This window comes from Cottoperca gobio, chromosome 14 (genome assembly GCF_900634415.1).
Source record: "Cottoperca gobio chromosome 14, fCotGob3.1, whole genome shotgun sequence".
NCBI lineage: Eukaryota > Metazoa > Chordata > Actinopteri > Perciformes > Bovichtidae > Cottoperca > Cottoperca gobio.
Window position 1 is genome coordinate 11,689,858 of NC_041368.1, and position 108,539 is coordinate 11,798,396.

Genomic DNA, 108,539 nt, shown 5'->3' on the forward strand with positions numbered 1-108,539 from the left:
CCCACTATTGTTTGTAGTTGACTTAAAGCAATTGTTGCAATTCTTTGTTTTTTATTCATTCTTTCATTAATCCTATAAATCAGCTGTCAAACAAAACAACTAATTTCAGTGAAAGTGCAGATAATTTGCTGGTGTACATTTGGCATTTATGAGCTCGTGGTGTGGCCTGCCAAAAATAAATAAAAATCTAGGGGAGAGAGGCAATCTAATGTATTTTTTAGCTTCAAGAAAGATTTTGCAACTCTTTCACTCGCGTTTAATTTGATAGTGTCGGGTGCTGAGATATCAGGGACTAACAGAGCTGGGAGCTTGTATGGGGAAATGCGCTATCTCCTTCCCCAATGCACCAACACGGTGCGATAACATCTAGAAGAGACAGCCTATCGCCAGAGATTATAACCATTAGTGATCCGTGTCCTTTCAAAACGAAATGAAGTATAATGTTGGGGCACAGCATTAATCCGTGTGAAAAGCTTGTGTTCGGCGTGTTCATCTGTCCTCTCCCCATACTGCGGGGATAGGCCTGCTGATAATGTGTCATATGCCACTGATGCAGTCTTATTCTCCCACACAACCCGGGAAATAATTTATTCATATGATATCATCATTGACCCGCAGCAGGCTATCCTTGAGAGGGAAACTGGTTAAGAAAAAATAAAATGGTTTTGAGAACGCTGTTGGAGGGTGAAGATGTTAGTTTTATTTCCTATTTATTGCTATTTCTTTACATGGACAACTCCTCAGACTGCCAGTGCCATCATCATTTTAAAAAATATTGAAGAAAACGTCCCTTGACCCCTTTTTATTTTTGAACGATCATTACCTCAAACCTGATTCAACATTAATGTCTTTAATAAAGTTGTTGTGTTTCTCTTTTTATCGCGTTTTTTTCCAGACATAGAAAAACATATTTATTTGTATTTTATAAAAAACAATGAAAGGTTTAGGTAAGGTAAAGGTAAGGTTTTTCATATTGACCCTCATTTTATTTTTATTGTATTTTATAACCATAGTATTGTACTTTTCTCCACATATTACTGAAGTACATGTGGTGGAGTGAAATGAAAAGGCTGCTCATAGGTTTCTCCCGCAGCTGACGTCACAGGTCTCTTAATAGGCAATAGGCTGAGCTGCTGAGTGCGCTCATTACAGCTTTTCTCTCCGACTGAGAGCTTGCACAGGGGAAAAATGGGACAGAAATGACAAGGCTGAGCTCACTGATAGCATTTCATCATTATTTTTTCTCTACTTTAGACACCACTCAGGATATATCGCACAGTGGGTACGCTATTTGTTCTGTGCTCACCCGTAAATTCGCACACTTCGGATGATCTTGATCGGAACGCGATGATCTCCAGTCTATAATTTTCAGAAATGCTGTTTATCCACAGTTTTCCTGTCTTTCGGAGCAGTTCGCCACATGTGGATTGTTGCCCTGTGGAACAGAAGAGGTACATTGAATCTCACGGATGGTGATGTAATTATTCCGATACATTTGGATACATTGGATTGGAAGTCAACACCGAGTGACGTTGGAGAAAGAAAACAAACCGAGTAAATATCCCAAACACTGAGCTGGGAATAACTGCAGACAATGGTTCAGTGTTCCAGCTGTGAAAAGCCTATTCTTGATAGGTTCTTGCTCAAAGTTTTGGACAGACCGTGGCACATCAAATGTGTCCAGTGCTGCGAATGCAAATGCACTTTGACAGAGAAGTGTTTTTCACGTGAAGGGAGACTGTATTGTAAGAATGACTTCTTTAGGTAAGCATGCAAAGTGTTTGTGGTTTAGTATTTATTTACAAGAAAAACGTATTTTTTTTTATTACACAATGTTGTCAAATGTATTTTATTTTAAGCTAATAAAAGTAAATACATTGAATTTGACAGTCCACTGTAATAAAAGAAAATGCGAATTCTCAAATTATGGATGGGGCCTGTATTAAAACTACTGGACCATGTTCTGACAGAGGTTCAATAAACCGTCTTTGTTTACACTGTGGGAGCTGAAAACTGCGTGAAATGTTGCAGGTGTCAGTTGTTGTTGTTTTTTTTTGTTTTTGATTGTGTTTGTTTCGAGAATCAAATATTAATTTGAAAATTGTGGGGAAAAAACTCAAGTTTATTTAAAAATGCGTTGTAAAAACAACAGCCTTTCTTATTTTTCTTCTTCTGTAGTATTATATTAGAGCAGCTAACAGAGCTAACCATTATTGCACGTGTGATTGCTATAATGGACTTGATTTGACAATTATATGTTATATTATTTGTCATACATTTTACTTTAGGTTACGCTTTATATAATATTTAAAAAATACACATTATTATAGTTTAATTAAAATACAGTAAACAGTAGTTCTTGATTTCTGTGTGGGTTATTATCATGTCAGTATTTATCCAAACATATAGGCATTATACTACATCTGTACTGAAACTTCCCCCTGACTGTTGCTCTCCCTTGATCTTCAACAGGACATTTGGGACCAAGTGTGACGGTTGCGCCCAGGGGATTTTACCCAGTGATCTAGTGCGCAGGGCGAAGAGCAAAGTGTTTCACCTGAACTGTTTCACCTGTGTGATTTGCAACAAACAGCTGTCCACCGGAGAGGAACTGTACATCTTGGATGAATTCAAGTTTGTTTGTAAGGAGGACTATCAAAACAACAATGGAAAAGACACAATCCTCCTTTCAGGTGATTATGTGTTAATCAAGCAATTCAGAAACTAGGCATTTATTGTGTCTGATGTTTATTTAGTTTTCTAATTCTAATTATTAATAAATGAAAAGGTAAAGTATGTATTATAATTATTATTATTATTATATTATTATTATTATTATTATTATTATTATTATTATTATTATTATTATTATCAGCTGATTTTTAGTTCTAGTCCTGTCAAAAATATTTTGTATCAGCCTAAATTGGCTGGTGTATTTAGTGATAACGTCATTTATAATAATAACATATTTCTGCTGCTTTATTAATAACTCGCTTTAAAAATATCGCTGTTTTTGCGGCTATGATTTAGATTCTCCTGGTCCATGTTGCTAACATACAGCATTTGTGTTATTCTCGTGGCAGTCACGACGTGCAGCGACCCGAGTCTGTCTCCAGACTCCCAGGACCCGCAGGACGACGGGAAGGACTCAGAAACGGGACATTTGTCCGATAAAGACAACAACAACGAGAATGACGAGCAGAGCACCGTCGGGAAACGACGCGGGCCTCGGACCACCATTAAAGCCAAGCAGCTGGAGATCCTGAAAGCGGCTTTCGCGGCCACGCCGAAACCCACCAGGCACATCCGGGAGCAGCTGTCACGGGAGACCGGCCTCACTATGAGAGTCATCCAGGTAAAAGGCTAAAGGAAGAAAAAAAATAAACAAAGCCAAAAAACAACGAGTTAATACCGAGAGTGTATTTCCTGATGAAACTGCATCTATTATCGCACACCTCAGGTCCATCCTAATCTGATCAGTCAGCACTATTAACAGGTTACGGTGCCTCGAGGACCAACGACATAGAATAAAGTCAGGCGTGTAAATTATATGGTAGAAAAACTCCCTAAAAGCTTTTATGGACACAAGCTTTTTTTTGGCACCACATTTTGACACCCTTAGGGAATTTGTCCTTAATGCTCTGGTGATTTTTTTTTTCAAATGGGCTTTCCAAACCAATTTGATCCATAATCTTTACTCCCATCGGCTCCTAAACCCTTAAAAGCAGGACTCACTTAGCACTGGTGTCCATGGACATATTTTAAAAAGCTCCCTTGATGAAATTTCCTGGTGGATTGACGCTTCGTTTTTGTCATCGAAATGCATTTAAAGTAGTCAACATTTTGTTTCAGTGAGCTGAATAGTCAACGCCATTTGCTGTTTACGCATTACATTACATTCATCCCCATTCCATTATCCAAACAGTCTATTTAAATATTTTTTTTTACCTGAACCTCATGTCCATTTTTTTAGGCAATAAGTGCATCGTAATAGTTTCAGGAACTTACAGTAAGAGTTCTTCTAATTTAGATCTATAAATGATCGACATTTATAAATTCTCACTCACTCAGAAACGTTGCTGTGATACTTCCACGGCCCTGCAAAAGCATAATAGGCAGGTATAGGGGGAAGACTTTTCTTGTGGTATGTCTACTCTGCTTCTCTGAGTCATTCACGCTGCTCATCTTCTAATTGTTTTGTCCTAAAAGGTTTGGTTCCAAAATCGGAGGTCCAAAGAGAGACGCATGAAGCAGCTGAGCTCCCTGGGCGGACGGAGGCACGTGTTCTTCCGCGGCCAGAGGAGGATGAGGGCGCTGGGAGAGAGACTGGAAGCAGAGGAGCTTGGACACTTCTCTTATTATGGAGGTGAGCTTGTATGTTTTGAGGATTTAGGATTGATACTGTTCTTGATATTAAAACTATTTTTGATGAAAGAGCTCATTAGAATGTGAATTAAATGTGCCTCTTCAGGTTTATAATCACTACAATTTATTGTGTCTGTTGATTTGCGTAGAAACTCAAGAACACAAAAGAAAATCAATTGTTAATATATATTTTTAAAATCTGATTCTATGCACTAATCCAGATATTCACATGACTGCAGATTATCCTGGTGAATACTATGGCTCAGGAGGGAATTATGAGTACTACCAAGGCCCACCATCCTCCCATGCTCAGACTCCAGCAGATTTGGGCTTTGTGCCCTCCTCTATCCCTGCTGGCACCCCATTAGGAGCAATAGACCACCACCATCCAGGGCACCACTGTCCTGGAGAGGTGCACTGTTTCTCTGACACAGTATCTCATCATCCCGCGGACTCACCCAGCCCTGAGCCCAATATGCCGGGCTCAATGCACAGCATCTCCAGCGAGATGTGTGGCCCCAGCACGCCCTACACGACTGTGTCTCTCAGTGACAACGGATACACCAACCAGCTGTCACAACCCTCCTCAGAAATGAGCGAAGGCACTGTCTGGTAAACCGAAGTACAAGTCACACTTGGATTTTGAAGGCAAATCGACACTTTTTTTGGTTCATCTATTTAATTGTTATTTATTTAATTGTTATTTATTTATTTGTGTATTTATTTATTTACTTGCTTGCCTTTCTGTTCAGCTCTATTTAACTATTTATAAATCTATATATTTGTATGTCAGTATTGTTTATTGACTAGCCAATCAATAGATTGTTTTAAAGTGAATTTGACTCATTAGTTTATTCACAATGCTGGGCCTCATTGATCAAGCAATAAACAAACACATGTATATGCTGCAGAAAGTGTTTTTTTAAAACTGTTTACGAAACCTTTTCTGCCACATATTTGACACAACTGTCCTTAAAATGTTAATTTAAAAAGGTGCATGGCAGCATTTGTTTTTCATCATCTTTCAGTGTTTTACGCATTCTGGCAAACAGCTCCATCCATGAGTTAATGTGTAATACAAGATGTTATCTTTTAACAGCAGAATATGATTGTGATGTTCAATACATTTGACCAAATACCTCTCAGGACCGTGGAGACATTGGTTTTGTTTGTCTTTATTTATCTGCATTTCCTGTATTTATTTATTATTATTTCATTGCCAACACATATTTGCCTTCAAAAGGATATCTTTATAAATCTGCAAATTTTTATATGTAACAGAAAATAATTTGACTTTAACACGAGTCCAATGTTATATATAGAATAATGAACTAACTCTACAGAACAGTCAACTGTTTACTTAAAGCTCCAGTATTCAGGGCTTTGAATATCAACATTGTATTAAACCAATGGACAAACAATTTAATGCAAACAAACCAAACTTTTGTAGCTGTTCTATTTATGTGGTCACTCACTGTGCTAGTTTGTACTATGTCCTAATTAAAATAAAAATAAAAAACGAAAATACTAATAAACCGTTGCCAAATGAATGCAAAGCAAAATCCTGCACCTTTAGTTGTGACACGCAGCGTTCTTTAAGTGTTCACTTCTTCTTCTAATTAACTGAGCGTGCTTGTAGTAAAAACAGTCATTTGCAGCTCAGTTAGCCGAACAGCCACGACTCAAACTGGTTTTGTCTTAATGGATCAAAATGTCAAATTATTCACATTGATGGTCTCATACACTGCCAGCAGCAGCAATGTTTTTTTTTTTATGAGACATACTTGATTGTTCCAATTAAGTTTATGAGGCCGATGTTTACGACCATTCACTGTATAATAAAACACATATTGACCATTTTTATTTGTTAATCATTTGGGGGAGGGGTTATAGCATAGTACTTGTCCTTGATTTTGTAAATGTATAATGAATAGGGTTTTGTTAAGACGCAATTAATCTTTTGGCATGATTTTCTTTTTTTTATGTTTAAGGAAACAAATGCATTTCCGGAAAGTGTTGTATCTTTCATAATCACCCTCCTATTTAATCTGATGAAACCAGTGGCAGTATTTCGTTATTAAATAAATATATACATATACTTGCTTATTTATAATTACCTAACTATTAATTATGCCTAATTTACTGTATTTAGTATCAAAGGAGTAAAACATATATATTTATAGGAAGTACATTTGTTTGATAATCGATTAATCGTCAAAGTGATTTTTCATGCAAAAACGTCTGAAAATGCTGCTTTCAGCCTCTCAAATATATATATATATATATATATATATATATATATATATATATATATATATCATGTTCAACTGAATATATTTTAGTTTCGGACTAAACTAAATATTAAAAGACATCACCTTGAAGTTTGAGAAACTGGAATGGACATTTTCCACAAACATTTTGACATTTTGTAGACCATACGATTAACAAAAAAATCGAATCCATTATGAAAATAATAGTTAGTTGCAGCCCTACTTGATATTGTTTGATTTAATTGACAAAATATTTTTCATGCTATTTCTGGGTTGATTTTGTAAAACTCTTCAAGGCCTTTTGAGCTGCTCAACACAACTGACATACACAATTACAACTTTAACATTGCTGTTTAATATTGAGTATTTTCTAATGCTACAGATTCCAAATGATATCCTCTGATATCCAGAACCCTAAAATTTCAAACATCTTCACAAGGATATTTAGGATTTCAAAGAAACAGTTCATATAGAGGTTCTCTTTTGAAAAAGAGCTCTAGCTCTCGGCCTGCCTGCTCATTATGGTGTTACTGACAGAGTTGGCTAATCCAGACGAAACATCGAGCCAGCAATCAATGAACTTTCAAATCCAGGTGCAATTGGTCAGCATTCTTTTTCAGATCACTCTGCAAATGTTAGTGAGGAGTCGAGTTCATATAGTGGCTGCTGTTTGCTGAGGGAAGAACACACACCATCACGGAAGTTTAAATGTTATTTGTACCTGGCGGCCACATCTTGAAATGTATTCTCTTATTTTCCTGGTGAGTTCCCCCAAATGAGTTCACGGTAATGTTCCTCAAACTCTCAGTGAACACAAACAAGTCGTTCTATTAAGAGAGACATTTCAGAGACAAATTGTTTCATTGGAAAGCCTATAATACACTGTATGGGTGAGTTTACATTATTTGGGAATTGTCCATAAGCGTGTCTGAAAAGTTAAGTCACACTTTGAGGCATCTCTGTTGAAGGAGAGGCTGATGACAGAGTGAATATTTTAGAGTCAGGGAAAGGTGAGAGCAGCACAAAGGAGGACAGGACAAACTGAATATCGAACCACTGAGCAGTGAAGCGGGAGGCTGATCAGTGGAGCTGTTTGGGGGAGGGGCAGGAGGGACAAGGAGGGTAAACTGCAGGAAAACATGGATGTATTATTCCTCCCAGAGGTTTCTAAAGAGATGCTTTTAAAGATTCAGATTGGGTTTGAACGATCATCGGTTGGTCACAAAATGTAAACTTAATAGGAGGAAGGTGATGTTGGACAATCAAGCTGATACCTATCAATGAAGTCAAAGCACACTCCTCTGTCAGCCTTAACACCCTTAATGAACACACAGGAGGTGATATTCTAGATTTGTGTTATTGTGAACAATCCCATGAAAAGCAAAACCAACAAGTTTGTCCGTTTAATGCTTTCCATCTTCCCTAACTTGTCTGTGGCTGTTGCCCCAAGCCTTTTCATTTCTATTGAGGAAACATTACTTAAATAGTGTATTTGATGGGGTCTATTTTCAGCTGCGGATTAGACACACTAGTGGCAGCAGTACATTGCATGTGGGATCAACTGAAAATAAACTCATGATGACGTATCTTTGTAGGCCAACCCGGAAGTTAGCATCGCTCTGGTTCCCTGAACAAAAAGCCAACGGGATTTCTCCATTGGATTTTGGATTTTTGCATAAAATAATCTCTACGGACAAATAAATACTAAGACGTTTTGTTCAGCGAAGATAATCTTCACCAATAAATACCACTTTTGTGATTTTTGAAGCGTGAATGCAATCGGCAGAAGTTAAAAGGTAATGTTGGGCTATAATTAAACTACTCCACACTCGCTCGAATTCAACGTCACCAGCAATGAGTCGATGAGTTTCCCCCGTGTTCTGCGTGATGATGTTTAATGTCCCTGACAACCTCTGTAGTCTCATTTAGCCCCTTGTTAGCAACCATCTTTTTTTTTAACACATGTAAAAGCTTCAAAATTATTACCTGACGTATTTTACGTCGAGGAACAGAGCGTGAAATTCTCTTAAGCTTGTGTTAATCAAAGACTTTATTTCAGGCATCTGACCAAATACTCATTCAAGAAGCCTGCTGACTTTGAGACGAGAGAAACAGGAAGTGCAACAATCCAAACTCATTTCTGGGTTTTTTGACTCATTCCTGCAGCACCCTATGAAGGCACATGTCCCCCAGTGCTCATTGGTGTGTTTAACAATGGAGCTCCATTGGCACAGAGTATAAAGTAATAAAGATATATCAGGTTTTGGATACTCGGGCAATATTTGCAAGAGGAATCACTTAATTGTTTTGCGGTCTTTGCATGGGATTTGTTGATGAGAAAACTATAGGTATCATTATGCTAATCCTTTACGTAGTCAGGCCCAAACTTCCTCTGGAAAAAAAGATGCTTTGGTTGTTGGGAGACGATTTCTGAGTCGGATACACATTTTCTGGGGCCAGCTGCTAATGGCGAAAGCTTGAAGCATCATTTCCTTCCTCCTGGTTGTCACTACTGTCTTATTCCACTCCTGGATTAGAGTCTGTTCCACATGGCTTCATTTCAGAAGTGCATTTCTGCGTTACATCGGCCTATCTCACAAGCGCTGTTTGTACTGGGGTATTCTGTTGACTTTCTATCTGCCCCTTGTCATTTTTACTCTAAAAACATAAGCAGTTTTATTAAACAACTTTAATTCCCATGGGCTTTTGAAAGCTGGGATGTGTGGTTTGTTAGATTTGAGGCAGAGCAATTCTCTGATGCTGATCCTGGGACTGTGGGAATCAGTGGAAACGAGTTGTTTAGACAACATAGATAATAGCTGTGTAACGATCAATCTGGATCAATATATCGATGCAGTGATCAACGATCCAATATCATTGATGCATCATCATCGTTAACATACACTCTTATTTTGAAATTCTTAACTGATAAAAAAAACATTTGCACTTAAACATGAGAATTGTGGCACTTTATAGCCAGGTCTATTTGTAGTATATTCATTATCAAAACAAATAAATTGTTTTTCATTTAAATGTCTGGAAGGTTCCAGTAATACAATTGTAAAATCATATTTTAGTTGCTTTTTGTGACCTAATACAAATGTCACTTTAATTGTGGTAAATGGACACATGATATCGTCTCATGTTGTTCGCAGGTAGATATAAATCAGATATAGTGGCAGTCTTTGCAATATCCACAAATATTGTATCTTTGTCTAAACCTACAGTTTAGTGATGAAACCTGAATTACACCACTGATAAATAATACAGTAACAAGTAAAAGGGACAAAGTGAATCTGACTAAAGAGTGACTTTCATTCAGTTTCACGACACAGAGTATCTGTTCAGCAGCCGCCTCCTGTTCTAACCGGGAGCTGAACTACGTGTTGGAGGCATTTCTAAGAAGAGAGCTTGGGCAGTACAGTACATTGAGGACTGTTTAGCATTTTGAGTTGTTCTTAACAATGAAATCAAACATGAAATGCCTATTTCAGAAACAATGTAGTCACACTACAGCATCATTTGTTTTACTTGTCACTTATTTCTCCACATCATTAAGATAAGGACGCATGGCAAAGAGAAAATGACATCAAGTGTGGTAGAAGGATAGAAACAGTAAAATGAGTTTTAGAATGGTGATTAAAGATATATAACATGCAATGATGTCACATCATTTGTTGTATAAATAATTGTTGTGGATACCAAATATCACAAATATAGCAAAAGCTATACTATTTCAAATTCAATTAAAAAAAAAAAGAATACTCAAATAAGATATTCATAAAAATTGAAAAATATACTTGTGTTTTAAACGGTCTCAAATTATGTTAATTAAAGCCTACTTCTAAAGCCTACAATGTTTAAATGTTTGGAGATAATGCTATGCTGTTAATCAAACTAATCCCTGTTTATCTGAGCAAAATGCCACGATTAAGAGGGAGATTTGCATGTCAAATACAAGGCCAGCAAATCAATTTAAATCTAGCTGACAGTGATTATAGCGACTGTTGGAGAAACCATGCACAGTAATGGTTATCTGTCCTCTGAGGTGGGATTTGTACATACTGTAGCTTTGTTTTTACTGCAGAACTCCTTTTAATGCATATTTTTAATTTGTATTTGGTACACATCATACACCCAAATCTGAGATGGTTCAGCCAGCTGAGTGCTAATTACCACCACTTTTGGCCAGATGGACACTTGGCCTTACACTTGACTTGGCTTAAAGCTATTGGTTTGTTGCCTTCAGTTAGTCTCTTTATTCTTCACAAAACACGACACTGTTCTTAGAGTCAGCTCGGTTTGTTGGATCATTTAACAAAAACAGAAAAAGAAAATGGTGCACAAATGTAGATAATTATAAGTGAAATGAGTTTGCTTGAATGGAAGCTTATATTATAAAAGTCCTTGTTTGTTTTTAAAGTGAGCAGTAGTCATTATTGCATCATTTTGCAGCACATAATGCTTAATAAAAAATAAAAATAAAAATGTCCTCTGTTCCAAATCATAATAATAGACTGGGTGTCTATCGTTTTTTAAATCAATCTTCTGCGTGTGTGTGCGTGTGTGTGTGTGTGTGCGTGTGTGTGTGTGTGTGTGTGTGTGTGTGTGTGTGTGTGTGTGCGTGCGTGCGTGTGCGTGTGTGCGTGTGTGTGTGTGTGTGTGTGTGTGTGTGCGTGTGTGCGTGTGTGTGTGTGAGAGAGAGAAGGGGGGTTGTAATTCCTTTAACTATTCCAGGGGCTGCATACAGTTGATGGTTTGTGAGAATACCTCGACTCATTGCTTTCATCTCATGATGAAAACAAAGCTTCTTACTTTGAATATATTATTAAGGTTTTACACCTTAAGGTTCCGTTCCTAAACCCGACACATTTTACCATCTAATTGTTTGCATGGTTTACTAACATTTTGAAATATTGCATAATAATCCCTTATGATGCAGCAGAGATTATTTTAAATGCATGAAAATGGTTTGCACTTTACTTAACCACCAACAATAAAACGTTACGATGAAGCATGCAATATTATCGATGCATCAATATGTACTTCAATTTACTTGACAAATAAAATGATTACATGGGATACTGCATGGGCTATTATAGCATACTTTGAGCCCTTACTATATTTAATTGTCAAAGTGAGTATATGTGAGTATAGGTATACTGTATTATCATAATGTGTTAAAAACTCCATCAGTCAACCTCTAGTTAATAACTAGTCCAGAGCATTCATAAGACACTTATAATTCATTAGAGGTCCCATCTATAATGTTTCATGACTGTTGATATAGTGCATCAGAAAGCATTATATATGTTAATGAGTGTAGTCATGACGCATTATAAATGCATAATAATTCAGTATGAATGCCTTCATAATGCACCATAGATGGGGTCTTCATAGAAAGTGTTACCAATCATTTTTGTTTGCAGTCTGTTGTCAGACTTTAAATGTCATTTTGCTCAATTGGTTTTGGAAAAGTGAGCATAAAAGCTCTTCATAAGACTTTTTATGACCTTTTTGTCACTCGTCATGATGTAGTGTGGAAAAATGTCAACCGTCATACAGGACAGTCCATTAGGGCGCCACACTAATGGACTCTCCAATTGAATAATAAAAGAATGATATCCTGAGCCTCATTTTTCTTATATGCTCCCTTATGCTTGAATACCTAAAAACAGAGAAAGGGAAGATACGAAACCTGAGAAAAGGTCTTGAATGTAAGTAAATCCAGTTAAACAATTGGAGAAATATTATGGCTGGATAATACTTACTGTAATTTTGTATAGAAATCAGTTTCATTTTCTAATCTAAATCTTATTTGAAAGTAGATTTGGCCTTTTTGTCGTTGCTTTTTCCTTTGAGTCACTTGCAAAATGTGGCCCTATTCGCTAATTTGGCTCTTTCTTCACTTTTTGCTCCAGGGCTTGGTAGTCCACTTTCTGCATGAAAATCATTCACACATACAATTTTATAATCAATGCCCACAGTAATAGGATTCCTCTGGCCATGGGCAATTAATACAGTTTTTCCTTTTTTCTCTCTCCCTGCGCTGATCTCAAAGCTACGAGACATTGGCTTCTCCTCATTTACATATTTATTGCATTGGACTCAAATCTGGCGAGTGATTGATGTGGAGCCTGCCTCCTGAATTTTTAGCGGCCCATTATTATGAAAGAGAGGGAGGGGGCTGCAGCACGTCAGTGTACTTTTGATTAAAGTTGAAGAGGACAGAATCATGAGTGTTCCCCACCTACTTTCTTTTCCTGCAGTGCTTATAATCTGCAAGGCCAAGTGCTGAGAAGGTTTCAGCATGTTATAGATATTGACAAGTCATTCACTCACAAAAGCCGAGGCAGATATGCTTGTTAAGATTTTAATCAGTGTTTCACTTGCTGTTAATTTTTTCGAGAGTATGATGACAATATATTGCATTTAAATGTGACATATTCTCAGTTATTCAGAGATCTACCCTGCCCTAGTTTAGTGTTGACATCCCATGCATAAGAAATGTTGATAATTTCAAATTGAGTTGTAATATAAATTGACAAATAGCTGCCAGTTTCGCTCGTGATAACCTGATAACATAATTATTAGATGTTCGTAATGGGAAAGCAACACCTCAGGATCTTGCCTGTGACAAAAAAAAACAATGCACAGTGCTTCACATGGCAAAGAAAAAGGATATAATATGCAAAATAATCGTAATCCCATATGGAGGCATTGGTCCGCATTGGTTTTACGCAATGCTACACATCCCCCCTCTGGATTCCTTCACATCACTTTGTGTCTTGTAATTGTGGTCTATAGGAACACTGAGACAAAGATATGACACAGACACACAGAAGGTTGCTGCTTCTCTCATTCGCAATCAAGCACGTAATGTTCAAGGGGGAAAAAACTCTGCTCGGCAAAATGGATGTGTGCATGTGTGTGTGTAATGGGGTTGACGACCAGGGATGGAGGGGGGGGGGGGGTTCATCAGCTATAGTGTTTCTGCCAGGTCCACACCTCCTCTGCTTTGTACTCCTTCGATATTTTTACTCTGAGCCACCAGGATAAATATACAGAATTTTGATTCAGTGTTTCATCAGGCGTGTCAAAAGTTTGTTTTAGCTGTAAGCAGAAAGCTTTTACTGCACTATAAGAATAACATTTGCTCCAGTAGCTTAACTGAATCTAAACCAAGCAGCAACCTCTGGGTCTGAAAAGTGCCTTGAACTTGAATTCTATCTAATAGTCGGCAGGATCCTCTGGTTGCAAAAAGAAGTCCAATTGTATAGAAGGCTATGAGAAAATGACTCTAGTTCCTACTTGATTTATTACCTCAGTAAACATTTTATGGTCACAATATCTAGTTTCAAGTCTTCTTCAGTACAGCATTATGTTTATTTAGTAAATCATGGCCCCTGTTTAGAGTTAAATAGTTGATAAAGCAGGGTATGCTTTAGGTCGTCTTAGTGTATGATGTAAACATGTATAAGAGCTCAATTGGAAGCACATTCACATTAATTGTAGGCCTTCTTTTAGCCGAAGCGACTCAAAGCCGCACCATATTCAGGTCGTTCAATACATTACAGAGAAGAAGCAGTTTTTGCTGCAGTACTAGAGTATGACTATGCTCAACAACACTGCCCTCTCCCTTCCCAGTCTTTACGTGCTCCGTGGGTCAGCTCCTCGAGAACTTCTAAACATCTTTATCAGTCTGATTTAAATCTTTCACACCAATGCTGTCAGATATGCGATGTTGTCAAGCACAGTGATTTCCCTGGTTGGCTGCCTTTGTCCTTCACAGCCAGAGGACACTGGTCAAAGCCTTCCACAGACCCAATGAGAAGCAGTAAACCAACATTTCCATAGGGAATTGGCTTTCCACGCTCCGCTGATATGCCTGTAATGCATGCATTTTAATGTGGTGCACCTCTCGAAATGGGCCACTGCTGAACTGATGTTTGCATTCAGCTAAACTATTTTAGTCAGCACCTCTGTGCATACCATAACTTATAATGAGCAGGGTTGGGAAGTAACGGATTGTTTACGGATGGCTGTTGTTACGATGTATTTTTAATTTTTAAATCATATTAGAAAAAATATCTAACTACAAACAGCCCAGATCACATAAAAAAAAAATGCAATTATATTATAGTTACATTGTCATGGATAACTTGATTACATTTATTGTCTATGTCATATATGTCAAATATGGCAATTTCAAAATTATTTTAAAAAAATGTCATGATAACCAATGCTATCAACTCATAAAAGGCGTGTCTGGAGGTGTTTAAAGAGAAAACATTATATATGTGGAACTCAAATATGTGTGGTTGCGCCCGTTTCTTTATCAAAAGGTGCAACATTTTTTAAATGTTTGATTTTGAAGTGATCCAAAAATATTCAGATTAGATTAAAACATTTCTTAAATGGATTACCTTACTTAATACAAAAATGTCCACGTAATTTATATACAGTAACAAGTGTATTCAGTGACTACATTTAAAAGTAATCAGACCTAACCCTGATAATGAGCATGCTGTGCATGTGGTAGCAGACTGCATGTTCTTTAGTGTCGTCTTCTCTTGAAGCCAATCGGTATTTTTATCCTGTCATGCTACATGAGAAAGACATAAAGCTAGTATGAGTGTGTGCCACTGCCTTAAAGTGCATGTACTGCTTGTATTTTGAAGTAGGCAACGCATATTTTCTTTCCATATTTAAAACTCAAATTCAAAAGAGTAACTGGAGATTGCAACATTCTTGTTTTCATTAGAGGACGTGATGCTGAAATCATAGGCTGTCACCATCTGTTTTTTTTTTTGGAACCAGCAGTGACACAAGAAGGTGGACCGACTAAAATATCACAGTTAACTTCCATGAACTGAAAACTCACTGTGAAAGGGTTAAAGTTCTACGACGAACACAGCCAATGTGGTGAACATCAGGCTGTATTGGAGAACACTTAAACAGTAGTGATTGGGATCATAAACCCATTTGTTTACTGAGGCAATAAATCAATTGAGAAGTAGGGTCATTTTCTTATAGACTTCTATACAATCGGACCTGCAACCGGTGTCGTCACCCCCTGCTGGCTGTTAGAGAGAATGCAAGTTTAAGGCACTTCTGCATTGGCTTCATTTTTCAAAATTGGAGGTTGCCGCTTGAGTTTAGACGATATAATGTTTACTACTCTCAATATTTTATTTTAGCATGCTAGCATTTGTTAATTGTCAGGCTGATGAGGATGTAAGGTATTTGCCGTTCCCAACGCCACGCCGCTAGCATGGCTGAAAACTATACTGTTTGTGACAGTAGGCTAACAGTCGACGGTGACTTCTTTCTGCCTGCCTTGCCCACTCTTCCAGCATGCCATGTGGACCTGTCACGGCTCCGCTAATCTCCATACCAGTCAATGACCTACAGTAATAATTGTGATATATGGTCAAAGACCTAGCACCTTGGTTGCTGACCTTTCCCACAATCCCATACTGGGCAACCTTCACCAACCCCACCCCTCCTCTTCTTCAAACAGCCTTATTCGAGCCTTATTACTCCATCCTCCATCCTCCCTCTCCCCCCTCATCCCTGCATCTTGTCGTTGGCTCGATGTACGCGGCTCGCCACACTCCAGTGGCTCCATGAATGTTAATGTAGGGACGGGGGGGGGGAGGGAGGTGGGGGGGGGGGAGGTGTGGCTGCATGGTAGAGGGAGCAGCTTCACCTGGTCTGCAAAGCACAGCTATAAGGAGCTTTTTGTTCATATTTGTGAAGCTATGTTCCCTTATGTTGCAGTAATATCGGTGACAGATAGTGTAGTGCAAGAGCAGCAGTATTAGGACACAAGGCTAACTAGTTATTGTGTACTCAGCTACAGCATATTGATTTCCTCCTGTAGATGAAAAACTGACATTTGATGCAGGAGCTTTGCTGGTTTATTAAAAAAAATGAAACCTGTATTTTTCAGGAAATGTTAAGATTAAAACATGATGAGCTTTTAATTTAAAGTCCCCTGTCATGTTCTGACGCCTTCTGTCTGCAGCACGTTTGTCTGCTTGTGAATTAGCCCTCCTCTCTGTCTTCCCGGTGTTCAGTTAGTCAGCCAATGTTTACCAAGCTCTGACAGAATGAGAATGTATGCATTATGTGGTGATGATCACAGGGGGTTGTAATCTTTGACCCCTGTGGCACGTTCCAAACTCAGATTGAAGATTAAGCCTCTCATGCAGCTGGCTGACAGGCTGCCTCTCTGCCCCTGGAGAGATCCACTGCCTGACTATAACTGCAGGATGGCCTCTCTGCAGCATTAAAGATACAACGCCTCATTCATTTAAATTTTTGATCTAAAGATGAAAATTGCTTTTCCAGAAATGTGGCTTCATCATTTAAGTCTATCAAACATTATAACCCATACACAGCTTTGAAATGCATAGGGAAATCTCGCTCAGAAGCACCACCATCATAAAACTATATGCAAACAAAGCCAGTAGTGTGACAACACTGTTTTACTTCCCATTTGAGATTCAGCTTAAATCCGGCTAGACTGGGACTCATGTACTGTTTGATCAAACTATATGGCAGCAGGTTCTGGGTACTAAATATAATTGAAATGGACTGCTTTTATAACTTATAGACGCAAATGCATAGGCATTGGAAATGGGGATTTACATGTGCATTTTGGTTGAAAATCAAGCGTCTATATTTACCCATCTTTATTCATGATGTAAGAACTTTTGATTTATAGGCTTTCATTGAGTTTTAACTAAGAATGTACTTTTACTGACTTCACAGAATCACAGGCATTATAAGACTTGTTGATACTAAAGCACAATTAGAAATGTGTTTAAATTAAGAGCACTTTTAATAGGTGGACTAAAGCTTAAGTTAAATATGAATTAAGAAAAGACACTATAGGTGGATATATTACATGTCAAATATACTAAACTAAACATTAAATATGTGTTAATTTGCATTTGTTTTGCAAATCTGAACATTGTATAAAGCCAGGTTCAAAATTCCTCAAATTCTTAAAAACCTTTAGTATTTTAGCACACATATAATAATGAGACTGGAAAGTTTCTGGCTCAGTATGAGAACAAACTCATTTTGAGAAAACAGCCTTTAAAGATATGTATTGTGAGGCAATATTTAATTCTAACTTTTGGTGAATTTAGGAGAAATCTACAGACACAAATAGACAACGTGTTAAAATATTAACTGTGTTAAATGTGTATTTTGGATTTTTTTCTTTCCACTAGTCTGAAAAAAAGACATGTTATGGAAGCAAAATAGACCAAACTCTCAAAATTGACCAGTGCATAAAATAAAAAACATTTCTATGAAGTTTCTTGCTTTCAATTATGCTCACTGTTTGAAATTATTTAATTTTCCTAAATGATAATTATATCAAATGTACTTTCAAAAAGCAAAGGAAACTCCACCTTAGTACAAGCTGTATCACAAGCTTTTAGCAAACTTAGCAATGCATTTTATAACAGTGCTCTCAATTCCAATTATATTGGTATGTTTATATACTTAGTAGTATTAAAAAATCCATATTGATAATATTGCTAAATAAAAAGGTGCTTTTAATGCTGTAACAAGAAATAAACATGTATACTCATACAGGATATTGGGAAAACTAAATGAAACATTTCACATACTTTGCTATTAGTATACCTTAAGTATGGAAAAACTTGGGACAGTATATTGTATAATTAATCAGTTTTGCTTCATTTGGAGATAGAAAATATTTTGTCGGCAACTATTCTCATGCAAAACAGTTTCAGTTAATCTGCATATGAGGTTGCCTTGACATATGCAGACTTATGACCCAGAGGTCACATGTATCAAGACTGGCAAGAAAAAAATACCAACAGCTACTCAACTCAAATGAAAAGTGTCTTAGTGTGTCTGGTCTGAAATACACTTTCCAAAAGGGTTGAAATGTAAAAAGGCAGGCGGGCAGGCAGGCAGGCGGAGATGAGATGAGCCCTTCAGAGTCCTCAGCCTGGAGAGAATGAGAACAGCTGGGGCCTGGCACTCCCTCTGTGTCGGTCTACTCTTTGTCACGGGCAAAAGACTCTTGTTTTCAGGCAGTAATCAGACAGCCCTGGGGCTCTGTAAAGACCCTGTTCCCTTTTCATCTCAACTGTTGCATACACCCTGCTAATTGGAATCCTGTAACTGGGTCACAGGCATTGTCTCTCAAGTGCTGTCAAGTCATTGAGACGCGTGAATGTGGAATTATGGCTGCCTCAGATGCATGATTGAGTCTCCCCCCTGCGCTATCTTAATGCCTCTATTTCAATCTCATCGCAGACACCGATTTTCTCATTTTTTTCCCATTAATATTTCTTGCTTGTCCCTGCTCGGTTTTTGTCACAGTTCTGCCTGAAACCAGCCGTCACTGGGGCTTGGAAACGGGAAAGTAAAAAAATAACATCGTTTTTAATTCTGTAAATATCAGCCTAGCTCCGTAATTGTAAACACAGGCTTTTTTTTTTTTGACACTGTTGATGTAACTAAATGTACTTTATTATAAATCTTTGTAAATAGAAAAAGGACTACATTAAGCTTTTTCCTCAGCCGTTGAGGAGGAACTCAATTCTGCAGTTTGTCTGTGATTAAAAGAAGAATTAGCCAGCCTAGCATGGCACCACAAATGAGCAAAACCCTGTGGGAGACCAGAGAGACCAAGCAAGGCACATTTCCAATTATACCACCAAATGACTCATTTTCTTATTGGGCCTCCTTTAATTGTGGTGGGTATTGGGTGCATGCAACTCAATTTGTCTCACATATTTGTTGGTAGGATGGGTAAAGAGTTGACAGAGCCAAGGGGATGATATGAAAGAATGAGACAAAAAAAAGGATGATAGATCCCTCAATATTTGTTTGATCTGCTTCATCCTCCTTAATACTGTTGAAGTTTAAAAGCCAGGAAGAAAATGCCACTTTAATCATCTGTGGATTGAGGAATGGGAAGACTATCATTTTCAAGTAATCAGAAAATGTCTCTCCAGAGTAATAGACTTTGTTCTGACTGCTGGAATTAATGAGGCTTCCAGTGATGTGATTATCTGTCCAGAGGATCATCAATATATAAAAAAAATAATTGACAAATTAAATTACTGCAATTTCTTGGAAACTTGAGTTTTATGCAACAAAAATAAAAGAAATTAAAGTTTTTTTGCACACAAACTACAAACTGAGTTGGGTACGCTTTATTAAATTTGCAGACACAGTTAGAGTTCATCACTGTAAATTCTTCTCCATTCTTGTATAGGAAACAAACAGTTACTTATAAAGCAACCGGACAACATGTCAATACAGGCACATAAAAGGCACAGCACTGACTACAAAGCCATTTCACATTGCTGACGTTGCATTTTCTGCAGAGCATATATGACACGATGATCTATGGGAATGAATTCAACATTATGGTGCCGTTTGCCTACCATTATGTACTCTAGTCTCACACAGTTGCCACAATTTGCCTGTCTGTAGTTAACAAACTCAAGTAGAGAAAACACGATTCAAACATGGTTCTTAAGAATTAATATTAAAAATAGGTAACATTTCATATACATGAGGTACAGACTTTAAATAGAACAGTTAGTGTGGACTACAGTACAAAATTAGACATCATATTTGTCATGTAACATGTAAATCCAGTAAACAGAACACATTTAATGAGTTAGTCATCTAATTAGTGCAAATCCAAAAATATTTATTTTGTTAAAAAAAAAGAAAAAAAAAGAAATAAACCTCTCCACTTGCAGTAATTGGTTTTAAGCGCAAACACTATAACTAGTTGTCAAATTTTATTTGATTTTATTCTCAGCAAACACTATTATCCACTCTCCACTGCTCATTTAAACTATTATCACCTCTGTCTTTATTACAGTTTGTACCACTCAGTGCGTGTTTGTACTCAAGATGCATCAGTTCAAACCACACGTTTGATTCGGGGTGAGGGAACAGTAAACAGTAAAGTGCATCTGAAGCAGCATGTGTGTGTACTGTGAGAGTGAGAACAGAAGGGACAGCTGTGGTTTTTGTTGTGAGGCGAGCGGCCCGTCGCTCGCTCGCTGCAGGGTAACTGTGAAACAGTTGTGGTCTAAAAGGGACCTCGTCCCCGCTCCCTGCTGAGCTCTCCTTTCCAGATCTGTTATAGTGTTCCCCGTCTTTGTTCAGTAACAAAGTGCTCCCTGCTTAGGAGTGTAAAACCCCCTTTTCCCACTAATGCCTCCAGCGATGTGTTGTCATTGTCGAGTTGGTCATCAAAACACTTGTGAATCTTAACAAGCATATGTCACAAACCAAGGTGCATTGTAATATGACAACATTCTGAATGTATTGTCGTGTTGAGGCCCCTGACTATCATGGAAGCGTAAACATCCACTTGTGCCAACACCAAACATATTATTACATATTAGATTTTTTTTTTTAGTTATTTTTTTTTTATTTATTTATTATTTTTTTTAATTGCACTTGAATACAAAATACACAGATTTATCTAAACGGTAGCGTACATGTAAGACGATTTTACAAAATGTCGTAATTGATGTCAGTCATCGGAAATTCTTGCTTAGTGAGAATCATAGCCAACGATTCATCTGGTAACCTGGCGGCTGCCATCACGTTGGCTCCTCCAACCTCAGGTTCCAGCCCAGGAGCGGGTCTGGCTGAGCCGGCCTCCTTTTGGCTGTCGATTCAGCCGCAGCTGCGCTTCAGCCAGGCAGGGTAGGAGAGGCCAGGCTCCCCCCTTAGGAGGAGGCCGACGTCTCCATTGTGGACAGGATGCGGACCACCTCGGCTCTCTGTGTGGGCGAGATGTGCTGGGTCATGTGCACGATAGAATCCATGGCAACCTCTGGATTGGCTTGAACGAGGCTGGAAATAAAATGGTAAAACAAGATCAAGGAAAGGAAAGGAACTCTTCACCACATTGAACCCAAATTGTTTAGAAATATCACCTGCGTATCTGCTTGAGGATGTGGTCTCGGCGGATGTACTTGATGTTCTCGTCGACGACGGACCTCGCGCCCTCCTCTTCAGCGAGCTGCCTCTCCAGCCATCCCACCACCTCTTCATTATTATCCCACAGATAGGCCTGTATAACGCAGAAGGGAGAGAGAAGAGGAATCATTGTGAGCGAGATTACTTTTTGTGTTGACATGCAGCATCAAACACAGTCCCATACGACGAGTCTCATTTATGTTGGTCTGAAATGCCCAATTTCAACATTTGGGGGTTAGGGTGAAATCATAGATTTTCAAAAATAAAAATCTGGCCTACGTGGCGTTACATCGCCAGTTTATCCAGCGTGGCACATATAAATCCAATTTATGATTAATATGCTGTTATCTTCTCTAGTTTGTAAAAGTCCATCCACGCATTTAAAGTTGGGCTCTCCTGCCATAATATTTATTAAATATTTGACAGTTTTCTTTGTGCCAATGAGTCAAAAAAATAAGTTCTTACTCTTCATGGACACGCGATATTGAAAAGGCATTATGTATCCCTCTCCAAAAATGTTTGAAATATTAAGTTAAATATGTGTTTTTAGATTTGATAGTCCTTTATACATACATGAAATAATAATTCTACTACTTTTTGTATTTGTATGCTCTTCAGAAAATGTCCATCAAACCTGCACTCGGTTATATTCTTCACCTTTTTGTTAACATAATGCCGCATCTGCAGTTATCGATAGAAGTCTTTCCTGATAGGGATTTCTCTTCGAGCCTTTCCAAACAGAACAGTGTTCCTTCTTTATTCTGTTGCAGAGAACAGCTATTCCTTTAGCTGTCCAATCCTTAAATATAATCTAAGTCTGTCATATGCGCACAATTTAGGGATTGCAATATCTTCCTCTGATTTGTATTCTATAACTGTTTTCGTATTTCTGGATAAATATGGCTTAAAATTGTAAATGGGAATCTTGAGAAAAAGAAAACAATTTGAACGCTGTATAAAAGTATGTATAAAATATGAATCAACAACTAATATCAACTACAACAAAAGAGATGGACGGTCACAAAGTGGGGGCCGGATGTCTTGTTGACTGGACCAAATAGTGAAATTAGTATTCATGAGTGCTGGCATCTCTGATCCCAAACAAAGCCAGGCTGGAGGGCTTAGCAAAGATTTGGGGGCTGAGGGGTTTAATGGGCTCTTGCCTTTTTTATGAACAGTCCTGCTTGAGGTCCACAAGAACATTTAATGCCCTTATTAATCATTTTTAATCTGTTTGCTTTTAATTAAGAAACAGCGTGTTGCTCTCCTATCTGCACGTGCCAGGGCTGTGATTAATTGTGGCTTAAGACAGCCAGTCCTGATTGGGATAATATATTAGAGAACAAGAAGGCCACTTCTTAGAAGATCTAAAAACGCTGGGCCGGGTCCTGTCAGCCCTGAGGCCGGTCCTCTGAGCACGAGACTGGGCCGGAAGGAGCGCCATTTATGGATCTCTGAGGTGTTTGTTTTCATTAACTAGCAGTTATCAGTCCATCTGTATTTCATCACTAAGATTCAATAGGAAAGCGTATTACTTATTTATCTGGTCCACCTTGAGGAGGAATAGAAGCTTCAGGATAAATAAAAAAAGGAGCAACCTCTGTAATCATTCCCAGCGGCCAAGAGAGTGTTTACATGAGCATCTACACACTTCCCTGACTTTAGTTCAGAACTAGTCATTTAATACCAGACAATATGTCAAAGACTCAATCGTTCATCACAGAAGTCATCACAGGAGATGTGATGACTTTGGATACGAGTAGATACTTCAACTGTATAAAATCCAAATATATATTCCAAGTCTTGTTGCTCAATCTTCATCAGTCTTTTGTTTTGGTGTGAAACTGATTGACGGCATTGGGGGGAAAAAAAACACTTTTCCAGATTTCTGTGGATGTGAAGCTGCGTATCAAGGAAATGATGAAACAGATACTGTAGTATTCTATACCGTTGTTTCCCCCAAACAATCAAGTGTGGTTTGAACTTTGACTTTATAGCTTTTAAAAGAACTTTGGAGTAACGATATGGTAATTCTAATTAATTAATTAATACTCTATAGAACCACAAACCCCCCATTAACATGAAGCTGAACTGACTAACTCTTGTTCGTCAGTCATACAAAGTAACCGACATGAAGTGAAGCAGCACATGACATCGTTTTCATTTTAAAAAGGATACATTTCAAATCTGTGCAAATGAAATAAATTCTATATTAATATGGTTATTTTAAATATTTAAGTTTGAGCTGTATTGAAGTCCTTTAAATAAACCCTGTTTACGTACTATTGAAGTCTATGGCGTATTAATTATGGTTTTCTACATTTTACACTTTGCTCTGCGATCTCTCACTATATCTCTCTGAGTATAGGGGGGGGGGGGGGGGGGGGGGGGGGGGGTTTACCTTGACGGCCCCCTCGGCCTCCACAAACCAGCGGCGCAGCATTGCCTGGATCTGTCCGTCTGTCAGCTCGCTGTTGGCGGCTTGGATCTTACTCTTCACTGTGTCCTCCAGCAGCAGACGCCGCAGGCGCCAGTAAAAGAAGAGACGGGACGTTTGCCAATCAAGGATATCCTGAGATCCAAAAGACAAAAAAAAAAAAAAAAAAAAGGAGTGTCAAAGCAGCTACTGTTATTAGAAGCTACTATCACCTTCCTTTTACAATTCATCCAATGTCATCGTATAAGTCAGTGCATTTCATTCTTTGTGAATTTAAAAAGGGGAAAATGAATCATTTTCTGCCCGTCTCAACCCATTCCTGGGATGTCACAATGACATAGAACTCATTAAGGAAATCAGACTACCTGGCAAGAAGGTCTGTGCTGTACATTTGCCGTGATTTGAAAAAATGGCTGTTTATTTTTGATTACACAATCCCAGGCTGTATATGTGTGGATTAATAAAACGATTTACAGAATATGAAACTGCTTTAACACAAATTACACTCAATTTAAAAAGCTCCATTCCAGTTTGTGAAAATCTTTTCATTTGGTTGTGGGTTTACGTGTGTCTCACTGTTAATCAGGTCTCTGTCCGTTACAGAAATATGTGCTTCTTTATCTTGTAAACTGACGATGTCATTTTAGAAGCATCGCAGGTTTTATTTTCTGATGCACTTGAGTTGAGCAGTCTTTCCTTACCATGTGTACAAAATACACTGCTCACATGACCAGAAGGGTCTTTCACAGATGGATGGCAGTCAAAGTGAGTGCGTGTATGTTTGCGTGTGAAAGATGGGAGTGGGAAGGCACAGGATGAGATTGGGTCTGCCCGCGGCTGCTCTGTGGTTTCTAAGGTGATTGACCGAGGTCATCACAAGATAATTATGAGGACGAGTCTCACAGCCTGGTGAGACCAAACATTATTCACATAGGCAGGTGCAGCAGCAGCAGCAGCTAGACTGATACTCCCCTGTGGGCTTTTCAGGTTATTCACATACCGCACGCTCACACTGCAACGATACATGCCTGCAAGAAGTGCTCACCGTTATTACGCCCTTCTCCTGCATGCGACCTGGGGTGTCGTGGAGGTCTGCAAACTGCACGGCCACCTGGTGGTAGATGGGCAGGAGAAACTCCTCACGCTCCTTCAGCTTGGTCTCCAGCTCTTTACAATCGGGGGGACTCAGCTCTGGGGTTCCTGTTGGAAAACAATACCATAAAAATAATTTGCCAAAAACTGCCCGTATGCCTCCAGGTTTAGACGACAAGCCGAGGATCTGGGCAAGGAATCGCAGTTCATGCTAAACTGAATATATGGTTGCAATGTTTAGTCAACTTTGAGTAATTAAGATGCTATGCAGTTATTAGTCAGCTTCATAATGCAGTTGTGACAAAATAATAAAAGCTTGATTACAGTAACCAAACTAAATCATTCGTAGCTTGTGTTTTATCTAATACTTAACACTTGAGATTCAAATTCTGTAAACATGTCCACACTCAATCCCTGCTGGGCTTTATAAAACACCAGTAGTGCAGCTGTTGTAATCTTCTTCTCAACATTGAATCCAGCAAGTATTTGTTTTGGAGGTGCACATTTTGCTGTTTGCTGTCCCTGTATTTTTATATCTTAAAAAGTGGAGGCCACTGACGGCAATCAAAAGGCCAATAATTGAATGTCAATTTCTCAAAATGGTTGCCATCGGCAACCAGTATCGTCAAGCCCGGCTTGTAGGTACAGGAAATAAAGTCAAGCCAACAGTTCTGTCATCACATTTAGCACTTTAGTACTATAGTGCTATAGTTGGCCTTTCCTTATAGTCCCATTTGGTGCAGTGATGATCACACCTGCAATACTGCATGAGATCATCTCCGCACATTCGTTGTGTTTGGATTAGTTTTTCTTTTTGTGCTGGTGAAAGTAACAGGAGTGCATATAGTGTGTGACATGAAATATAAACACTATAATCATTGTTTAGTAGGGGTGTGTGAATCTTTCAGTATCTCATGATTCGATTAAAAATGCATTCAGTATACTGTATACTGTATACTAAATACTGTATAATAAATACTGTATACAGTATACTAAATACCGTATAATAAATACTGTATACTGAATACTGTATACTGTATACAGTATACTAAATACTGTATAATAAATACTGTATACTGTATACAGTATACTAAATACTGTATATTGTATACTAAATAATTTATACTGTATACTGTATACTAAATACTGTATACTAAATACTGTATACCGTAAATACTGTATAGTGTATATTGTATACTAAATACTGTATACTAAATACTGTATATTGTATACTGTATACTAAATACTGTATACTAAATACTGTATACTGTATACTGTATACTAAATACTGTATACAGAATACTGTATACAGTATACTAAATACTGTAAACTGTATACTAAATACTGTATACTGTATACTAAATACTGTATACTGTATACTAAATACTGTAAACAGTATACTGTATACAGTATACAGTATACAATATACAGTATACTGTATTTAGTATACAGTATTTAGTATACAGTATACAGTATTTAGTATACAGTATTTAGTATACAGTATTAGTATTACAGTATACAGTATTAGTATACAGTATTTAGTATACAGTATATAGTATACAGTATTTAGTATACAGTATTAGTTAGTATACAGTATACAGTATTTCGTATTCAGTATACAGTATACAGTATTTAGTATACAGTATACAGTATTTAGTATACAGTATACAGTATACAGTATTTAGTATACAGTATTTAGTATACAGTATACAGTGTACAGTATTTAGTATACAGTATACAGTATACAGTATTTAGTATACAGTACACAGTATTCAGTATACAGTATTTAGTATACAGTATACATTATTTAGTATACAGTATTCAGTATTTAGTATACAGTATTTAGTATACAGTATTTCTTATTTAGTATACAGTATACAGTATTTAGTATACAGTATTTAGAATACAGTATTTAGTATACAGTATTTAGTATACAGTATACAGTATTTAGTATACAGTATACAGTATTTAGTATTTAGTATACAGTATTTAGTATACAGTATTTAGTATACAGTATTCAGTATTTAGTATACAGTATTCAGTATTTAGTATACAGTATTTAGTATACAGTATACAGTATTTAGTATTTAGTATACAGTATTTAGTATACAGTATACAGTATTTAGTATACAGTATTCAGTATACAGTATTTAGTACACAGTATACAGTATTTAGTATACAGTATTTAGTATACAGTATACAGTATTTAGTATACAGTATTTAGTATACAGTATACAGTATACAGTATTTAGTATACAGTATACAGTATTTAGTATACAGTATTCAGTATACAGTATTTAGTACACAGTATACAGTATTAGTATACAGTATTTAGTACACAGTATTTAGTATACAGTATTCAGTATACAGTATTTAGTACACAGTATACTGTATTTAGTATACAGTATACAGTATTTAGTATACAGTATACAGTATTTAGTATACAGTATTTAGTATACAGTATACAGTACACAGTATTTAGTATACAGTATTTAGTATACAGTATACAGTATTTAGTATACAGTATTTAGTATACAGTATACAGTACACAGTATTTAGTATACATTATTTAGTATACAGTATTCAGTATTTAGTATACAGTATACAGTATTTAGTATACAGTATTTAGTATACAGTATACAGTATTAGTATACAGTATTTAGTATACAGTATACAGTATTTAGTATACAGTATTTAGTATACAGTATACAGTATTTAGTATACAGTATTTAGTATACAGTATACAGTATACAGTATACAGTATACAGTATTCAGTATTTAGTATACAGTATACATTATTTAGTATACAGTATTCAGTATTTAGTATACAGTATTTAGTATACAGTATTTATTATTTAGTATACAGTATACAGTATTTAGTATACAGTATTTAGAATACAGTATACAGTATACAGTATTTAGTATACAGTATACAGTATTTAGTATACAGTATACAGTATTTAGTATTTAGTATACAGTATTTAGTATACAGTATACAGTATTTAGTATACAGTATTCAGTATTTAGTATACAGTATTTAGTATACAGTATTTAGTATACAGTATACAGTATTTAGTATACAGTATTTAATATACAGTATACAGTATTTAGTATACAGTATTTAGTATACAGTATTTAGTATACAGTATACAGTATTAGTATACAGTATACAGTATTAGTATACAGTATTAGTACAGTTCAGTATATAGTATTTAGTACACAGTATACAGTATTAGTATACAGTATTTAGTACACAGTATACAGTATTTAGTATACAGTATTCAGTATACAGTATTTAGTACACAGTATACAGTATTTAGTATACAGTATACAGTATACAATATTCAGTATAAAAACAAATACATTCTTGGAAGTTGTGAATCAATTCAGAATCTTAGAAGATAATTATCTAGATGTTTCCATGAAATGATTTGTTTATCATCGTTGACTGTCTTACATCATATGTTGAAGGGCTTCTATGGAAAGAAAACACTTAATTTGCTTGTCACATAGCGAGTGTGTGGTTGAGCGAGAGAGAGAGAGTGACGATGGCTCCATCTGTTCCATTTAGTGAACATCATCTGCATAGACGGTTGTTTAAATCACACAAGTATCCCACTGTATACGTGTTCTGAACTTTTTTATTTTAAAATCGTAAACCGCCAGGGATTTCTCACCGCAGGTATGAAAAAATCCATACTGTCACATCCCTAGTGTCATTACCATCAAATCAGCTTCTTCATGAGCATCCAGCGGTGAATTAACTCCTGCTAACAGCGTTTTGTTTTAGAGCTCCCCCAAACCCCTGGCTGCTGTCACCAAAGACTGATTTCTGTCAATTCCAATCTATAAGCTCTGAAACCCACCCTAGTAACCCTCCATTCCTCCAGTTCGCCCACAGCGGCGAGCCCGCACATTGAACCACAGTTGCTCTGAGCCTGGAGGAAAATCAATAGGCTGTGCAGGAGAGACAGCAGAGCTGGTGATTGATCTGAGCAGGCTGTGATTGACACGTCTCCCGAGGGAGTGCGGTGAAGATGATACAATCAACACCAAATAAAGAACGGCAGTGAACGCACACATGCTCCTACCCGATAGATTGCTCCTTACTAAAAAATGAGGACAAAGCCGAAGGGGGACGAAGACACCAGTAAAAAGCTATAATTAGAATTGAAGCGGAGGTCTCACCCAGTCTTTCAGCCAAGCTGCTGTAGACTGGATCCACACGTCTCATCGTCTTCACCAGGTCCTTCCTCCTGAATTTGATCTCCACGGTTCCTTCAGGCTCCAAAACTCCACCTCTGGAGACAAGAGTGATTTAAATGAACAAAGGGGGGGGTTTCATAAAGATGATACTTGATCTGCTCTCCTTTTTCAGTTTCCAACTCACCGGCTGTCCTTGTCAGCGTACATCTCCATGTGACGTGGGTTGATGGTGGGATCTATAACCACCCAGGATCCTCCCCTCAGCTCAGCCTGGGGAGGAATATAGACCAGTACCGGCTGCTTGTACTCCCTTAGTCCATCCACAATGTAGGCCCCGAACTTCAGCACCTGGTCGTACATATCTGAAAAGGAGAATTGTATGTGAGATACTGAATGCTTTTAATCCCAGATTGACTGGTTGTCACGGAAGCAGAAGTACCTTTCATTCCTCCAGAAAAGCCCCTCCAGTTGGCAAACACCATAAGAGGCAGGCCCTCTCTGTTCAGGTCCTTAATGGCCTGGGCTGTTTTGAAAGCAGAATCTGGGAACCACACCTGTCCGGCCTGCTGGATGATCTAAATATACAAATCAGAAAATCAGCATCAGAACCTCTGGTTTCTGTAAATGTCAAAATACCCGAGTTAGGGGTGGGTGATATATCGAATATACTCAAATGTATTGCGGCTTGTTCCACGTGGGATGAAGTAAATGACTATATTACCAACATAGAGTACAAATATTGTCACTTCATATTTAAAAGCAGCCAGTTTGAGGTTTGCTTTGGCGTCCTCTGCCTCTCACAGACACTCTCCGTGGAGAGTTTGTGTGGCGGTATGAGCATGGATGTGCGTATGAGCAGTTTTTTTTTTTTTTTATATCTGGAGGGAAGCAGGGAACAGGGAAAGAGCCTAGAGAGAGCGAAAGCAATTAAACACTAATGCAAGTTTAAACATGTCGAGGTCGCCTCCAGTTAGAAAAAGACGGTCAAAAATATTCCCCCAATGTTTTGTGGTTCGTGTATTAATTTAGCACCTAACTAAGACAATAAAGTTCCTTATTATCGAGGAAAACATAAAAAATAAATAAATAAATGAATGAATAAATAAAATAAAACAAACAAAAATGATTAAATATTAAATAATCACAATCATTATTTTTGTTTTAAAACTACCACCTGCAAACTGTGTTTCAAAGAAAATAAAAATTGAGCAAATAATTAGTAAAGAATACATTTACAAAGACCACCACCTCAGAGTGTTGAAATTCATTTACTAGAAATATCAAGATATGTATCGCATATTGCAGCATAGCCTAAAGATATCGAGATATTATCTATAAGCCATATCGCTCAGCCCTAACTTGAGTGCATTGAGTGACGCCTTACCTTCGCGTCTGAGTCCAGATTGGCTGGATCGGCTGGGATTGACAGCTCCACTGACCTGGTTTCCACGGCGACCACCCCAGTAGGTATCCCACCCAGTCTGTGGAGAAAGGCCATTCAGCGCTGACGTCTACAAAATACCTCAACTACATTTATAGTGCGAACAAGTTCATTATTGGCAGCGTGTCATTGTGGTTTAGTGTTCTGCTGGGACTTTCACCTGGCTCTGCCTACCACCACGCTCTGAGCCCACGGCTGCATGATTTCCATGAAGGAGCCCTGGTCAAAAAAGCCACTCTGCCAGGAACCCTTTGGAGCTGTACACACAGAGAGGAATCGGAGGAATGCGAGGGCAGAAAGGTAAAATACATAAATGAAAGTGAAACACGAGTTATTTATTGCAAAATGGAAATGCGACTGAATCAATTGTCTGAACATATTCTCTCCTTCCATAGTGTTTTCAAAACCTCTGGCTTTATTCCTCCTGCAGTCCGAGTTGTGTATTTTCTCCATCTCCCCCCCACACCACCACCACCACCACCACCACCACCTCAGAATCTGTAATCTTGGCAGCAAACCATGATGGATGACTGCAGAAGGAGGCTTATTCAGCTCTTTTTCTGCCTGTGCACCCTGAGAAACATGCCCAGCCTATGAGGTTACCATTCAATTAAGCCTCGCCACTCATCACTACCAGAGACGTTGACTGGCTTCCCACGCGGTCCCCCCCAATCTCTTTCCTGTCCCAAGCTGTAATTACACTGATGTAGAACCTGCTCAGTCCTGACCTGCAGTGTAAAACACGCTGGATCCATTTCGGTGCTATCTTGATCTTGCCTTTCGCAGCATGATGTTAGACTTCACTGTTTCTCTGTTAGTTTCTTAACAGTCTCTCTCTAGTAATGAATTATTTCACCCTTTAACCCAGGGGATATTAGGATTAAATGATGAATCTTTACATTTACTTTATAAATAACACACAAAAAAACAGGAGCGTGGCTCTTTACAACTGCTGATAAAGCATTTTGAATGAAAGTAATTAGTAGAGGAAATGAGCAAAAGGGGAAGTGTATTAATCATCATACAACCAGAATGCTCTATGAAAAAGGAATAACACTTTTAGAGCAACTAAAGTTTTAGTATTTGAGGTAGACACCCAGAGAATGACTGTGGTGCTGAGCGTTTGAATGTGGGGCTGCAACTACAATACGAGTCACGATATTTAAGGGCTTGACAATTTTTCTCATTTTGGTTGAAAAATATATTTTAAAAGATCGTGGTGTGACTTTTTTTGCGAGGATCTGTACCGATCCAAGGTTTTTTTGTTAAGCCTCTAGAATGCGATTTGCAGGACATCTCTGCAGCACCACAATATCACATTTAGAAATGGCATTTTGAGACATATTTCACTTAGTGATGATTATTTAGTTATAAACATTGAACTGAAAAAAGTCACAGTTTTGTCCAATCGGAAATGTCACGATATTTAATTTTCAGTAATATAAAAACTGATTGATTAATTAATTAATTAATTAATTAATTAACTAACCTTAATTAAAATGTTTGGCATTTATGCTTCATAATTGATAAATGACTTAAATGATTACCGATTAGTAGTAGATGAATGTGAGAGGAATAAGGCTGCTTACTTAATATTTACCTACTTATTAAAGATCTGGCACTACAGAACAACCAGCTGAACAGAATCTACCAGAACCTTTCTGTACCTACCTGCCAACTACAAAAAGGAGCACATTTCCATCAAAAGATTTCTCTATACACTCACTCTGGCTGGGACGTCCTGCTAGCATCCAGCGAGGGTCATACGGAGCCTTTGTAGGCACAAACTCCACTAGCCGATCTATGGGATCCTTGGCATTGAGGATGGGCCCAGGACTAGATTTACACTGAAAGAAAGGAACATTTCCTAATTTTACGTTGACAAAAAAAAAACAACACACGGCTCTTCACACTTAGATACGGTCACTAAACACACCGATACAGGATGCAGCATCCTATTCAAAACAACAGCCAAACCTTACCAAGGGCATGTAGGAAAGCCACTGCAGAAGAGTGAAGACTCCCTCAAAGTCATCACAAACAGCACAGTGGGTGACACCATTGTTGTGCATGATTTGAATGCCACCCAGTTGGTTGTTGGATGTGTACACCTCTCTGCCCAGCACCTGTAGTGGGGGGGGGGGGGGGGGGGGGGGGGGGGGGGGGGAAGAGGAAGGTATGGATTTTACATCAGGCGGAAGAATAAGACTTTTCTGTGGAATCCAACATTCTGATGGCATTTATATTTTCTTGATTATTTGTTTATAAAAGGTCGGAAACATTTCAGTTTCAGTATTTATGGTTTTTAAAAGAACATGTTTACATGATTCAATTCTCACACATTCACTGTATCTCGCAAGTCACACTTTGGCTGAATTAATCTGGTTTATTACGGCGGTAATAACCCAAAAATAAACAGATTTTGCTGTGATGTAATTGCAATAAACAGATCAAAAAGGGATAAAGGACAGAACTACATAATTATGACAATTAATCACGAGTTTGAATTCATGCTTGGTCAGGTCTTTCCGCAAGACGACAAGCAAACAACTTTTGTTTTCTGAACGGAGTTTGGATCAATCAGGGTTTGGTGTGAACGCACCATAAGCGCTCCTCCCCCAAGAAAAGCCCAGTTTGCTTGGATTGGTTTGCGAGACAAATATAGTGCATCTTTGCAAAAGTAGTTCTCAAGCCGTTGGTGGAGGTATATAGATGGGGGCAGTATATTCCAATACCCTGCATGTGACATAGGCAGGGGAGCTCCTGCTGAATCGAGGCGTTGGGAACCGAAACGCTCATTACTTTTTATAATGATATGTCCCCATGAAGCGCCTAGCAGCAGAGTCTTTGACAATTTGTTAACAGTGTAAGGAAGATTTATTAAGAGTTAGAATTATAGCAGTCCAAACGCGATGACATAAAAGCATGTACAAGCGTCTCAATTTCATGTCTTGACACAACAGATCAAAGTTTGGCTACGTTTCTTAGGTGACAGAGAAGACAAGGTTAATCTGCTGTTCACGTTGTGCAACCTTGGCCTGCAACAGGATGGGGGGGGGGGAATCAATGAGATCGCACACAGGCACAGACCTGCCAGGTAACAGCAGGGGCTCTGCATTTCATGCCGCGTCAATACAGGTGATCAGCAGCCAGAAATCTCTCCACCACAGCGGTCACAGGTGGGAGGCAGCATGTGACACTCTTCCTTGGGGATTTTCAGACTTCCACTCGCCCTTTCCTCATCCAAAAACTCAAATAATTCAACTGGCATTCAGCCTTTTTTGTATCCATGGGAATTCTCAATGTATCTATATCTCCATCGACCTGTTGTGATAGAGGCTGTTGTATAAGGCTGAGCTGGAAGCCACCAAACCGCTCTTACCTTCAGAACTGTCCCTATGACAGCCGGAAGTCGTAAAATCTCCCTCCCAGCCCACCCTATTTTCATAAGCAGCCTAGAACAGGTGGCAGGGCCCTGACATGGTTCCATAAAAATCAGAGAGGAGCTCAATCCCTACCCTCAGCTCTCACCTTTTCAGCCATCATTTACTTTCTTTATTACCATTAATGGTTACGTATCTGGCTACAAATCTAGGGCACTCTCCTAAAGCTGTCAGGAAAGCCTGCGGCCCCAAGAAACATTGCAGTCACCTTGACATACACAAAACCCCAGTGCCTCTGGCCATCGCCGGATTCATTAAGATTCCACAGCACAGAGAAGAGGAGGGGATGTAGGAGGAGGAACAGAGGGAGATGACGGAGAGGAAGAAAATGAGGGGCGAACTGGATGCAACAGCTCACTGGGGTATTTATGCCAGTAGTTACTATCCACTCCCCATGAAAATATGAGAGCTTTCCAGCAGCTAATGGAATGATGATCTCTGGGTGGCAGCCTCCTGCTCTCCATTAAGTTTCAGTTAATAGCCAGGAAACCACATGACAAACAGGCAGGGAAAGAAAACACGACCCTATTTCTTGCCCGTGTCGCTGGTGAAATCAGTGCTATTTTAAAGTAAACACAATCGATTGTAAACAAAAGGATGCACCGCAATACATCACCTGCACAATGTTGACACTTGTCAGTAAACATTACTACAAGTCTTCTCCCACAAATAGAGCTAAACACTGGGGCCATCTAAAAACAATTGAGCTCCCAGCAAATAGGTGTGCCATCATGGGGCCATTTGCATGATTTGTCATGTTGCGATCTGTCATCTAATTTGAAATGGAGTTATCTTAATGCACTGACAAGGACAGAGAATGGAAAGCAAGACAAAAGGAAGTAGTGAAGCGTGATGGCACGCACATGCACGTACAACACACACACACACACACACACACACACACACACACACAACACACACACACACACACACAACATGCATCCATTCCACACACCAATCAAATGCTTGCAGAAAACAATCTGCCTCAGCAAAACTTTTCTTTTTGATTAAAAACAAATGATATGGTTGTCCTGCACTGCAGCCTCCGGCATGTCACTCTATTTCTATGCAAATACAACTTCATGGTTCACTTTCAATTATTCCACCGTGAGTGGCAGGCAGGCCTGTGGCTGGGATCGGAGAAGGAATCCTAGTAGAACAGAATGAGGCAGGAGGAGGCCTGATCGGCGAGTTGGAACGGCACCAAAAATCATAGTACGCTTTTTAAATGTCTTTTTCTTAGATATATATATATATATATATATATATATATATATATATATATATATATATATATATATATATATATATATATATATATACACACATGTAAGCACACATCTACCCTGTGTCGATTCATATTTTTAAGAATCTGCAGTGTCAGTTAATTTATTATAATTTGTTATGGGGCGATCTATGATTTTATAGCCGTAAAAAACACAAAAAGATTTCCCGTCGTGAATATAGTCACACTTGACTTGAAACAAGCTGTCCAGCTTGCCATCATGGTAGAGAAGCGTAAAATACAGCCTTCTACAGTAAAATAAAATACAGTAATCACGTAAGAAAGAACAGACTCACACAATGTTGCCATTTTGTATTCATGCCGGGGAACCTTATGCTTGTTTTCACAAAAAAAAAAAAAAAAAAAAAACGTGTCCTATCTGTGCAATAAAAGCACTTTTCTTAAAAAACGGTAAAGTATGTTTTAGTGCCATTTTAAAAGCACATTTTGATGATTATCTGCATTATATTGTGGATCCCATTTATTTTGACCAGGATAATCGTGAGATGAAATGTTCATATTGTCCCATGAAGTACAGATAGCCAACTAACGAGTATTTGAAGTGAATTACTCAATAATAATAATGCAGATTGTGTGTATTTAGAGATAACCCATTTGGTGCTTATGCGGCGTTTCAGTGCACACAATCACACAACAGCATCATGTTTTCAATTAAAAAAAAAAAAAGTGATTGTGTCGTCCTAAAATATGCATTTATATAGTAGATCATTTTACCTTGTTGAGTGCTCCAGCTCCAGTAAGGATAATGTGAGAGTTGTCCACTTGAATGGTTCTCTGTCCGAGCCTCACCAGATAGGCTCCAATTCCTATGGCTCTGCATGTGACCTACAGGTCAAGACAATCACGTTAAGGCTTGCGAGCTAATCAACTCTTTGTATAGGGCAAGTCTTTGTTCCTCCAAAGATCACACAAGGGGACAGCTCAAGGCTAAGGAATAGGCTACATGTATGCATGAGTTTGTTGTGCACAAATGCACCCACTTCAGTCTTACCAGGTTCATGGTGATGATCTCATCGTAAGCCAGAGAGGATTCTCCAGCAATCATTCCAGACCCTTTCAGATTCTCCACACCAAGGCCCTCATCTTTTCCAATGATATCAGTGATCTTGTACCTGCATGGCAACACATATATTCACTCAAAACCAGACGTGACCCTCCAATAGCTTTCTCCTCCATTGTCACCTCTGTTGTTGTCGTCTTTTTGGCTTTAAAGCGTAGAGCCCTGAACACTTGACTGAGGAAATTAATCTGCAAGACGTTGTAGTATCAAAGTGCTAATGTGTAATAAAAAAATAAAAAGATGTACCTGGATTCTCCCTCATCCTCCACATGTTCGCAATGCACAGAGTTCAGGGCTGAAACTTTCTTGTAATCCTGAGGTGTGAGGTAGAGGTACTTGAAACCCTGCAGGGGAAATAAAGCAATGTTAGTTATGATAGACAATTATATAGATGCAAAACACAATATTGAAAAGATTATTATATTTTGAAGAAAAGGAAAGAAAATGAGATACCATAATGAAGAAATACACTAATTCATGGATGTCATTACTGCAGACCATATGCTGTATGTATATACAGCATATAGTCTGCAGTAATGACATCCATGATGGGGAAGGAATATTCTCACAAAATAGTATTTTTTTAAATATTGATTTGGTGAATTTTGGGTTACAACATTTTTTTAAGGGAGGTCCAAAAATAAAAGTTTATGTGACCAAGACTTTGTCGGCTGACCTTATAAGGGTCAACTGGATCTTGCCAGGCCACGTGGAACATGTGTCTGATTTCCTCTGCCAGTCCGATGCGAGCGCCACTATTGGCGGCGATGTAGATTCGGGGGATGCCGCTCTCGCGTGCCATCTCTGAGGCCTGCAGGAACAACACGTCCTCCTGGGGCCCAAACGAGCCTATCTTGTGTGTGATGTCGTTGCTTATGACGATGATCTCGCGTCCCGCTGGGTATTCTGGAGTGCGCAGGGTCATCCGCCATGCCACCATACCAATCTGCATAGACAGAACAGAGGTACTTTAACACAATAAAATACTAGATATTTATACATAATGTAGCATAAATACACAGTAAATACTAGATTTCCAATCAACTAAATTAAATGTATGTGATTCAGACTGCAGCATTGTATACATAAATAGAAATACTGGACATAGACATTATGTCTATTAAGTATCGCCATACAACAACAAAGTTTTAAAAAGCACTCGAGAACACAGCCAAAGAAACACGGAGACACCTACAGAGTGAAAGGGAAACTGCACATTTTAAAAGGAGGTGTGGATGGAAAAAGAAAAACGAAAGGAAGCTGGGTGTCATTTATACATTTCTATTAATATCTGTACACATTTATTAAAATAAAATAAAAACGGACCTCGTTGCCGCCTGGCAGTCTGTTCATCTGCACCAGCTGACCTTGGTCGTCAAGAACCAGCTCTGTGAAGGTGAGCAGCTCGGAAGGAAGAGGGCATTTGGGTAGGTGGCAGAACGTCTGGAAAGAGTGCCACAGCTTTTTCAGAGCCTGGAGAAACAAATGAAACAGTCAGAATAAAGTTATTCCATCAACGAGAATTAGCCGGTCGGCATATCTGAGCGTCAACTAAGCCCAGTGGTCAAGATGTATGAATAGTATTGTACCTGTCTGAACATCTCTGGAAAGTCATAGACATAGGTGGTGCCCAGAGACTGCGCCTGGAAGCGCTTCGACTGCAGCAGGTCCTTGGTCACATAGGGGGTGTTGATGAGCATGCCGTGCAGCGGACCCTGCTTGTCTCCATATGCTTGGAACATGATCTGAACAAAGAGGGACAGGGAGAGTCACTTTATAGAGATACTGACCTTTTCCACAACCGTGCCAAAATATCATGAATTTGAAAATGATAATGAGCATCTGTCTCATCTCCTACAGCATTAACCAATATGAAGTACAAGATGTAACAATTTAGGGCTAGGTCCCGAATACCATTTTTTTGGCTCCGGAGCTTCGGTTGTAATCGACAGCGACTATTCGAAGCTTTGGCCGGGGGGTTGATGACTCAGCCAGACATTTCTCCGTTGCAACACGAGTCTTTTGGTTTAATTAAAGACATTCATTTTTAAGGATTACGTTATTCTACAGTATTGTTGTTTGTATTGTCATTTGTTATTGAAGAAAAAACATTTTCCAAAAAAAAAAAGGGTTGGTGTGTTTGATGCATGTTTGAAATCCAGAGGAGGTTTGTTTGCAGTTTGCTTTTATTCACAGCCTACATTTAGCAAAGAGAAAGAAAATCCAGAATGCAAAAATTGAAAACCGAATACCAACCAACCAACAAATATCCGAATATAAGGGTCCAGCCCTATAATAATAATAATCCCTTATTCTACACACTATGAAAACATTGACCGAATCACAAGTCAGATGTTAGAGAACAATATACACAGGAAGTGGTAACAGCATAGAGACAACATCAGCCTTCGTCATCACACTTTGATCAGTGCCATCAGACAAACGGGAACACTCACTTGCGACCTATTCTGTGATATAAATGAAATAATGTTACAAGTGCAGGTATGTTTGATGCAGGTTCTTCCAAATCACAGATGTTGAATCTTGAATTATGCCCACAACACCTTAAACAAAGCTCAGCAGCATGTCCTAGTATGCGAAAAAAAGCATTCAACTCCCCAGTAACACCCACATTATCTGGCAACTCTTCTAAACTCACGTTCAATCATTTTGTAAATGAAATGCAGCAGCTTTTTAGAATCTTCAAAACCAAATTCAACAACTCTCACCTTCCCTTGTATGGATGGCAGATGGACAGATGGCTGAATGGATGGATGAAGTGTAACTTACCTGATCAGCTGCGAGGTTAAAGGATATTACTAAAAGGATTGTCCCCCAGGCTAAGGGCACAACACCATACTGGATCTTTGCTCCAACTCAATAAATCTTTCTATTTTACTGTATTAAGACAAGCCCCATCTTTAAATTGAACAAGAGTGGCTGGTAATTTGAATTCTGGGAGCTGAGGTTTTCCAGGATGGAGCTGAAGCCCTTTGGACTGGACAATGAGCAGATGAGATCGAAGATGTGTGAGTGCCCCACCTGTCGGTCTTTGGGCCCCACCTGTCCCGTTCGGGAATCAGTGACCTCCTTGTACAGGCTGATGTCCAGGTAGTAGCCTGATTCATTGGTGAGGAAGAGGCGGATGGGGATTTGCTTTCCTGTCGGAGTCAGGCGGATGTTGATTTTCAGTTCAGCCTGCAGGACACGCAGCTTCCACAGCCGGCTGCCGTAGCGCATCACCATGGAGCGCACAGACTCCTCGATCTGAAGTTTGTAGAGATAGCAAACTCATTAAAACAGGGTTGCCACACTTACTTAAACATCACATTTTAGGAGTTTCCAGGCCCTCAAAACTCAAGGAGCCAACATGGCATAGTTACAGACACGGATCCAGGTTAATTACTGTTACAACAGTGAGAATTGTTATAATGAGAACTAGCAGGCTTTACAGAAGCTCACAGACAACAATTTAAAAAAAGGGAGAGAGGCTTGAATGTGTGCACACTTCCTGATTGTGCTGCTGTGTTACAGTGAAGGACACAACTAGCGTCAAGTAAAAAGAAATATCAAAAGAACTTCTATTTCTATTCTTGCACAAAATATATAAATTCAACCACTTGCAATGGCCCGTGTCTATTTATGTCCAAAAATGTTCAAGGCCTTGATTGATCTTGACCGGTGGGAACCATGTTAATAACACTGTGAGCTGTGGTCATAACAGAGATATACATGCGTGTGTGTGTGTGTGTGTGAGAGAGATAGTTTCACAAACCTTCGATGGGTCCATGATGACCGTGGGGACAAAATTGAGGAAGATGTGGTTGCAGTCGGTTCGTACAGTCGTGTTGTTGAAAGCCACCTCCAGCTCATCCATGGCTTCCAGCAGCAGACGCTCTGCCTCATTGTGAAGGTATTCGAAAGAGGCCTCCTAGTGAGGGAACAAAATAAAAAGACGGTCAACGGGGGAAGGTACGATTAATGTGTGAACTAATCAAACTAAAAAAGGACATTAAGAACTGTGTTGGGAGAGAAAAGAACTTAAAAAAAAAAGGGAATGCAAAGATTCTCCATCGTCTCACCTTTGTGACCAGATCGGAGTGGCGGATGATGGCTCGCACGAAGAAACGGTAGTCCGTAACCTCCGTGCCCACCTCCACACGGGCGGCACCCAGGTACAAATGCATCTTGTGGTTGGCACATGGGATGGCAGTCAGGGCAAAATTGCGCATGCGGTTGAGCTCCAACTGAAAAGCTAGTGCCGGCTCTAAATGGCGGTAGATCCTGTCCTCCTCGAACTATAGAGAAACGGGCAGGACACGATTACAACACTTTGTAATTGAACACACTCAACTTTCCTGAAGAACTTTTTCTTCACAAGTTAGGCTTCCCTTCCATCGTCTCCTCCATTAACAGAAGTAGTTCAAATTGGCAATTTCAGGAGCGCCGAGTTGATGTAAGAGTAAGAAGATGCCTGTGAGTCACACACACTGTAGTAAGTAAATGAAATTATGGGCAATCTCAATCTCAGAAAGCTGCTAATGGGTGTCATTTCTCTTAAATGGGAGACATAATTAAAGAGTTCATTACTTTAATGAGTTTTGCTGGTGTCATTGTAGTGAAACTATCAGGGGTAACGGAGAGGGAGAGCCGTCACTGATTGTGATAGAGTGAAATTCAGCACTGCCAGGGGGGGGTCGGAAAGTTGTTTCCTAGAACCACAACATGGTTTTGAATGGTCTACCAGCCAAAGGAAAGTCAATCAATCTGTTTTATTTTGAAATGTGTGGGTTTTTATTTTCAATGTCACAACAATCCGATGCGTGCACATATCCCTTCATCTTTTTAAACAGTCTTGTCTACCTGAGCAAACACCAATCTGGCCATCCAGAAAACATTTAAAAGTAATGAGTTGACAAATGGTCTGTAACATGTAGACACCCACCTTGTCTCTGGCACGGAACGTGAAAAATTTGGGGAATTCTCTCTGTGTGGAAGATGGCGAGAGAAGAGAAAGAGAAAGAGAAAGAGAAAGAGAAAGAGAAAGAGAAATAACAACATGAAATGAACAATGTCTCCATTAAGAGAGAAACAATGGATATAAGCACAGCAGTGTCAATACCAAATCAGTTAGACATGTACTAACTATAAACCTAAATCACAGCAGCGGGCAATAAACTGAGCTTTTAAATTTAACTTCCCTAGAAAATACAATCAGGAGCCAATTTCTCTTGGAGAAAGTCATTGTTACAGTAGCACAGCATGAAATGGGAAACAAAAAAATTAGCTCTGCCTGTCATGTGTACGTTTTGTTTTTAGGGTACATCGGGACTGTTGAACTACTTTTTTGAATTGCTGAAGTAATCCCATTACTTTGGTTGCGTCTCCTGTTATCTTCTTTTGTCCAATTGTTGTTGTTTGCCTGGTTTAAAAATAAAATATTTTACGTGAGGTTGTATTGTCATGTCATCATTGTGCCTTCTGCGTTATTGTTTACCTGTACTAAATAACATCTTTATTTTTTATTTTTAAAGATGGGCTTTGCTAAAATTGCTACACCCGTTAAGTATGGAGTATTATGCAGAAATGATCAGGACCTTGTTTTACATGCAGTGCTCCTTTACTACTGTCATTTATCTATGAGGGAATCACTGTGTATTCACTCAGACAGCGAGCTCACATAATAATGGTAATAAATATATAGCACTACTCACTACGTTAATGAATAAAACATTTATTTCTCCCAGAGACGTTTGATCCTCTGAATAATGCTCAGTAGCCCTGTTTGACGTTATCAGATGAAGTGTCCCACTTGCCAAAACAATGCCAGAGCGATTGGGGATGTTCTCATCGGCCAACACAGCCTACACAGTAACAAGCGGTTTGCAGTAGTACACACACTGGAAACCTCCACAGGCACGATTTGCCACTGTGATTACGTATGTTCTTGTGAACCGAGAGGGGAGGAAAAAAAAAAAAAAAAAAAAAACCCTCCCTGTAACAAGGGCCGCATAATGACACGAGTAAGCACGGTTAGCTCTCATCAGAGAATGCGGTGCCATCAAAAGAAAAATCAAAGCCTATTGTCAAAAATGACAGCAGAGGCCAAAGAACGAGGGCATTTCTCTAAAAAAAAAATCTAAATCCCTGTCATTATCATCCAAATGCTAGTGGGTGTGTTGCTGATAATGGGTCGAATCTGGAAACGATAAACGGGGCCCACTGTGTACTACAGCACAATAGACAGAGCGTGTCACAAAACTGCAGAGATTGGGGGTTCAATTCCTACATTGCCGTCCATGCTAACAATGCGTTCTCTCATTACTTCAAGGCACGCACAAATGACATTTCATGGTGACATATGAGTTCATGGTTCTAGGGCTTTAATAACGTCTTTAAACTGTAGCTCTGAAAACAAACTGTGGCTAACCCAAACATGTATTGATTCAGCACAATGGTGGGTTAGGTTTCCCTTTATTTACGCTGGCGCAACAGAGTTGAATAAGCTTCCTGTTGGAGTCGAGGAGTACAGCCCCGTGGCTTGTAATGGAAAGCAGTCACTGTGGGATAAAAATCAATGTAGGAATATGTGTCTTTCGATCTTATTAATCTACCTCCCTTTAGATTGCCTACAGTATTTTAAAACTGATGTGTAATGTGTGATGCAACTGACCGTTTAGATATTTAATGTGCACCTCCTTTGAACAGTTTTTAAGCAAATGCATTGATACTTGTCCCATAAAAATCAAATCAAACAAAGAGGCACCCGCATTTTAATTTGTCTTCCTCTACTTACATGAAACCTTTGGTCCACCTCACAGTTGACTTGCTTTCTGAAATCCTGTCATCATAAATGCAGCAAAAGCAAAGCATGCAGAAAGAGATACAGAGACAAACAGGAAAGATGAGCTACATTGTAAATTATTACCACATAGTCATTCCATATAAGTAATGTATTAGAAATTACAATAAGGAAGATGCAGAACAAATCATTTGTAAATAGTTTGAGACATGCTATTCAGAACTGCTGAATCGGTGGCATGCAGGGGAGCAGATCGTGGAGACAGGTAAATATTAATGCGGCTCACCTTCTGGGCCACGAGGAAAGTCAGCCGACGGATGCCATGTTCAAACAGCATAGATTTCTGGAATGGGATGAACGGGCCAGAAATGTCAGAATGAGAAGATCTTTCTGAGCAATCTAAAAAAAAAATACAAATAAACGGAAAACAAAAGGCGTGCAGTCGACCGCTCCAAACCTTTGAATGAGTAAACTCTCGGAATACGGCTGCCAGGCCGTCGTCGTCAATGTCGCTGTCCGTCTTTATAGCCACATTCAGGATATGGATCGGCTCGTCCTGGACACTCTGGATGACAAAGCAATTTCACATTTAATTCTGAAAAAAGGTACACAGTCATGCAGGTTAATGGCACGCCTGTGACATGTGTGAGTTTTCCTCACCTTGTTGTCCTCTTCACCGTACAGGACAGGGTTACCTCCCTCTGGGAAGGTTGGACTTGGCGGAGGAGAGTCAGAGAAACAGCTCAACACGTCGTTTATGTTCCTGTAGAGGAGGGGGGGAAACAAAAAAAATCACGCTATTAATCACACTAGCAGCATTATCGCCACCTGCCGATGAAATGCCTCAAAGTTAAGAACTATTTTATTGAAAAAAAAAAAGGAGTGACCTGGTGAACTCCTGGAAAGAGCGAAACGCAACCATGGCTCCCATGCGCTGACAGGGTGGCGTGAAGGATGTGTCGAGCAGAACGTCGCTGACCATGCCGTAGTGGTTCAGGTTGGATGAGAAGGACATCCTAGGGTATTGAGAGAGAGCAAATAGAATGGGAATCTGCCGCAGCACTAGAATGAGTCTGTGAAGATGTCCCACATCCACCTTTCAGAACCTCACAACAGTTTTCACCCCTCAGTTTATCTGTACATTTCAGATGCTGGGAAATAATAAGATTTATGAAAACACACACACAAAAATGATGTGTTAGGGGTTTAGTATAAAAACTGAATGAGGTTCACATTTTAAAAAAAGCAACAAGGAACAAAGTGACACCATTAGATGTGAGCTCAGCTGTACATTATGTAAGGGGCTTTCGACAGACCACGTGTTAGTCAAATTAAAACGATTATTTTTTTATTTCTACAGGAACAGGGAATCATGAAACCACCAAGCCCTTTAAATATCCACGTTCCAGTGTGTTGGGTGTTAGTCCTTTGAATGCAAGAAGCCGTCTGAGAAGTTACACCCGTTGAAAGCACTCAAGAGGTTTTTTGTGTGTCAAACCTGTCCACAGATTCCGAATCCGAGGCATTTTTCTTCTCTGCATTTTCATCCTTAGATTTACTATCTTGTGCTTTAGTGTCCTGTAATCTAGATTCCGCCACTTTTACAATGTCCAGGACCGGAGCAGACATTCTCCTGGCAGGACAGTCATAGGTTTCAGTTCAGGAGATTTGCACTTCCCCCCCCCCCCCCCCCTCCCAACATGTACATTTGAATCATCTTACACCACCTAACATCCTAAAGATATTGCAAATCTCCACAATTTTGAAGACATACACACAGTCTTTCAAACACGCACACGCACATGCACACACAGACACACACACACACATACACCACACACACACGCACGCTACATGCCAAGGGCCATGCTGTCGTCAGTAAAATTAGGAAACATTTCTAAAATCTGCTCCATTTTGGGAAATATTTAAAAGCACCAGAACCGAACAATTTGTTGACTTCATCACCAGATGAATTTTTACATAACATGAATTACTGCTTTGCCCATGCAGCTAGCTAGTCATAATTAGTCTATGCAATGAAAGGAATGTTTACAATACCTGTTTAGAGTGGGGATGTTCCCTCTGCAATCAAACAACATTGATTACTTAGTGGTTAGTGGCAAGCATCAGGAGAGGGAAGACAGTCAAGGTGTAGCAATGTGTGCGTGTGCCTTTTAACGTGATGAATTTATTTTTGCCCTGATCAATATCTAAATGAATGCAATTATAAAAATGGTGGCTCAAGTAAATTGAAAATGGCTTTCTAGCCGTAAACACACATTTCACTTCCTGACTGCTCCCTTTACGACATGCATTATATATCCTGAACAAAGAAATCATTTCACACTCTGTGCCATCTTTAGTTCACAGTGATGAGCCAAAAATGAAGGTTAATTCTCACGCACACACACACACACACACACACACGCACACGCACGCACACACACACAAACCGAACAATGATGGTGGGATGCAGAAGTGCAACAGAAATGCCGCAGTACTTCTGGTACATGTTGTTTTTTATAAATGCAGAGCATGTACAAGACAAATCCCGAGTTTGTCTGTGGTTTCTCTCGGGTTCTCAGGTTTTACGTGGCAGAAGAGCGCCCCAGTTTTTTTCCCCAGGACTTACAGGAAAGGACAACTGACTTGAGACTCTTTTAAGATGGACGCTTTGTTGCTCATGGCACTCACACTTTTGACAAACCAAGAAAAATATTTTCAGGTCTGGCAAAATACCTTCTTTTACACGGAGAACAACAATGAACAGTGACACATAACGTGGGGGAGGAACCGTGGCAACCATGGACGACGTCAGATTGCGATGTAAACTCTCTGATCTTTACTGACTTTAGAAATGAACTTATTTATCATTAGCTTCATAGATAGTCATCTTTTAATAATAGGCATTGGAGAGATGTGGTTTGTGTAACCACAGCACACCTGCACTACAAACATCGAGACAATTGAATAACAGTCAATACAAATATGGAGGGGGGCCACCAAATGATGCTGATAATTCTACAGTGAGTCGGAACAAAAGCAGGTGCTGCCGCTAGGATATACACTTAGCGATGACCAATTTGTTTTAATTTTCTCAGGGTTCCTACAGGCATGTTAGTTTTTTAATGCCTCTTGGAATTCAATTTAACGCAATTTGCCCGCTATCCGGATCTGCGAGACGTTAACGCGAGAGGCATTTAACACTTTCTTTTAATTAAGTAGATGTTTACAATTACTGAGGTTTTAGAACGCAACATCAGAAAAGGTGATTCATAAAATCCTACTTCCCAAACTTAGCATGTTTAAGACTTTTGAAAGATTGATTTAGGACATTATATTAGGCCTTATTGTTAAATGAATGAATACAATGCCTGATTCACAGGGACCCTGTTTATTTGTATTCTTCTCATCTTTATTATGTGTGTTAATATGTGTAAATTGCTATTTAATTTTGTTGTGTTTCCTGAAATGACAATAATGGAATTCTATTCTGTCCTATATGCTGGTGCTGCCAAATTGCCAGCGTCACTGCCACCAATGTAAAATTCAATATATCCTTATTATAAATATCGTTGCCGGTCCATAGTGCCGTTTAAGGGGGTTGCAGCGGGGGAAAGGTTTGTGTGCGTGATACCTGTTGGGGTGCGAGGTGGGGAGCATGAACTGGAACTCTACTATGCATGTGTTGTCCCTCAGTTGTCGATGCTGAACGCTGTTGAGCTCATAGGCGATGTATGCTCTGCGAACGTACACCTGCGGTTATTAGAGATAAAGCCAAAGGAAATATTAGTTTGACATGTGAACCGCCTGCATTTTAATATTCGATACAATCCAATAGTAGTAAAATAATAAAAACGCAAATTGAGATCCTCTCACCTCAAGAGCAGCCATCCTGACTACCTGATTACTGTGGTAGAAGAAGTTGGGCAGAACATCAAAGATGGACGTTTCTGAAAGGATCAGTTTCTAGAAGAAAGAAAAACAAGATACTTTGTGAACCCTTTTTCCATTTTTTAGAGCATTAGACGAAGCCGACTCCTTTATTGCCTACCTGCAGGTTCTCGATGCAGAATTGGTGTCCATACATATCGATGGCAGAGAGGAAGATGGACTCCACCTGGTTGTGTCGTAGCTCATAAGAGGGGAGGTGGGAAGCTATCAGCACCTGGATAAAGAAGATGAATTGAATACTGTCAGATCATTTGTTTATCATTAAATAATTAGTTATAGCACACTTTTCTATTCACAATATTTAAAAGTGTCCATCACTTTACTTGCTCCAGCTTTAAAATGTTTGTGAGCATTACCTTTTTTTTCTTCTTCAAATTTTTCTATTGTTTTGTTTTTCACCAATACAAATGAAAAAGAGTAGATAGTGACACCTTGTGGCAGTGCCTCATTCTTTGGTACTTGTTGTAATTTTACTTTCCCCCCCCAATTCATTTAAGCTAAACGTCACAGTCCCTCTGAGTTGATTGGAGGATATTCAGATCACCTGTTGGCTCCTGATTAACAATTGAGAGCAGCTTGGTGCATTTCCCCTCTCGGCCAATCAGAGTGAGACGACGGCCTTTCTTTAGGTCTTAAGAGAGGTAGAGAACTGCACACCAAGGACCTTCTGATGCTTCCGTCACTGAATGCACACCTTTCCACTAGGTTACCTGCATCATCATCATTATTATTATTTTTTAAATCAAAACCCTCTTTATTGCATAACTCCTTTTCATCAAAGAGGCATTTATTTATTATTAAGAGGAATTTGTTGTGATTGAAGAGGCATTTTTCATTGTTTCATTTTCATTTCTCCAAGTACATTTTTATTTTAATCTTTTTTTTTTTTTTTTTTTTATATAAATGGAGGTTGAGAACTGGTTCCCAGACTTCTTCCCAATCAGCTGAAATATGGTGGTGAAACCAGTCGCTGGAGATGATGGATTAGAAACTGAAATAACTTTCCTAGATGACTCATCTCTGAATATTGAGGTAACATTTCTGATGAGTTTAGTTTGAGCCTATCGCCATTCTTAATAGATTTGACCAGAACATATCTAGAACTCTAACCCAATAGTCAGTCTCAACATTTGATATCAATGCAAATATGAATGTAAATTAGTGGGGATTAATGAGACCAAGAGCTCCACTTTGTAACAAAAGCTCATTGCAGTATCTTTATATGAAAATCCAACAAAGCAGCTTTAACCACCTCAGAAGAATGCATGTTTGTTAGGTTATGACTTAAAGCAGGCACGATTTCATGTCAAAATACATTTTGCAACAAAAATAAAAAGGATTACACATCAGACCTGCCGAGCCCGCAGGGCCACCTTGGCGTTTGTTGTCTTGCTGAGCTGCGTGAGTTCAGTCAAGATGGCCATCAGCTCATCAGTCAGTGTGGGATCACGGCCACACAGCTGATCCTAGACACAGGAGTTGATAGCGTTACAGAACATCACTAGCTAAACATCTTAAACCTCTTTAGTTCCGACTCAGGAAGGACGGACACTTACAATGAGCATAGTAACCAGCAGGTTCTTCTTGGTGACTTGAGCATGGGAGAAGATGTAGTTGAGCACGTTGGCCATGTCGCCTTTGTTTTCCTCACGCAGTGCGAACACACACTTGTCGTAGTGTCCTGTTAAGAGGCCAACATGTAAGAGTTTTAGTAAAACGCTGTACAGGGGAATCAAAGAATTACAAATGCTGAGGTGTTTTCTTATTGTGAAAGAGCTCCACCAAGTGGACAGAGCGCAGAAGTGAAATTATTCTGAGGAACTTGAATGTCAGCTAAACTTAAACCACATTACTCTTGCATGTGGCAACATGTCGCCACAATGACCGAAACGACCTAAGCCTGAACTGCCAGTGGTTAAATCTACATGGATAATTATTCAAAAAGGTGTTGCTGACCTTGTTGTCTACGCTTGCAGCTGCTGTGCAGTTAAATTATGCATGTTATAATGCAATTCCCATGTCCAGCTGCATTATCAGGCCCACATGGAGGGGACGTTTGAAGGCAGACGATGAACATAAGACACGGGGGAACTTCCTTTTGTTATCCATGCTTGTTTTGTTCAGCATAGCTATTGTGAAGTTCACAAAGAAACTGTTAACGTACAAAGCATAAAATGCTACGACGGGGACTTCCAGACAACCGTATCCAGAGACAGGAGTATGAGAAGAACAGACAACAATGAAACGACGGGGAAATTAATGAGATGTGTGTTGACCAACTTTCTCGAAACATAATGTAGGAACAATTTGAACTGTTCATTTTTTGTGCGCGAGAGAGATGGAGCAAGAGCTCGGCTATAGTTACTGAGTAGCAGCCTTGTAACTTGTTTGAAAAATAACATGCTCGAGTGCATGTGTGGGGAAAGATAGAGGAAGACAAGACCTTTCATTACAGGAAGTACAATAACACTCATTTGTATCTTCTGCAACCAACTGCTGAGTGTTCAATCTGCTCTCCTGTTTACACCGACACGCGTTATGCGTTATAACCTCGGGTGTGTACGGAGACTGCATTAGTGTGGATGGAGCTTAGGCGTGCTGCTGCAGTCCCTCACCATTCTGAAACTGGATCTCCACTTTCAGGTACTGTCTGAGCAAGTCCATCACCACCGCCTTCATGTGACCCCGGATACCACTGCGATACCTGTTGGGAGACAAATACCGTCTTGCCTGACACAAAGAAGAATGCAGCTTGTTCCAGGCCTATAGTGTTCAATAAGTTGCCACATTGTGTCGTAGGCTGTACTGTACATGTGAGTGATCAACGTGGGAGGTTTTGCATTATAAATATTGAGAGAGAGAGAGAGAGCGAGAGAGAGAGCGAGAGAGAGAGAGATCACTTACTTCTGCACCAGCTGCACAATGCTTTGTGTGTTCATAAAGAAGACTTCTCTCTCTGACTTCTTGTTAAGAGTCGCAGCATGGCTGTCCAGGATGTTTGCAATCTGGTAAAATAAACAACACAAGAATTAACAGCAGTGTCGACTCATAAGCATTTATGAGCCCTCAGTTAGCTCCCTTTGTTTCCAGAGTGGGATCCTAACTGGGTGTGAGATTTGTGATTAAAATGTAGAGATTTAATCTAATTAGAAGTATTTTTATTACTACTCACATTAGTGTACTGGCCTTTCCTTACACGCACGCACAGGATTTCAATTACAGTAATATTTTTAGACTTTTTCTTTAAAAGTGTTTTTTTATTTGCATTATGGTGTTTTAAAATAAAGCAACAATACCCTAACACTTTAACACTGAATGAGCAATAGCATCCCATGCATTGTTTTCTTTCGTGTTCTTTTATATCCACTAGTACCTCCACTTCAGAACTCTTGATGGGTTTGTTGTTTTACGCGAGAGTCCAGTGCTCCGCCCTCTTTAGGCTTTCTGTTGGGCATTCTTGACTTAATTCTCTCAACTTTACTTTTGAATTTCTGTATGTGCACACGGCCCTGCAGTCTGATTAGGATCAACTCGCACGGACAATGGGATTCATCATTAGAAAAACGAACAATTCTGAAGTTTAAAAGCACTTAATAAATCTGACAGACTTTTCTTAAGAAGATATTGGTGAATGAGGCCCATTATTATTATTATTATTATTATTATTATTATTATTATTGGCACAGAAAAACAGTGAGGAGTTTTACAGTTATCCACAAGGTACGTTTAAGAAGAATTGCGTGGGTATAGTTAGCATGTGTGCGTGTTGCAGGGGCACCTGCTGGCTGGGAAACTGGCAAAGCACGGAGGTGATGTTGCTGGCATACTGCGCCATCTCCTTCTTGATGGACTTCTCCACAGCAGGGGGGATGCGGCTTGACACGCTGGTCATGATGTCTTGTAGCTCCAACAGTGGCAAGGAGGGATCGCGCATGGTTTTCATCAACCGTTCCACCCACTCTTTCAACTAGGACACGCACAAGAGGCATTAAGGAACTGCTTACAGTTAGAAGCGCTGACGTTGGTGTATATCCAGGTGTGCATGAATTCTCACCTTAATGCTGAAGAAAGGCTCAGGAAGACAGTAGCCGTTCATTATGTGAACAAGATGATCCAGTGTGTTGTGGAAGATTCTGTGTAGCTTCTCCCCTCTCAGAGCTACTGCCTGGATAGCGGGCAGGGGCCCCGTGTGCAGCTCTGCCTACAAGACAAAAACACAAATACTTATTTTTACAACATTGTTGTGAATATGCTGACGTTTCATAGACACAAGATTTATCATGGTCCTATTTTAGTAGGAAGTAGGGAGCATATGCTGAACTAAACAAGCTACGCAAGTTGAAAACAACAATATCCTGACTAATGTTTGTTCAAGAAAGTAGTCCAATATGTGTCAACTTGTGCTCTTCTGTAAGCATCGTTACCGAAGCGGGACAGACACATTCACCAGAAGTGGGCTCCTTCTCTCCCAACTTTCGGACATTACTTTGGTTCAAATGTCCCGTTCCTTTCAGATAACGGAGCCGTCATCTTTGTTGGCAGCCTTATTGATGTTTCCACTTCATAAAGTGAACAGAAAAGCACATAACTAATAACGAATATACGGGGTAAGGGTAAGTAGACCTCTGTCATTCTGTCAAAGGTCATAACAGAAGGAGCTGATAGCTAAAAATGTAGAGCCCAACTTGAACTAAAAACAATAATTATTACATATCATTTTGAAGCAGGCATATGGGAAATCCTACCCGGCGTACAGTGTATATCTGCGTAGATTGCACTTTGCCAGACATACAGTACCTGTTGCACTCTGCTGGGATCATCCAGTTGCAGCTTGGCAATGACACAGCCAGGCTCCAGTGCTGCTCCAGCCCTCTTCACATAGTGAATACAACCAGACTCCGCAGCCGTTAGCGTCATTACCATCTTCATCACCTGGAAGTACAAAGTTTACATCTCTACAACTCATCACACAAAACTGAATGAGTTTGAACTGATATGACTCATCGTTCTTGTGGACAACATACACAAAAGTGCCAAAGCCCTGCGAGACAAGCAAGAACAAGGATCCTTTGTTAAGTCCAATATAAATAGTTTTCTCTCCTGTGTTTATGACTTAAGAACAGGTGGAGAAAAAAAAAAAAGGTTTTGGCAGATCATTTTTATTTTTTTTTATCTGTGAAACAGGTGGAAAAGAAAGTTCTGGCAGGTGATTTTCTTGATGTTGTAATACTTATTTGGATCAGCCCCTAGTTATGCTGCTATAGGCTTAGACGGCCAGGGGACACCTCCCTGCTCTCTTCCTTCTCTTCCTCTCTCCTCCCCTCCCTCTCTCTTCTTCTCCCTCTCTATCTGTATGCATTTATGTAAATGTATGTTACTAACTCATCATCCGGGGCATCATCCTCTGAGTTTCTGTGTCTTTCATGTGTCAGGTTGCCACTGATAAAGTTTCTTTTAGGAAGTTTTTCCTTGTGCGATGCGAGGGTCTAAGGACAGAGGGTGTCGTAACCTGTACAGTCTGTAAAGCACACTGAGACAAATGTATAATTTGTGATATTGGGCTATATAAATACATTTGATTTGATTTATTTCAGCCACAAGAGGCTGAAGTGCACCACTGCCCCATGTTTTAAAAAGGACTAAAATAATTCAGGTTGTCTTCCAGAAGAAACTCTAAACAAAAAGGTACATATATATGTGTATATTGGCAGATTAATGCCAATTAAAATATATTTTAGCCAAAAGAAAGACATTATAGTATTGTTACATAACCTTCTAGCACAATATACTGTATGTACATTGTGCATAAATAAAAAATAAATAAGCCATAAACACAGGAGAGAAAACTGTTTCAATCGGACTTAGAAAATGGATCGCCAGGATTTCTTTTCGCTTGCCTCTTAGGGCTTTCCGTACATACGCCTTAACAAACTCTACCTCTATTTCAGCGTAGCACTGTCCGGAAAACACGTGCCCGCCGTCCTCGACTGTGTACTGGATAAGTTTTCCTGCTGAAGGAGATCGCAGCAGCGAGGGATCATTCTCCCTTTCAAAAACACAAGTCTTATTCCCAATTGTGATGCGATACCTGTCAGGGAAAAAAATATATTCTTAGTCTTAGCACAACCATAAATCAGAAGACTTAAGTGCATAAAGTACTTTCTGTGAAGTTGTTAATGAATAAAGATATGTCATTAAATATCATTGTAAAGTTGTTTCCTCTTACCTGTCCACCTCTTCCTTCATGTAGGTGGTGTAGCTGCTTCCATCATAAGACAGCAAAAGACCTCCATCGCTGAGCCGATGGACGTCCACCTCAGCAGAGGAGTGGTTCATGATGACCACGTAGGAGTTGGGACACTGGCGTGTCACTGTCAGCGTGTACTTAGTGCCTTCATAGATCAGCTCCACGTCCACAGTGTTGAGTAGTGTGTGTGCTGGCAGCACCTGGCCCCTGGTCAGAGAGTAGAGAGCGTCTCATGTTTTCTATTCCATTTAGTTTGTTTCCCTTCTAGTAGTATGTACTCCTTGAAATGGATGAGTATGACCTTTAGTGTTATGTATTACCTTTCCAGAGAGTGCAGAAAGTTGGACACACTGTTCCTTAGATTGACATCTGCAACGTGAAGAGCCCCGCTCACAATTCCCAGCATGGTATCTGGACGCTCCGCCTGCACACAGTAATTACACTTTACTTCTTACGATCACTTAAGATCACATCCCGGTCATATTGTGCACCTATTTAACTAAATATGGCAAAAAATAAATTATTAATAATAATAATTTTTTTTTTAACTTGTGATTTCATCAGCTAGTACCAACCAAGTTCAACCAATAACTTCATGACATCCACCCATTAATCAATCTGCAACTTTTAGCGACAGGGGAGGTGTGTGTGGAGCCACAGGCCTCTGTAGTTCTGTATTGCGCAACATTCTAAGCCCGCCAACTTTTCAGCAGTCCAATCAAACGCAAAGGATATGATTTAAATAAAATATTCCGATCCACTGTACGTCACAGTACAGAAGCTAAAGAAGGTCTAACTTCCATTTCACTGGGTCTTTAAGTTCAAACTGCATGAACCAGAAGGCGTTACTGTTATCTCAACAATTGAACTCATTCTGGTTTGGAGTGAAGTATAGTTCTACAGCGACACGCAGCTGCAACATCTCTGCATACCTGCATCTTCTCTGAGATGAGCCTGTCCAGCCAGCCTGTGTCGATGCTGTTGTGCTGAAAGCTTTCAGTCTCCAGCAGCTTAATGAGGTATTCCACTGTGGTCCTGAAGTCTCCTCTGATAGACAGCTCCTTCAGAGCCACAACCATGTTGCTAGAACAAGACATAACCACATGCGTCAACGTTAAAAACCTCCATTTAGACAATTGCAAAAAGAAATGTTTCCCATGCTAAACATATATATTAGCAATAAATCAATGCTTTCTTTTGAGTGATCTGACGAAGCAATGTTTTTTAATTCCCTGCGTGTACTCACGAGATGGCTTCTTCCCGATTCTCTCCCCAAGAGAAACAGTGTCCAAACTGGGAGTCGGCAAACTCGTGCAGCCCTCCAGCTGCCGCAACGCTGAAGTAGCCCCACACGTTCTTATTGCTGCGGAAATTCAGCTCTTGCACTGTTCCGGAGCTTGGCTTGAAACCCTGCAATCACACCACATGTCATTCAATCATCCAGTTACACGCCATCAAGATGAACGTATAACAATAGCCTTTATGATGAAGTGACACAGAACCACAGCAGAAATCATAGACTTTGTGTGACCGTTGGAGAGCGAGGCTTACCTCATCAGGGTTTTCGCTGGTGATACGTGCTGCGATGACATGGCCCCGTGGGGAGGGGGCAGTGGACAGACCCTCAAAGTCGATGGGAGAGTCTCCCCAGGGCTGCACCCCATAGAGCATCCTGATGTCTTTGATCCTTTGAAGAGGAATACCCATAGCAATCTGACAAAAGATAGTACAGCACAAGTTTATGTACTGGAACTGAAATGAATAGAACATTAATTGGAACAGTGTATTGGCCGACTGACCCCCTATGTGAACATAACTCTTGGTATATTGGCGTTATTGGGAGGGGGGAGGAGCAGATGGGTAATGTTGTATGTCATGTTTTATGCTACTGGATGCCTACATTTCCCTCGGGAATAATAAAGTATCCATCTACCTGTTATATAACACCTTCATCTACCCTGGCACTTTTTTTTAGCATTGGCAGCCAGCGCGTGCCAAAAGTGTAACTTAAGGAGACAACAATTTCCCCCCTCCCAATTGATCAGCTGAGTCTGGTGATAGTTTAAAAAAACCCATCTAAAAACCCACTTCTTTAAGTTGGCTTTTCCATCTGAAAAGGATATTGATGTAACCTGTGCTATATAAATAAAGTCCTACTTCCTTACTGCTTAAAATGAAGGAAAAGTCTCACATGGCCTGAACAAACAGGGTAAACAACACATTACAGCACGATTATGATTACTCAAGTTTTCCCCTGCAAGTTTCCTGACAGTTATCGACATCATGTTTTCAGTGTTCAGTGTTCAGTATGACATACTTAGTGACTAACCGTATCGCTAAGAGAAGAAACCTTTTACTATTGGTGAAGAATTTATACCCCTATATTGGACCGGCTCGTTGCAGAGACGCAAGCTCAGGGCTCCCACTAATTCAGCGTAATGGTATATTGTCTTACATGAAACCGGTCCGTGGCATAAAAATGGTTGGGGACCGCTGTTCTAGACAACCGAAAAACACCATCTTAGATAACAAGTCCTGGAAAAAGACCCTCATCCTTTGTGCCCGAGAGTGTGTCACTCCCACAGTAACAGCCAATCAGCTTGGCAACAAAGCTTTCCCAGCAACACTTCCCTTCAGCCTGACTGCCACTGACCTATTTACACACATTACTAAACACTGCCAGACCACGTGACCCAGTGCTGCTGTAACCACTGGAGCCACTACGCCACTTCCGCGTATCGCCTCCTTCTTTTGCAGGCCGTCGCCATGGAGACAGGGGTCCCGTCTAGTGCAAAGCGGTGAAGCGTGCTAACTTTGTCTGCTACAGGACGGTCACAGACATCTTTACTGGATGTAAAGTGTGTGACACGGGGTCCGGGTGGGACTGACCTGCAGTTGGGCAGCGGGCAAGTTGACATCAGCCACCATCTCGGTACAGGGGTGTTCCACTTGCAGGCGAGGGTTGAGCTCCAGGAAGTAGAAGCTGCCGTCCTGGCTGTAGAGGTACTCCACCGTCCCTGCACTGACGTACCCCACCATCTTAGCCAGCTTCACCGCGCACTGAGGAGAGCAAACAACTTCAGTTAATCAGAACTGTAGTCAAACTGATTGTATTAGCTGGTCTCAGATCTCCATTCATCAGCTATATATAAAAGGGCAAACAATGCTAGTTGGGTCGTACCCTTTCCATGTCCTCGAACACATCCGAAGTGGCGATGGTGGCAGGTGCCTCCTCGATAATTTTCTGGTGCCGTCGCTGCACAGAACAGTCTCTGCCGAACAGGGAAATGGCATTGCCATATTGATCCGCCAAGATCTGGACTTCAAGGTGACGGGCGTGCTTGGCTAGCTGCATGACGAAAATAGGCGATCCTGGGACTTCTGCCTGGACCTGGAGAACCAAAGACGAAAGTAAATCATTGCAGCCAACAACTGCACAGAATTCTTATTCTGAATCCACCTGTGATCCGTCCCGCATTAGGTTTCAAATTAAAGGCTGGTACTTTCAAGTGAGTTTCCACATACCTGTCTGAAGAGATTAGGGAAATCGTCCGCAGAGTTGACTTTACGGATGCCTTTTCCTCCGCCTCCCTCTGAGGCCTTCACCATGACGGGGTAGCCGACCTTCTCTGAAGCCTGGCAATAGAAACATACAGCTTTCCACACCATGCAAGTATGCGCGGTGTACTTAAGCGCATGCGACATTCATTTGGCATTATGAACCGTCAGTTAGGGCTGCACAATATATTCTATTATAATTATATATCGTCATCGGGATGTGCAATAACTTGTGCAATAAACATTGCAAAAGACTGCAACATTGAAATGAGTTGAAAGAGTATCAGCAGAAAACTGCACTTTAAAATAATAATTAATTCAATAGAAAATGTTCAGTTTTTCTTGTATAATTGGTGCTTTTTGTGTTCAGTTCGATGTTCAATTTGTTCAATAAAAGGATGTTGGAATCAATTTTCTTTCTTTTCTTTTCTCTATTCAACAACCAATTTGTTGTATTTCAGCTGAAAGCAGCAGAAAGGCCGAACTGAGTGGACTTTAATATCTGTTTATTTATCGTAAGTAATATTGGTATCGTGATACTCAACAACTTTATTGCATATTTTCCTCATATTGTGCAGTCCTACCGTCAGTTAAATTACACGCTTACCTTCAGGCCATCCTCCACATCCAGGATGCAGCCGAGCTCATACACGTCAGACGGAACGTTGATAATCTTCTTCTTTTGTTCACTCTCGGTCCATTCTACGGTCAGGCCTGAGAAAGAAACAGATTATTCAGCGAGAGTTGAAGAACCATTGATTGTGTTTGTTTGAATGACAAAGAAAGCTGATCTTCAAAACTGATCATACAGCCTAAACGCTAAAGTCTTATCGTTTGGCTCCAAACAAAGTGTCACCTACCTTCACCGCTCCAGGGCAGAGTTGGAATGCCAGCTGTCTGAGCCACGATAGACGAGGCAATCTTGTCTCCTAGAGCCCACATAGCCTGACTTGGGGGACCTGAGGAAGGATTAAGAGATTAAAAAAATAAAGCATTTTAATTGAGTAAACTGATAATGTGAAGGTAAGTTAAAGTGTCAAAGCGTTTCTCTTACCCATGAAAGCAATGCCATTCTTTTGAAGCAGCTCTGGGAGCTTGGGGTTCTCTGAGGCGTGACCCCATCCCGCCCACACTGCCTGTCGGGACCAATGAGAACAGGCATATTAAAATCAATGACACAATTATTAACTACTGTGGAGAAACTACAGATGTATTTAGTGTGTGGTCTTACCTGAACAGGTATGCGTTTAGCAATGTCCAGAATGAGCTCAACATTGGCATAGTTGTTGTTATTAGTCCCCCCTGGCACAGGCACATAATGATCTGCCATTTTGATGTACTCTGAGAAAGACAGAATCCACAGAAAAACAATTGTTTTGCAGCTCATCTTGCTGCAGTCATATCTACAGTAGGGATGGGAATCTTTCGGTTTCACTCTATTCGACAGAATCTAGGTGCTTTTGTGGAAAATTAAGTTTTTGGGAATTTGTGAAGCGATTCAGAATCATAGAAGATTCTCGACTCTTATATGAATCAATGTCCCCCCCCCCACTCATCCCTCTTCCTCACTGCGTACCAGCATACTGTCTTCTTAACTAGCTGCTGTGTTTGGATGCGCTGCAAAAAAAAGAGCTGAAAGGGCATAAACTGTTGCCACATCACTGGCACGACCGTTTGTGCACCTTCTCAGGTCTTTTACGTGTTCAGAGACATCAGGCCAAAGCTCACCTGCATTGGCCTTCAGGTCCTCCGGGGTCACCATTACAACAAAGCGGATTGCCCTTTCATTGCGGAACATCTCATAGGCCCAGCGGCGGATGGAGCGCATGCATTTGACTGCAGCAATGCCATTGTTGGCGATAAGCACCTGGAGAAGCAAAATAGTTAAGTTACCAATGTTGATTTGCTCAGTTAAAAACACCTCATTAATAAGGGCCGATCTAATCTCGACACAAATACTGCCGGGTCTATAATGACTTTATAATGCAAGTCATTACACAAAAGGTTCTGTGTTCCTTTTCATTATTAAAGAGGCTCTACATATTATGCTAAATAATACAAAAGATCATCACCTTCTCGATAACCTTGTTGCCACCAAAGCGAGTGACAAATTCCGCAGGAGACGCCACAGTGAAGTCCCTCTGGAGATCAATGCGCCGGCGATCTCTGCCTTGCTTCACCAGGTGCAGCCCCGACATGCTTGGCCTGATTCAGATGATTCAAAGAATGCATTTAACAGCCCATAAAAACGGTTTATGTGTACAGCCCTGAAAATTAAAAAAAGACACTGATATCACCCCATATTGATAAGAGAACAACTTGACTACTGTCTCTTATTTAAAACTTTATAGCTCGGGGTGAGTTACAGATTCATCAATCAGTAAACGTGATTTGGGAAAGGTCTTACTGCTTTACCTCATACTGTTCCTTCTAGGAGGATTCATTCATTCATTCATTCATTCATACATCATTGAATCATAGTTAAGTCATAAATCAGTTGTGTCTGTTAAGTGTATTTTTGATATCTTTAAGGAGAAAACAATCTGCTTACAGTGCAACAAACGACAGAGCAGAACAGGGCTGGACACTTTACAGTCATGTTTACATGCTGGGGCAAGTGCTCCGAGCTCTTTGGGTGAAGCTCCACCCCATGGGGAAACATGGGGGGAGGGAGGAGGGAGGGGGGTGAGTACAGGAGGAGGAATATGATTATCAGCTGGAGGGTGTGGCAGCGCCTGGGTCGCATTTGGATGGCTGCCTTCCGTGGCCTGACACTGAATTATTGCATCACTGTCGGGGTTACTGACGAGGGGAAAATGGGCTCCTACTGAAAGGCGGCCCCGACTTCAAATCAGCTGTGGAGCTGCTGCTTGTTCTTCCCTATACAAGTTATTCAACAGGCAAAAAAAACCAGCACTATCCACATGGCTGGCCAAATGTATAGATATTCATGGAAAGCATGTCTGAACTCCGAAAGGAAAAGGCTGCTGATTATGGGCGAAGATATTCTGTGCATCAGCGTGTGTATCTCACTTGACTTTCATCCATAAATATTCTGCGAGGTTTTAAAAAAGGAAAACATAATTTACAAACCTCCGTCTGTGAAAGTGAAATGTGAGGTCTAGGCAGCCCAGTGAAAGACCCAGGGCTGGCAGAGAGACTAAAGACTGCTGTAAGCTTTAAACAGTTGACTGTCAGTACTGAAAAGCTCCTTTCAACCATCGAAATGAGGATTTCTGCATGAACATTTCTCCAACTTTTCAGAACCAACACTCTGAAGTCGTATTGCATACTTTTCAGGCCTACGACTACACAGGGCACAAAGAAATCCTTCAGCAGTGTGCAGCCAGTGAAACCACATTTTTCACAAGTGCTGTTTACAAGAGCGTTTACCCAGGAGTACATATTCCGAACAGAGTGTCATTTTGGGGCCTGACAGGTAACAGGACTAGACTCATAGAGACGGCATTTGATGTTGCAGATTCTCTATTTAATATCTCGAAATAATGTAATTCAAGGTTGCTAAATTAAAGTCTTCATATTATGTACATTGAATGCATCACTATGGCTACAGTTTTTAAAAGAAATCCCGCAAAAATGCAGAGACTTCTTATCTTATTCGATATTTTAAGTAGCTTCCTAAACATGGTGAAATATTTTTTTTAGAATACCTGAACAAATGATCACGTAACAAACCTGTATCCTCACATGCAATAATGGAAATATTCAGCGCAAACATTGTAAAAGGTGAGACGAAAGGTGATTCTAACCTTAAATTGTGAATGGGGCCATCAATGTGGTCGAAGCCCATTTCGAAGGTGCTGCTTGAGCTATCGGAGGACGGTGACAAGGAGCGAGTCTCCTTTTCCTGCAGCTGCAACTCAGGCTTCCCTTGGATTTCATCCTCCGAGTTCTCCTCCGACACTGATCCCACAATGAAGTGAGAGTGCAACGCTGCAACAGCGGGGTTCTTCTTGACAGCACCGTCCTTCTGCGCCATGGCTGGGCGACACGGACAGGCTGCAAATACTGGCAAGAAACACAACAGTGGCAGCAGCAGTTATAAAGGAGATACAGAGTCCAAATATCAGGGTACAGTGTGACACAACATTGCCTTGGCTGCCGTTTGCCATATTGCAAAAGTGGGTTATACAAACTTAAGTATGTGCAACTGATATTGCAACACTTGAACTCACACTGGGAGCATCAGTACTGTGTGCAGGCTATTAAAAAAAAGTGAAATTATTGAATGCAATGCAAGAAGGAGTACATAATGATATTAATCAGTAACCATACAACTTGAATCTTCTGAAGCATTGTTTCAGCCCTAAATAACTGCAACTGCATGAAAAGACACTGTCCTATGTGAAAAGCATATATTCAGCCTGTCTTTAAAACATGTATTAATCCTGCATGCATGTGAGACACTTAAAAGTGTGCCTGCAAGTTGAAACAAACAAAACACTGTTGTAGCCAATGTAATGTTCGAGACCACAGTATGACAACAACTTAACAGTATGTTGCATACACTGATTTCAGGGCATGTTACTGTAAAGACCAAGTACCTACTCTTTCACTGTCTCGTTTAATAAGTTACCAAGTTACCAAGGACGTGCAATACAATGTTAATGAATATAGCCCTAAGGAAACAACATGTCATGTAAACTAACTCAGCTATCAACATTTTTTCTTTACATTGCTACAACTTAAGAATGTTTCTCCACCTGCAAGTGGAAGCAGTTGCCTTCAAGGTAAGGCACACCTTACCTATCGATAGCTGCTTGCAGGACCAGAAAAACAAGCAGAGCACTGCCGTCAGACACAGGGCATACATGAGCCAGGGGAACATGCCACAATGATACCGAGAAATGCATTTAACAGACCAAAACTTCTTACTCAAACCATATTATTTAATGGCAGAGAAGGTGAACTGCTTCCTAGCTATCCACTGTTCGCGTAAAGCCGACTAATACACGTTACCTGCCAAAGCTAGCTTCTTAACTGAGCAGCAGCCACAGATAAACTGAGGCGCAGATGCTAATAACGTAGGTGTAAGCTAGCTTACCGGTAGTAACGTTAGCTAATACAATTATAATGGCACTACAGTAATGCTGAGTGTCTGCAGGTGTACTGTACCGCAGCGTGGTTCCAGACGCAACGTAACGTTAACGAGAGATAGAAATAAACTGAGATAAACATCTCGGCTGGTAACTCACCGGTGGAGATGCACCGAAACGTAATCCTGAAAACGTTGAGTCCAAAAGATCAATAAATTAGTTGTTTCTATCAGACATCCCTATCTCCAGTGATGATGAAAAAAACCTCATCATGGTGAGGTAACTATCAGACACTTTAACAGCAGAGAGTGGGGTGATGTGATGATGCGCAGGCGGGTTACTCCTGGACATTGACCTCTGACAGCAACTTCCGCTATAGAAATAGATGGGGTAGACAATACTTCAAACCCCAGACTGTAGCTATATAAAGAAGTTAATAGGCTACACCTAAAATGTCTGCAACAAATGGTATGTGGGAAATTAAATTTTAAACAAATAGTATAAATTAATGTATGATACATAGTATGAAATCGAAAGTATTGTGTATATTTAGGGGGGAAAGTGGACTTTATAAATAAATAAAAAAAACCTTCATCAGCTGAAACAAAATGTAAATGTAAAGTGTATTTTTCTCATAATGTATTTAAATATCAGACTAATGTAATAGTTCCACTCATAAATAAAACATTGCTCTTAATTGTTTTAAATTCAATTTTAAAAACAATATAAAATGTGTGAACAGCTGACGTTACCCAGACTGAAAAGAATGAACACCCTGAAGCTGAAGTGAAAAAAGTAAGAATCTATCTATGTATGTATGTATGTATGTATGTATGTATGTATGTATGTATGTATGTATGTATGTATCTATCTATCTATCTATCTATCTATCTATCTATCTATCTATCTATCTATCTATCTATCTATCTATCTATCTATCTATCTATCTATCTATCTATCTGCCTCTATGACTGTCTTAATGCTTCTTTTTTTGTGACTTGGTTGATGTAAATAAAAATCCCATTAGTAATAATAAAATCCTTCATATTGATCTTAATGTCCCAGCAGTTCAGTCAAATATTGGTATTGCTGCCATGCCATCAATGATTACATACATTAGACTCTCTATCTATTTCACCTAGATCTAGGATGGTGTCGTTCGCAGATAACCAATCAGATTCCAGAGCGATTTTATGGGCGGGTTTTCTAGGGTTTATAAGAGGGGCAGTCCCCGGAAGAGGCAGTACCACTTCGTGCGGCATCTACTGCATGCGACTGCATGTTGCTGTTGCTCGAACAGTGCCGACACTTCACGTGTTTCGTTTTCAGAAAACGTTTCAGTTTCACGTCTTTGTCATCCATCGCCTCTGCTTGAAGCCTCTTAACAACCCACTTGTCTTCCGAGATATTTAACTACAAGACCGCTGGCGCTGTTAGTATTACAAACGCACTTATTGTGCAATTATGACAAAGAATAAAGCAGTAGGACAAAAGTAGTAACCTGCACCAGCAGCTTCCAAAATGCACACCATGTGCAGAGAGATAAATGCTAGGTTAAAGATGACCTAAACTCAAAATACATTTTTGTATTTAGCCTATAGACTTTTTTTTGTGTCGTTGCTTCGTGTTTAAGGTGCATGTTCAGCTAAGGAGGTTATTTGGGCTGAAACAATCAGAATAGAACAATCAATAAGTAAATGGGAACTATAAAGTTACAATTTTGTGAAAAATACCTTCAATGCCAATAACCTATTTCCTATCAAATATATATGTATTAAGTATGATGTGTCTTTGAACAAAAATGCAGTGTAACTGCAATTGTGATCCACTAGATGGCTTCAGAGGCCATTAGTTTGCGATCTCTAAGTAGGCCTACAGTAAATTAGGCAGAGATCGCATCGTCTCTAGACAAGCAAGATTATTATGTTTTGTTGTTGAAATGTAGCCATGTGGATTATATGGTTCAACATTACCTTAGTATCATCAGACAAATTAAATATTAAAGTAGCCTAGCTATAGTTTTTTATGTATATTTTATTTATATGGCCCTTGGAGCTAACAACAAGAGAACTGATATATACTGTATAGCAGGGGTCTTCAACGTTTTTGAGGCCAAGGACCCCCAAACTGGTGTAGTGGACCGCCTGTTAAAGACCTATGCTGTATAGGACACACTTCCACCTATAGGCTATATGTAAAGGTAGGGGTACCTTGATGTACTGTGCAAATACATTTTTCGCATATTCCATGCAAAAACCAGTACATGTAACAAACTTGATATGAGAATATATGCATGGTCTACTATATTACATGCCTATTTTACAGCATGTAATAGAGGGAACATTACATTAAAAAACAGATGAAAAAAGTACATATACGAAGAGAAGAGGCCATACCATTATAAAATAAAAATAAAAACAATAAAACATTTTCCAATGAGGAAAATAATTTGATTGATAAATTTGGATATTTAAGATATACAAATTAAATATAGTATGTAAAATAAGCCAAATAGATCCTTTGACAGATAGATTAAAATGCTAAATAAAATACATTTATGTAAAATAATTACAAGTAGAAAATGGGAGATTTAAGATCAGCAATGAATGAATCTATTTATTATAATTAACAAAGAGACTATATCCATTTAAATGCATTTGGTGAGAAAATGCACAGTCAGAGGAAGTTCTCACCATCAGCGTTCCCTTTCCAAACCTTTCCATAAAAATTGTCTTTCCGCTTCCTTTTTTATTCATACCTTAAGCATCTACACACCTTTCTGTATCCTCAGGCTAACAAAGCCCTGCAGGACGCACTCTAGTGCTTTATTCATGATAACACAGGCTTTTGAATGACACCCCTTTTAAGAGCGTTATTCATATTGTATGCTACAGATGACTATCTAGTCATAAGCCATCTGTGTGGACATTTATTTTATCCCAGTACTTACACTCAGAGCAAATTTAGAGCTCCAATATGCTGAGTATTCTTCCAGGAATATGTTAGTCTAGATGTACCATGCTGCTTTTGACTCCGTGTCATGCAAAGTATAATGATTAATTTAGAAATCCTATTTGAGCTTTACAAACCTGAAACAGTGTAAAGCTTCTCTTTATGACACATTCCTTACAAAGGGCAGAATCATGTTGTTGAAACTTTAACTTATCAGTGAGTTATTAGTCTTTAAGTTAGTATTCTGCGCTTTATGCAATGCTAAATAACAGCCCTGCACGTATGCTATTGCTCGCCCTTCAGCTGCCTAAAGAAGAAGAATATGGGTGGGTGAGGCAGGAAGTTGTCTCTCTCAACCCCCCAGAACTCTCCAGCACTGCAGGGAGATATTTTCTGCTGTCTGTAAAACTTTGCAGTTGACCTCCAGGCCATATTCTTGAGCCAGTGGAGATGTTCTTTGGGTATAACGCCAAGTTCAGCCAAGGAGAAAATGCACACAATAGAGGTTCGAGAGGAGCCCAGCACAGTGGGAGGCTTTTCAGATCAATTCTTTTTTTCCTGGGAGACCCCCCGAGACCTTTTTTGCACCAGCAGCTACAGTGAAAAAGAAACCGTTTTTCTATGGAGGGCTATGCCATGGATATTTTTGTCATGATTGAAAAAAGATTTTTTTGGATGGTATCTGTCTTCATCATTCTTTTGAAAATGACTGAAATATAAAATACGACTTACAGATTTAACTTTTAGGAAGTACAGAATCTGGGAATTGATTCCAGTGGATAACTTTAATCTTCGTCTCCACAATTCATAGAATGTGAAGTGAAACTTACAAGTGACAATATTGTCTTTGCTAATATTACAATCACACAGTACATATGAGGTTTATTAAGGCATTTGACCGTTTTGCATTGATAATTCAGTGCCCATTGCAGTTTGTGGTTTTATTTTAACGCAGCATTCCCAAGACAAAGACAACACTGGCCCATGTATTAAGGAGAACTAAATATTACAAAATGTGCACCGTTTTATTCTGAAAGTTTTTGTGTGCAACTGTAGTGTGTGGCAGTCCCTCATTCTTTGGTACTTGTTGTCATTTCCCTTTTCCCCAATTCATTAAAGCCAAACGTCACAGTCCCCCTGAGTTGATTGGAGGTTATTCAAATCACCTGTTGGCTCCTAATTAACAATTGAGTGCAGCTTGAGGCATTTCCCCTCTCGGCCAATCAGAGTGAGACGATGCCCTTTCTTTAGGTCTTATTAAGAGAGGTAGAGAGCTGTACGCCAAGGACATTCACTTAATGCAATTGAGTAGAGGCTGTCAGACAGAGACTCTGGTCTGGAGACCTTTTTGAGACTTTGTTGCCTTCTTAACTTTTCTGATTGAGGAAGATTGTCAGCATTCTAGAACCAGCTGGAGTGAATATTAAAAACTACATTCTACTGGTTCAGCAGGGCAGATTTCATTCATGCAAGAATTTGTGCTTGCCTAACAATAACTGCTCGCAGGCTTTTCTATTTTGTTCATTGGTTTATTTTTATTGAAACCCCCTTTATACCTTGCACCATGGATCACATGCAAAAAAATATTGTCTAGGCTCTGAAATGTTTTTATTGAGTTGAAAATTGACCCCGAGTGCATTACGAGGTGTCAACACTTTTACAGAGGTGTCTTTTTTAAATGGCAACACACGAGTATATCCACCTCTCTTGATGCATCCATGTACTGGCTTTTTCCCTTTTAAAAGCTCTCCCTCCACTCCTGGGTGTTGAAATCACCCACCTACAGCTTGTAGCCTACTGATGTTATTCTCCTTAATATGCCCTGAAAGTTGTGGGCAGGACAGTTTTCTTGATTTTATACGTTGATATCTACAAAGTGGCTGAACAGATTTTTAACCTTTTTATCTTTCAGCCACATAGATGACACATCATCAGAGAAACTTGCTGCCTTTTATTACTCGGTGTACGACGCCCTTAATGTCGACCACAGCGAATTTACCCTGCTGTATCCACTGCGATAACGTGCCATAATGAACTCTTGCTTTTGTCCAAGACGGCGTGAGAACCATCTCTTTTGCATACATATGCTGCAGCTATTTACATTTGTTTACATGAGTGGATTATAGGCTCTATATCCAGAAGCGACCTTTTTCCAGAATATACGACTACTCCATAATGCCTTCCAGTCTACAGCAATTATCATTTCTCTGCTTATGAAGCTTTCTATGGGCTCATTTTCCTGCCCGTCCGTGAAAAATGTTATCATCTAAGCTCTTATATGTGTGAAGTACTGTTAGTGTACTCATAGTAAACTGTGCCAAAAGAATATAGGAAATATTTCCTCGTTTTCTTCCATATGTACGAGAGGCCCTCCTCTTAATGTTCAGATACATTGTGTTAAACTTAAAATACTCAGCTCTTCTTTGTGAGCCCTACTCGAACATATCCTGCACTTAAAGGTCATACACTTCTACAGTAAATACCCTAGAAATATTTCAAAACATCCCATTTTGACTATACGAGTCAATATGTAATTTCTGCATTCAGAAAAAGTATTTTTCGGTGCAGCTTGAGCAGCTGTACGAGCAGAGGGATTAGCAACTCAAGTGTAGCTTTGCTGTCACATGCAGGGATGTTTGGGGAATTGCCCTCGCAAGCAGTGAGCTGCACTCATGCATATGGAGTGAAGTGCTCAAGACTCGCTCATTCACCTTTATTGCTCAGCCACCATTGCTATGGCCAAGGGCATGGCATGTAGCAGGTGTTGCACATAACCACTTTTAGCTCCCAATGAGGCTCCTACAAACAATAAAAGGAAGCAGTTATTCCAGAAAATAAAAAATGTATTGTCACTTTTGAAAATTCAGTGCCTTTGGAGTGGCATAAAGATGACAAGCGTGAGTAATGTGGTTGGAAGAAACAAAACTTTATAATCAAGGACAGGCCAGAAGAAATAGCACGAGGACTGATCTTGCTAAAATGGTATTTAAAAGTACACAATTGAAACAGAAAGCTTAATTTAGTCAAATTAACTTTAAGGACTTAAAGGCCTTGGATGTGCTGTCTTTATAATGTTTCTATAATCCATTCATGTGTCCTTGTATAGACATGTGTCATTGATGGTCTATAACATAAAATAGTGACAGATGTTTACTGATGAGCTTTAGTATTTTTCAGCTTTTGTATAGGGTTATCAAGGATTTACCTTTTGTGATTTACTGCTGCAAGCACGCTTAGTCATCTCAGCTCGTTCTTATTCCTTGTCTTCAGTGCGTTTATTTGATAGCTCTTTTTAGCTTTTTTTTATTTAACACATTTTGCTTCTTTCGCCACATATTTCATCTAATCTTCGGTAACTTGCTACATACCATATTTAGATGACCTCGGAAAAACTTGTTCTGGATATCACTTACTGTTTGTCTTTGGTTACCATACTTTTGAAAGCCTGGCCTGATGCACTTAACGGGCCATTACTCTTAAATTAGATTGCAAACAAATGTAGGATTGTTGCAAATATTTCTACCCACAGGGTAATAGTAAACAGGATATTTGTATAACTATTGAATTTGATAAGATTAAACTTGATAAACAAGTTCTCCATGAACATGTGCATGACATATATAAGCATGACACCAATAGTCTCACCTTTGATGAGAATCACCAATACTTCTTGTTGGGACTTCAGATTCTGGGCCTGCGGGTAACAGCAGCATATATAAACAAATATTCTAGTTTTGGTCTAAGCCAGGGGTGTCAAACTCATTTTAGTTCAGGGGCCACATACAGCACAATTTGATCTCAAGTGGGCCGGACCAGTAAAATCAGAGCATAATAACCTATAAATAACAACAACTCCAAATGTTTCTCTTCGATTTAGTGCAAAAAAATACAAGTGCATTCTGAAAATGTTCAAACTTAGTCTTTTTACAAAACATTATGAACAACCTGAAATTTCTTAAGAAAAAAAGGTGCAATTTCAACAATAGTATTAGTTTATCATTTACACATGTGCGTTACAGATCACAGTGTATCCACAAAGGCTTTTACTTTATGATCAAAACAACTAATTTTTACACTTTGCAAAGTCATCCCGTGGGCTGGATTGGACCCTCTGGTGGGCCGGTTTTGGCCCGCAGGCCGCATGTTTGACGCCCCTGGTCTAAGCTGTGTATAACAGCAGGCAATAACCATTTACGGAGTCCAAGAGCAGTTTTGAACAGTGTTGAACTGTCAGGTGGGCATGTTTTGGGGCATTTTGTTGAGTGCAATGTGCCGCAGCTTTCCAAAAAGCAAAAATGCAACACTATATCCACATGCTGTATTATAAACATACAAGACAAACTGCATGAAATGTGAACAACATTTTTATTTAAATTGTGAAAAACACACGCAAAAGCAATTCACCTGAATAATTTAGTAAAAAACAAAAACAATCCTGAGTTTTTCCTCCAAGACCCCGGTGCAGCTTTGGCACATCAACAGAATGTGAAACTGTGAACAGGTGGCTTTGATTAGTCATGTTTTATAAAGTATGTGAAAACTAAAATGACAAGAACACAATATTTACACCATCAAACAGAATACAGATATATAAAGCATGTGATTGTCCGAGAGCATTTCACTTTGGGCCTTTGAGTTTTGCATAACTCATTTTCCACAAAGGAATTCCAATGACCATTTGAATATTTTTTTTATTATGTCAAGTAAGCATTGATTTGGTGTTCTTAAAAATCACACATCCAATGTCTATCGGTTAAAACTGTGCCAAATCTTGCTCAAGAACTGAATGTTTTATAGACATCTAGGTTTCATATAACCTTTTTATTTAAACATGTAGTTATACTAAAATATAGTCAATATAATTAAGCCCAGTGTTAACATAATTGGGTGTCTTTTGACTTGCAAATCACCAAATCAGTGTTTATTAGGAATGTTTATTGATGATATGATGACAAGTTGAATAGTAGCAACACATGCAGTTTCTGACAATATTAATTTTAGGTGAGTAATATGTGCTGCATCATAAACTTGTCAGTGTGTCCATCACCCAGTAACTACATATAGGAGAGTTTATTGTGGAGGAAGTGGTTCATCAAGTCCTCTAACCGCATTATGTGAGTTTTTCGGTGAAGCAGTCTTCTGCTTTGCCTTGGTTTTGGGACTTTTGTGATTGTCAGACACAGGACTTGACTCTCTGCTTCCTGATTTGGACAGCTCATATTGTGAGTTTGAGTTGCCAGGAGATCTGGATGTAAGCAGGTTTTGGCCTGAGGTGACAGAGGTGGTGGGTATGTGATAAGGGTTGAACCGTAACCAAGGCCGAGAGCTGCGGAAAGTGTGGTTTCTTGCCAGCGTAGAGGTCGCAGAACAGGCGGGGAGAGCTGGTGCTGCCATGTAGCCATATGGATAGGAGAACAGTCCTCCAAAGGGTGACAATGAGATTCCCTGAACGAAAGGATACAATTGTTAATTTTACCAACACCATACATTTTCTGATACTTCTACATGTACAGCCTTGTAAAACGAGCACAGTGACTTCTGCTCAACATGCTTGTGATCCTAAAACCATTTCTGTTTGTGTCCCCTAGTCACAGGTCACATGCCAATGAGTGATGAGTTAGAGATGCAAATATTATTTTAATAGTTGTCAACTATTATATAAATTGCAAACTATTTTGATAATCGATTAATCGGTTTGAGTTTTTATTTAACGAAAAAAGTCAGAATTCTCTGATTCCAGCTTCTTGTGAATATGTTTTGGTTTCTTTACTCCTCTGTGACAGTAAACTGACTATGTTTGAGTTGTGTATAAAACAAGACATTTGAGGACGTCATCTTGGGCTTTGGGAAACATTTTATAGACCAAACAATTCTATCTCTATGATTTCTTACCCCATTAATCATCTTGCACCCCCTTAAATGTGTCTCTTGACCCCTTGTAGGGAGGGATACACTTGGTGGTGTAACTGTAGAAGATGGGATTATTTTAGCCTTGCACTGCGGGAACGAATTGACCTTACGGATTTGCACACTTTAAGATAAATTAAGTTAATCAGAAGTTCAGTCTAGCTAATCTGTGATTTCCTGACTACTTAACAGCATCCCATTACACCCCCTTCCACCCCCTACCTTACTGTACAAGTAGCTCTCCCTTTCTTGAACCAAGGAAGGAAGAGCTACAGTATAAGACACTGTATGCTATTCAGTCCAGCAGAGTTATGCTTTTTTTTTCTCAAACTAAATGTATTTAAAAACTATTTTGGGTAATTGTCTAACCACTCGAAGATATCTCATGATATCTCATGATTTTTTTTGTATTCATTTATTTTGCTAAAGACAATTGCTCTTTTATTTGAGGAATATTAGACCCCTCGGCACTTCCTGTTTAATGGTTTCTTGGTCCATTCGGAGATCAAGGACTGTATTAACTGTAATGTAAATTTAATTATCTTAGTTGTCATGGTGTAATCTCATAAATGCAAAAATGGCATTACATGCCTTGAGTTTAAAGGAGTTAGAGCTAATTATGTTTAGCTTTGGCTGGAGGCTTTGGCTTCATCCAGGATTAAAACATATACAGGACAATGTAAAGGGTCAATTTACCCAAATTACTTTTTTTCTAAAGGGGCTAGAGATATGATCTCTGAAATTGATGTTGCCATCACAATATGGAATTTCATATATGGTGCTCAAAGCATTCTCTATTCTGAAAAACAGACCTTACTGTAAACTTTCGACCAAAGAAATAATCCCAATGAAAATTGTTGATAGAGATAGAGAAGTTTATCTTGAATAAATAGGACATTGTTTTTGGGACACTTTTAATGTCATTTTAAGTGTTTTGAGGAGCGATGACATTTCATTCCCCTTGGAGTGGAGGCCCATTGGCCGTCACCATCTGTTTTCTTTGGAGATGGTGCAACCAAAATGTTAGTTAACTTTGATGAACTGAAAACACAAAGTTCTAAGGAGAAACACCCGGAGAGCACCCAGGCCGTATAATGCCATGCGACCTGTCAATCATATTAATAATAATAATAATAATAATACATTTTATTTATATAGCGCTTTTCAAGACCTCAAAGCCGCTTACAGGCACAGGTAGCCACGCCCTAATGCATTCCTTGCTTTACCGTCTATTTTACTCTAAATGGGACCATATTTTACTAAATGAACATCATGCAGTAATGAAGAACACTTAAATCTAGCTATTGAGACCATAAACTCATTAGGAATATGTTTTCTAAGGTAATTAATCAAGTGAGAAGTATGGTCATTTTCTCGTAGGCTTTTATACAATCTAACTTTTTTGGTTGTCACTTATATATGGGTTAGTGGACCCTTTGAGGCTCCAACATATGAATATGTGTATTATTAGAATAGCTTGCTCCTGCTGAAGCGTACCTGAGATGCCAGCATGTGCTGAGACAGGTGAAACATGAGGGGCGATGAAGAGGTGATGCTTCGAGAAGACGGTCCTCCATTTTCTACTCCAGGCAAAGCAGACAACATACCCTCAGGCTTCCCTGGCAAATGTCCCGGATGAAACGACAAAGGTGCCCCGAGCTTAAGAAACTGTTGGCTCTGTGCACTCGAGAAATCAAAAGTCTGAAGGTGACCAGCGTTGAGGTATGACGATCTCTGTGTTTGCAACATCACAGGCAACACCCCATCTTTGATTTCGCTCATGTGCTTTTTTGGAGAATCAATCTCCATAGAGTAGATATCATCGGATGTTCGAGACATTGTTCTCTCTTTTGTTGTGTCCTGGTTTTCGTCACTGTTACTGAGAGCAGGCTTGTTCCACTGAGTCTCCTCGCTCTTCTCACTCAAAGTGCTCGTATGTTCAGTCCTGGAACAGCTGGCTTCAGCAATGTCCTCATCTTGTAGATCAATATCGGAGTCACTTCCAATATTGTTGTCATCTGTGAGAAAAAGCATTACATTCATTAAATGTATCTGCAGTTTAAAGTAAAAAAGAGCACAGTTCTGCCTTGTTAGAATTAGACGGTTGGGACAGAGATGACAAACGTCTTGAGCCATGAACAAGATAGTGCTCTTGTGTGACTAATACGGCAGTTATTTAATGCAATGCTTTTTTTGTCCCCCCCCCCCCCAGTCCTATAACGTATGTTTTTTTCTGACCACATCATTAGTGAAAGTTTATTTGTGACCTTGAAAATAGGACAAAACAAAAAACAATCTTCTCTGAATACATCATCTCCAGTGGCATGAGTTGATGTGTCACAGTAGGAAAATCACAAGTGTAAATAATCACATTAATGACAGAGTTTTTATTTTTAGCTGCTTCCGTTTCAGCGTCCTGGTATTGTGCATGCAAGCTCACCGTCACACTGTTGTGACTTACTGGGACACTTTAATAAAAAAATAGCCATCGTTAAGGGCTATTGGTAGCACCTGCGCTTTTTCATACCAAACACACATAGTTCACAGCAGACATTGTAACTTGTCATAACAAGTTAGGCCTTTTTGTCTTAACTTCAATCAATAATCTAATATATTAATGATGGATGGAGGCAGAAAATCCTCGTGTGAAAGACTCCTGAATTCTGGAAGTGTAGCAAATTATGATTGAGACAAATAAATAAAACTGAAAATTCAATAGTCTCTTAAGTTCCACATTGAATTATAATTGAATATTGTATTTGTTTATTTGTGTGATCATTAGTGAATAGTTATCTCCTCCATAGCTAATAAATGCATTAAAGCTGGAGTGCAAGACTTTTACATAAGCCTATTAGTGAACGTCTGTTACATTCAAGTTCACACCATGCTGATTAAGCCTATCGCTACCAGGGGAAACTGTATACCTCGCAGCCGTGGCGACTTTCCCGTACTGACGCACATATGCCTGCAGGTGAGCTCGCTGCATCTCACCTGCCACCAGGAGTGCTCTCTCTAGCAGTGTTCCTGTGCAATTCTTTTGACATTAGTCCTTTTTCTGAAAGCAGAATATCCCCAAGAACTAGCTTCCGCCATACTGCTAGCTTCTGCTCTGTCCCTACGGTCTATGTAATATGGTCATTACTGTCACTGCCAGAGGGGACACACAAAAGTTCCAAACTCCAGCTTCAATCACACATATTGACTTAAAGGGGAACTTCACCGATGTATATAGTATTGTCTGTTTACAGACTGTTAACAGGTGTTGAGAACTACTGCATTGGTGAATCAAAAGTTGTATGAAAATAAACCTTTGTGGTTCCAAAAGGAGATGCTCGAAATCTGATAAATTGCCTCAAGGAATGTCATTTGAGTCGGAGTGTGTTGGGTCTAAGGACTATACAATTTAAAAATGAAAATAATCTGGGGGTGTGGTTAGAAAGGAGTGAGTTTATGAGACCTCTATGGGCTTCATCTCTGCTTGAGGCGGTCCTAGTCTTCTAGTAACACATCCGGATCCCCAACGAGCCGTAGGTGGTTGAGTTGCATTGTGGGCAAAGTAGGTGCCAGGTTCAGAAGATGAATACAATAAAAAACGGTATACATTTTGATACTGTTTTGTAAACTGTCACTGAAATCATGATTAGTTTTCTCCTTAAAGGTTACTTAGTTGTTTGGAAAGCATAAATGAGCATTGCCTCTGTTTAGTGACTGTAATGTGTAATACTTAATATGTGTGTCCACTTCCATAAAGAGACATAAACAGACAGTAAGTTAACCCACCTTGACAGGTTGGTGTGGACATCAGAGGGCTGCTCACCAGCTCCCGAGGGGAATAAAAGTGATCACTGGTATTGGGATGTTCACACGAGTCATCAGAATCAGCACAGTCCCTGTCCGCTTTGCTGTGGTTCTCGTGCGCCGAAGACATGCTAAACGGCTTATTTCTGGGGATCATCAATTGAGATTAGGTCTACACATATGGCTATGTCCTTTTAATATTATGATGCATCATGAAGGCAAAACAAATACCTCTTTTCTCGTCTCCCATTTCCTGTGTCTCTGAATCCTTTGGCAAAGGGATTGTTGTCGATTTTTAGCTGTGTAATCTTGTGGAGAAAAGGGAAAAATCAGCAAGTTAGTCACTACAAATGCAGCTCATGCACATGTGACAGATAAGTGCATCAGTATCCACAAACTTATGTGAACGAGGGCCCAGTTTTGGAGTATCTTTTTAGACCCTATAAACCTTAAATGGCCATACTCTGTTTTTCTCTAATTTTTCATACAAATAAAATACACAGTCACGTGAATCCCTTGTAATACACGCACAGATGCTCCTGTGTTGCTGAGGATAAGGGTTACCTTTTCATTCTGATACGCAGTGACAGCGATGAACTCCGTCTCCGGGAAAACATAAGTCCGGAAGGTGCTGTACGGAAGCTTCATTATGTCGTTGGCTCTCACAATATGAAACCTCGGCTGGTATTTATGCATTGAATTCAAAATTGTCTGGAAAAACAAAGACAAAGAAAGTCTAATATGAATGTAGGCTAATAAACGACATAATTGACTAGAATGACATGTAATTAAAAGTACAGCCTATAGTTAAGTAATATTGAAACATAAGTCACTCATATTGACATGTTCTCTAATGTTCCTTTTAATCATCACAAGTCAATTTAAAAATGCTATAATAATTAAATTATTTGAAATATGCTACTTACAAATCCATGCTTATCCGAAATATTATTGGTGAGTTTGAGTTTATGAAAACCGACGGGCTTGCTCATCCACTGCTCTCCTTTGGACGGGCTGTCTGGGTGGATGTACATGCGCTTTGGCATCTCCGGGTCTGCTTTTCCAGCCACCACCCAGCGGGAGTTGTGAAACTTGTAGCGGCAGTCATCCACAGCGACAATGTCCATCAGCAGGATATACTTTGCCGTTTCAACCAGCCCTTCTACCCGCACTTTGAAAGCCGGAAACATCCTCCTGTTGCAGATACGAAACATACACGTATTCAAGTATAATACACTTTTAATTTGGACTTTTGTGCAAGCAAGGAGCTTCCATGTTATCTTTTTTTGAGGGGGAAAGATTGGACAAGTGATCAGAGTGGTATTTTAATATTTTTGTTACAATTTATATTAACTGAGCAAGGATTGAACTGGACCCCTGAAACCCCAAACTAAGAAGGATGTAACTTCCTAAAACTCCTAAACAACAGACTGCTAAAAACCGATCCCATAATAATAAAAGAACAAATAACCTTATTGTACTGGATGATAACAATGATGGCATTTTCAAACGTCCCATAATGACTCTTTGATGGATTTAATAAAAACAACCGTAGAGATCACGTACCTTCCTGATTTTGTTATAACCATTTCAGTTCCCATGTTGTGAAATTCAGACCATAAATTATTTGACTCCAGTGTGACTTTCGGGTCATCATCCAGCCCCTCCTCTGTCTGCAGGCTCTTCAATGACCGTGGATGAGTTACTGGCTGATGCTGGCGTCCCAAAGCTGCGCGCATCAGCCCCGCGTCAGAGGCAGCCTGCTCCGACAGAGGCAAGGACAGGGAGGCGACGTCCGGGAAAGCAAGCCCAGGGAAAAACGAGGGCTGAACGGCGGTAAAAAAGGCTGACAAGGGTAAGGCACCAGGTCGATGAGCTTGGAAAGGATGGTAAGCCATGGCAGCCGCTGCGTCAACTGGATCTCTCATCGGGGCATCCGATCTGACAGGTCGATACTATAAAGTGCTGCAGGCGCGTTGCCGGGCATCTACCTCCAAATTGCAACAACCTTTTTGAGAGTGTGTGAGCTTCGTTGCATGACCGAGAGATCAAAGAAAGGAATGCAAGAAATCTCCAGATACTGGGGCAAAGGCAAAGATGGTCCTTAATGTAGATCCATCAAGTTGGCAGCGCACTTTGGGACCATGCATACAACTGCACTGGCACCGAGGAGTGAGGACAGATAGAGTCTAGTCGAGTGTTTACACTGTCACACGTCTGTCCTCCCCTGCACGCTACACTAATGTGTCAAATAACTTTGGCAGCGCATCACTGTCTGTACCAATTACAGAGGCGGGGCGTGGTTTCAACGCTCAGACTACAGGGAGATATCCGGATTTTAGTGGGTTAGACAGCGTGCATTTATAAGTAGAAGCACGGCATGAATGAATGATATTTAGAGTACTTTTAGATTTATTTATTTTTATATAAAGTTATAGTAGGCTATGCATAAAAATACGAATAACTATTGTATTTAGGCTTTTATTATGATTATGATTAGCCTATTGTTGTTGTTGTTGTTGTTGTTGTTGTTGTAATAGTATGCCTTAGCCTTTAAGACTATACCATCTAGATTCAAGATTCTTTTTAGCCCTGCTTTTTGTGACTTTTTGCTTGTTTTTTTTTGTTTGAAATCTCCATATTAAAATGCAATTAATAATAATAATAATAATAATAATAATAATAATAATAATAATAATAATAATGTAGCACATTTCCATCATGTTTTATATGCCTCAAAAAGCATGTCTGATATATTGCTACCAATATAGCTAGCTGAAAGCCGTCATCAGGACAGGTTAAATGGTGGGCAATGAATAGTGCATAACACAAAGACCCCGGCTTAGCCTAAACATCCACACAAAATGTAAACATCAATACAAACAAATCCGTTGCACAATTAGATTTACTGGGCGCTTTGAATTCAGTGTGCATATATTTTTTGTCTGAATCTTGCATTTATGGAAGGAATCCACTGCAGGATGACATTTACTAATGGTGAGATTAGGAGTTACTTAAAAAACAAACAAAAAAAAACTTTGATCCTTCTGTTGCTACGCTACCTGACTCATTTTCGTATCCCTTTTGGAAAACACCCAAGCTTCTTGATGAAGTGGGAATGCAGGGATCTGTTAATTAAGGCGGACTTGGCGCCCGTTTGCCGGCGTCCCGCAGAGCTCTCTCCTGTCACTTCACATTTAAGACAAGGCAACGCTCTAAATCCTCAAGTTGCCTGCTCCAGTTCTCCATCCAGTACATCCTACAGGCTACACTGCTTTAGCTTTTGTGAACAGGAGAAACCCTGAGTTAAGATATGAACACACGACTCTAATCCAAGGATATAAATGAAAGAGGCACTTGTCTGATGAAAGACTTTTAAGATACAACTTCAGCGACGACAAGACTAAGAGCTTATTTTTGTATTTCATTTTTTTAAATCTCCCTTGTTGCTGAATACCAATCTTAGACAAGCATTGCACTAACTCGGTTGAAACGTTTTTCAATATTTCATTAATTAATTCTAATTGTTAAATAGATTTCTGGGATAAAAATGTGTAAATGAAGTTCAGGTTTTCTTCTCTTGCAATCGGTTTTTACATCAAATACGCCTAATTGTTAGCCATTTACAGTGTTGTTAAGTGTTATTTTCACTGATATCCTTTGTCATTTTAATGCAAAAGATGAATCTGATGTAGATTGTCTTTTATTAGGCGATTCAACAGGTTCACTGGTCGGCCTAATATTAAAGGCTTTATTAATATTGAAGGAAGTATTAATATTGTAAGGCTAACACAAAAAAAGGGAGTGCCAACACAGAAAAACGTTGTTTCCCTTTCAGCGAGGTGTGATGTAGTGGTGTAGTTTGAAACGCATCTAATTTATTATTATTATTATTAATATTAATTTAGTTTTTCACCCGGTGTAACATCTTCAGGCTCCTCCCTTAGTCCCTTATATTACACATCAATATCAGCACAGCGTTAACAGAAAACACGACTTACACTTCCCATAACGAGATAATGAGGAAAGTTTAATTCAATCGTCCACTGAATTTAAAGCTTTAAACATGTGCAATTGTATGATATCAGGTAGTGTTTTTATTCATATTATCTTTCGGTCATATAATTAAGAAGGGCATTTCCTTAGCCGGAAAAAAACAAACCGAATTGCATCTCTCTAAACAGCTGCATTGTAATTTCTAAATGTGAGATAATACCTGCAGTAATGTTGCAATTCCTCAGACATTTACAAATTTTTATTTTTTTCAAGGTGGAATTCGATGCTAATCAAATGAGAGTTTCTTCAATGACACAATTTACTGACTTGTTGCATATTATGGCAGAAGTTAGGGAAACACATGATGTTTCCTCTTAGGCCTATAAAGAAAGACAGCTATAGTCTGAATTGGCATAATACCTTAGTTTGCTTGCATTCATTTCAAATAATGTTTTTGCTTTCCTTTTTATTTAAGTCTTGAAAATGTATTTGAGCAATAGCCTACTGCACACAAAAAGTAGAATATTACAAGCCACATATCGATAAATATGAATAATAATTTAACATATATATTATACAAAAAAATAAAATGTTCATTATTTTGTAAGAATAATTGATAATATTGATAATTAGAGAGAAACGTTTTTTAATTTGCAGGATCTTGGAGCAAACGTTCGATGCAACAGACTCTGTGGTTAAAACAGAATATATAACTCTTTTAAAATCAGTGAGTGACTGTTAACTTTGAATCAGTCCTTTTCTCCTTGAAATCATTTTTTTAAAGTCTTCTGTTTTTCTCATCCGTGTACCAAGGGCTGACCTACAATGAGTGCAAGGTGAAGTGAAGTGCTGGCTGACAGTTACAAGGCAGCAAAGGCTCTGGATAGGAAGTGATCTCACAGGTCTTACAAATGACCTGCGTGGCTCCTGAAATAGTGAAGGGTAATAACTTGTAATCAAAGCCATGAGAGGAGTTCAGAGAAGCATGATCGAGGGAGGACGGGTTGGAAGGCATCATTCTTTATTCCTTTCAGTGAATTGTCTCAGGCGTGCATGAGGGCCGCCTGTCTAACACAGCCAATGCAGTGGAATTTTGGAGTTTTGAGTTGGGAGTGGTGGCGGTTGGGTCTGCTTTTCCTCACTCATCGCTACTGAGAAGGATGGTCTAATATGCCACCATATTTTCCTCTGGTGCAGCTCCAGGCAACAGCTTGAGAGAAGCTCCAGAACAGGAAGGAGGCCATCAATCTGAGTGATGGTGCATGGATTTCACCTCTCTGGTCACAGTTCACACCTGGGACAAATTCAGAAGAATGTTAAGCCACTGAGAGTTCTCCAGCAAGTCATCCAAAGGTCAAACCAGTAAAGTACGTATAACATCTGAAGGTTGGACTTAAATGACAAACTGGAGAAAGAGGACAGCAAGATAACTTAACTGTGGCGCAGCGAGGTCTAAGGACCGGTCACCTCAAGTGTTCTTCTGAGCTCTGTAATGTCTTGTTTTAATCATGACATCATATTGGTAATATAGTAGACATAACACATGGATCTGTTTATACTGACTGTAAGATCTAGACCAGACCTGGGCATTGTACGGCCCGCGAGCCACATCCGGCCCTTTGGCCAGCCCTGTCCGGCCTGCGAGAGGACAATCGTAAATTATAACATATATGAAAAAGTATATATATATTTTTAAACAAAACATTGCACATCCAGAGATGCAGCTGTCAACACAAGTTATGTCTTATCCCACAAAATCGCTAGAAAAAGTAAACTTCTGACGGAGAGTTTATCAAGGAGTGTTTGGTGGATTCTGCAGCACTCATATGTCCGGAGAAAAAGGAGGTATTTGAGAAGCCATGCAGTCAATGAAAGGGACAACAACAGGGAGTGATGTGTTCAGGGAGGTAAATGCATGTGTGGACAAGTTGGGACTGAAATGGGACAAGCTGGCAGGCGTGACAACGGATGGTTGTCCAAATCTATTGTTGCATTGTATTATACATCAGGGAGTGTTGTGTAAGTCAGTTCTACAAATTAACCATGTTGTTGATGTTGTAACTAAAATAGTTAACTTCATCAGGGTAAGAGCATTGAATCAGACAGTTTGTTGCACTTTTGGAGGAAAATGAGACTGAACATCGTGACAGAGGCTACCACGCCGCTGTCAGGTGGCTCAGCCTGGACAAAGAGTGTGGGACCTGAGAGAAAAGAGTCAAGACTTCTGTGTGAAGAAAGGAAAAGACGTCCCACAGCTTTCAGATGCCGACTGGATGGCAGACCTGAGTTTTGCTGTAGATGTGACTGCACTAATGAATGAACTAAATGTCAAACTGCAATGCAAGGGCCTTTTTGTGCATGAAATGTACAGCGCAGTGAAGGCTTTCATGAGAAAGTTGCAGCTTCTCTCAAGCCAAATGGAGGACAACATTCTCACCCACTTGCCAACACTGAAGGAAGCCACACCATCAGCTGATCACCTCCACAGGTACTCATCCATGTTAGAAGCACTGCATGGTGAGCTTTGGAGGCGATTTCAAGACTTTAAAACAGTTGAGAATGAAATGCACATGATTTTTCCACACATGAGGAGACATGCTCAGAAGATTCTGGTCCTCTTTGGATCTACCTACATATGTGAACAGACATTCTCAGTGATGAAGTTCAACAGATCCAGGTACAGATCCTCTATCACTGATGATGACCTGTCAGCTGTCCTGCACATATCCACCTCAGACATTCAACCAGATTTCAGTGCACTTGTTCAAGCCCAAGACAGATTGGATTTTTCTCACTGAACAAGTAAAGTGAACTGAAAAACATCAAAAGCACTTATTGCTTTTTGTATAAAGTTGATTACTTGCTTATCTTTACATACTGTAAAACACCTTTTCAGTATTGGTTTGTGAAGAATACTGATGTAATGATTGTTTTTACTGTGTATTACTTCTCTAGGAGTATTTTCCTATTTGACCCACTCCACAATTTCATATATTTATTGGAAGAGAGTATCCTTATTCTTTTGATTACCAGTAGCAGCTAATCAAAATATATAATGTACTGCTTTTTACAATGGGAGAAAATGAATATTGAGCAGAATTAAGTTCAATGTATTGTTGATTCGGCCCTCCAACACAGCTCGGGTTTCTCATGTGGCCCCTTGTAAAAATGAATTGCCCACCCCTGATCTAGATGATGGGATTAGTGTAGCTACAAAAGCAGCGAGCTACATTACCACAAAAAGGTTAATTTATGGATTCAATTACAAGTATCTGTCCTGTAATGTGCAGGAAAGACATTCTGAAAGACACACTCTGCTTTAATTTATTTTTCATTATATTTGAATTATATGTATATGTATTACATATATATATATATATGTTACATGAAACCTTCTGTCCTTGCTTCTCTGGAGGGATTCATGATGATATCACTTTCTGAAGCTCAGACTTCGGTGTACTTTCTGGGCTCCAGCAGAGGGGAATGTGAATGTGGCTCATTATAACAAAGGGGTTGAAATGATGAACTCCATTAGATTAGACAGCTGAACATTTTGTTCTGCATCTTAAAGTATATACACATGTTTTGTTATGCATTTTGTTTCCAGACAATTTCACTGTTTTCACAACATACTGTATACACTGTACCATCTACAGGCTATGTACACATTCTCCATACATTCTAAAAAGAAAGGAGAACAATCTTACTCAATATTTATTCCAGAATGACACCATATTGTAGATAAATGCAGAGTTTGCACTTTACTTTACTTCCTCTTTTTCTTAATTTACAGGGGCATACTTACACAAGATACACATGGCATGGAAGGGGCATTGCCGGTTTATTTTTAACAATGAGGAATATCTACAGGAACATTTCTTAACATTGAATACCTGAAGAGCAATTCTGTAATTGCAACCAATGTAGGAGACATTTACACCATAGCAGCTATATAACATATTTTTGATATTCAGTGCAAATAAGTATTGGATTAAAAGTAATGGATTTGAATCAATGAGGTGCAATTCGTTGTGTAAATTTTTCCAGTTTCATGTAATTGGACAAGCTAATGTAGATTTGAACAGAGTCACCACATTGAATGTTATGTTTTAGAATGTAACAGTATTGGGGGTGGGACCAGCAGTGGTTAGCACTTTTGCCTCACAGCAAGAAGCACAAGAATGGTTAAAGTTTAATACGGAAACACAGAGAGAACACAGACCGGACAAGGCCTTGGTAGTGACCTGTCAATCACAAGGTAGCCACACTACGTAACTTACTAAATGATCATGATCATGCTGTATTGAAGAAGACTTGAAACTAGTGAATCAGACCATCATGAAAATGTTTACTGAGATAATAAATCCAATGAGAAGTCGGGTCATTTTCTCATAGACTTCTATACATTTGGACTTTTTTTTACAACCAGTGCAGTCGCCTCCTGTTGGCTATTAGAGAGAATGAATGAATGAAATCTCTATTGCCCCTATGGGAATTTACTTTGCACAGAGAGCACAAAATAATATAAAACAAAACAGAACTACCATCCATGACAGCACATATCCTAATATAACATAAAAAACTTGACGCATTGGCTTCACTTTTCAGACTCGGAGGTTGTCGTTTGGCTGCAAATCAAACTTCAAGTCCATGACACTGCAAGTCCTCCCAGCACGAGAAATTGCCTCCGCAGCCCAGCACAAGTAATCATCTGGTTCAGCTTAGTGTTTGTCAGATAAACTATTTTCTCAAGCCATCCATGTACTAAGCTTCTGTTGGCTAGGTTAGCGGCTTATTTTTTTTAAACAGTTTGTTGTCAATTAGACACCACGAAAAGGTTGCAAATCAGTCGCAGTTGATGCCTGTAGAAGTCATTGACCCATCAGGAAGCACTTGGTATCTTCCCTTGTGACGCTCTGCCCGGCCCATACAGCATACATCTTTACTCATCTTTGTCAGTCCTTGGTAAAGTAGATGGCTTTCATGCCCCAGGGTATTCAAAACTTGGATAGCTTAGCTTCATACACAACTGACCCATTACTTTTCACATGAACACACATACTTTACAGTAATGTACACACCCACCAGTATGCTTGAAGCATGGTACGTATTATCAGCCCTTTGTAAAGTCAGTAACACAGATGCAGGCTGGTTGATGTTACTCTCGCTCGACCTCCATCTTTACAAGCCTCACTTGAGCCATACCTATTTAGCTCAATGGCAGAGGGAAAGAGGAGATGAATGATGTAATAAGAGCAGAATGGATGTATAGAAACGGGTAGGCGATGTGTCCCTGCATTACAGAGAAGCGTTCTTCCCTTTCTTATGTGGCTTTATGGTTGGTAAAGTTGTACCCTTTGTCATGGATAGATTGCATGACATTTTTTACAGAATTCATGCTACCCAGAAAATTAATCGTGCAACTTTGGTGATCCCCTGACTTATCCTCTCGCGCCACCATGAAGTTGACACTTGTAGAAATGTCTCAACTATTGGATTGCCAAGAAACTTGGTCAGAATTTTGATGATCACCTAACTTTTCATCGAGCACAAACCTTTAGGTGGTTATTCTAATTTGTCTAATACTCTCCAATACTCATTTGTCAAATAGCATTGCAAATATCTGAAAAACTAATGACATTACCATCAAACCTCAGCTTATATTTCGTGCTAAATAGCAAATGCTAGCATGTTAACATAGTAAATGGTGAAAATGATAAATGTTCTACCTGCTAATCATTATAATGTTTACATTGTGAGCATGTTAGCATACTGATGTTAGCATTTAGCTACAGCCTCAAGAGCTGCTAGCGTGGCTGTAGACTCTTGTTCTAACACTGACTACGTTTACATGCACACTAATATTCCACTATTATTTAATATTATGACAATATTCCAAGTTTGATATTGGTCATTTAAACAGCATATTCCTTTTGGTTATACCAAATTAGGCTTTATTCCAAATGTAACATTTTTTGCTTAAGATATGTAGGATATGCAGATATTATTTGGGTTTTAGAAGCATTCTTCGGTCAGGTATAGGCGGATTCAGAAAATAATTGGGTTTTTTACCGCAGTTTGCAACACACTGTGTCTTGTCTGTTTACGACCAACTCTATGCGTTGTACACAAACCAACCAGCCAACAGATGCAATGAGGGGGTAAAGATGCATGCCTCCGCCAAAAAAAGGCCACACCTCTGGTCAGAAGGTGAAACACATCTACTTTTAAACATCATGAAGGACTTGGATATAAACAGGTTTTTGGATATGCGCAAATATCGCAACGACTAACTTTTCAAGAAGATGGTTGAAGGAATGAAAGAGGGAGGCTGTGTTCGCCACTGGTGGACAATCCTATTTTGACGCAAAGAAGCAAATCGGCTTCAGCTGTTCATCTTTTCCATATTATTAGAAATATTTTCTTTTTCGGAATAAGGGTCAACGTAATCATTGTTGTTTCTGCATATATGTAAATAAGGTGGACAAGGCATTAAAAACACTTCTCATATGTATAAGGATCAAAGTTTGATTGAAACAAATGTATCCAAGCAGGAGCTTTGCTGAACACCACAGCAGACTAAGTGAGTTGGATAGAATGTATGGTAGGATTTTCTCTTTGTGAAAATAGAAGTTTGGTATCAGACATCCCATCATTTAGTTGTAAAATGAAAAGATTGCTTTGAACTTCAAGTTTGAGATGGAGTCAAAGACAGAGAGAGACGGCTCTTACAACATTTGAATTCATATGCAATTTAGTGTGAATGGCTCGTGTGTGTATCCACTGACCTCTGAGAGAGAGACGCGTTGTCTACCATATAAATCTAATGTTGTAGTAATGAATTTTGGGTTGCATTAACTCATTTGTGGTGGTGTTTCAAGCACAGACTTTGAGCGTCTGGGATTCCAACCTAATCAAATGACAGAGAGGCAGAGACACAACTAATTATGAAGCTAGGGGTCATGTCGTTGTTCTTGCTGCAGGGACTATAAATATATAGTCCCAAATTTAATCAGGGCCTAATAGACACACTGTAAGAGACACTAGTCAATGCTAACCATGTTAAAGCCCTGTGAACTGCCAGTGCAAAGTGCCACTAGCTCCAAGACGTCCAATGGCTTTTGAAAAATCTTTTGTTCACTTAATGGAATTAGGGAATATTTTTGCTTCCTAAACAAGTTAAACATTGGACTCATTGGCATGGCAGACAGACTTCTTATTTTGGAAACAAGCCTTAAGCTTAATAGAGTTGACTCTCTATTGAGGCAGTGTCGCACCACTATAACTTTGTTTGTTTAGATTTATTGGATTTACAGGAAGACGTGTTTTCCTACAAATTCATTTAGCAGGCTTTCAGAGGGACTGACTGATGACTATGTGTGTGGCTCTCAATTTTGAAAGCTTCTTGAATACATGTTTTTAATATAGTAGCATTCAAGATGGGACGGGGCTTCATCACTTATTTTTGTGAAATCAAACACATCAACATTTCGATTTCAAGTGTAATAGAGTAAAACAATTTAGTTTCGATCTTAGATCAAATACAATAATAAAGAAATATAGATGTAATATGCTTGCTTATGTGTTTTGGCTTAATTAGCATATTATGTATAACCTTATCACGATACAACCTGTTTAGAGTACTTATGCATGCACTACACAGACAGTTGGACATATTAAATATTGAAATATTGGCTTGGACTTTGAATAAACTATTTATGAGAGCAATTTAAGAGCCATGAAACCACCATAGGATACTCAGTGGGACAAAAACATGGTGAAAAGACGAAGAGAATAAAACAGGTCATGTGTGACTGAGGACAACATTTGTTACAAAGGTTTAGACCTTTATCCTGTTGGATGCTGCAGCTCTTTGGTTGCTTTGCTGCATCAAATTTGCTAATAAATCATTTACGCCATGTCTTTCTAAGCCTGCCACTCCTGTGCATTTCGTCAGAAATCCCATCAGAGACACAGAGCAAGCCAGCAGAAGGCTTTTTGTAGAGCTCTATCCTGCCTCACCTAAAAGTCTTTTTGGGACATCATCTTTCAGTTATTTTGCAATCCCCAGTAGCAGTACGATGGCCTTAAGTGTCTGCTGTGCATAATACTTTCAACACTTTCTGTGTGCTTTTCTTTCTGGAGCAGAAGGAACCTTTCATAGCCAAATGAGGCTGCCTCTATGCCTAAGGGCATGTGACAGTGGTGGGTGGGACCTGAGAGGACAAGAGGGCTCCACAGTACTCAATATTACATGACAGTTAGTGTAGCTGCTCGGCACTGCAGCTCACTTTACAGAGAAACGCTACAATGTTACAGCCTCTGATCATGCCGTACATTTTTTTGCAACATTAATACACTTAACTGCTGTGTATTCCTTTAAACCTTCCTGGTGTCTTACATTATTACCTCGCGAGCGCTAAACACAAAGTAAAGCCGAGGCTGCTTAGAATGTCATTAATTTTTGCAGGTATTTGGTCATATCCAAAGTATTGGACACATTTAAATTTAAAGTGATAACAAGTTATCTTGAGCGGGAAATTAATCCATGGGGCCCATAGAGCAAGCGCACTAGCCTTGATAACTGGATTTGGCTTTTAATGCATTTTACCTAATGATTTAAATCAGAGCTATTCAAGAGTTGGTTCTTTTTTTTATGTATCTGCTGATCTGATTCTCAAGCATATCAGGGTGTCCCATTTCACATATCTCCATTATGTCTTATGATTGTACTTGTATTTTAACTGCTTGATTAATTGACTGACTGACTGGCTAGCTGGCGGGTTGGTTGGTTGATTGGTTGGTTGGCTGGTTGGTTGGTTTACATCTCTTTCCCAATGTAAGTCTTTAGTCTTTTTGGGCCCAATGGCATCACGTGAGTGACCCTGAAGTTGTAATTTCATGGTTTGGCCACTTTGTCAAATTGGTTTCAAAGCCTGGAGCTGTTCCTGGAGGCTTAGATGTTGTCAGTGCAGATGTTGCTGTGAGATTGGCAAAGTGCCTACATAATGACATGCTGAAGGACTGCCACATTATAGGACTGAATGGGTTTAGCTGAAAACATGTAATCACCACCAACACCCCACATAATACTTTTAAAATGAATCAGTCAAAGTAATAAATTGTTACGTTATTATTTTGGCTTCCTTCTTTAAATACATTTAGCCATACTTATATCACTAAGAAACGTAGAAATCAAGTTTGAGGTATTGAACTTCAGCAGGTTACTCATGGTCCAGCGGTAGTCCAGTTGATAAATGAGTGGAAAGGCAACTGTGTTTGTGTTTGTGTGTGTGTGTGTATGTGTGTGTGTGTGTGTGTGTGTGTTGTGTGTGTTTGTGTGAGTGTGTGTGTGTGTTTGTGTGTGTGTGTGTGTGTTTGTGTTTGTGTGTTTGTGTGTGTTTGTTTGTGTGTGTGTGTATGTGTGTGTGTGTGTGTGGTGTGTCAAATTACCATAAACAACCAAAAAAAAGGATATTCCGTGCCATCCCAAAGCAAAGAATTAAGATAAACTTAACATTTTAATTTGTCAAATAAGCAATAAGTCCAGAAGCTGCATGCACTGTGCACAGCTGGTACTAATGACTATGACACCATCAAGAGGTGCCAAATTAACAACTATTCAATGCCATGGGGAGGGGCACATATAGACGGAATCGGAGTTTCGAGCTTCCGGTGGAATCGCAATGCATGCTGGTGTGGCGGGCCTAGAAAAGTGAGCACCAACTCTACCAGGGCCGCCATATTGGATTTCTTCTCTGCGTGTTTACATTGTATTTAGCTTATTTTTCAAGCGTGTTTACATTGTATTTGGCTAGTTTTTAGTGTGTAATCATCGCTCTTCTAGTTATGGGACTTGGACACCGACATTGTGTGGTGAAAGGATGTTCAAACAGTGGGAGAAAAGCTAAATAAAAGGGCAGAATCTCATTGTGAGCTTCACAATTGCAAAAATTGTGACTGCAAGCCCCCGTTCGAACTATTACCATTTCCAACAGCACTAAAGAACAATGATAGAAGGCTAGCATGGACCAAAGCTGTAAAGAGACAGGATTACAATGGGAAGTCTTGGGAGCCCAAGAAATCTTTGCGGATTTGCAGTGAGCATTTCATGCAAGGAAAACCAACAAATGAATTCCCTGATCCTGAACTCGACCTGGAGTATGTAGTCTATCTACTTGATTTATATATTGACAAATGTACTTTCTATATATTGAGTTTTATAATAATTAACAAACACAAGTTATGTATATATTTATAATAGCTTACCCTGCAACACAACTGCAATAAGCACTTATGATATCGGCAGTTGTCTTGACTGCGCAGATCCATGCCTGAATGTGGCGTATGGGAAACTTTCATTGAATGAGTACATTTTGCTTTCAAAAAGCAATACTCAGAATCTGCGAGAGGATTGAAAGATATTTGTTTCAACCAGCCAGAGTCAAACAGTCTAAATGCTTTGCCTTCTTTGTATTCGTTCAAAGTTCGTTTATGAAACTCGACATCGTTCCCTGGGGTCAGACATTAAAAATAATGTTATATCGCTGAGGTATATCGGCGGCCAAGAAGTCATGCTGTTGTTTTCATTGACCCAGCCATCCTGCAATGTCAAGGGATCAGGCACTGAAACGCCACTCGGCATAACCAAAAGCTTAGTCTTTTCTTTTTCTGTGATTGCAATTCTTTCGTTAGCTGTTGGTTGCTCCTCAATGCCCATCTGTGATGCAGCAAACACCCTGGCAATAAGCTCGAGTTTTGTTCCTGAAACCTTTAAATTCAGCTTGCGGCAAAATACTTTCAAAGCTTCGACTTTCCACATCTGAACCTCATCATAAGAAAGGAGTTCAGAACTCATTGTAGAGTAGTAGGTTTGTTTACAACACGCTTGAAGAATAAGCTAAATACAATGTAAACACGTAGAGGAGAAATCCAATATGGCGGCCCTTGTGGAGTTGGTGCTCACTTTTCTAGGCTTGCCACACCATGCATGCATTGCGATTCCAACAGAAGCCCGAAACTCCGATTCCGTCTATACCAAGCACACAGTCTAGTTCATCATATTAAGGAGTTTAACTTTCCTCTTGATATTTGGCTCCTACAGTTATAACTTGCGCAGTAGGTCAGTGGTGTAAAAGTAGCCTTTTGTACCATAAAATAAACTGAATAAATAAATGATTCATTCATTATTGCTAATGACTTTATCTAAGTATATTCCACAGTTTTGCCATGTCCCCTCAGAGGCTTATCAAAGCTATTCCTAATGGGGTAGCGAGATTAGGGCTGTAGCGATGTAGAGTTGAGCCAAGGAAACTTCATTCAGACTTGGATGCGATGAGATCACAAACACAGGAGGTTCAATTTAAAGCCCCTGAGCTCCTGGTCTGTTACAGGATGAAGAGCTTAGTGAACTGAGAAGACCTCAGAGTTGAGTTGTTGTCCACAAGAGTGAGATTGTGAATCGCTTTTTTTCCCTTTGTCTTAAAGGTAATTAACTGATATATTTTCGGTTATAGAAGAAAGAAGTTTTGCATTAGATGATTTGTGTCTCGTCAGGCCGAATATCTGTCTTGCGATGACCCTTCTTAACTTTGCTCCATGATTCAGTCTGCATCTGTGCTCCGGGGATTGACCATTGCTGACCCTGCATCCCACAAGATTATCTTAAGATCACAGGAAAAACTATTTCTATTCAGTCAGCCTTTGGGGGTGTAATGTACAACCAAAAACCCAAAGCACATAAGGGTATACTTTAAAATGCAGTAGATTCAACATGCAGTTTAGTGAAAGTTCAAACAGGAAGATTACTTTTCAGTGTCGTGCTCTCCTCTATCCAATTAGATTTTGTCATGTCTGTCAAACTCCTGTTAAATTATAATTATTTTTCTCTTTCTTTATTGTGATCCCCCATTAGTACTCACATAAGTATTGGCTATTTGTCATGGGGTGCACACACATACTGTCAAACACACTTAAACTGAGAAATCACAATTCCTCAAGAATTCAGAGCAAACTACATTTATTTATCTTCTTCATACAAACAAATAGAACTTCTTAATGAACATAAATCCTTGTCTGAATGTCCTTAAATTATATATTGCTCCATCCTGCGCTCTCATGTATTTATTTCCAAGAAAATAGAGTATCAAAATAAATACATTTCTCATTCCCTGCAAAGGCGGATTTTAACTTTGTTGCTGTTTAATGTTGAATTGGTTATTTTCTGGGCCGATGTACGCCGTGCGATATGGCTCAGGTCCAGTCCAGACACTGGGTGGCAGTCCGTACAGATTTGGCTCAAGGCCCCGAATGGACCAAGTACAGAGTTGGGACTGATAGTTTTAGAGGTGCCTGTTCACCGGGCCCTGCCGAGGTGCCCTTGAGGAAGGCACAAGACTCCCACACTGCTCTGCGTGTATACATATAGTAGCTGTCCACTACTCCTAATACTAAGATGGGTTAAATGCAGAGTCTAAATTTCACTGTGTGTGTTGTGATGTGTGACGATTAAGAGTTAATTAAATTCCAATCCTCCATTTCACTACACGAGCTTGTTAGGTCTCACGTCAGATGCTCAATCCTGTCTCTAGACTTACTTCATGATGGTGTCAAGGAGTGGGCAAAATGGATAATATATAGTAAAGTGTGATTCAATAACTATTTTTGACATATCCCCTTCAGATACATTTTGGTCGCTTCAATACACAGGTCTTTATATACAAGCAGTACCACATTTATCAGTGTCATCTCGATGCAACAGTGGGAAACTTAATTGTCATAGGAAAGCATTTTTACACACATATACCATCCATTGTCCTTGTCGTATGGTATTATCTGCCAGTGTGACAGGATCGTGTGTGAAGGCATGGTGGCAGCGGACTGCAGTTCCCATTCAGTCGCACCCTGTCACCAACTCTTGGGCTACTCTGCAAAAGGCTGTGCCAATGTCAATGGCTTAATAGTTTTTGCAAGTTAGCTGCAGTTGTGTGTGTTGTGTTGAGTATGTGAAAGTGTTGCCGTTAAAAGCAGCAGACGCACTGGCAGTGACAGAGGAGGTGTCGGACAGCTCCCATGCTCCAGCACATCCTCCTGCCTTCACTCGCACCTTAATCTAAACTGAAAAGACAACACATTCCAGCAATACAAATGCAGTGACGTGAGAGCTGCCTCCATCGCCAGCAGGGAATTAGGAATGAGATGAGTCAACTGTTTCTTTTTTCACTTCTCCCCTCTGTGTTTTTGCATCTGTGAGCATCTGTGTGTGTTTTTGCACGTGCTCATATTTGGCAGGAACACAATGACAAAAACAGTAAAGGACAAACAGGGACAGCGAGGACGATCAGTCACTCCTTTCTTATCAAATGAAAAGCATTTATTAAACAAGGGCTTTTAAGACTTAAAATAATATGTGCATTTGTCTCTTTCTTATCAGATTTACAGAAATCTATTTTACTTCCGCTCCCATTTTCATCCAGAATACATTTTTCATTTAGATATGTACAATTTTTCTTTTTAGAATTTTATATGCCTTAGTCTAAGGGCCTTATTCAAATTGTTCAACGACACATGCAAAGCAGTAGGTCTTGGGCGCATGGGCTGTTTGAGCATCTCCAAGAGATCCTGCTATTTTGGTGCATGTAGGTGCAATTTTTAAAAGGACTTGTGGAAGTTTTATATATATATATATAAATCGGAGGGCATGGTGATTAATCAATATGCTCTCAGCCAGTCACAACACTGGTCTCATCACTCCAAAACAGCTGTGCCAATCACAGTGAGGCATGGCGAAAACTGTTTAACTAATGCAAAGAGCTTTTCCAGGAAATCATATTGTTGTCTTGGTGGTGCAGAGGCACAATGTGAAGCTTTTAAACATTAATTAATTGGCTACAATAATAATAAAAATGGTTTGGTGAAGCCGTTTTAAGCATTACTGTGTTATAGCTGTACATTTTCTCCAAGTATTTTGTTTGCTGTTGTTGTTAAAAGCATCAGATTAGCGGCAGATAGACACGGTTCTGAAACATCTAATCTCATTGCAAAGTGTAAGACCCCAGAATACAGAAGACTTGCTTTGCTCTGCCTCATTTGAATGAACCACCCACCTTACCTGAACCCTAACCCTCTCCTCACACCTGCACACCATAATACCACACAGATGGGACAAAGCAAATTTCAAGGCCATGAAAATATCAAATGATCAAACCGCTGCCACAAAAATAGGGCTCCAAGAGTTAAACATTTTTACACCTGAAGTGAATCAAAGACAGCATATTGCTTTATATTTTTATTGACTTATAAATCAATTCAATGTAGCCTATTCACATATTTTTTGTGGAAGTTATTTGTGTATTTACAGATCCGTTTTATATTTGGAAAACATTTTATTGAGTTCAAAAGGTTTTTTGTATTCGTGGAAGGTGTTTTACTACATATTACACATTTACACTTGGATTGTCGATCTGTTCATACAAATAATATTGAGGCATATCTATCTTCCTCTTTCTTAGTTTGTACATTTCTCCCTAGATCTTCTCCATATGGTAGTGTGCTGACATTGAGAAAAATAAATAAAATCCTTGTAGTCCTCTAACCTAACTGGAAAATGTGTTGATGGTCAGCCAAGTGAACATATAATGGCTTTATTATGAGGTATAAAGACTGATTGACAGACAGTGTGTGTCCACATTTCACTTAAGGAATACTGCACGTAGGGCAGGGGAGAATAATTGAATTCAGCATTACGGTCACGTTAAAATTGATTTTTACTTTCTTATATCTGATTATTTGTTCTTAACACACATATTACCGATACTGATTTATGAGATTAAGGTCTGCACACTGTTTGTTCAAATCAGTGGGATTAATAATAGACCTCGTAAAACCCAGTGAGCATTGTGTTTTATGTGCGCACTGGGTGTCAGGCCGGATAACACTTTTCACCTCTGTTTCACAGCGATGACCCTCTATGGCGTTATAATCCAGGCTTCAGAGGTTCGATCAGAGTAAGAGCATTATAAGCTATGGGAGGTCAGATAGACGTCAGCAAATGATGAAGGACACATTAGCCTGTACTTTAACACAAAGAACAGTGCTCCGCCACATACGCCATAAACATCTTAGCACGTCACGTTGGACAGCTAATCATCGTGTCACCATTGTCCCTACGAAATCTCCTTAGGTCTGACAGCTAAATATTGTGTCCTACTCGAAGCTAAGGTCAGGGTTTTTCAAACATTTCGATGCATTTCCCCCAAAATATGTAAGCATGTTTGCTTTTGTTGTACCAACTAAATAAAGAAAGTAAAGGCTAACATCCAAATAACTTTTAGTCCCACCCTTTGTTAGATAGAATATATAATCTAGCAGTATTGACACACATGCCAAACGTTAATGGATCATACTGGTTCTTGCCTCAATTCACCAATAACCAAAAATGTGCAATATTTATGTCCTAGCATGTTTTCCCATACACTGGTAAATTACTAACACCATCCTTACACCTTGACAAGGCAAGCTGTCTTAAATCTGCCCTTAATGTGTGTGAGGTGAAATAGATTTTTCAGGGAAACAGCCACAGGACTTAAAGACAGCTAAGAATCTTAACCTCAACAAACCTCTAAATCCAGCTCCAAAATGAGAACATACAATCCGTAGGTCACATCTCTCACCCTACAAGTAACGCTCGTTAGACAAAAATAATCCTGACTCAAAGTCCACTTACTGTGAATACTGGAAGGCAGCCATTGTTTTGTTTTTTGTTTTTTTATTGGTGCTTTTCCTATTAGTAAACAGTATTTTCTCAAATACATATACACAATAATGCCATATAAACATTATGTATTTGGTAGAAATGTATATATACACACACATATATATTTATATGTAATACAAAAATGGATAAAAACCTGGACAGCCAGCTTTACTAAGGTACACGGTGAAAAAATGGAAAAGGGGGGTTGTTCAATTTACAAATGTTTGAAGAAAAATATATGAAATAATTGTGTAGTATACACTAAATGCAGTGTATACTACACACTTATTTCATATATTTTTCTTCAAACATTCAAACATAGAATTCTTATAATCTTTAAGGTTGTAAATTCTATTTATCTCAATTACGTTGAGATGAATTAAAGAAGTTTGTTCTAAATGTCCCGCCTCCTGGGAACAGGCTCAACAACAGCTCGGCCGTTACACCATTTTCTCTCTCATGTAGCTGCCGGAGCTCTTTACACAGTGAAGGTAATTACAACTTATCAAATCTGTAGTTAAAGATGGTCTATTAGGATGCAGTATGTTTATCAAGCTGTTATCCAGTTTATCTGCCAGGTAGCTACTTGAGCTATCGTTAGTTATGTTGCTGCTAATGTTAGCTAACTACTATCCATGCTAACATTAGCCCTCAAATATATTTTAAAGCCTCCTCTCTTAACGTTAATGTTTCAAAATAATGTGTGCAAAAGATTTATAGATTTATGGAACAGTCTTAAATCAATATTAAATCGTTTTTATTTAAAGCTAATTCTGAACTGCATTGTAAGGTTAATCAAAATATTCAAGAAGGGTTAGGGTTAGGGTTAGGGTTAAGGGTGAAATACAATTATTTGAAATTAGATTTTATTATCGTATTGATTGTTAACATCGGATAAAAAATAGGATGTAGCAGCAGCAGAGCTATTACAGGTAATTAACAGAGGCAAATGATCATTTAAACAAGCACAATCATAGCATAAATTAATATTTGAAACCAAATAAGACAAGAGACAAGCATTTGGGAAATTATTCAGCTGCTATACCAATCAATACCTGTCAATTTTACATCAACCTACTAACTTTTCATTGTAGATACATTGGTATTAAATGTTTTCTAATGCTCTACAGTATTTTTATGTCTGTTACTATTGTTGTTTTCAGATAAATGACAACTTTGTGTATTATCCCATTCAGTCCAAATCTCTCTGGCATCCTGGATTAGTAAAGAGAGGACAGATAGGAGAAACACTAGAGAGCGTGACAGCTCCCATGGCTCAGGTAAGAATGCATTCGGACTAAACAGTGGTACCTTGTTGTACACATTGTAACATGGGATTGAGAAATAAGGATTCTAACCAAATAACTCTTTTCAGCTGCTCAGTCTTGTCCAGGACGACTATGTTCATTTTAAGATGAGAAGCACAGGACTCAGTACGACGCGATGAGTCCAATTCATTAAAGTTATTAAAGAGTCTTTGTTTCAATTGTTATGCTCTAAAAAACATCCCCATTTATGAAAACCACACAGAACAAACCAGTCGACTACTTAAAAGTCAATATGGTAGGGATCTTCCATTTTTTAGAAACTGATCTCTAAATGGGTCAGTCCTGGCATCACTGATAACTCAAAATAGAAGTCAAGAGAAACACTGACAACCCGAGGGGGATTTGGCACTAAAGCACTGTAACTGTAAGATACCCGCATGATTTTTTTTATTCCTGATTTTCTAAATTAAACCTGATATTATCTTTATTTTAATTTTGGAACAAGGTCTGTGGATGTTTCCCTCCATGTCTTACAGTGTAGTCGTGTCATGAGTAGATATGGCAGGTGTATATTTCATGTTATGTTTAGGAAAGGTTTCACCTAAAGTTGCTCCCTTCAGACTCTATCTCCTCATTTTGCAAATGCACATTCCTGACTATACTGACTTTAAAGTTGAATGCAGACATTTGGATAATATTTATAGTGCATATGTTTTATTATTCATTATTTTCTCATATTTCTTTGTTTCGTGAATGTGCAAACTACAGGTTGCAGATCATGAAGCTCTCATACAGGGCGACCACTAAGGCGACCACTGAGGGAATAGATGTTATCAAAGACCAGGATGGCAGTGTATACTCCGTCAGACGTCGGACTGTCCTTGGAGTCAAGATGGTGCTGCAAGATTTGGATATCTGCATTTGCGGCCATTTAGTTTGAAGCTAAACTTCCCTCCTGAACTCAAGTACATCTTTAAAGCACTCCAGAAGTTTGTCACGGAGCTGGAAAGCAATCATGTCTCCAGGATCAGTATTGAAAACTGGGCTCTATGTGATATGCATTGTAAAGGCTTTGGACATGCACTTCAGTTCATCTCACATGGATTTGGACTTTCTTTTCGTATGTTACCCCCCTCCTGCTTATAACGTTTTCTTTGTTGTCGTTCCATTTAGATGTGTAGTGTTCTTCTTTGGGTCTAACTTCATGTTCATTTTATTGTCCTGATATGTTCCTGCATATTCTTTGACCAAATACAAGTTATTTGTGTGCAAGAAATGTGTTGTTGTGCTTATTGCCACAGTTGCTTTTGAAAAATGTATAGCAATAAATGTTATTACAAAATACTTTAATCAGAAACACTTTAACCTGGAAACGACAATACATTTGGATATAGTTAATTTAAATATTTATTTATTTTATATATTTTTCGATGTATGGGATGTGATATTAGGTATTGGAAATCACATGTTTGATAGTAATTTATCATGTGTTAATATTTTCTTCATAGCTTGTCTTTCATGTGTCATGCACATGCAATACTTAACTAATTTAAAACACAAGAATTGTAGCTTCATAATTATATAATGTAAATCTCATAAAATAGAAAATAAGTCAATCCATTTCATTTTACATGATTTAATGATCTCAGATAACACAACTGAAATGTGTTATCTAACTTGATCCTGCTCCCTTGATGTTTTTTGACAGCTAACAATGAGGAACTCTAAAGAAAATTCTCCACTATCCACATGAGATGAAACCTTTTCAAGATTCAAAGATTCAAAGGCTTTATTGTCATATGCACAAAAGCTACAAGGTAGTTGTTGTCAATGAAAATCTTATGTCCCAGGCTCCGCTAACAATACAAAATACATTTCACAGATAATGGTTTGTCATAAAGTTTCCACTGCATGGTACTGCTCTGCTCTACTCGACTTTACTCAATTTTGGTATCAGGTTCTATTTAATTTCCCACAGTGAATGGTACCCCCTTAGTGTAGGCAGGATTCTCAGCTGATCACCGCATTACGGGCTACTTTTTTCTTTTAAATCTGCGTCAAATGAATACAAAATTGCGGTCACTATTGACAGCAGCTTGGCTATTTAATGATCTTAACTCCACTTTTCTACTGCCGGCTCAGCTTGCTTGTAGCCTCGACTGAGGTGGTACCAAAAGAGTAGAGCCTTGCCGTACCATACAGTGGAAATGCAGCGTTAGTGCCCACAATTCACTTTTAGGTCAGCCAAAGTCCACCTGTCCATAATGTAATGGGAGCATTAGTTGTAGTATTGTGGCACCTGAGCATGTTGACACCTGGCTGAGAATTAAATGGATGTAGTGATCAGCAGACAATCCTTCTCCTCTCTAACAGTTTACTCGTTCCAGGAAAAGGGATCGTGTCTAGAGAGCTGAGGATAGTGAATAAGCCAATTGAAGCCATCTGTATCATGCTTTTTGCTTAGGAACAGCAAACCGGAATTGTAACAATGATCTTGATGATTTTGGGTAAATGTTGTCCTTTGCATGTCAAAGAAGATCTTTTTTTAAAATCTTTTTTTATCCATGGGATCGAATGTATTACTTTCAAACGGCTTCACGGGACATCATTTTGTAAACAAAATATGTACAAAAATAGCCTTTGTCTGCCGATGTGGAGCATTTATACACGTGTAGCGATAACACATCCGCACAGGCTACACTCGTGTATTCTCGCTTCCCTCTCAGTCCGGCAGTGGCTCAGTCAGAAGCTTGGACTGTGAGCCGTAGGGTTGCTGGTTCAAGTCACCAACCAGACCTAAAAAAAAAGGAGTGTGACTGCTACTTGGAGAGGTCCCAGTTCACCTCCTGTCCTGCAGTGGTGCCCTTGAGCCAGGCACTGGACATCCCCCTTCCCCCCTCACTCCCATTGCTCCCTGGGTGCTGTACATTAGCAGCCCACTGCTCCTAGTAGTAGGATGGGTTAAAAGCAGAGAACAAATTTCACTGTGTGTGCTGTGTGACCATTAAAAAGAGGGTTTCATCCCTCCGATTCTATACCAGAGCATTTAGGTAACTGTCCTTCAAGATAGTGGGTCTCGATCGATTTACGAGTCACGTGATCGGGGAAGAGGGATAATGGGACGATCCCGAGGTCTACCTAACCAGATTAATTGAAAACACCTGCGTGTGTGTGCAGGGCCCATAGTTATTGTATTTGTTTCTCAAAGTGCTGTTCACACATAACATAGCCTACATAACGAACACGAAATGACCATGTGATGTATAACATAACATAAAAAAAAAAAAACCCATTATAGTCCTTTTTGTTGGACATAGGGTGCATATTAAGTTCACTCCATGACACTTTCTCAGATTACGTTCACTCTGTGCACAGACAAGAGTGACTTTGAGCTGCAGGCAATTGGGTTGAGTGTCCCTGTGAGTTTTTGTCTGTGAGCAAGAGAGTGAATAAGTGAGTGGACTGAGATATCAGGGGGAGAGAAAGAGGTGGTAGAGGGAGGCGCTGGACCGTGAACAAGCTGTGAAGCGGAAAGGGAGGCTGATGACTGAGGCTGTATTAGGGGTGAAGGTGCAATCCGTCTAAATGAGTGACTCTTGTCTGAAGTGCTATCGGGAAAGTCCATGTGACCCTGGTCAACAACACAGACCATCCAGTTCGGAAGGCGTCAATGTGGAACCAGACCTCATGACCTGCCACAAAGGGAAGCCATTGTGTTGCAACAAGTCCCCCTATTCAGCAACAATCGTCAAGATCAGCTAAGAAGCATAACTAGAAACATTCTGAGTCATCACGAGATGCCTGTAAACCACACCAGTGCCACAAAGCAGGACCATAAAGGCAAATTACAACAGGATACTTGTCACATAAATAAAATATGAAAGGATTGTAAGTCTGGGAATGTCTGAGTCCAATCTTTTAAAAGAGTGAAATATGAAAGGAATCATTTTTATGATGAAAACAGTATTTGATCACGATTGTGCCTGCCTTCTTTGAGTCAGAGCAAGTGGAGAAAAGGAGGGCACGTCACCTCCCATCATCCAGAGAAGTCTTTCTCCTCATAGCACTTACTCTAGAGCCTCCCAAGAGTGTCAGAGGGCAAGCCATTAAAGGCCTGCTGAAACACTACTGATACTGTCAGATGGAGACAGGAGACATGGGAAGGAACAAGTTAGGCAGACTCCTCCAAAGGCTGTGACACTCTCACAGCTCTCACCGCTCTCACTGCTCCTGCCCATACTAAGAGTGTTAAGGTGCCAGATGAACATCGGACTCATTTAATAATCAAACTTTCATGGGATACTGATGCACGGAATAAAGCTTTGTATAAATATCTGTTGTACAGGTTATAGAGACCATTGGTGGATGAGACAATGGGCTCCTGGGCAAAAAGGTCCCACTACTTCTACGTACTAGGAGCAGGTCACGCAGACTTTATGGATGTTTAGCCTCTTTTTGTTGTGGTTTTGTATCTCCTTGAAGTTGCTTTTTTGTAGTAATTTTGAGTCTCTTTGTGGTCATCTTAAGTGTGTTTGCAGTTGCAGTTATTTTGCAGTCATTTTGCATCCCTTTGTAGTTGTTTTGTGTCTCTTTGTGGTTGTTTTCCCTCTTTTGATAGTTGTTGTGAGTCTCTTTTTGTCTCTTTGTCGACATGTAATCAACAACTAAAGAAGAAGAAGCTAACGGGACTGGGTATTTGTTGGACACACCAGAACCCCTGAAATATTGGCCGTTGTCCCCAGAGGTTAAATTGTCGCCAGTGCCGAGATTGGCCTCAGCTGTCAGCTTTGTATTTAGTGCTAATAGTGCACACTCGCATGCTAACACATTAAACTAAAATGGTGAACATGGTAAGCACATGTGTTAAACTTCAGCATGTTTGCATTGTCAATGAAGAAAAACCAATTCCTGAAAATATGCGATCTCCCTCCCATGTGTTCTCTCACCTTACAACATGGGACCTTGTGCAGGCTCCTCTGGGATCATATTAACAAAACCAAGGATGGAAAACCAACTAAGGAGACCTCTTGGGACAGCACATCACAACACAGCACAGCCTTTGGAGCCACAACTGATAAAATTGTATTAAATCCACTATTTAACTATAATCTGAAAAGAGGTGGGGAAAGAAAAAGCCCAGACCCACTAACCTGTATTCTGATCAGGGGTCTGTCAAATTCAATCTTCCCATTAAAATCCACTATACTGTCATGATTATGGTGAAGAGAAAGGTGTTTCACAGTTGGCAATGTAAGAAATGGGGTGTCAGAATGTATTTCCTCTCTGAGTCCGCCTCTAATTTGCTGTGATAAAGCTTATTTGTAGGAAATAGGAGGGGGGAGTAGAGGGAGAGGTGGAGGACAATGATACGCTCCACTGGCTGATGTAAAATGACAGACCGTCTGCAGTAAGAGGGGAATGTTGCATGTTAGGCAGGTCAGCAGATGCTGTGCTGACAGTCAATGAAATATTCAAGTCGAGAGACTGTTATTATGGATCTGATGTATGTAATTTCTCAGAAACAGACCCTGGGTCTGTAATGTGTTCCTAAAGTTCCTTTTTGGCACAAAGACATCATATCACAAGAAAACATGACCGGGGATGTTCTTCATTTACCTTTATGTTAGTCAAGCTTTCAAGCCCACCAATCTCATTAGCACTGACCTCATTTCTTTCAGTATAATAGCCAATGACAAAACCTTTCTCTAACAATTACAACAGACATTGGAGTGTCCCACGAGCTTCTTATGCTCACTTTTAGGAAAGGTGGGACACTCTATAAAGATCAATTATTGTGTACCAAACAGTCCATATACTGGGTAATATTCAGCATAAATACAATTAAATATCAAAAATTGTTCCTATTCAAGTGGATGTATTAAAATAGTTTAGTATGACCCAGTAATAGGAGACATTTATGCTTCCCATTTGTCAGCAACTTCTTAATCTTTGGCTGTATGTCTTCTTTAATATAGTTAGAAAAATACAGGAAGTGAAAAACATTTGCAAAAGTCAACTCAAGGCCCGATGACTCGCTTGTTCCTGAGCTTTTGACTTTATAAACATCAGAAAATGGAGGTTGCTCAGTTAGTCAAATCACTTTGTGGACTTCTCTTCTGTGTTGGTGGAGCTTGACAAGTCATTATTAAACATTGGAAACAGCAGTTGACAAAAAAACAATCTCAACTCATGGTCCTCTTACTTTGTTGGGACTGGAATTGATATCATGCAAATGCATCCTTGAACAAACAGTTTAAAGTTAACCCCACCTAAATATTCTGTCATTTTCAACCACATTTTACACAACAAAGCCGACATTTGATGCGCTATGTATGTCACCGACACGGATTTATGGAATTTAAATGTTAGACATCAGACCATCTGATTAACCAAACACTGTGTGTGTAACAAGATATTGAAGAGACTAGTTACTGTAGACACACAACTGTTTAATCCCATTACATTACTGCCATCTACTGGAACAAGCTGTACAAATTTGAGCATAAGTATTACCTCTATATTCAAGCTACACAGTAGCTGAAGGCATTATAAACACGGTTGTATTAACAAAGTAGTTGATGGACAAGTTACTTTACGAACCAGAAACATGCTAAAGTCATTAATCATAGTCATGAGAACAGTGCCACACACTGGGCTAGATATAGTTTGAACAACATAGACACTGTAACATATATATAACAGCACCAATTAGAAAATGAGAACTTTATTACAACACACAGACACTGTATATCCAGTCACTTTCAACGCATGTAGCTTATACAGTTAGTCCTGAAAACTGGTTGCGGTGGATATAAAGCCAGACCCCAAAAAGTATTTGCCATTGTCAAAAACAAACCACATGCCAATTAACATCCATTACCTCTGGACACTTCACAACATACAGAGTAGATTGGAGCATGCCAGACTCCTGAAATAAAAACTAGAACTTTGCATAATAATGTACTGTACAAACTTATATTGCATATTGACGTACTGCACAAAACCAACAAACTGCTCCGACTGAAAAAACATTAGTTTAGTATTCTGTAGTGTGGATGGTAAAATTACATGGGTGTAGAACTGGAGGTGCATGATGAGTGGTTGAAGCTGGGCCACAGCCATACTGACATTAATAAATCCTCAGCCGTCCCCAAATATGAAAACCTGTGAAAAGCACCTCTTGATTCGTTTGTGCTAAGGCAACCATGACACGTTGATGTAAAAGGAAGGCAAACTAAACATCAGGTAAAACAGTTAGTGAGCTGCCATGTTAACAACAGTTAGAACTTTGGACACACCATGAAACACTTCCTGTATAAAGGTGTGTTATGTGCAGATGTTATGGGAGCAAACCAAACAAAACACATGAAAACACAGATAAAAGTCTTTATGAATTGAAGTAAATGGGGGGGGGGGGGGGCCGCACATGTGCATATTACCTCAAAAGTTACTTATTATTTTCTAAAAGAATTCATACTAACACAGGGGTGAGTAATTGATATACAAATGGTAAGTTTGTGGGTGAAGTATTCCTTTAAAATTAACTGGATGTTATACAAGCTAAAGTCAAGGGCAAAGCCGACTCTAAACCACCTTCCAGTGAGGCACAGATATTGATCTTGGCTTTCACATCAGCAGCACCCGATACAGTACCAATACCCATTGGCCAAATCGGGTTTGGACTGGATCAATCGGCAGCAAAAAGTACCATCAAAAGGTCAATTCACTAAACCACATGGATAAATAGCACTAGGGAAAGTGAGAGAATATATTTTATAGTTTTTTTCCTCCCTCTGATTTGAGTGAACTGACCCTTAAACACCTCATTACAGGCTATGCATAAGATACACCAATTAGCCGAGTAGCAATTGTGATCATGACAGTACATAACTAGCCACTTAAAAGACGTAAAACAAAAAAATAAAAGGACTTAAAAATCAATATGCTGATAATTACCTCAGGCCATTGATTGTGACATTTTTCCATTATGCTGCACGCTACAGTATTACCACTACCAGGGACTTCTATTGCACCCGCATAAACAATAAAATAAACCCCTAACAATGACTTAGTAGCACATTTCATCTAAGAGGAAAGCTTCCAAACAACTGGTCTGAGGTATCGACCCCCATGACGGAAATACTGGCATGTTATAGCATCCAACAAGTAAAAACAATCTAAAATAGTTTGATAAAACAGTACATGTGTGACAATATTGTTGAACTAATGTTATTGGAGTGATCCATCTTCTTCAAAACACATCTTTTGGATATACTATACATACCCATAAGTATGAAAATAGATTGTGTGGATATTGAATGGATCTAAAATTGCAGCAAACACTCAAATTTAGAGGACGGGGCAGGAGGAAGAGCGAGAAGATAACCAGCGACACATTTAAAATCTTACATTTCTCACATATTAACAAAAAAACAAAAGACTTTGTATAAAAAGTATACATCTAGGATTAGGCCTGTGGCACACTTGATACATGAGCAAAGTCGACACGATGCAGATGATCCTTCTCGCCTCGAGGCAAAAAAACACTGTTTCTATAAGACAAGATTCAGCACACGCACAAGGCAGCGTTGTGTTGCTGTGGCAAGATGCTGCTGTCCTCAGAGGAGCTTCTCTTTAGAGCCAGAGTTTGACGGGATAGTTCATTTTTTACATTGCCATTCTCCCGGGGGAAACCTTTGCCAGAGGACCGGGGACCTTGAAGTTCAGGGAGGGCGTGCGGAGAACGGCGAGACCTTTTTAACGGAGGAGTAGGAGCAGCGCAGTCCATTTGGGTTGTCGAGTCTTGCTTTTCCAAAACATTCACCGAACCGTCTGAGGGGGGCGGTGCGGCCCTCGCGGAGTCAACGTTAGGTAAGAGCTGTGCGGTGGCACAGAAAGCAGCTTCATACAGCCCAAATGCCTGCTCCAGAGCTGTGGAACTTTGTTTGAACGGGGAGGAAACATTCGCTGCATCGCTCCGCTGAAATCAAACAAATACAAAAATGTGATTAAAATATCAGAATAAATTATATAATAATATAATATAATATAATATAATACACACATGTTAATCTTAATCTTTTTTTGGCAAGAAAAAAAACTATCAAACACAACTTGCTATTCATGAATCTCAAATGAATAAATGAGACAAACAGATGAAAGCTGTTACAAATGGACAAAGACTATGAAAATGAACAATAGTTTTACAAACAATATTGGGTTAAGATGTGTTCAAATGGTTCTACGTTAAGCTTTAGTTGTGCTGCATCCACAGGTGGCACTGTAGATTGTAGAAAATGCAGACACTAACTGTAGATATGTCACTTAAGTTTTTAGGTGTGCTACAGGAATAAATGTGTTATTGCGCTAAAGCTGGGGTATTTGGTAGGTAGAGGCATCGTCAGTCCTCTCCATCTTGTAGCTATTCACTTTAAAAATATATATATATATAATGAGTCTGTTCAAAAGTATTATTGGAGGCAAAATAGGCAAAGAAAATCCTGGTCCTCTTTATAGAGTTTATAGAAAATACAGACCTAGTGTTCTGCCTTTTATCATAAATATTGGATGAGGAGACAGAATTAAAATATTCTTAAAAATATTGTTTGTGCCGTTTGTTCATCAAATAGTAATTTAGGCAAGCCATCAACAATATTATTATTCTCACTTGGTATACATTAAGACATTAAAAGGGTGTGATTTTAAGCTCACTGTCTCCCTCTACTGGCTAGAGTGGGAAGAACGTTTAAGGTGGCACTGGCGATGGGAACCATCTTTAACTAACAAAGTCATTGGCTCTGTCGCTTTCATTTCTAAATACTGCGCGAACACATTTAAATAAATAATAAGTAATCTACAGGTCTCTTATAGCAGCACAATATCAACGCCAGTGTAATCAATGCTCCCCGGCAGAGAGAACCAATCAGCTGTAAGAGAAGTGTGTCACTGAATGTTTGCCACCAGGTTCAACAAGACAAGCCTGGCTATTCAGCTAATAGATCATAGAAATACTTGGCTGGTATTATTGCTGACACTTAATTACATGTTTTACAGTCACCTCACTACCACTCCAGGCATGGCCATCCCTCATGATCTTCTCCATATATCTCATCTTCTTCAAAAAACATGTCATCCTCATGCTCCTCCTGTTGGCCCCGAAAACAAAGAGTGACTTGTTGAAACCAATGGTTCACTGCTAGAAACGGGCTAGTATGACCTCACGTCAGCAGGCGACTACAAACTTTCAGATTTTTAACTGGTGAAAGTTAAACAAAATGACAATAAAAAATGGACTGGGATATAGAAAAAGAACAATATGGTGAATAGCAAACAACAAACAAACACATAAAAATATTCAGTACATATTTTGTTCTTCCCCAAGTGTGGTCAATCCCCCAGCAGTGACCGACTCCGCATTTGCAAAATATAAACTAAGTAGTATTTTTTTTTTTTTTTAAATGGTACCTCACAACAGAGCTATGGCACTGACCTGTGGGATCGCACATGTGTTATAAGTAGTTCCTGGGAACGGAACATGGTCCATTCCTGTAAACATGTCAACGACAATCTCATCTCGATGCATAGGGATAGGTGGGCCTCCGCGCTCCTGTAGGGCCAGGACGATAACGGTTGTGTTGTCTGCACGGAGCATGCGTTCCTTCCAAAACAGTAGAGCTGTGCAGCCCAGCCGGCGGGCGCAGGACATTCCCTTTGGTCCCTAAAAGCAAAGAGAAGCAGCAGAAGGAGAAAGAACAATGTCAATGTGTATTTTAGATGTTTTCTTTCCACTACTGTGAAAGAAGACGCTGTAGTGTCTTGAAACACTTCTCGAAAAAGCTGTGGCGGTGTATAACTTGTACAATTACATACCACCATTTTGTCATGGCTATAACACATATTGACAGCATTCTTGGGTGGCATCATATTCCACAGCCCATCACTGCCGAGGATGATGAAGTGATGCCGACTGGGGTCAAGGGTCATCACGGTGGTATCGGGCTCTGGAGAAACCACAAACTCCCCACTGTAGAAATCGTAGCTCCACAGATCACCTTTTAACAACACAACAAAACAAGAAATTATCAAATTTGGTGGAAAGTATAACTCATATAAACCAATATTAGGGTACGGACACTAATCCCGACAAACCGGGTGTCATCTTTACCGAGGGACCGGGCCACAGCCAGGAAGGGGATCTGGTCAATGACGGTACTCCTTCTCACAGGGCCGTTATGGGTCAGCCTGGGCCTCTTCCACACAACACGGTTCACCCCAGATTTCTTCATTACGCTACGGTTTACACGAACGACACAACACACTTCAATACAAGAGCCCGTTTTTAAGCTCGACGACAGGAAATACAGCATTGTTGAAAGGAACAAGTGCAAGAACATATCTGCCCTGTTTGACAAAGCCCCTGGCCTTATATTACAAATAAATCTCGGAAAGAAGAAGTCTACGGAGGTCCTTGTTCACCAACTCACCTGCCACCAAGCCGCTCAATCCTTTCTTTTTCTTTAGGAAGTTCAGGTTTATGGTCTTGTGTTATTTCAAGCGCCTGGAGCGTGATATCAGAGTCATTCTCTCGCACTCCAACCACTACTGCCGAATCCCCCACATGGGCAACAAACATGTGAGTCCCGCGGATCACGATCACGCTGGCTGTGGTGCCTGATGTACTTGGCAGGCCGGTAATAGTTTTTGGCCACTCCGCTGGAAGATAAAAAGATAATAAAAGGAAACGTTAACTTAACTCACTGACGTGATCAACGTTTGTAAGGAAAACAATGTGTGTAGTATCAGTCAGGGTAAACACACAATTGTTTCATTGCATCACAGATAAGACTTATCTTTTTTAAGTGGACATTTTATTGAGTGAATAAACAAACAAACAGGTAATCATAAACCATCAGGTCCTCCCGCATGAAGGATACAAACAAAACAAATAGCAACATTGAGTGAGTCGGTTCTTTCTTACATAAGTTTGTTTAAGCAGGTTCTATTTGTCTACCATGAAAGTGAGCAAGACAGGTTTGTCAAGTCCCTCATGAGAGAATATTTATGACTATACCGGTAATGGAAATTCACTACAATCAACTTATTGTGGGATTTTTACACTGAACTGATGTTGTTCACTCCCTAATCACGATCACATAACACTAGATAGAAGATAGATTCTGCTAGCCAGCGATCAAAGCGGTTTCATAAAGCATGATGGCCACATAAGCCAGGCTTACTTGAGTAAATCTGCCTTATTTTGCAGACATTTGGTTTCATAACAAAGGACAGAGGGTGTCGTATCCTGTACAGTCTGTAAAGCACACTGAGACAAATGTATAATTTGTGATATTGGGCTATACAAATACATTTGATTTGATTTGATTAAATACGTTTGACCCATGTTACCAAATAAATGTATCCCTGTAGGGTAGTCTCATGCTGTTTAGGCTAGTTTTCAGACATAGCTTCAGCCTCCTTTTTCGACCCAATTCCTGATTCAGTGCCCCTTTCTACAAACCCTGTCTGCAGAAATATGTGAAATTATATTTCAAATTACAGGAAAATCTACTCTGTTTTTAATATTTTATTTAAACCCTCATTTTTATGTAATGCTG

General features: G+C 39.4%; 4 protein-coding genes and 1 long non-coding RNA gene across 17 annotated transcripts in view; 2 read left to right on the forward strand and 3 right to left on the reverse strand.

The window, feature by feature from the left end:
• Window positions 1-1,178: 1,178 nt before the first annotated feature.
• On the forward strand, window positions 1,179-5,518 carry LOC115018925 (LIM/homeobox protein Lhx1-like). Of its 2 annotated transcripts, none has more exons than XM_029448196.1 (5): window positions 1,179-1,764; window positions 2,473-2,693; window positions 3,084-3,355; window positions 4,210-4,366; window positions 4,587-5,518. In XM_029448196.1, exons 1-5 carry the CDS (start codon window positions 1,595-1,597, stop codon window positions 4,979-4,981), a joined length of 1,215 nt encoding a protein of 404 aa, XP_029304056.1. In that variant the 5' UTR covers window positions 1,179-1,594; the 3' UTR covers window positions 4,982-5,518. The 2 variants fall into 2 exon arrangements, with proteins under 2 accessions (XP_029304056.1, XP_029304057.1); XM_029448197.1 differs by having other exon boundaries at window positions 4,605-5,518.
• A 14,316-nt stretch (window positions 5,519-19,834) lies between these two features.
• On the reverse strand, window positions 19,835-62,576 carry acaca (acetyl-CoA carboxylase alpha). Of its 11 annotated transcripts, XM_029449016.1 has the most exons (56): window positions 62,410-62,574; window positions 60,964-61,222; window positions 59,266-59,398; window positions 58,922-59,060; window positions 58,425-58,534; window positions 58,248-58,329; window positions 58,054-58,152; window positions 57,801-57,907; window positions 57,161-57,271; window positions 56,817-57,026; window positions 56,525-56,695; window positions 55,187-55,348; window positions 54,882-55,045; window positions 54,568-54,718; window positions 53,956-54,059; window positions 53,615-53,842; window positions 53,326-53,476; window positions 52,186-52,320; window positions 51,443-51,589; window positions 51,167-51,355; window positions 50,293-50,393; window positions 50,004-50,092; window positions 48,945-49,069; window positions 48,741-48,854; window positions 47,489-47,602; window positions 47,314-47,403; window positions 47,072-47,190; window positions 45,493-45,516; window positions 44,933-45,067; window positions 44,322-44,450; window positions 44,095-44,197; window positions 43,892-43,999; window positions 43,721-43,777; window positions 43,429-43,473; window positions 41,578-41,619; window positions 40,715-40,930; window positions 40,408-40,563; window positions 39,675-39,899; window positions 38,547-38,651; window positions 38,222-38,377; window positions 37,959-38,105; window positions 37,309-37,578; window positions 36,879-36,976; window positions 36,564-36,684; window positions 36,287-36,397; window positions 32,806-32,949; window positions 32,550-32,670; window positions 30,984-31,080; window positions 30,767-30,863; window positions 29,822-29,957; window positions 29,567-29,744; window positions 29,365-29,477; window positions 25,130-25,284; window positions 24,049-24,219; window positions 21,605-21,741; window positions 19,835-21,521 (listed from the first exon to the last, which is right to left on the reverse strand). In XM_029449016.1, the coding sequence occupies exons 2-56, from the start codon at window positions 61,191-61,193 to the stop codon at window positions 21,395-21,397; spliced, it is 7,299 nt and encodes a 2,432-aa protein (XP_029304876.1). In that variant the 5' UTR covers window positions 61,194-61,222; window positions 62,410-62,574; the 3' UTR covers window positions 19,835-21,394. The 11 variants fall into 11 exon arrangements, with proteins under 11 accessions (XP_029304876.1, XP_029304885.1, XP_029304879.1 ...); XM_029449025.1 differs by lacking the exons at window positions 38,547-38,651; window positions 43,429-43,473; XM_029449019.1 differs by lacking the exons at window positions 44,933-45,067; window positions 45,493-45,516 and having other exon boundaries at window positions 62,410-62,573.
• Window positions 47,611-50,693, forward strand: LOC115019453 (uncharacterized). The gene is made up of 2 exons (XR_003833484.1): window positions 47,611-48,420; window positions 50,032-50,693. It is a non-coding gene; the product is annotated as an uncharacterized LOC115019453 (long non-coding RNA).
• A 6,972-nt stretch (window positions 62,577-69,548) lies between the features above and the next one.
• LOC115018962 (T-box transcription factor TBX3-like) lies at window positions 69,549-77,078 on the reverse strand. The gene is made up of 7 exons (XM_029448246.1): window positions 76,474-77,078; window positions 75,834-76,101; window positions 75,472-75,618; window positions 75,139-75,215; window positions 74,890-75,053; window positions 72,607-73,127; window positions 69,549-70,647 (listed from the first exon to the last, which is right to left on the reverse strand). Exons 1-7 carry the CDS (start codon window positions 76,833-76,835, stop codon window positions 70,273-70,275), a joined length of 1,914 nt encoding a protein of 637 aa, XP_029304106.1. The 5' UTR covers window positions 76,836-77,078; the 3' UTR covers window positions 69,549-70,272.
• A 25,279-nt stretch (window positions 77,079-102,357) lies between these two features.
• Window positions 102,358-108,539, reverse strand: part of LOC115019157 (protein phosphatase 1D-like) — a 7,131-nt gene continuing 949 nt past the window's right edge. The window contains exons 2-7 of one of the 2 annotated variants that reach the window (XM_029448552.1): window positions 107,409-107,637; window positions 107,090-107,214; window positions 106,795-106,976; window positions 106,415-106,642; window positions 105,983-106,070; window positions 104,769-104,905 (exon numbers count right to left, since the gene is read on the reverse strand). In XM_029448552.1, coding sequence (XP_029304412.1) covers window positions 105,987-106,070; window positions 106,415-106,642; window positions 106,795-106,976; window positions 107,090-107,214; window positions 107,409-107,637 — 848 coding nt within the window. In that variant the 3' untranslated portion in view covers window positions 104,769-104,905; window positions 105,983-105,986. Of the gene's footprint in view, window positions 104,906-105,982; window positions 106,071-106,414; window positions 106,643-106,794; window positions 106,977-107,089; window positions 107,215-107,408; window positions 107,638-108,539 lie in introns of both variants that reach the window. The other variant, XM_029448551.1, reaches the window with a different exon arrangement.

Excerpts from the sequence above, each read along its gene's own strand:
- LOC115018925 (XM_029448196.1), top strand. The coding sequence starts at position 1,595 with ATGGTTCAGTGTTCCAGCTGTGAAAAGCCTATTCTTGATAGGTTCTTG. Across the intron at positions 2,694-3,083 it reads AGACACAATCCTCCTTTCAG|TCACGACGTGCAGCGACCCG; the intron begins GTGATTATGTGT and ends TTCTCGTGGCAG. Across the intron at positions 3,356-4,209 it reads TCACTATGAGAGTCATCCAG|GTTTGGTTCCAAAATCGGAG; the intron begins GTAAAAGGCTAA and ends TTGTCCTAAAAG.
- acaca (XM_029449016.1), bottom strand. The coding sequence starts at position 61,193 with ATGGCGCAGAAGGACGGTGCTGTCAAGAAGAACCCCGCTGTTGCAGCG. Across the intron at positions 45,068-45,492 it reads AACATCCCCACTCTAAACAG|GAGAATGTCTGCTCCGGTCC; the intron begins GTATTGTAAACA and ends CTGTCCTGCCAG. Across the intron at positions 29,958-30,766 it reads ATCTGGACTCAGACGCGAAG|ATCATCCAGCAGGCCGGACA; the intron begins GTAAGGCGTCAC and ends TTGTATATTTAG.
- LOC115018962 (XM_029448246.1), bottom strand. The coding sequence starts at position 76,835 with ATGAGAGATCCAGTTGACGCAGCGGCTGCCATGGCTTACCATCCTTTC. Across the intron at positions 75,054-75,138 it reads AATGGGAGACGAGAAAAGAG|AAATAAGCCGTTTAGCATGT; the intron begins GTATTTGTTTTG and ends GATGATCCCCAG. Across the intron at positions 70,648-72,606 it reads AGCACATGCTGGCATCTCAG|GGAATCTCATTGTCACCCTT; the intron begins GTACGCTTCAGC and ends CCTTTCGTTCAG.